This window comes from Neoarius graeffei, chromosome 10 (assembly GCF_027579695.1).
Source record: "Neoarius graeffei isolate fNeoGra1 chromosome 10, fNeoGra1.pri, whole genome shotgun sequence".
In the NCBI taxonomy this organism is placed as follows: domain Eukaryota; kingdom Metazoa; phylum Chordata; class Actinopteri; order Siluriformes; family Ariidae; genus Neoarius; species Neoarius graeffei.
Genome location: NC_083578.1, coordinates 42,500,925 through 42,645,103, shown reverse-complemented (window position 1 = coordinate 42,645,103; position 144,179 = coordinate 42,500,925). Strand labels below are relative to the sequence as shown.

At 43.2% G+C, this 144,179-nt stretch overlaps 1 protein-coding gene and 1 pseudogene across 12 annotated transcripts; both read right to left on the bottom strand.

Moving 5' to 3' along the window:
- The window catches only part of LOC132893514 (GRIP and coiled-coil domain-containing protein 1-like), a 22,067-nt pseudogene extending 3,324 nt beyond the window's left edge, over positions 1 to 18,743 (bottom strand).
- Positions 18,744 to 26,275: 7,532 nt separating this feature from the next.
- On the bottom strand, positions 26,276 to 130,223 carry gucd1 (guanylyl cyclase domain containing 1). 12 transcript variants are annotated; one of them, XR_009655505.1, is made up of 9 exons: positions 130,077 to 130,223; positions 126,888 to 127,005; positions 126,636 to 126,801; positions 90,354 to 90,445; positions 85,045 to 85,286; positions 67,666 to 67,799; positions 63,445 to 63,514; positions 63,098 to 63,278; positions 26,276 to 26,679 (listed from the first exon to the last, which is right to left on the bottom strand). XR_009655505.1 is itself a non-coding variant. In XM_060931808.1 (7 exons), exons 1-6 carry the CDS (start codon positions 130,081 to 130,083, stop codon positions 67,708 to 67,710), a joined length of 717 nt encoding a protein of 238 aa, XP_060787791.1. In that variant the 5' UTR covers positions 130,084 to 130,223; the 3' UTR covers positions 26,608 to 26,679; positions 67,666 to 67,707. The 12 variants fall into 12 exon arrangements, 7 of the variants coding, with proteins under 7 accessions (XP_060787792.1, XP_060787795.1, XP_060787791.1 ...); XR_009655506.1 differs by lacking the exons at positions 63,098 to 63,278; positions 63,445 to 63,514 and adding exons at positions 53,289 to 53,556; positions 53,999 to 54,230; XR_009655508.1 differs by having other exon boundaries at positions 126,888 to 126,969.
- Between the last annotated feature and the right edge of the window lie 13,956 nt (positions 130,224 to 144,179).

Below are 144,179 nucleotides of genomic sequence, written 5' to 3'. Positions count from 1 at the left end.
TGAGAGATTTTGCTGCTGTAACATTAATTCCGTGAGCTCCTTTTGTGTTTGTAACATTATAACACTGAGATCTGTGATATTGTGACGACTAGAGTTACCATGGGGGCTAGATGAAGTAGTTGGTAATTGCTCACCTTTGCTGATGTGTTTCACCACCTTTTGCAATGGCGTCCTGGGCACTGTGGTAACGGGAGCGTATTCAATGGCAGATGCATCAGTGAAAGTGTGTTCGTTCATGTGGGGCACGTTCTGATCGTAATATTCATTCATTACGTTTCCCTGGTGTTCAGAATCCTCACACAACACTTTTAACTTGGCGTCAGCAGCATCCAGCTTTGTCTTAAGTTCTAGTTGTTCCATTTTTGATTTTAAAGCAGTTTCTTCCATCTTCAGCGCATGCAATGCAGGCAGAGCTTTGGAGCGTGCCTCCAGCACAACCTTCTCAGCCGCAGCGACTTTAACAGAAGAGGAGGAGGAGGAAGACGATTTAGTCAAGACCCAGGAAACAATGGAAACACTGTGGTCAACGAGCTCTTGCAGCTTGCGCTGTTGCGTTTTCCAAGTGTCCACATCCTTCATAAAATATTCAAAGTTCATCATTCGGGGCTCATACCACTCCACGTAATCAGTCTCCCTTTCATCTTTGCCGAGAAGATCCTGCACCTTTCCATGTGCATCTTTAAAGTCATTTAAGTATGCTACAAAGTCTTTCATAAGCAGCTCTACTTTTTCCACATCTCTGTTTTCGATAAGCAAGGCTTTAATTTCATTGCTTTTCCTCATACATGTTCCTAATTTTCCTCTTTGCGTTGCACAGAGTGAGTTTAAAAGTTCCTCTGCTTCCGTGGCACTCTGGGCTTCCATGTCAGTCATTTTAACTTAAACAATTAACTGTCCATTTTTAACAAAATAGAGGATCAAAGAATAAAGTTCTGCTGCTTTTGTGTCCGTCAAAGTAATTTCCAAAAGTTCATTCATTAATTACTCACAATGCCAGATGAAGTCTCTTCATTGCACTGTGTCCTTAAACATCGGCTCACGCAGCAAACTTTCTCCTGTCCTTGCTTCCGTATAATCCACAACGGTATCTTCCAGGTTTGTAATCCTTTGTTCCTGCGTCAATCTTTGGAGTAGTTTTCGACTAATGTTGTGGCCATTTTTTTATACCAAACATTTCCTTGGCCACGCGAGGCAGAATGTGGGGTTGTTTAGACGCGCATTCCAAAGTAAGCACACATGGAGAGTGAAATAAAACGAGATGTTGTTCCATTTATTTTCCACAGTCCGGTTGACTTTCAATGAATCCAACAAACAAGGTAAAAAAGGTATAAACTAAGAAGGTACGCTATGCGGTCTACTCACACTCTGTCTGTGAGGCACCTGTGAGTGTTCCAATTAAATCTGTGATTCGTGCCACCAATGCGCGTCAGAGGGAGGGGTTTCACAGTACCACCCACATCACAGGTGCATTGGGCCAGACAGAGGGTGTTTAGGTCCAGGTAAGTATACATAACATAAGAGGTAAGTACAGTGGTGCTTGAAAGTTTGTGAACCCTTCAGAATTTTCTATATTTCTGCATAAATATGACCTAAAATATCATCAGATTTTCACACAAGTCCTAAAAGTAGATAAAGAGAACCCAGTTAAACAAATGAGACAAAAATATTATACTTGGTCATTTATTTATTGAGGAAAATGATCCAATATTACATATCTGTGAGTGGCAAAAGTATGTGAACCTTTGCTTTCAGTATCTGGTGTGACCCCCTTGTGCAGCAATGACTGCAGCTAAATATTTCCGGTAACTGTTGATCAGTCCTGCACACCGGCTTGGAGGAATTTTAGCCCGTTCCTCCGTACAGAACAGCTTCAACTCTGGGATGTTGGTGGGTTTCCTCACATGAACTGCTTGCTTCAGGTCCTTCCACAACATTTTGATTGGATTAAGGTCAGGACTTTGACTTGGCCATTCCAAAACATTAACTTTATTCTTCTTTAACCATTCTTTAGTAGAACAACTTGTGTGCTTAGGGTCGTTGTCTTGCTGCATGACCCACCTTCTCTTGAGATTCAGTTCATGGACAGATGTCCTGATGTTTTCCTTTCGAATTCGCTGGTATAATTCAGAATTCATTGTTCCATCAATGATGGCAAGCCGTCCTGGCCCAGACGCAGCAAAACAGGCCCGAACCATGATACTACCACCACCATGTTTCACAGATGGGATAAGGTTCTTATGCTGGAATGCAGTGTTTTCCTTTCTCCAAACATAACACTTCTCATTTAAACCAAATAGTTCTATTTTGGTCTCATCCATCCACAAAATATTTTTCCAATAGCCTTCTGACTTGTCCGGGTGATCTTTATCAAACTGCAGACGAGCAGCAATGTTCTTTTTGGAGAGCAGTGGCTTGCTCCTTGCAGCCCTGCCATGCACACCATTGTTGTTCAGTGTTCTTCTGATGGTGGACTCATGAACATTAACATTAGCCAATGTGAGCGAGGCCTTCAGTTGCTTAGAAGTTACCCTGGGGTCCTTTGTGACCTCGCCGACTATTACACGCCTTGCTCTTGGAGTGATCTTTGTTGGTCGACCACTCCTGGGGAGGGTAACAATGGTCTTGAATTTCCTCCATTTGTACACAATCTGTCTGACTGTGGATTGATGGAGTCCAAACTCTTTAGAGATGGTTTTGTAACCTTTTCCAGCCTGATGAGCATCAACAATGCTTTTTCTGAGGTCCTCAGAAATCTCCTTTGTTCGTGCCATGATACACTTCCACAAACATGTGTTGTGAAGATCAGACTTTGATAGATCCCTGTTCTTTAAATAAAACAGGGTGCCCACTCACACCCGATTGTCATCCCATTGATTGAAAACATCTGACTCTAATTTCACCTTCAAACTAACTGCTAATCCTAGAGGTTCACATACTTTTGCCACTCACAGATATGTAATATTGGATCATTTTCCTCAATAAATAAATGACCAAGTATAATATTTTTGTCTCATTTGTTTAACTGGGTTCTCTTTATCTACTTTTAGGACTTGTGTGAAAATCTGATGTTTTAGGTCATATTTATGCAGAAATACAGAAAATTCTAAAGGGTTCACAAACTTTCAAGCACCACTGTATATAAACAAAGAGGTAGGCATATAAACATAACAGGTAAGTATTTATAATAACTAACTAAAAATCTTTTTCTTTTACAGGTTGCCAGCAACTCAAAGCAAATTTCTATTAATCTCAAATATGGCTCCAACATAGTGTCTTATCCTGACTTCAGTGCCCAGCCATAGGGTTATGATGAGCCATGTGGAATAAAAGTTCCCTACAGCTCTTTGGGACCAACAACTGTGTCAAATCTTCTTTCTCTGAGCATGCTGCATCACTTGGTAGAACCTATGCTGAATAATAGAAAAATACAAGAAGGAAAGAACAACGCTAGGCTGGAGGTTTTGGCCATCAACTACTCTCACTTGGGCAAATGCATGTTTCAGAGTCTCACTGCATGTCTGCTCCAATAGGAAATACCATGGATTTCCCAAAGAGAGAGAACAGGTGATGCCATCCCCACTATCCTTATCATCATGACATGGAGCTGACACTGATCACCCTAGGACTGCTTCCCCAGCCAGTGTTGCCACAGGATTCCCGCATGATGTGCTACTTCAGGACCCATCCACTACTAACTGTTTTATCAGTGTTTTAAATCCCGGATAATTTGTCCCCAGGATAAGTGGATGGGTGAGGCTTGGGCTAACTGCCACCCTGGAAGTGAATAGTGATGGGCGTTAATAATAATAATAATAATAATAATTATATAGCACCTTTCTAAAACTCAAGGTTGCTTTACCTAGGTCAGAGAAAACACCAAATAATAATAATAATAATAATAATAATGAGTTGCTAAAGAGTGGTGAGTTTATGCACTGGTGGAGAAACATTCATGAAACAGAAAGGTTTTGAGATGAGATTTGAAGAAAGGAAGAGAAGAGCAGTCATGGAGGGGTTGAGGAAGGGAATTCCAGAGCTTGGGGGCCATGGCAGTGAAGGACCTGCCACCCAGGGTATAGTCAGTAGATCTGCCATCCAGGGTAGAGACAGCAAGGAGATTATAGCTAGAAGATCTGAATGAGCGGAATGGAGTATAAGGGTGTGGCAGCAGGGGCGTAGTCAAGCGTCGGTCTGTGACTGGAGGGCGGAGTCAGGGAAGGTAAGTGGCAGAATCACTGCACCTGATGTCAGTTAACCTGTGTTTGTGTGTCTTCCCCAGTGACCACACCCTATATAAGGAGAGAAAGAGCAGAGGAAGGGAGCTCTCTCCCCAACTAGACGACTGATGTGTGTGTGTGCGCGTGTCTGTGTGGCTGGGAGATTATGATAGCACTGAAAAGTGTAAAAATAAAGAGTTTTGGGAAACTTAGTTCTGGCCTGCCATACTTCTGCACTCCACCCACCTGCTCAAAGTTTTACAGTGGTGCCAAAACCCGGAAGCCAGAGCACAGAGGAGAACAGCCCCATGGAGTCCTCCCCCTTCGCGGACCTGATCCATGCCCTCGCCATGGCCCAACAGAGCCAGCACCAGGTGCTGGTCGCCCTCCGAAAGAAGCAAGAGCAAAGGTTCGAGGCCCTGGTGCTGGCGCAACAGGAAGATCGTCAGCCGTTCCGGCACCTCCTCACATCGGCAGGGTCCACCACCTCCACTGCCACGGGCCCTCCCCACCTCACCCTAACTAAGATGGGCCTGCATGACGACCCCGAGAGCAAGCAGCAGAGGCCTGTGGCTGGCTGGGGGAACAGCATGCGATGCGCCTCCTCCCCCTGCTAACGGGCGAGGCGCAGCTACAGCTCCTCGCTGACAGCCGGCTGGTCTATGCAGACCTACACCGGGCCGTCCTCCAGCGTGTGGGGCGCACCCCAGAACAACAACGCCAGCGCTTCCGTGCTCTACGCCTAGAGGAGGTCAGCCGGCCGTTCGCGTTTGGCCAGCAACTCCGGGATGCCTGCCGGCGGTGGTTGAGGGCTGACAACCACGACGCCAAGGGAATCGTCGATCTGGTGGTACTGGAGCAGTTCATTGCCTGACTTCCCGAAGGGACCGCGGAGTGGGTCCAGTGCCATCGTCCGGCGTCGCTGGATCAGGCCATCGAGCTGGCAGAGGACCATTTGGCGGCTGTTCCAATGGCAGGACAGCAGATCTCCTCTTCTCCTCTCTCTCTCTCTCTCTCTCCCCCTCCCCTTCTGTTCCTCATCCTTGCCCCGTTCCCCCACCGTAGAGGCGGGGGCCGGCTCCACCCAAGCCGGCCCGCCGCACCCGCGGTGGCCTCCCGTTTCCCACTTCCGTGTCTGTCTCTCCCCCCCCAGGTGAGGGAGCCCCAGAGCGCTGGTGCAAAGAGAGAGCCCGGGCTGGTTTGCTGGCGCTGCGGGGAGCCGGGGCACCTCCAGCATCAGTGCTCGGTAATGGAGGTGGGTGCGGTGGTCTGGATCCCCAACGTGCCGGGGACCACCCTCGATCAGGCCGGAGCGTATTGCATACCGGTGAGTATCCAAGGGGATACGTATCAGGCTTTGGTGGACTCCGGCTGTAATCAGACCTCAATCCACCAAAGCCTGATGCAAGACGAGACATTGGGGAGAGCACAATTGGTGAAGGTGTTGTGTGTGCATGGGGATGTTCACAACTACCCTTTAGTGTCGGTCCACATTCTATTTCAAGGGGAGAAATTTAGTGTAAAGGCAGTGGTTAATCCTCGCCTTACCCACTCAATAATTTTGGGGACTGATTGGCCGGGATTTCGGGAATTAATGACTCATTTAGTGAAGAGTGGGTCCTGCCGTAGTTCAGCAGGGGGAGGTCCCGATGTGGCATTGGCAGGAGCAGCTGTCACAGAGCCATCTACATCACTGCATCAGAGTGAGGAGCAGGAGGCTCCTCCTCCCTCTCTCAGGGAATTCCTCACGGATTTCCCATTAGAGCAGTCACGAGATGAGACTCTGCGGCATGCGTTTGACCAAGTGAGAGTAAACGATGGTCAAACGCTCCAGCCAAACACCACCCTGTCCTTCCCCTATTTCTCCATTATGAAGGATAGATTATATCGAGTGACGCAGGACACTCAGACTAAGGAGCCGATCACACAACTTTTGATCCCAAAGAGCCACCGGGAATTGGTATTCCAGTCAGCTCACTTTAATCCCATGACTGGACACTTGGGGCAGGATAAGACACTAGCCCGAATAATGGCCCGGTTCTACTGGCCAGGGATTCACGGCGATGTCCATAGGTGGTGTACAGCGTGCTGCGAATGCCAGTTAGTAAATCCAGTGGCCATTCCAAAAGCGCCTTTGCGCCCACTGCCATTAATCGAGACCCCGTTCAAAAGAATTGGGATGGATCTCATCGGGCCATTAGATCGGTCAACACGAGGGTATCGCTTTATTTTAGTTCTGGTGGACTATGCAATGCGATACCCGGAAGCAGTGCCTCTTTGCAATATCTCAGCATGTAGTATTGCGGAAGCACTCTTCCACGTCATCTCCTGAGTCAGAATCCCCAAAGAGATTCTGACTGATCAAGGCACTTCATTTATGGTCACGCACACTGCGCGAACTGTATGGGTTACTGGGAATTAAGCCAATCCGCACCAGCGTTTATCACCCACAAATGGATGGTTTAGTTGAATGGTTCAATCGCATCCTCAAGAATATAATTAAAAAGTTTGTACGCAAGGATGCACGCAATTGGGATAAATGGCTCGAACCCTTTTTATTCGCAGTGCGAGAGGTCCCACAAGCCTCCACAGGGTTCTCCCCGTTCGAATTATTATATGGGCGTAAGCCGTGTGGCATCATAGATGTACTGCGGGAAAATGGGGAGGAGGGACCTTCATCGAGCAAAAATGAAATTCAATACGTTATCGACCGGCATGCAAAACTCCACACACACACCTAACCCAGGAGAATTTGCGACAGGCCCAAGAACAGCAAATCTGCCTGTACGACAGGGGTACACGCCTTAGGGAGTTCGAACCGGGAGATAAAGTACTCATACTGTTGCCTACGTCGAGCTCCAAATTGATCGCCAAGTGGCAAGGACCCTTTGAGGTCACACGGTGAGTCGGGGACATCGACTATGAGGTGAGGCGAACGGACAGGGGTGGGGCGCTACAGATTTACCACCTCAATCTGCTCAAACTTTGGAATGAGGAAGTCCCCATGGCATTGGTGTCGTTGGTTCCGGGGGAGGCGGAGCTGGGGCCGGAGGTTCAAAAGGGAACATTGACATCGCTTACCTCTCCGGTCCCCTGTGGAGACCACCTCTCCCCGACCCAACTCACGGAGGTTGCCCAGTTGCAGACCGAATTTTCGGACGTGTTCTCGCCCCTGCTCAGCCGCGTTCTCGCCCCTGCTCGGCCGCACCCGCCTCATAGAACACCACATTGGGACAGATTTGGGGGGGGGGGGGGGGGGGAGAGAAAATGCAGGTTGTTAGGTATGCCCTAAAAATAACACAAGTATTAAGTCTGTGTGGTAGGTTTGCAGAGACGAGAGTCCTGACATCAGGCATAATACACAACAATGGCATGTTAATATGGTTAAAAAATATCATGACCTGCTCTGGCTGGATGCTTGATTGGGTGATGGAAACACACTCCTCAGCAATGATGGGATGTAGATGGGACCCTTAGGGCTGGCCAAGACAATTCAGTTACATTTCACTGGGTCTGGGACATGCGACAGAATGTCTGACGGCCGATTCCCTGCAGGCTACGAGAGCCAGTCAAGGTCTCCACCCTCTCCACCAAAAGATTTCCTGTTGACTCCATGTAACTCAGAGGGACAGATTTGGGGGGAGGGGGGGAGAGAGACAGAGGGAGAGAAAACACAGGTTGTTAGGTATGCCCAATGTCACCTGAATAAGTAGGAACAGTATACATATTGCACTGAGTACAAGCAGAGACTCCGGCAACTAACTATGACAGCATAACTAAAAGGGGAGAGCCAGAAGGTAACACAGGCATGAGGGAGCCCCAGGACATAAAGCAGCCAGCCACTTCACCGTCAACAAACTCGAGTGAGCAAGCGAGTGGGGACTGACAGCATCCATACATCCCAGTTTACCAAAACACTCTGTCTGAGGACCCTCCAGATCTACTCCTTTACCTCATAAACACCATTAACAAAAGGCTTGACTACACAGATATGTTTTCAGCCTAGACTTAAATGCTGAGACTGTGTCTGATTCCCGAACATTACTTGGAAGGCTGTTCCATAACTGTGGAGCTTTGTAAGAAAAGGCTCTGCCCCCTGATGTAGCCTTCACTATACGAGGTACCAGCAGATAGCCTGCACCTTTTGATCTAAGTAGGCGTGGCAGGTCATAGAGGAGCAGAAGTTCACTCAGGTACTGTGGTGCGAGACCATTTAGTGCTTTAAAGGTCAATAGTAGTACTTTATAATCAATATGAAATTTGATTGGGAGCCAATGCAGTGTGGATAAGACAGGCGTGATGTGGTCATATTTTTTGGTTCTAGTAAGGACACTTGCTGCTGCATTTTGAACTAACTGGAGCTTGTTTATGCACTTATTGGAACATCCAGATAGTAAGGCATTACAATAATCCAACCTGGAGGTAACAAAAGCATGAACTAGTTTTTCTGCGTCACGTAGTGACATTAAATTTCTTATCTTAGCAATATTTCTGAGATGAAAGAAAGCTATTCAGGTAATGTTATCAATGTGAGTTTCGAATGAAAGACTGGGGTCAATAATTACCCCAAGGTATTTTACTGCTGCACGTGAAGAAACAGAAAGGCCATCCAGAGTTACTGTGTAATCAGAAAACTTACTTCTAGCTGTATGTGATCCTAGAACAAGTACTTCAGTTTTGTCAGAGTTAAGCAGAAGGAAATTAATAAGCATCCGGTGTCTAATGTCCTTAACACATTCCTCAATTCTATTAAGCTGGTGTCTCTCATCAGGTTTTGCAGAAACATACAACTGTGTGTCATCAGCATAACAGTGGAAACTAATACAATGTTTACGAATAATATCACCCAGAGGTAACATATATAAAGAAAAAAGCAGTGGACCCAAGACAGAACCTTGTGGAACACCAGACTTTACCTCAGTATGTCTAGAAATATCAACATACTGATAACGATCAGTTAAATAAGAGCTGAGCCAGGAGAGGGCCGTTCCCTTAACTCCCACAACATTTTCTAGTCTATCCAGAAGAATGGAGTGATCAATGGTATCAAATGCTGCACTAAGGTCAAGCAACACAAGCAGCGAGACACAGCCCTGATCAGACGCCAACAGTAGGTCGTTTACTACTTTAACCAAAGCTGTCTCTGTGCTATGATTAGGTCTAAATCCTGACTGATACATTTCATGGATGTTATTCCTATGTAAATATGAGCATAACTGCTGTGCCACAGCTTTTTCAAGGATCATAGAGATAAAGGGGAGGTTTGATATTGGCCTATAATTGGACAGCTGACAGGGATCAAGATCAGTGTAGCAGACCATGTAGGTGGGTGGAGCACAGAAGGACGGCAGGACAGGACTGTTTTAACAAAACTCTCCTTTATTTGCACTTTTCAGTTGCAAACACACTCAGACACACGCACACACATCAGCCGTCTGGTTGTGGAGAGAGTCCCTCTGCTCTCACTCTCTCTCCTTAAGAAGGGTGCGGTCACTGGGAAGACACACAAACACATCAATTAACAACAGGTGTAGTGATTCTGCCACTTAACTTCCCCGACTCCGCCCTCCTGTCACAGACCGATGCTAGACCACGCCCCCACTGCCACATACCCCCACCGCCCAACTCAGGCCGGGCAGCCATCCGGCCCGCAGCCGACTCCCCCCCCCCCCCTTGACGGGAGAGGAAGTCCGCCACGACCATCTGCGCCCCCGGCCTGTGGATCACCTTGAAGTTAAAGGGTTGGAGTGCCAGATACCAACGGGTGATCCACGCATTGGCATCCTTCATGCGGTGGAGCCACTGGAGGGGCGCGTGGTCCGAACAGAGGGTGAAAGGGCGTCCCAGCAGGTAGTACCGGAGGGCGAGGACTGCCCACTTGATCGCCAGGCACTCCTTCTCGATGGTACTGTAGCGCCCCTCACGCACCGACAGCTTGCAGCTAATGTACAAGATGGGGCAATCCTCCCCCTCCACCTGCTGGGACAAAACGGCCCCCAGCCCTCTGTCCGACGCATCCGTCTGCAACATAAAGGGGAGAGAAAAGTCAGGGGAGTGTAAAAGTGGCCCCCCACAGAGTGCAGCCTTAACCTTAGAAAAAGCCTGCTGGCATTGCTCCATCCACTGGACCGGATCTGGTGCCCCCTTTTTAGTCAGATCAGTCAGCAGGCTGGTGACGTCCGAATAATTAGGTATAAACCTACGATAATAGCCAGCCCCAGGAACTGTCTCACCCCCTTTTTGGTCTTGGCCTCAGGCAGGCCGCAATCGCTGCAGTCTTGTTAATTTGGGGATGCACCTGCCCGTTGCCCAAGTGGAAGCCCAGATACCGTACTTCCACCTGCCCAATCGCACACTTCTTCGGGTTGGCTGTGAGACCCGCCCGCCTCAGCGACCTAAGGACGGCCCTCAGGTGTTGTAGGTGCCGCAGCCAGTCATTACTATAAATAATGATATCGTCTAAGTACGCGGCCGCATAGGTGGCGTGGGGGCGGAGGACCCTGTCCATCAGCCGCTGAAACATAGCAGGCACCCCAAACAGCCCAAAAGGAAGTGTGACGAATTGGTGTAAGCCGAAAGGTGTGGAAAAGGCCGTTTTTTTCACGGGATAATGGAGTCAAGGGGATCTGCCAATAACCCTTTGTTAAATCCAGTGTCGAGTAAAAATGAGCCATGCCTAGCCGATCGAGCAACTCATCAATACGAGGCATTGGGTACGCATTGAATTTAGACACCGCGTTGACTTTTCTATAGTCCACACAGAACCGGACCGACCCGTCGGCCTTGGGTACCAAGACCACCGGGCTGTTCCAGTCACTGTGGGACTCCTCGACGATGCCCATTTCGAGCATGGCCTCGAGTTCTTCCCGAACCACCTTTTTCTTGTGTTCGGGTAACCTGTAAGGGCGGCTACGCACTACCACCCCCGGGGGCGTCTCAATGTGGTGCTCTATGAGGTTAGTGCGGCCGGGCAGGGGTGAGAACACGTCCAAAAACTCGGTCTGCAACTGGGCAACCTCCGCGAGTTGGGTCAGGGAGAGGTGGTCTCCACAGGGGACCGGAGAGGGACGTGATGCTAATGTTCCTTTTTGAACCCCCAGCCTCAGCTCTGCCTTCTCTGGAACCACAGACACCAACGCCACGGGGACCTCCTCGTTCCAGAGTTTGAGTAGGTTGAGGTGGTAAATCTGTAGCGCCCCACCCCTGTCCATTCGCTTCACCTCATAGTCGACGTCCCCGACTCGCCGTGTGACCTCAAAAGGGTCCTTGCCACTTGGCGACCAATTTAGAGCTCGATGTGGGCAACAGTACGAGTACTTTCTCTCCCGGTGCAAACTCTCTAAGGCGCGTACCCTTGTCGTATAGGCGGGTTTGCCATTCTTGGGCCTGCCGCAAATTCTCCTGGGTTAGTTGTGTGAGTGTGTGGAGTTTTGCGCGCAGGTCAATAACGTATTGAATTTCATTTTTGCTTGGTGAAGGTCCCTCCTCCCAATTTTCTCGCAGCATGTCTAAAATGCCGCGCGGCTTACGCCCATATAATAATTCAAATGGGGAGAACCCCGTGGAGGCTTGGGGGACCTCTCGCACTGCAAAGAGCAAGGGTTCGAGCCATTTATCCCAGTTACGCGTGTCCTCACTTACAAATTTCTTAATTATGTTTTTAAGGGTGCGATTAAACCGTTCCACTAAGCCGTCCGTTTGTGGGTGATAAACGCTGGTGCGGATCAGCTTAATACCTAATAACCCATACAGTTCATTCAGTGTTCATGACATAAACGAGGTGCCTTGATCAGTCAGAATCTCTTTCGGGATTCCAACTCGGGAGATGACGCGGAAGAGCGCCTCCACAATACTGTGTGCTGAGATATTGCGAAGAGGCACTGCTTCCGGGTATCGCATTGCATAGTCCACCAGAACTAATATAAAGCGGTACCCTCATGTTGACCGATCTAATGGCCCGACGAGATCCATCCCAATTCTTTCGAACGGGGTCTCGATTAACAGTAGAGGGCGCAAAGGCGCTTTTGGAATGGCCGCTGGATTTACTAACTGCCATTCGCGGCATGCCGTACACCACCTATGGACATTGCCGCGAATCCCCGGCCAATAGAATTGGGCCATTATTCGGGCTAGTGTTTTATCCTGCCCTAAGTGTCCAGCCATGGGATTAAAGTGAGCCGCCTGGAATACCAATTCCCGGCGGCTCTTCAGAATTAAAAGCTGCGTGACTCGCTCTTTAGTTTGAGTGTCCTGCGTCACTCGGTATAATCTATCCTTTATAATCGCGAAGTAGGGGAAGGACGGGGTGGCGTTCGGCTGGAGCGTTTGACCATCGATTACTCTCACTTGGTCAAAAGCATGCCGCAGAGTCTCGTCTCACGATTGCTCTAATGGGAAATCCACGAGGGATTCCCCAACAGAGAGAGGAGGAGCCGGCGGCTCCTCACTCTGGCACGGAGATGACGTAGACGGCTCTGTGACAGCTGCTCCAGCCAAAGCGACACCGGGACCTCCCCCTGTCAAATGGCAGGACCCACTCTTGACTAAGTGTCATTAAACCATGAAATCCTGGCCAATCAGTCCCCAAAATTAAAGAGTGGGTAAGGCGAGGATTAACCGCCGCCTTCACTATAAATTTTTCCCCTCTGAAAATAATGTGGACCGACACTAAAGGGTAGTTGTGAACATCCCCGTGCACACACAACACCTTCACCACTTGTGCTCCCCCCAATGCCTCGTCTTGCACCAGATTTTGGTGGATGGAGGTCTGATTACAGCCAGAATCCACCAACGCCTGATATGTATCCCCTTGGATACTCACCGGTATGCGATACGCTCCGGCCCAATCGAGGGTGGCTCCTGGCGTGTTGGGGATCCGAACCACTGCGCCCACCTCCATTATCGAGCACTGCTGTTGGAGGTGGCCCGGTTCCCCGCAGCGCCAGCAAACCGGCCCGGGCTTCCTCTCTGCACTAGTGCTCTGGAGCTCACTCACCTGAGGGGGGGGAGAGACAGACACAGAAGGGAGACACGGAAGGGCACTGCGGGTGCGGCGGGCCGGCTGAAGTGGCGCCGGCCCCCGTCTCCACGGTGGGGGAATGGGGTGAGGAGAAGACACAGGAGGAGGGGAGAGAGGAGAGAAGAGAAGTCCTGCTGCTGTCCTGCCGTCGGGACAGCCGCCAGATGATCCTCCGCCAGCTTGATTGCCTGATCCAGCGACGCCGGGCGGTGGCACTGGACCCGCTCTGTGGTTCCCGCTGGTAGACGCGCAACGAACTGTTCCAGTACCACCTGGTCGATGAGTCCCTCGGCGTCGCAGCTGTCGGCCCTCAACCACTGCCAACAGGCGTCCCGGAGTTGCTGGCCAAACGCGAACGGCCAGCCGACTTCCTCCAAGCGCAGAGTGCGGAAACGCTGATGTTGTTGCTCCAGGGTGCATCCCACCTGCTGGAGGATGGCCCGGCGAAGGTCCGCGTAGGCCAGCCGGCGGTCGGTGGGGAGCTGTAGCGCGGCCAGCTGCGCCTCTCCCATTAGCAGGGGGAGGAGGCGCGCCGCGCGCTGTTCCACCAGCCACCCCGAGGTCTCTGCTACCTGCTCAAAGAGCGTGAAGAATGCCTCGGGGTCGTCCTGTGGGCCCATCTTCGTGAGGGTGAGGGGAGAAGGGCCCGCGGCGGTGGAGATGGTGGACCCCGCTGACGCGAGGAGGTGCCGGAACGCCCGACGATCTTCCTGTTGCGCTAGCACCACGGCCTCGAACCGTTGTTCTTGCTCCTTTCGGAGGGCAAGCAGCGCCTGGTGCTGGCTCTGTTGGGCCGTGGCGAGGGCATGGATCAGGTCGGCGAAGGTGGAGGACTCCATGGGGCTGTTGTCTTCTGTGCTCGAGTCCCGGGTTTTGGCACCACTGGAGCAGACCATGTAGGTGGGTGGAGCACAGAAGGACGGCAGGACAGGACTGTTTTAACAAAACTATCCTTTATTTGCACTTTTCAGTTGCAAACACACTCAGACACACGCACACACATCAGCCGTCTGGTTGTGGAGAGAGTCCCTCTGCTCTCACTCTCTCTCTTTAAGAAGGGCGCGGTCACTGGGAAGACACACAAACACATCAATTAACAACAGGTGTAGTGATTCTGCCACTTACCTTCCCCGACTCCGCCCTCCTGTCACAGACCGACGCTAGACCACGCCCCCGCTGCCACAATCAGGTTTTTTAATCAGGGGTTTGATAACTGCTATTTTAAAGGATTTGGGTACGTACATAGCCAATCGTGGGAGAGGAATTTATTATTTTTAAAAGCGATTCAATTATTTCAGGTATTATCTGTTTGAATAGACGTGTAGGTAAGGGATCTAGTATGCAAGTTGAGGCTTTTGATGCAGAGATTAATGAAAGTAATTCAGTTTCTTTAAGGGGAGTAAAACATTCTAACTGATGATCTGATACAGTTATATGGTTAACTACAAGGTCACTTACATTGTCTGACCTTAAATTAGTAGTTTGAATTTTTTGTCCGATATTCTCAATTTTGGGATCGAGATGCTGACCTCTTCTGCTCCTCGGACGTGCTTGATCCATCTTGGTGCCCTGTGTCTGATTAGAGTCTCATCGCATTGCTCCTGTGGAGGATGGCCCCATGAGGACAGTTGAAAGTTACACCTGGAGGACGCTCTGGACTCTTACAGTAATGCTTTTATGGCTGAGGACTACAGTTGACTTGCTAACTTTAGGACTGCAGTTGTCATGAAGAGTTTTGCACTCAAGTTTCCATCAATGAAGAGTTACAACATCAACGAAACTGTGTTCATGTTAAAACTATTAATATTATAGTCTGTTGTTGCCCAAATGAGGATGGGTTCCCGTTTGAGTCTGGTTCCTCTCGAGGTTTCTTCCTCATGTCGTCTGAGGGAGTTTTTCCTTGCCACCATCGCCACAGGCTTGCTCATTGGGGATAGATTAGAGATAAAATTAGTTCATGTTTTAAGTCGTTCAAATTCTGTAAAGCTGCTTTGCGGCAATGTTTATTGTTAAAAGCGCTATACAAATAAAGACTTGACTTAACATTGAGACGCCCCCGGGGTGGTAGTGCGCAGCCGCCCTTACAGGCTGCCCGAACACAAGAAAAAGGTGGTTTGGGAAGAACTCGAGGCCATGCTCGACATGGGCATCATTGAGGAGTCCCACAGTGACTGGAGCAGCCCGGTGGTCTTGGTTCCCAAGGCCGATGGGTTTGGTCCGGTTCCGTGTAGACTATAGAAAAGTCAACGCAGTGTCTAAATTCGATGCATATCCAATGCCTCATAATGACAAGTTGCTGGATCGACTAGGCACGGCTCGCTTTTATTTGACACTGGATTTGACAAAGGGTTATTGGCAGATCCCCTTGACTCCACTATCCCGAGAAAAAACGGCCTTTTCCACACCGTTTGGCTTACACCAATTTGTCACACTTCCTTTTGGGCTGTTTGAGGCGCCCACTACGTTCCAGCGGCTTATGGACAGGGTCCTCCGCCCCCATGCCACCTATGCATCCGCATACTTAGACAACATTATAATCTATAGTAATGACTGGCCGCAGCATCTGCAACACCTGAGGGCCGTCCTTGGGTCACTGAGGCGAGTGGGTCTCACAGCCAAGCCGAAGAAGCGTGCGATTGGACAGTTGGAAGTACAGTATCTGGGCTTCCACTTGGGCAATGGGCAGGTGCGTCCCCAAATTAATAAGACAGCAGCGATTGTGGCCTGCCCGAGGCCCAAGACCAAAAAGGAGGCGAGACAGTTCCTGGGGCTGGCTGGCTACTATCGTAGGTTTATACCTAATTATTCAGACATCACCAGCCCACTGACTGATCTCATTAAATGGGGGCACCAGATCCGGTCCAGTGGATGGAGCAATGCCAGCGGGCTTTCTCTGAGGTGAAGGCTGCACTCTGTGGGGGGCCACTGTTACACTCCCCTGACTTTTCTCTCCCCTTTGTGTTGCAGATGGATGCATTGGACAGAGGGCTGGGGGCTGTTCTGTCTCAGCAGGTGGAGGGGGAGGATCACCCAGTGCTGTACATCAGCAGAAAGCTGTCGGTGCATGAGGGACGCTACAGCACGATAGAGGAGGAGTGCCTAGCCATCAAGTGGGCGGTCCTCACCCTCCGCTACTACCTGCTGGGATGCCCTTTCACCCTTTGTTCGGACCACGCGCCCCTCCATTGGCTCCACCGCATGAAGGATGCCAACGCGCAGATCACCTGTTGGTATCTGGCACTCCAGCCCTTTAACTTCAAGGTGGTCCACAGCCCGGGGGCACAGATGGTCGTGGCAGACTTCCTCTCCCGTCAGGGGGAGTCAGCTGCAGGCCGGACGGCTGCCCGGCCTGAGTCGGGCGGTGGGGGTATGTGGCAGCGGGGGCGTGGTCAAGCGGTGGTCTGTGACTGGAGGGCAGAGTCAGGGAAGGTAAGTGACAGAATCACTGCACCTGATGTCAGTTAACCTGTGTTTGTGTGTCTTCCCCAGTGATCACGCCCTATATAAGGAGAGAGAGAGCAGAGGAAGGGAGCTCTCTCCCTAACCAGACAACTGATGTGTGTGTGCACATCTGTGTGGCTGGGAGATTGTGATACCACTGAAAAGTGTAAAAATAAAGAGTTTTGGGAAACTCAGTTCTGGCCTGCCATACTTCTGTGCTCCACCCACCTGCTCAAAGTTTTACAAAGGGGTCAGGAGATCACAACTGTAAGAAGGAGCAAGGTTATGGAGAGCTTTGAAGGTGAGTAGTATGATTTTATATTTAATTCTGGACAGAACAGGTAGCCAGTGAAGCTGAGAAAGAATGGGGGTGACATGAGTAGATGGTTTGGTATGGGTGAGGAGTCTCACTGCAGAGTTCTGAATGTAAGAATAATCTTTGACAGGATTTAGTAGGGAGGCCAATGAGAAAAGCCCATTAGCAGATATTTGTGAACAGCCTCGTGTACACACACCACCTTCACCAATCATGCATTTCCCAGTGCCCCACACTGAATCAGGGTTTGGTGCATGGAGGTGTGATTACAGCCAGAATCCACAAAAGCCTGATGTGTACCCTCTTGAATTCTCACAGAGACAAGGCATATTCCTGCTTGATTGTGGGAAGCCCATGGCATAATCATGATGTGGAGCTGATCGCACTGGGACTTCCTCCCCAGCCAGTGTTGCCACAGGATTCCCCTGAGATTTGCAACAAAACTGTGTAAACTCTTCTTTCTCTGAGCGTGCTGAATCACTTGGCATAACCTATGCTTAATAATAGAAATATACAAGAAGAAAAGAACAATGCTAGGCTGGAGGTTTTGGCCATCAACTACTCTCACTTGGGCAAACACGTGTCTCAGAGTCTCATTGCACATCTGCTCCAATGAGAAATACCATGGATTTCCCAAAGAGAGATGACGGGTGATGCCATCCCCACTATCCTTATCATCATGACGTGGAGCTGACGCTGATCACCCTGGGACTGCCTCCCCAGCCAGTGTTGCCACAGGATTCCCCCATGATGTGCTACTTCAGGACCTATCCACTACTAACTGTTATATCAATGTTTTAAATCCCAGATAATCTGTCCCCAGGATAAGTGGATGGGTGAGGCTTGGGCTAACTACCACCCTGGACGTGAATAGTGATGGGCATTAGTGGATATTTGTGAACAACCCCGTGTACACACCTCACCCTCACCAATTGTGCATTTCCTAGTGCCTCACACTGAATCAGGCTTTGGTGCATGGAGGTTTGATTACAGCCAAAATCCACAAAAGCCTGACATGTACCCTCTTGAATTCTAACAGAGACAAGGCACATTCCTGCTCGATTGTGGGAAGCCCATGGCATGTCAGGAATGCAAATCAGAAGTCCTGCCTCTTTGCGGAAATCCCGATTCTGGGAAATCCCAGCCTTCTTGCTGTGCCAACATGCCTGCCCAGACTTGCTCCCAATTTTGGTGGGCACAGATCTGTAGAGAGAGATAGGAGGTTAGCAGTGGCACATACACAGAAGGAGAAAGGGTTGAAGAGACACAAGGAAAGACATGAGTGTGGGGAGAGGGTTTTGGCAGAGTTAGCCCCTGTTTCCACAGGGCTCAAGTAGGAGAGGGGTGAGGAAAGAAAGGGGGTGAGAAAGAGAGAAGCTCTGGGAGTACCTGCTTCTGGAAATGCTATCAGGTGGTCCTCAGCCAACTTGATCGTGCTGTCCAATGACGCTGGGCAGTGGCACTGGACCCATTCTGCTGTTCCTCTCAGCAGTGTAACAATGAACTGCCCTAGTGTAACCATCTCAATGATCCCCTCAATGTCGTAATCTTCCACCCCTAACCACCACCAGCAGGCATCCCGGAGCTGCTGGCCATAAGTGAACAGCAGACCAGCTTCATCCAGGGTCAGTGCGTGATGGTGTTGCTCTAGGGTGTGACCGGCATGCTGCAGGATCATGCACTTCAGGTCAGTGTACTCCAGCCTGTTATCAGTGGGCACTTGCTGGGCCACAAGCTGTGCTTCATCCATGAGAAGCAGCAATAGATGAGCCGCTTGCTGCTCATCTGGCTACCCTCACACCTCTGCCACTTGCTCAAAGAGTGCTAGGAAGGCCATGGGGTCATTATGTGGCCCCATTTTTCTGAGTGTGACATGGGGAAGCCCACTGACTCAGTGGCTGGGACACCTGCACCAAGCAGTCCTCCTGCTGGTTCTAGAAGCACCGCTCCTGTTCATGGTGAATGGCAACCAGCCCCTGGTGCTCATTTTGTTGGGTCGTGGTGAGGGCATGGATGAACTACTTGAGTGGTGAGGACTCCATGACAGAGTTTTGTCCCTCATTCCCAGGTTTCGGCACCAGTGTAACAATTCTCTGAGGTTGGACAATGAGGAACTGGGAAGCACACTTCAAAAAAGAGGTGCATTTTTAATTTAATTTGTGCTCCTTTCACTTTTCAGTGACTGCACTCCTACCATGATGGCACACAAACACACATGGGGTAAAACAGCTTGCTCTCTCGTTACTGATTATCTGTGAGACACACATTAATAGACAGCCAGTAATTAAACACAAGTATAACTCATCACATGTTCCCTGCTGGTTCAAGCAGACTGTTTGCCATTCACAGCCAACGCTCTACCACACCCTTGCTGCCACAGTTTATTTTCTGTACGTCTGGCTATCCAAATCCAATTACAACCCCGATTCCAAAAAAGTTGGAACAAAGTACAAATTGTAAATAAAAACGGAATGCAATAATTTACAAATTAAAAAAAATGATATTGTATTCACAATAGAACATAGACAACACAGGGCTCGAAATTCGCGGTGGTCTGGTCACCCGAGGCGACTTAATTTTTCATTTGGCGGGTAATTCCTGTCTCTAACCAGCCCGGCTGGCTAGTTGAAAATAAAAAATATATATGAAGTGAAGATTCAGACACACAGTCAACTAAAGCCGCCACATATTAAGCGTGTGCTGTGTCTGTGTTAGTCGATGTGTTTATCAGCAGGACGGAAAATACCGAAGAATTCCGAATCATATCGTGTACAAGTCAGGCTGTCGGTTTTTTCACTACTGCGCATGCATATAACGCATCTTGTTGAATATCGTGGTAATCACGTGTAGTATTGGACCAGGTGGGTGGAGCACAGAAGCATGGCAGGCCAGAACTGAGTTCTCAATAAACTATTTATCGCTAGCTTTTCAGCCTTTTATCACTTCCCAGCCGTGCGCGCTACTCTCCTCTCCTTTTAAAGGGCGTGGTCACTGGGGAAAAAACACAAACACAGGTTAATCCCCATCAGGTGCAATGATTCCACCACTTACTTTCCCTGACTCTGCCCTCCATTCACAGACCGACGCTTGGCCACGCCCCCGCTGCCACATCACGTTATCAAATTCAATAGATGTGGCCACATTATCGCCCATTTAAACACGTGTGTTTTTTGTTGTTGTTTACATCTACATCTGCCAAAGCTACGTTGCGATGTGGAATTTTCTGAAAGGTGTACAGAAACTGCCAGAGACGGGAACAAAGCGACCTCGGGTTGAAGATGAGAAACGACAAAGGACTTATAAGCAAACGTGGGAGCAGGGTAGGCCTTGGCTGCGATACGATTTTTATGGAATAATTTTTTTTTTCAAGTTGAATCCTAGTCAATATGAAGCTCCTAATGCTTTCTCTCTCATAAATGGTTAAATACAGAAAGCATGTTGAACATATTTTGGGTGCTATAGTCATGATAGTAAGTACAGTGGCAGCCATTGAATTTGTTCCACGCTTCCGTGACTGGCCCTTGACGGCCCTTGGCCGTCCCCTGACTGGTTCATGACTGTCTGCCGATTGGTCCGTGCAGATAATTTATCCCCCACAATGATGTAGTCAATGCATTCCTGACTGGTGACGCCCCTAAGCAGCTTGTGTGAAAACCAGCTGCTATCCCTCATTTTTCCACGGGGAGGAGCAGTGATTGTCCGTTTCACAAAGCAGGTTTATCAAACGCTGAGAACAGCTGATTTCAGTTAGTTAATTCAACCCAGAGGAGTTTCACCGTGAGTTAAAAAGCCATAAGATTTTAATGCGCTCATACAGCGAGTTTGAATATGTTTATATATAATTGAAATAAAAGATAGATTGATTGAAGTGCGCATGCTCTCTACATAAACACTGTCTAGTGTAGCATGGATAGGCATAAATAAATAAATAAATAAATCCTCCGCTACTGTCTAGTCCCGGGGATGCTCGGTGTAGGCCACTGATGAAACTATTTGGCTGTCCTACTACTAGGCAACTAATTGTCTACTACTAATACTAGGCCTTTTGTAGTAGTAGTAATAATATTTGCCTACTGAAAGGTGATCAGGTGAAAAGTTGAAGCCGCAGCAAGACCTATGCTATTAAGCCTTTTGTAGGTTAAACTGGCTTCGGCAGACAACGTTCTGGAAAGGCTGTGTTTTTCTTTGGTTTGATTAGCCTACGATTTAATCTTTAAACATTATGGTTTCAGCAGTTCGCTTAAACATTGGAGGCTGTAGAGTCGGGCTGCAAGATTTCCCGACACTTGTTTAAGATGACAAACTTCATAGTAAGGAGAAAATAATTCCACAGTATTTAGTGCCTCGTCAGTCTCAAAAATTAATAGTGAAGGACCAACGCGAATTAAGTCCCAAAAAAACATCTCGTAGGCCTATATTTTACATTTTCAAAAAAGTCCGGAATTGGAAGTCGGTCAGTGAAGTGTAATGAAGTGTCTCATTCACTAAGCACAAAAGGTCGGAAAACAGCGATTGCTTAAATAGGCTACTAATGTTTTACATTAGTAATTTAATGTATGTGACAAATAAGTTCATTGATTAAATAGATAAAGAAGCAAATACTCCGAAGCTCAAAATTCAGGAAAATGGCTCAGGTGTCGCAAGTGCACAAGAACAGTTATTTGAAAGTTAATCTAATGAATTTGTGCGTGCGCGTGCGATTTCATGAAGAACCGGGACAATTGGCATTCGGTGAAAGATTCACACCTATGACTCATTATATTCGCGCGCGCCCTCTCGCCCACTGTTGCTTCGTTTTCCCGATTTACACGCGTGTCTGAAGATGGAGTTTTCAGAAATCTCCACTCTGCCCAGAGTTTACAAAAGTAGCTGTTTTCAGTGACTGAAACCTCCGTATAGGTGTGAATGAGAGGTGCAACCGAATAAATAAATATGCGTCTTTTTTATCCGGCTACATGTAGGCTATCGCTGCGCAAAGCCTCTAATGTTGAAATGGTAGTAATATTTGTTAAAATAATAGTAGGCTAATTTCCACATTAATCGGTAAAATGGCACAAGGGATGTGATGGGGGGGATGGCCGTTTTATAAGGGGAATGATTTGAGATTTTTATTTCAGAAGGGGGATGCCTCCCCCCCAACTCAAGTACTGCGTATAAGGCCACCGGATATAGGCCCTTCGATTTCCATCACTAGAGCGCATCAAATTACTTTCGGTTTTGCCAGCATGGACGCGCTTCTTTTAAATGAAAGCACAAATGTGTCAGACATCGACATAACGGTAAAGAATAAGTGGAGATGGGCTTGGCTAAATGAAATGGGCGATAATGGCAAGCCATTTAGTTCATGGTGCAAAAAGATGAAAATGGCAGGTGTGTGCTTTTGTGTAGTTTGCCATAAAAAAAGTCTATGGAAGCAATGGCAAAAAACTAGATGCCTTTGGCTTCACTGCGAAGAAGCAGAAAAAGTGAACTTTCACTTTACTTTTCTTGCAAGTTCTTTCTGTTCCACTCTTTTGAAAGCATGGTTCAAGTTCGACTGCACTTGCACTTTTCTCTTAACCACTGTTGTGCATTACTAAAGTATTGTTGAAATAAATTTGCACTTTGCGCTGAAAACTTGATGTTTCATCATTTATAGCCAGTAATGACAATGGTAAAGTCTTACCTTAGCTTTAGTCATTGTTAAAATTATGTAAATGTACTATAAGTAGGGGCCGAGGGGATAATGGACAACACGGCGTTTAAAATTTGACGCATCGCTGAAGTGGTAGGGGCCAACGACATGGAGCTTTTTTTTCAGTCAGATGATTTTTTTTTTTGCTTTAATCCATGAGTGCAGACATCCCAAGTCTCCCGGAAATTCCGGGAGTCTCACGCATATTGATAGTGGCTCCCTGATGCCCGCAAAATTGGAGAATATCTCCCGGAATCTAGAGCAAGTGAGCAAGAGCGTGCACGCGAAACATTAATGTCTGCATCGCGCATATGACGGGGTGCGCGAGGGAGCCTGTGTGTGTGCCTGTTCATGTAGCGCATGCTCAACAAAAACCATCCTGATTGGTTTACAGACATCCAAACTCATTTAGAACAGTGTAGAAATGAGCAGGAGAAAAACAGGGAGGGCTCGGAAAATGACTGCAGGCCGGAATCGAACCCGGGTCCCCGGATTTATGGTGTGGCACCTTATCCACAAAGTCCTGCTGGAATTGCTTTTAAATAGCCTACTTAAATCCTTAAAATGAGTCATGTAACGCATGTCTTGTGTGATCTGATCTCCAATGGTGAAATAAACCGGTTGTGATATGAGTACAGTCTGTTATTTTAGAAGATAAATTTAATATATAATTTAATATATAGCCTAATGAAAAATAATATTTTATAATATAATATCATGACATATTACTGTCTGTAACTGTTCATCACTAAAGCGTTTTCTAAGATCATAATGTCTGATATCTCATCTCATTATCTCTAGCCGCTTTTATCCTGTCCTACAGGGTCGCAGGCAAGCTGGAGCCTATCCCAGCTGACTACAGGCGAAAGGCAGGGTACACCCTGGACAAGTCGCCAGGTCATCACAGGGCTGACACATAGACACAGACAACCATTCACACTCACGGTCAATTTAGAGTCACCAGTTATCCTAACCTGCATGTCTTTGGAGTGTGGGGGAAACCGGATCACCCGGAGGAAACCCACACGGACACAGGGAGAACAGGCAAACTCCACACAGAAAGGCCCTCATCGGCCGCTGGGCTCGAAGCCAGGACCTTCTTGCTGTGAGGCGACAGTGCTAACCACTACACCACTGTGCTGCCATGCCTGATAATATTTATTTTTTTTTTTATTACATATTAATATTACATCACTTTTAGCGATTTTAACAAAAGGTCTGCAAACATGTTTTTTTTTTTTTCTCAAGACCACATTTACACCATAATGTAATCATATGAAAAATACCATTACAGACTGGTGGAGCAGCGTGCCGAAAATAATATGTATTTGGTCCAAGGTGTGGGTTTTTTTCATACGTCGCTGGCTCTTTTGCCAGTAGCACATCACTTGCGCAGGTCTGGGGTTACCCTGCAATTTTCGGGTTGTTCTATTATTATTAGGCTACCGCATAAAAGCGGTCACATTGTGTGCTCAATACCTGTATACAGCGCTGAAATAAACATTTTGCAATGAATAAGAAGTGTTTTGAGTTAACAGCATATTTTTAACACTAGAAGGCCCAAAGTGCAGACTTTAGTCTGCAATGAAATCCACCCCAAAATTTGTGAATAAGTCTAACGTACCATTACCTGCCTCCCATTGTTGTGTAAAGAAGCCTAATTATTGTGTTACCTAAGAAATAGCCTCTTTGTTTCTAACCCTAACCAGACTTCGTCACAACCAAGGCAACCAAGAAGGATCAGTTCTAACCCTAACCCCAAATCCTGGCTCTAACGCCAACCTGAGCTCACCCCTAACCCAACCCCTAGCCTTAGCCCCTAGCCCAAAACCTAGCCTCAAATAATAATGGAATAATAACCCAAATATAACATGGGGGTGCTGACCAAGCACTTGTGGAGCATAGAGGATGGGGCTTGGGAAGGACAGTGCACCCTGCAATAATAACAGAAGCACTGAACTTTGTGTACGCTGCCACAAATACACCTGTGGCAAATGTACCGTAGGAAAGACTCACCATGGGAATGTGGAAACTACTAGATGGGACAACTCTATGCTACATTTCTGTGCTTTGTATAGCCTCCATATGTAGTGAGTCTGCTTTTCTTAGTGTGAAATAAATGTTTATTTTCTTCCTGAAGTTATACCGTCTGTAGTTTTTCCAAGCTGAAATTGTGTTTTTTGGGGCACTATAATTCCAGTCCTCTGACATTGTAAGCTTGGCAGAGTAAATTGTCACTGAAATTAGGGTGTAACCTAAAACCAAATTACCATTCATGAATAGCAACCTCAGTGGGGGGTGGAGTGGCTGTTCACAATACAATGGAGACAGTTAGCACCTTGAGAGGAATACACAATTTTTGCAGAGAGGAGGGGGCATGCAGCAGAAGTGGGCCTTTTAATGAACCATGCTTATCACATATGGTAACACATTATCAACAAAGAAAGAAAAAACACAATGCCAAGGATCAGGAAAAGAACCACAGCGCTGTGATTAGTTGGGCTATCAATGACTGACAGAGCCCCGGCACGTAACTAAGCATTATAAAGTTAAAAAATATTATTTTTATTGAAAAAACAAGAATGTAATGATTTCTAAAATTTCTAAAATGATTTTACCTAACGCAATTTTCTGCTTTAATCCACATTTGCTGGTGTTGAGCGTTTTTTTTTTTGCTTCTCAAAATCATCTCATCACAGATCACTCGCTGCTGTGTGCGAGCTTCCCTGCCCCCTATTTGTTGAAAATCTTCTGTAAATGTTGGGGGTTTATATTGATTTATTATTATTATAATTGTTAATAATTAAACATGATAAATCTGGTTATTAGGAACAAAGGAGGGCATAGTGGGAAATGATACGGTAACTGTCTCTTGTCGGTTCAAATACGATACTGTTTTGTGATTACACCGTACCGGTTAATAAAAATAGACAAATGGTATGAACCTCTCTACTGTCTCTTATTACACTAAAGAAAGGGCCTGGCCGAGTCATTGTGTATTACTGAAAAAAAGAAAGAATGAATGATACACGGATTGTGTATCATTCGTTCTTTCCATTTTTAATTGGCAATCAAAAAATGAAAAAAAAAATTTTTCATTTCAATTTTAGGCTCATATAAAAAAAATGAAAAACCAGTCATTTTTTCATTTTTTTGTGTTAAAATAAAAACAAATAAAATAACCAGTCACTTTTTCATTTTTTGATTTTTGATTGCCATTTGAAAATAGAAAGAACGAATGATACACTGATTCATGTCTTCTAATAAAAAGCAAAGTTGCTCTGACACAATATGTTGAAAGCGACAAAATGAATGCCATGTTATTGTTATCATTATTTATTATTACCATCAGTGGTCGAGTTGTAAAATCAAACCGGGGGGATGGTGAAATTTTTAGTCGCGTGTCGACCCATCGGTCGGTCTGTCGGTGGGAAACTGGTTTGCTTTTAGGAGGGTTTGCATACAACGTAGGTCTGTGGACCTTGTTCATTTACCAGACATACAGTATTTTGTGCTGATAAAGTGTGTAGTACACACTGTGTACCCTTTTTATTGTTGTAAAAAAACATAATACACTGGTATTACTGTAAAACATGCACAGTGTGGATGTCGTGTCATATTTAGTCAGTCTCCTGGCTGACATACCTACCACATTCTCCATATTAGGGTGAAATGCAGATGACAAATTTGAAGTGCAACTTCATAGTCATGGTAGGCTCCTTTTAAATCATTTGGTAAATAATTTATTAAAACCTCAGTAGGCAATGTAAATGAACAACTGAATCTTTTCATATCAAGTCAATAGAATTTTTATTCAAAGCTGAACATTGGGAACACTGAATTAAATACAGACGTAGGTAGGTAACCAATAAGCTAAAACAAGCAACAGTAAATTGTAAATGTTCAGCTCTTCAGCTGTTGGTTCTCCTGCTTGCTCCTGCTCCTGTATTGTCTCACACTCCGGGTCCTCCAGCTCCTGTCGCACTGTGTTGCAGTTGCTGCTGACTGTCATCTGGAATAAAGAGCAGTGGATAAGATAATTTAATTAAATATAATTATGTTATTTCTGATTTATTTATTATCTGAACGAGGATTTGAGCTTTGAAAAATGACTGGATTCTTTCTGTAACATTGATTCCCGCTGTTATCTACACTGTAAAAAAAAAATCCGTTGTTTTTACAGAAAAACACTGGCAGCTGTGGTTGCCAGAATAATCCTGTTAAAAATACAGTGAAATGTAAACAACATTACAGAATAACTTGTACATTTCACTGGGATTACATGTACAATTAATGATAACTTAATGTAAATTTTACAGGTATTCAATGTACAATAATCAATACATAACTTAATTTTACGGATATTCATTGTACAATAAACAATGATTCAAAATGGTTACAAGCAATGATCTACTAGACAGATATTTTGGGGGGGGGCTTTTTTCACCTTTATTGGATAGGACAGTGTAGAGACAGGAAATGAGCTGGAGAGAGATCGGGAAATGACCTTGGGTCGGACTCGAACCCGGGTCCCCAGATTCATGGTATGGCGACTTAGTCGACTGAGCCATGATGGTGGCTGTTTTTTTGTTTTTTTATTTTTTTAACAGGGCAATGATGTAATTTTAACTATCACATTCTGTTTTAGTATTACAGTTTGTCTGTGTTTAAACTACAACAATTTGTAAATTTTACAAAAAAATATGATCAATTCAACATATTCTTACTGTTAAATTAACAGTGGTATTTGGTTAGGAGTTTTACAGTATATTGATGTAAATTACACACTGCTTCATTGTTTTTGTATTTACGGTTTTTTTATGTCATGATTTTACATAAATTCACTGTTAATTCTACGGACATTTTTTACAGTGTAGGTCACGTGACACCTTAACATTGATGGTTACCAAGGAGCTGCCTTGGATACTTTGCTTCGATACATACCAGCACTTTGATACATACTGGATACAAGCTAGCAAAATGAGTTAAAAGCAGGCATCTTTGGAAAGTTTCTTTGGAAAGGGGAAAAGGCCCATTGAGGAGACAGAAGAAGAGCCTATGACAAAGAAAAAGAAAGCTGCATTTTAGCAGACACTTTGTCAAGTCCTACACCAATCCTGCTCTGCCTTACATGTTGTGACCGGCTCACTAATGAGGCAATGAAGCCTTCAAAACTGCTAGTGTCATTAATTTTAGCCTTCCTGTCTTGAATAACACTTTTTGTTGCCTGAAGAACAACAAACGAACGTCCAGGCTGATTAAATTAATGGCCTTATACAAGAAATCAAAGCTAACATGAACCTGAGTAAGCTATCGATAGCTGGATAGACTCCAAACTAACATTCATTATGATAGCTGTGTTGTTATCCGCCGCCCACAAATTAGGCTCCATATCGGTAACTTTACAGCATGATAGTGGGCTCACAGAAAGTGTGACTGATATTCGTAACTCTTGACTTCATCTCATCTCATTATCTCTAGCCGCTTTATCCTTCTACAGGGTCGCAGGCAAGCTGGAGCCTATCCCAGCTGACTACAGGCGAAAGGCGGGGTACACCCTGGACAAGTCGCCAGGTCATCACAGGGCTGACACATAGACACAGACAACCATTCACACCTACGGTCAATTTAGAGTCACCAGTTAACCTAACCTGCATGTCTTTGGACTGTGGGGGAAACCGGAGCACCCGGAGGAAACCCACGCGGACACGGGGAGAACATGCAAACTCCACACAGAAAGGCCCTCGCCGGCCCCGGGGCTCGAACCCAGGACCTTCTTGCTGTGAGGCGACAGCGCTAACCACTACACCACCGTGCCACCCAACTCTTGACTTACCTCCTGAAATGTTTTTTTTCTTGCGATCTTAAATCCGAACTTGCTGAGGTCTTGCTGTCCACTCCGCTTGGCCATGATGCTGCAATCTGCTGCTGTCACTGACGCCGAATGAAATAAAAAAATAACGGAACTCCAACTGAATGTCACCTCCTCAAACGCTTCGCTTGCGCGTGCCCTCTCTCGCAGTAGCTTACTGTATGCTCAGTTTCAGCAAAGCTACAGTATGTGGAATGGCATTTCTAATTCCAATGTTAAATAGAAGCAATGTCCACATTTATTGATAAAATTGCTCAAGGGAAGGGAGGGGTGGATGCCCATTTTAGAGGGGGGATGATTATGACCATTTTTTATTCCAGGGGGGATGGCATCCCCCCCATCCCCCCTCAACTCGAGTACAGATTACTATTATATTGAGATAATAATAATTAAGAGATCATCAGCTTAACATTAACAGCTTAATATATTAAATGAATAGGATGTATGAATAAATTACTTGATATATACATGCACATGCAATTTTTCTGTTTCACAGACGCAGAGATGATGATGGACTGTCGCTGAGGATCATGGGAAGGCTAATGTAGCGTGGGGAATAGAGAAAATCAATAATCGTAAATTAGAGTTATTATTTCGTTTTGGTTTCCCTGTTTATTATTTGTTCTGGTTTGAGTTGGAAAAAGGAAAACAAACACCAATCCCTCATTTTTTGGTCATACAGAAAAACAGGAAAACGAAAGAGAGTGGTTTTTTTTGTTTTTCAGATTGAATGGAATACTTGAATGATCGGATGATACAAGGACCTACATGTAACACTAAAAAGTGCACAGTGCTTCATTGCAAGAGTAATTTTTTTTAAATATTTATTTTTGAGCAAGTAAACCCAAGGCAAGAATCGAACCATGTTTCAGGAGTTACCGGTACAGGACATGTGCAGTAACCACCAGACTACCAAGGCCTGCAGTTTTGTCTGCTCCTGCACTGAAAAAGTAACCTACCGTATAGAATTTACCCAATAAATCTGAGGTAACAATTTGCATTGACTTGTTTGGGGTAGATTTAATTCCATATATTGAGTATAAAATAACAAATAAAAAGCTATGAAATACTTAAATTGGGTAAAATTTACCTCACATTTATGTATCTATTCTACAGCTACTTTCTCATTGAAATCGGGAAGTGCAGTACAAAAGCTTCACACAACATTTCAAGATTTTTTTTTTATGAGAGAAGCGCCATCTAATGGCGACACCGTGGAATCGAATGAATGGGCGTGTTTAGAATTAAAATAGGGGAGGAAGGGGGGTCTGAGCCATTCATGGCAGCCCCCTGGCATTCAGCTGGGAACTGCACGGCAGTCGCATGGCGTGCGGTTGGAACGGTAAAAATTCAATTGCTGCTACTGTATATTTGCTTTCAATACTCATACGCCAAGTTTTCCAATATATTATTATTTGTTGATATTATATTATGGTGCTCTGTGTTGTTCTCATTTATGTATTTAACAACAGTATCAAAATACTCGGGTCTTGAAATAAATGCACATTAATGGTAACTACTCTCTTTTGCATTATTTTTGACAGAAGTAAAATTCATACATGAACAAATTTTGGCTAGTTGATTTTCTGTTTGGCTAGTTACTTTGGAAGGTAACTAGTCTGGCTGGCTGGTGAAAAAAAAAAAAAAAGAATTTAGAGCCCTGCAACATATCAAATGTCGAAAGTGAGACATTTTGAAATTTCATGCCAAATATTGGCTCATTTGAAATTTCATGACAGCAACACATCTCAAAAAAGTTGGGACAGGGGCAATAAGAGGCTGGAAAAGTTAAAGGTACAAAAAAGGAACAGCTGGAGGACCAAACTGCAACTCATTAGGTCAATTGGCAATAGGTCATTAACATGACTGGGTACAAAAAGAGCATCTTGGAGTGGCAGCGGCTCTCAGAAGTAAAGATGGGAAGAGGATCACCAATCCCCCTAATTCTGCATTGACAAATAGTGGAGCAATATCAGAAAGGAGTTCGACAGTGTAAAATTGCAAAGAGTTTGAACATATCATCATCTACAGTGCATAATATCATCAAAAGATTCAGAGAATCTGGAAGAATCTCTGTAAGTAAGGGTCAAGGCCCGAAAACCATACTGGGTGCCCGTGATCTTCGGGCCCTTAGATGGCACTGCATCACATACAGGCATGCTTCTGTATTGGAAATCACAAAATGGGCTCAGGAATATTTCCAGAGAACATTATCTGTGAACATAATTCACCGTGCCATCCGTCGTTGCCAGCTAAAACTCAATAGTTCAAAGAAGCCGTATCTAAACATGATCCAGAAGCGCAGACATCTTCTCTGGGCCAAGGCTCATTTAAAATGGACTGTGGCAAAGTGGAAAATTGTTCTGTGGTCAGACGAATCAAAATTTGAAGTTTTTTATGGAAATCAGGGACGCCGTGTCATTCGGACTAAAGAGGAGAAGGACGACCCAAGTTGTTATCAGCGCTCAGTTCAGAAGGGGTTGGATTAGTGCATGTGACATGGGCAGCTTACACATCTGGAAAGACACCATCAATGCTGAAAGGTATATCCAGGTTCTAGAGCAACATATGCTCCCATCCAGACGACGTCTCTTTCAGGGAAGACCTTGCATTTTCCAACATGACAATGCCAAACCACATACTGTATCAATTACAGCATTATGGCTGCGTAGAAGAAGGGTCCAGGTACTGAACTGGCCAGCCTGCAGTCCAGATCTTTCACCCATAGAAAACATTTGGTGCATCATAAAATGGAAGATACGACAAAAAAGACCTAAGACAGTTGAGCAACTAAAATCCTACATTAGACAAGAATTGGTTAACATTCCTATCCCTAAACTTGAGCAACTTGTCTCCTCAGTCCCCAGACATTTACAGACTGTTGTAAAGAGAAAAGGGAATGTCTCACAGTGGTAAACATGGCCTTGTCCCAACTTTTTTGAGATGTGTTGTCATGAAATTTAAAATCACCTAATTTTTCACTTTAAATGATACATTTCCTCAGTTTAAACATTTGATATGTCATCTATGTTCTAGTCCGAATAAAATGTGGAATTTTGAAACTTCCACATCATTGCATTCAGTTTTTATATACAATTTGTACTTTGTCCCAACTTTTTTGGAATCGGGGTTGTACTTACACCAGAGAAGAACTGCTTAACACCAGGCACTTCACTATTTATAACTGTGGCAGCAGGGGCATGGTCAAGTGGTGGTTTGTGAATGGAGAGCAGAGCCAGGGAAGGTGAGTGGCAAAGTGATTGTACCTGTGTGTAATTAATGTACTGTGTGTGCACTTTCCCAGTGATGGGGAGCAGATAAAAGGGTGGTGAAAAGAGAATAAGAGGAGAGCTTCCCTATGCGTCATGTTTGTGTGTGCGCACGTGCATGTGTGTGCCAGAGTGAGACATTTGAATCTTTGAAATCTGAAAAGCTTAAATAAAAGGTCCCAGAGTATCGAACCTGCCTTTCCCAGTGCTTCAGTGTCCCACCACTCCCAACAAGAGTACTAATACTGGTGCTGAAACCCGGGAACACTGAACCAAACCGCCATCATGGAGTCCTCCCCGTTGTCCATGCCCTTGCTGCCACCTAGCAGAACCAGCACCAGGTGCTTATGACAATGCACAATGAGCAGGAGTGGCATTTCGAGGCCCTGCTGCGGGCCCAACAGCAGGACCGCCAGGCACTCCTGCATCTCATCACGCCTGCAGGTGCACCAGTCATAGTCAGTGGGTTTCCACCACATAACCCTTGTGAAAATGGAGAAGCATGATGACCCTGAAGCCTTCATAGTCCTCTTTGAGCTAGCTGTGGAGGTGTGGGGATGGCCAGACGAGCAGCGACCATCTCGCCTACTGCCAATCCTCACCATGGAAGTGCACCTTGTGGCCCAGCAACTGTCCACTGACAACAGGCTGGACTATGTGGACTAGAAGTGAGTCGGCCACACCCCTGAGCAACTCCATCAGTGCTTCTGTGCATGGATACTAGAGGAAGTCATTCAGCCATTCACCTATGGCCAGCAGCTGCAGGATGGCTACTGGTGGGGGTTGGGGGCAGAAGACTATGACATTGAGGGGTCATTGATATGGTGGCATTGGAACAGTTCATCATTTGGCTGCCGAGGGGGATCATGGATTGGGTCCAGTGCCACTGACAGGCATCGCTAGCTCAAGCAATTGGGCTGGTGGAGGACCATCTGGTGGCGGTTCCAGTGGCAGGCAGACATCCTGCCTCTTCTCTCGCTCTTGTCCTGCTCCCTCCTCCCATTCCATCCTTCTCTTCTGTCCCCACCCAGTACCATGGAATCAGGGGCCAATTCCCTCACAGCTAGCTCCCCAAGCATGTGGTTCCCCTCCCTCCTTTTCCACTTATGCTTCTGTGTCTTCCCCTCAGGTGAGTGATCCTTGCCCCAGCAGTGTAGAGGTGAGGCCTGTGCCAGTGTGCTGGCATTGTGGGGGGCCTGGGCATGTGCGACCATGACTTACATATTTTAAGAAACTAGTATCAGTGTCAACATGTCAATATATAGCATTATAAAGAAAAACTAAGTCTTTGACTTTGTGGCCATAGGTAAGAGGTAACAAATCCAACTGAATAAGTCTTTCTTTGCATGATAGTTCTCCTTGCTTGACTTGTAGGATCCAACGTGTAGCTCTTCTCTGTATCCTTTCAGTTTTCTGTTTCAAATGTGCAATGCCAAGGGACCACACTTCAGTGGTGTAGCACATCTGAGATTTCACCAGGGTAAGACATGTTCTCCTTACTTTCATATCAGTCAACATAGGAGAAGTGCATCATAATAAACCACGTAATTTAAATGCCTCACCCACAAATTTTAGGGACAGAATGGCCAGGATTTAAGAGTCTAATAGAACGAGGGGTGGTGGGTGGGTCCTGCCATAGCACGTCATGGGGGGGGATCCCGGTGTGACATCGTTGGGGGAAGCTGTTTCAGAGCTGTCTATGTCAGCTCCGTGTCATAGTGACACGGAGAGCGGGGAGTGCACTGGCCCTCCTCATTCTCTCAGGGATTTCCTAAAGGATTTCACTCCGGAGCAAGTGTGAGACAAAACTCTGCGGCACACATTCGACCAAGTGAGAGTAATCAATGGTCAGAACCTTCAGGCAAACATTGCAATCTTGCACCCATACTTTTCTTTCATAAAAGATAGGCTGTATTGAGTTATGCAAGACACTCAAATGGGAGAGTAACACAATTATTGACTCCCAAAAGCCATAAGGAACTCCTTTTCCATGCGGCTCATAATAACCCAATGGCCAGTCATCTGGGTCATTAGACTGGACTGCATGAGGGCATGGCTTTATTTTAATCCTGGTGGATTATGTAATGCGATACACAGCAGCACTGCTACTGGGTAACATTTCTGCACACAGTGTCGCAGAGGCACTGTTTAAAATTATCTCCCAAGTCAGGATTCTGAAAGTAACCCTGACTGAACAGGGCACAACATTTATGTCACACACACTTCGCCAACTCTGAGTTATTGGGGGTTAAATCAATCTGTACAAGAGTTTGTAGGCCACAAACTGACAGCTTGGTTTGAGAAATTTAACCAAACCCTTCAGAACATGATTCTTAAGTTTGTGCATGAACACACTCAATCAGGATAAATGGCATGAACTCCTGTTGTTTGCAGAGCGAGAGGTTTGGCAAGCCTCCACGGGGTTTTCCACGTTAAAATTACTATATGGGCGCAAGCCTTGAGGCATCCTAGAGGTCATCTGATAAAATTAGGAGGAAGGGCCTTTTGACAGCAAAAATTAAATTCAATACATTTTTGATCTGCGTACAAAACTCCACACACTCCGCCATCTAAACCAGGAGAATTTGTGGCAGGTGCAAGGACTTCAGTCCTGGCTGTACAACAGTGGGTGCACCTTAGAGAATTCAAATTGGGAGATAAAGTTATCAGATTATTGCCCATGTTGAGCTCTAAATTATTTGCCAAGTGGCAAGGGCCCTTTGAGGTCACACGGTGAGTTGGGGATGTCAACTATGAGGTGAAATGAATGGATAGAGGTGGGGCACAGCAGATATACCACCTCAATCTGCTCAAACCATGGAATGAGGGGATCCCCATGGTGTTGACAACTGTAGTTCCAGAAAGGGAGGAGCAGGGGCCAGAGGTAAAAACAAAATCTGCCCTAAGTCCCCTGGGTCCACCTCTCACCAGTCTAAGTCACAGGGATTGCCAGATTGCAAATGGAGTTTTTCAACATGTTCTCATCTCTTCCTGGTCACACTTACCTCATAGAACACCAAACCAAGATGCCCCTGGAGGTTGTGGTGTGCAAGATGGGAATAACTGAGGAGTCACACAGACACTAGAGCAGCCCAAAAGTTCTGGTTCCCAAAGCTGACGGGTCAGTCCTGTTCTGTGTGGACTATCACAAGGTCATTTCAATGTCTAAATTCGATGCATATCCAATGCCTTGCATTGATGAATTTCTCGATCAGTTAGACATGGCTCGTTTTTATTGGACACTGGAGCTGACAAAGGGATAATAATAATAATAATAATAATAATAATAAAGTTGAACTTACAGTGGGGTAAAAAAGTATTTAGTCACCAATTGTGCAAGTTCTCCCACTTAAAAAGATGAGAGAGGCCTGTAATTTTCATCATAGGTATACCTCAACTATGAGAGACAAAATGAGAAAAAAAATCCAGAAAATCACACTGTCTGATTTTTAAAGAATTTATTTGCAAATTATGGTGGAAAATAAGTATTTGGTCAATAACAAAAGTTCGTCTCAATACTTTGTAATATACCCTTTGTTGGCAATGACAGAGGTCAAACGTTTTCTGTAAGTCTTCACAAGGTTTTCACACACTGTTGCTGGTATTTTGGCCCATTCCTCCATGCAGATCTCCTCTAGAGTAGTGATGTTTTGGGGCTGTCGCTGGGCAACACAAACTTTCAACTCCCTCCAAAGATTTTCTATGGGGTTGAGATCTGGAGACTGGCTAGGCCACTCCAGGACCTTGAAATGCTTCTTACGAAGCCACTCCTTCATTGCCCGGGCAGTGTGTTTGGGATTGTTGTCATGCTGAAAGACCCAGCCACGTTTCATCTTCAATGCCCTTGCTGATGGAACGAGGTTTTCACTCAAAATCTCACGATACATGGCCCTGTTCATTCTTTCCTTTACACGGATCAGTCGTCCTGGTCCCTTTGCAGAAAAACATCCCCAAAGCATGATGTTTCCACCCCCATGCTTCACAGTAGGTATGGTGTTCTTTGGATGCAACTCAGCATTCTTTCTCCTCCAAACACAAGTTTAATTTTTACCAAAAAGTTCTATTTTGGTTTCATCTGACCATATGACATTCTCCCAATCCTCTTCTGGATCATCCAAATGCTCTCTAGCAAACTTCAGACGGGCCTGGACATGTACTGGCTTAAGCAAGGGGACACATCTGGCACTGCAGGATTTGAGTCCCTGGCGGCATAGTGTGTTACTGATGGTAGCCTTTGTTACTTTGGTCCCAGCTCTCTGCAGGTCATTCACTAGGTCCCCCCGTGTGGTTCTGGGATTTTTGCTCACCGTTCTTGTGATCATTTTGACCCCACGGGGTGAGATCTTGCGTGGAGCCCCAGATCGAGGGAGATTATCAGTGGTCTTGTATGTCTTCCATTTTCTAATAATTGCTCCCACAGTTGATTTCTTCACACCAAGCTGCTTACCTACTGCAGAGTCCGTCTTCCCAGCCTGGTGCAGGTCTACAATTTTGTTTCTTTGACAGCTCTTTGGTCTTGGCCATAGTGGAGTTTGGAGTGTGACTGTTTGAGGTTGTGGACAGGTGTCTTTTATCCTGATAATGAGTTCAAACAGGTGCCATTAATACAGGTAACGAGTGGGGGACAGAGGAGCCTCTTAAGGAAGTTGTTACCGGTCTGTGAGAGCCAGAAATCTTGCTTGTTTGTAGGTGACCAAATACTTATTTTACCGAGGAATTTACCAATTAATTCATTAAAAATCCTACAATGTGATTTCCTGGATTCTTTCCCCCCATTCTGTCTCTCATAGTTGAACTGTACCTATGATGAAAATTACAGGCCTCTCATCTTTTTAAGTGGGAGAACTTGCACAGTTGGTGGCTGACTAAATACTTTTTTGCCCCACTGTATATAGCACCTTTCTCACACCTAAGGTCGCTTTACAATTACACAAAAAAAAAGTCCACCAAAAGAGGGTCAGGATTAATTCCAATGTAATTACACACACACACACACACACACTTGTCTCTGGATGTGACAAGTATTCAGTATTATGAACTTTTTGGGATAACAAACTATTTGGATGTCTCCCAAGGAGTTTGTTATAGCAGGGTTACAGTGTATCTGCAAGGACATAAGTAGATATCGGCCAGCACCTTTCCACATGATTAAATCACGAATGAATGCAAAAGCATGCCCATTTGTTTCAATACAAGAGGGCATGCCTATATATCCCCTTCGGGCAGAATGTGTACAGTTGTACACATGAATTTCCATAGCATGAAGTTCCACAGCATTTTTCCCTTGTGTCCAAAGGGGTGTATATATACTAGTGCATCTCAAAAAATTAGAATATTGTGAAAAAGTTCAATATTTTCCATCAGTTATTTAAGAAAGTGAAAATGTTATATATTATAGACTCATTACACAAACTAAAATGTTTCAAGCATTTTTCTATTTTAATTTTAATCAGTATGGCATACAGTACAAAAACAAAAAAAATCTCAAAATATTAGAATATTTCATTTCGAGTTTGAGTAAAACAGTATGAACACAGTGTATCTCTCGGTCTAGTTCAGTACACACAACCACAATCATGGGGAAGACTGCTGACTTGACTGTTGTCCAGAAGATGATCACTGATGCCCTCCACAAGGAGGGTAAGCCACAAAAGGTCATTGCTGAAAAGGGTGGCTGGAAAAGGTGCACAAGCAACAGGGATGGCCGCAGTCTTGAGAGGATTGTCAAGAAAAGTTGATTCAAGAACTTGGGAGAGCTTCACAAGGAGTGGACTGAGGCTGGTGTCAGTGTATCAAGACCCATCATGAACAGACATCTTCAAGAAAGGGGATACAACTTTCGCATTCCTAATATCAAGCTACTCCTGAGCCAGAGACAATGTCAGAAGTGTCTTATCTGGGCTAAGGAGAGAAAGAAATGGACTGTTGCTCAGTGGTCCAAAGTCCTCTTTTCAGATGAAAGTACATTTTGCATTTAATTTGGAAATCACGGTTCTAGAGTCTGGAGGAAGAGTGGAGAGGCACAGAATCCAAGGTGTTTGAAACCCAGTGTCAAGTTTCCACAGTCTGTGATGATTTGGGGTGTCATGTCATCTGCTGGTGTTGGTCCACTGTATTTTATCAAGTCCAAAGTAAACACAGCCATCTACCAGGAGATTTTAGAGCACTTCATGCTTCCATCTGCTGACGAGCTTTTTGGAGATGCTGATTTCCTTTTCCAGCAGGACTTAGCACCTACCCACAGTGCCAAAACGACTACCAAATGGTTTGCTGACCATGATATTACTGTGTTTGATTGGCCAGCCAACTTGCCTGACCTGAACCCCATAGAGAATCTATGGGGTATTGTCAAGAGGAAGATGAGAAACACCCGACCCAAAAATACAGATACGCTGAAGGCCACTATCAAAGCAACCTGGGCTTAAATAACACCTCAGCAGTGCCACAGACTGATCACCTCCATGCCACACCGCATTGATACAGTAATTCATGATAAAGGAGCCCCAACCAAGTATTGAGTGTATAAATGAATATACTTTTCAGAAGTTGGACATTTCTGTATTGTAAATCCATTTTTTGATTGATCTTAGGGAATATTCTAATAATTTGAGATAACTGGATTTCTGATTTTCATGAGCTATAAGCCATAATCATCAAAATTAAAACAAAAAAGGCTTTCAATATTTCACTTTACATGTAATGAATATAGAATATATGAAAGTTTACCTTTTTGAATTAAATTATGAAAAAAGGAACTTTTTCATGGTATTCTAATTTTTTGAGATGCACTAGTGTATACACACACATACAGAGAAACATACATACATATATATACATATGCACATATTGATTCGACATGAATACCTGCATTGCTTTTACAGTTTACTGTGTAAAAGCAATGCAGGTATTCATGTCGAATCAATATACACATTTACATCAGGTAAATACAATTATTTTATTCTTCATTGTAATTTCAGGGGAAGCCATGGCCCAATGGTCAGTGAAGCAGCTTTGGGACAAAAGGTTGCCAGTTTGATTCCCTCAACCTGCAGGAATGGCTGAAGTGCCCTTGGGCAAGGCTTCTAACCCGAGGCTGCTCTGGGTATGTTGTATGTCACTCTGAATAAGAGCATCTGCTAAATACCATTAATGTAATGTAATTTCATAATGGAGACTAATTTCAGAATTTACTGGTTGTAATGATGACATTGTAGCCCCAAATGAGCATCCTAATATCAATCTTCGCAATGTATATTTGAAAACAGAAATGACTATCTGCTCAGGAACACTATATATGAGAGTATAGTTGTAAGTCACCTCATAAGTGATGTGCACTAATTTGGAAATTGTCTAGCACTGACAAACATACAGATACATAGATGTAATTTGTTGATCCACAAGGGACATTTAAAATATAATAATAATAATAATAATAATAATAATAATAAACTGAATAAAACAAAAGACCATATGGTCACCTAAGCACAGAGGTAATAAGTGGCAAAGTTGTAGACCTTTGAACATTCCCTTTTCAATGCCAAAACCATGGGTTCAAGCCCATGCTTGAGTGGACGTGTGGAGTTTGTTTATTTTTCCCCCCCAAGTTGCTGTGTATACAAAGATAGGAATTTTTGCACTAAAAGTTCTGTCTAAAGTGTTTGGAACTATAAATTATAAGTCAACAGTGACCTCCAGTGGATCTTCAGGGCTATACAAAGTTAAATACGTTTCCAAAAAATTCCATTATCTCATGCTGATGACTTAAGATTTATTAAAATTTTGAAGAATGTACCCTTCATCTTGTTTTGTAGCTAATTATATTTAATAGTAAGATGCAATTATCTGGTGGAATCTTTTTGAACAATGGCAAATGTAAAGGAAGATGAGGGCATGAATAGTGATGACTGTCAATGGCTAAGGGTGTGGAGGAAATTTTACATCATCTCACAACTGCAAAAAGAGGTAGATTAGGACAAATTATGGCAAAATCAAACAAACCTGAGCTGCTATTAGATAATGAAATTTTGCTGAATTTAAATGTTGTTCAAAAGGAAATTAAAGTTTACAAGAGACTTTATGTTGACTTTATTCAATTTAACCATTCAGTGCTATTATATCTCAAACAATGATGAACTGGAGGCTGATTAACAGTGTTGGTTTCAGCCAAAGCCAGATCAGTGCTTACAGTTCATGACTAAAATTTAGAAATTGATGCACAAATATGTGATGAAGAGATAACACCAGTGGACAGTGCATCTAGGGTGTCAAAAGTGTCATCTGCATCAACAATGCATGAAAGAAGAAGCCAACAGAGTTTGGATCAGACCACAGCATTAAAAGAAAAGCAGGCATTATAGTTTAGAGAAGCCAAAATTAAAGCTGCAAAGGAAAGGTTGGAAATTGAAACAGCTCTTAGAATTTCCACTGTTAAAATGAAGGCATATGAACAATGTGAAGAACAGCAGTTCCTAGTGAGCATTAACAAACCTGCAGTAATAACACTTCACATGTATATAGATGGCAATAGAGATCATTATGTGCAAACATTACCATCCGCCAAACTGAAACACACTGAGAAGTCATTAGTGTCAGTGAACATTGACTCAGGTGCATCATCTGGAACTATACCCAAACAGACAAGAGACCAACTGCAGGTGCATGGTCAACTCAGAGACTCCTCACAACATGATAAGAGGGAGACTGATACTACTTGTTCCTGGGGAGCTGTCGCAATACATGGAAGATACTGATTACATGAAAGAGATGGACAGTCTCACAAATATGAGGAAAATTACTGAAAGCTGCCATTTAAGATACGATAGTGGTGGAGAGTTCATGTATATGACTTCTAGGAGCAATGTTGGAGAACCGAGGTCAAAAAATTGATGGACTTTGTTTGGCAATGGAATAATTACTGTCCAGGTCCAAATAGTGGTGCTACACAAGAGGGTCACTTTGGGCATGGGGATATCGTCAGAAAGCTGATGTCTTATAACCTGTGAGGTTTTAGCTCTATCAGGCAATGCAGGGTAAATTTGACACACTTCCTCTTTGCATAGCGAAACATACAAATTTATTGGTTTGCCATTTCAGCATCATGAAAGATATCGCAAATCCTGTCGCAAGTCAATTGACTAAAACAATGTGCATTTCAGTTTTGTTCATCTTGGGGCACCCCACACACCTACCAATTTTGACACTGATAGGTGAAACTACATACCGGGCAGAAGTCTCAATGACATGTGGGGTGCTATGGAGTCCAATGGACACACCCGGGGTCAAGCCTCTATCCCCGAGTAGCAGTGGCCAGGACTGATGTGAGTACCAAATTTCATGAGTCAAAGTTTTTAGGCAATGGAATCATTACTGTCCAGGGCCAAATAGTGGCGCTATACCAGAGGGTCAAATTGGGCATGTGGATATCATCAGAACCATGACATCCTATAACCTGTGCCGTTTGAGCCATATCTGGCAATGCATGGTGAATTTATGCTGCTTCCTGTTTGCATGGCGTAATGTATAAATTTATTGGTTTGCCATTTCAACATCTTGCAAGATATCACAAATCCCTTTGCAATTTAAAATCAGCAACATCTTGACATGGCGTACACCAAATATAGCATGAATCCAACAAACTGCCTAGGAAGAGTAAATCAAAACATAACGTGTTTTGGAAATGAAGTCATTACTGTCCATGTCCACATGCTGGCACTATACCAGAGGGTGTCTTTTGGGCATGTCAATATCTTCAGAACCATGATATCCTATAACCTGTGAAGTTTGAGCCATATCAGGCAATGCATGGTGAATTTTTGACTCACCTCCTGTTTGCATGGCGTAACGTATAAATTTATTGGTTCGGCATTTCAACATCTTGCAAAGTATCACAAATCCCTTTGCAATTTAACATCAGCAACATCTTGAGATGACATATACCAAATATGGCATGGATCCAATAAATCACTCAGGAGGAGTTTGTTAAAATGTAACACGTGTCAAAACACACAAAACCAAAAATATCTTACTGCCTGTTGAGTATGGCTGATGCATTGTAGAGGCAACTTTGTTCAGCTTGGGGTACTCCACATACCTATTATATTTGACACGGATCGGTGAAACTATATACCGGGCAGGAGTCTCAATGACATATGGGAGTGCTATAGAGTCCCCTGTACACAAATGGGGTCACGCCCCTATGGCGGAATTTCGGTGCCAATGCGTGACATGAGTACCAAATTTCATGAGTTTTCAAATATGTACAGGGTGTCATATCTGTATTTTTGATCTAGGTGGCGCTGTGGAGTTATTGAAGCCCACGTAGACGAATTTACTATAATCACCTCAAATTGTATCATAGGACAAATGTATGTGCAAAGGTTCATGAGTTTTTAGCCATGGTAAGCCCCTCAAAACAGCGTGGGAAAGTTTCAAAATCACACATTCCATTCAGCATGGCTGACTTCCTGTTGGGTGGACTCAAATCCAGCCAAGTGAGCTTGGTCCTGTATCACAAGATTATCGACCACACCAAATCTCATGCCAATCCGAGCAACTTCCTCTCAGCCATAGCTTGTTCTCAGGGGCGTGATACCTAGACCATACCTAGTCCCTTGCTCAGTGTAAATTTGTGATTTTACGTGCATTTGATCAGTCTGCCAAAATTCATGAGTTTTTGAGCATCACAAGTGCCTCAAAAATGAGTTTTTGCATGGAGGAAAAAAATAAAATAAAATAAAAATAATAATAATAATAAATATAGACGCTAGTGGTGATGAAGGGCCCTAGCACAGGAGAACATGCCGAAAACAATAGGGCATTGGATCTGGGGTCAAGCCTCTATCCCTGAGTAGCAGTGGCCAGGACTGATGTGAGTACCAAATTTCATGAGTCAAAGTTTTTCAGCAATGGAATCATTACTGTTCAGGTCAAAAGGTGGTGCTATACCAGAGGGTCAAATTGGACATGTGGACATCATCAAAACCATCGTATCCTATAACCTGTGACTTTTTAGCCATATCAGGCAATCCATGGTGAATTTTTGACATGCTTCTTGTTCATGTGGCATAACAAATTTATCGGTTCGCCATTTCAACATCTTGCAAGATAGCACAAATCCCTTCACAACTTAAAATCAGCAACATCCTGACATGACATATACCAAATATGGCATGAATCTAACAAACAGCCTAGGAAGAGTACATCAAAATATAACACGTGTTGTGGCAATGGAATCATTACTGTCCATGTCCAAATGGTGGCGCTATACCAGAGGGTGTCTTTGGGCATGTGGATATCTTCTGAACCATGATATCCTATAACCTGTGAAGTCTGAGCCGTATCAAGCAATGCATGGTGAATTTATGACACACTTCCTGTTTGTGTGGCATAACGTATACATTTGTTGGGTCGCCATTTCAAAATCTTGCAAGATATCGCAAATCCCTTCGCAATTTAATATCAGCAACAGTTTGACATGAAGTATACCAAATATGGCATGGATCCAACAAACCACCTAAGAGGAGTTCATTAAAATGTAAGATGTCAAAACACACAAAACCAAAAATATCTCACTTCCTGTTGAGTACGGCTCAAGCAATGTATACGCAATTTTGTTCATCTAGGGGCCCTCCACACACCTACCAAATTTGACACAGATAGGTGAAACTATATACCAGCCAGGAGTCTCAACGTGGCATCCAAAGCTAGAAATTTGAATCTAAAATTTTAGTGTGCTATGGTGTCTTCTAGCCTCACCCAAGGCAAATAGCCTAAGAATAATAAACTTCTGTCCTTTTTTCATGAGTGCATGAAATTTCTTGAGTTTTTGAAGGTATCAAATCTGTATTTTTGCAGTAGGTGGAGCTATGGAGTTAATGAAGCCCAACAAGACTAATTTACCATATCACCTCAAATTGTATCATAGGCCAAATGTATATGTAAAATTTTATGAGTTTTTAGCCATCACAAGCCCCTCAAAACAGCGCAGGAAAATTTAAAAATCCCATATTTCATTCAGCATGGCTGACTGGCAGAGTCAAATACAACCAAGTGACCTTTGTCCTGTATCACATGAGTATTGATCACACCAAATCTTGTGCTGTTCCGAGCAACTTCATCTCAACCATAGCTGCTTGTGTTCATGTCCACATGGTGGCTCTATACCAGAGGGTATCTTTGGGCATGTCGATATCTTCAGAACCATGATATCCTTTAAACTGAAATTTGAGCCGTATCAGGCAATGCATGGTGAATTTATGACTCACTTCCTGTTTGCATAGCGTAACGTATAAATTTATTGGTTTGCCATTTCAACATCTTGCAAGATATCACGAATCCCTTTGCAATTTAGCATCAGCAACATCTTGACATGACGTCTACCAAATATGGCATGGATCCAATAAACTGCCTAGGAGGAGTTCGTTAAAACGTAACACGTCAAAATGCACAAAACCAAAAATCTCACTTCCCGTTGAGTATGGCTAAGCAATGTATAGCCAATTTTGTTCGGCTCAGGGTACTCCACAGACCTACGAAATCTGACATGGATCGGTGAAACTATATTCTGGACAGGACTCTCAATGTCATCTGGGGGCGCTATGGAGTCCCCTAGACACACCTGGGGTAAAGGCCCTATGGCATAGTGTTGTGCATGACTTATTTGGGTACCAAATTTCATGAGTTTTTGAATATTTACAGAGTGTCAAATCTGTATTTTTGAACTAGGTGGCGCTATGGAGTTAATGAAGCCCATCTAGACTAATTTACCACATCTCCTCTATAGAGATCTTGCAGTCACGTGACCGGAAAGTACACAACCGCCATCTTGAGTGTTTTTGACCAACGTGTACAGAATGGATCAATTTCAACCGACAGACGACACGGCTCATTTTTCTAATGAACAGATAACTAGATATATGTCTAAAATAAACGATCTACAGATTTGTGACCCTTATGGCTAACCGGACGGAGTTTTCACGACTGTATTTTGAACTGCCAGCGGAATACCCAGACGTGTATAATTACCTCATTAGCTTTCCCTCGCTGTTCAGTGGTGAAGCACTGCGTGCTTATAAATCTCTGGACAGTTTTCTCTACAGAAATTCAGGATTTGTCAGAGACTCAGATGTGGCATCTTGTAAACAAGAATCCTCATTGGATGGGTAAGTCACTTGTATTGAGTATAGCACTGACCAGCCGATTATAGAATAGAATAAGGTAATTCCAGTTGTAATTCCAAATCGTCCGTCTTGTTTACCATGGATCTGGCGTTGGAGAGGTAGAGGCTTGGCAGTGGAGGTTTGAGTGGCTGTTTTCTGAGCTTAGTCAACAGGCCGGCTCTGCAGCCTCGCTTTTGCTTCCGCTCCCGGCACCGTCTCCTTCGCTTTGCTTCCGATAACAATCCATGGAGACCCCGCTGGTCTCACTATCTCGTCCGGAATGTTTTTTTCTCGTCCGGAATGTTGTGCATGCGATGGAAATCGCTACAAACCGTCATTTTCTGCTGGAAACCAATGTCCAGTAAGTCCATACGGTTGTAGTGGATATTGAAGTCCGGTACAGACGAACAACACGCAAAAACACACACAAAAAACATAAAAAACGTGCACAGGTAGGGAGAGCTTGTAGCCGCAGCCGTTGTAGTAGAATTGTATATAGTAGGGTTTTCCAGAAGAAAAGGTAGAAGTAAAAGCAGAAGTAGAACCAGAAGTAGAAGGCGGAATATGGCGTTTGACCGACAAGATGGCGTCTGTCACAATCTGGATCGGCTGTGACGTCACATGCAAGTGCTCCATAGAGGTGATCGCAAGTGTTTCAAAAATGAGTTCTTCTGCGGAGAAAAAATATATATAGCTGCTCGCAGCGATAAAGGGCCCTCACACACGAGAACATGCCGAAAACAATAGGGCTTTGCACCCAGGGCCAAGCCTCTATCCCTCAGTAGCAGTGGCCAGGACTGCTGTGTATACCAAATTTCATGAGTCAGAGGTTTTTGGCAATGGAATAATCACTGTCCAGGTCCAAATGGTGGCGCTACACAAGAGGGTCACTTTGGGCATGGTGTTATTGTCAGAAACCTGATGTCTTATAAACTGTGAGGTTTTAGCTCTATCAGGCAATGCCTGGTGAATTTATGACACACTTCTTGTTTGCATGACGAAACACACAAATTTATTGGTTCACCCTTTCAACATCATGAAAGATATCACAAATCCTGTCGCAAGTCAATTGAATAAAACAATGTGTATTTCAGTTTTGTACATCTTGGGGCACCCCACACACCTAACAATTTTGACACTGATAGGTGAAACTATATACCGGGCAGAAGTCTCAATGACATGTGGGGGCACTATGGAGTCCACTGGATACACCCGGGACCAAGCCTCTATCCCTGAGAAGCAGTGGCCAGAACTGATGTGAGTACCAAATTTCATGAATCAAAGATTTTAGGCAATTGAATAATTACTGTCCCAGTCCAAATGGTGGCGCTATACCAGAGGGTCAAATTGGGCATGGGGATATCATCAGAACCATCATATCCTATACCCTGTGAATTTTTAGCCATATCAAGCAATGCATGGTAAATTTTTTACATGCTTCCTGTTTGTGTGGCATGACAAATGTATTGGTTCGCCATTTCAACATCTTGCAATATAATAGCAAATCCCTTCGCAATTTAAAATCAGCAACATATTGACATGGCGTATACCAAATATGGCATGGATCCAATAAACTGCCTAGGAGCTGTTCATTAAAATGTAACGTGTCAAAACACACAAAACCAAAAATCTCACTTCCTGTTGAATCTGGCTGATGCAGTGTATATGCAATTTTGTTCGTCTCGGGGTACTCCACACACCTACAAAATTTGATATGGATTTGGTGAATCTACATACCGGCCAGGAGTCTCATTGTGGCATCCAAAGCGATAAATTTGAATCTAATCTTTTAGGGGGCGTTATGGTGTCTTCTAGCTTCACCCAAGGCAAATAACCTAAGAATAATAAACTTTTGCCCTATTTTCACAAGTGCACAAATTTGAGTTTTCTAATATTTCCAAGGTGTCAAATCTGTAATTATAGAAAAATAATGAGAAGAAAAAAAAAAAACATGCCGAAAACAATACGGCCCAAACCCTTTGCAATTTTACATTAGCAACATCTTGACATGAAGTATACCAAATATGGCATGGATCCAACAAACTGCCTAGGAGGAGTTCATTAAAACGTAACACGTGTCAAAATGCACAAAACCAAAAATATCTCACTTCCTATTGAGTATGGTTGATGCAATGTATAGGCAATTTTGTTCGGCTCGGGGTACTCCACAGACCTACGAAATTTGACATGGATCGGTGAAACTATATACTGGGCAGGACTCTCAATGTCATATGGGGGCTCTATGGAGTCCCTCAGACACACCTGGGGTAAAGTCCCTACGGCAGAGTAGTGGTGCACATGACTGACAGGGGTACCAAACTTCATGAGTTTTCGAATATTTACAGGGTGTCAAATCTGTATTTTTGAACTAGGTGGCGCTATGGAGTTAATGAAGCCCACCTAGACTAATTTACTCTATCACCTCAAAGAGTATCATAGCACAAATGGACGAGCAAAATTTCTTGAGTTTTTACCCATTGTAAGCCCCACAAAACAGCATGGGAAAATGTCAAAATTCCACATTCCATCCAGCATGGCTGACTTCCTATTGGGCGGAGTCAAATACAATCAAGTGACCTTTGTCTTGTATCACAAGAGTATCGATCACACCAAATCTTGTGCCTATCCGAGCAACTTCATTTCAACCATAACTTGTTCTCAGGGACATTATAGAGCTCCAGGACCAAGCCCAGTCCCTTGCTCAGTGTAACTTTGTAACCTTACGCACAATTGGTTAGTCTGCCAAAATTTGTGAGTTTTCGAGCATGGCAAGTGCCTCAAAAATGGGTTCTTCTGTGGAGAATATATATATCCACACTGGATAGTACAGTGGTAATGCTCACTGACTATGACGCAGGAGATCGGGGTTCGAATCCCGGTCGGGGCAAAACATCATCCAGTAAGGGTCCTTAGGCAAGACCCCTCATGATATATCAGCCTACCTCAGGAATGAGTGAAGACATAACTGATAGAGTCGGCTCAGATGTCGCCCGGGTCAACAAGGTCTGCGTCAGTTGCTAGGGAACCAGGGCAAACTGATGAGAAATGGGCTACTGGAACAAGACATCGATGGACGAGGACAGAAAATACGGAGTTGCTGGAATGCTACTATACAAGCAGTCCCAGAGAGAGGGGATACATGCAGCGAATGTGGGACCATTGGATACTTCGAAACCCACAATCAAGGCTAACAAATAAACAGCTATTAGCCCAGTGTTCCAACATCCGTAATCGAAATCTACTATCTACTATCTACTAGAGATTAATGAAATACAACAACGATGCTACGGCAAGGGGGAGCCAGGAAGACAGGTCAGCAGGGAGATGTCATCCCCACAACCAGAGATTGGGTACCAAGCCCCAACACCTAACAGCCTCAACACAAGAGCTGCTGACCTGAGAAGGAAGATCGTGACCCAACTGGAAACCTGGAGCCCCCGACGAATACCGAAGCTGAGTTGCCAAGTACCTTCAGAAGATCTACTAGTAGATGTGAATGCTGCTCTGAAGACAATCTCCACAAGAACCATCACTGAGACCAACAAGCTGATACACAGTACAGCAACAGTAATCATGGAGATGCTTGGACACAAGGTGGGCTCGGGACATAAACAGTATCCACCATACTGTATCCACCATACTGGAAGAGACGATTAGAGGCCAAGATAAAGGCAGCACGGAGAGAAGTTAGCCAGCTAGCTGAACTACAGAAAGGGAACATGGTGAATAAAGGGGCACCCAGGAAGTACAACTCACTCTCCATACCAGAGGCACTCGAAACTGCCAAACAGCGACTAACAGCTCTGGCCACCCGGTTGAAGAGATACACCAAGGAGGGAGAGGCCAGGAGAATAAACAAGCTGTTCTCCACTGAACCAGCCAAGGTGTACTCTCAGTGGCAGGGGAACAACAACCGGTCAGACCCACCAAGAGCTGAGGTGGAAAAATACTGGAAAGACATATGGGAAAGAACGGCATCACAACACCGATGCCCAATGGTTAGTGGACCTAAGAGCTGACCACAGCAACCTCCCAGAACAAGAACCAGTAACCATCTCAATGGCAGACATCCAAGAAAGAGTGTCAAAGATGAAGAGCTGGACAGCACCAGGCCCCGATATGATCCATACGTACTGGCTGAAGAAGCTAACTACACTCCATGAACGCCTAGCAGCACAGATGAACCAGCTGCTGAGGGATGGGACCCACCCAGAATGGCTAACCCAAGGCAGGACAGTCCTAATCATGAAGGACCCCCAGAAGGGACCCATCCCATCCAACTACCGGCCAATTACTTGTCTCTGCACAACATGGAAGGCCCTGTCAGGCATCATTGCAGCAAAAATTGACTACAAGAAAGCCTACGACTCAATGCCACACACATGGATACTGGAATGTCTGGAACTGTATAAGATCAACAGGAACCTAAGGACCTTCATCCAGAACTCAATGGAAATGTGGAAGACAACCCTAGAGGCCAACTCAAAACCCATTGCCCAAGTCAACATCAAGTGCGGCATATACCAAGGAGATGCGCTATCACCACTGCTGTTCTGCATAGGCCTGAACCCCCTCAGTCGGATCATCACGAAGAGCGGCTACGGGTACCGATTCCGTAGTGGGGCAACAATCAGCCACCTGCTCTACATGGATGACATCAAGCTGTATGCCAGGAACGAGCGAGAAATAGACTCGCTGATCCACACCACCCGGATCTACAGCGATGACATAGGGATGTCATTCGGATTGGACAAGTGTGGCCGGATGGTCTCAAAGAGAGGCAAGATGATCCGGACTGAGGGGATTGACCTACCAGAGGGCAACATAGGTGATATCCAAGACAGCTACAAGTACCTTGGCATCCCACAGGCTAATGGAAACCATGAAGAAGCCACAAGGAAGTCAACCACAGCCAAATACCTCCAGAGAGTAAGGCAGGTCCTGAAAAGTCAGCTGAATGGTAAGAACAAGGTCCGAGCCATCAACATGTACGCACTACCAGTCATCAGATACCCCGCTGGCATCATAAACTGGCCAAAGGAGGAGATAGAAGCCACAGATATCAAGACTAGAAAGCTCCTCACCATGCATGGAGGGTTCCACCCCAAGTCCAGCACCCTGAGACTATACACTAAGCGGAAAGACGGAGGCCGAGGGCTAGTGAGCATCAAGACCACGGTCCAGGATGAAACATCGAAAATCCGAGAATACATCAGAAAGATGGCCCCAAAGGATGAACTGCTAAGTGAATGTCTCAGGCAGCAGAACCCTGATGAGAGTGCAGAGGAGGAGGAGGAACAGACAACCTGGAGAGACAAACCCCTACATGGTATGTACCACCGTCAGATAGAGGAAGTGGCTGATATCAAGAAATCCTACCAGTGGCTGGATAATGCAGGACTGACAGACAGCACAGAGGCACTAATCATGGCAGCACAAGAACAGGCCATAAGCACAAGAGCCATAGAGGCCAGGATCTACCAGAGTAGATCAGACCCAAGATGCAGACTGTGCAAAGAAGCCCCTGAAACAGTCCAGCACATAGTAGCAGGGTGTAAGATGCTAGCTGGATCAGCGTACATGGAGAGGCACAACCAAGTGGCTGGGATAGTATACAGGAACATCTGCAACCAGTATGGAATAGAAGTACCCAAGTCCCAATGGGTCATACCACAGAAGGTGGCTGAGAACAACAGGGCCAAGGTTCTGTGGGACTTCAGCTTCCAGACTGACAAACAGATCCTGGCTAACCAACCGGACATAGTGGTGATGGACAAAGAGCAGAAGAGGGTGGTGGTGATAGATGTGGCGATCCCAGCTGACGCCAACATCAGGAAGAAGGAACATGAGAAAATTGAGAAGTATCAAGGGTTGAAAGAGCAGCTGGAACGGAAGGGTCAAGGGTTGCGTGGTCCCCGTGGTAGTGGGGGCACTTGGGGCAGTAACCCCCAAACTGGGAGAGTGGCTCCAGCAAATCCCAGGAACAACATCTGAAGCCTCAGTCCAGAAGAGCGCAGTCCTAGGAACATCGAAGATACTGCGCAGAACCCTCAAACTCCCAGGCCTCTGGTAGAGGACCCGAGCTTGAGGATGACATGGATACCACCCCCCCACCCCCGGGGGTGAGAAGGAGAGTTTTTATATATAAAATAAGCAGAAGAAGGAGAGAGAGAAAAACATGCCAAAAACAATAGGGCTTTGCTCCTACGGTACACCTCGGTGCTCAGGCCCTAATAAGGAATGCGTATGAAAACAATTGGGCCTTAGCGGCCTCTGGTGGACACCAGAAGCCTTTCCCCTCCGGTGCTTGGGCCTGAAATATTGGCCTCGTCATCGCAAAGGTTATCATAGTCAATGAGGTCCGTTACCAATCTGTTGTTAGAAATGTGCCTGTTCCTCATGAAACCAGTTTGGGTTTCATCAATAATTTGATCCAAGACCATTTTTATTCTTTTGGCAAAAATCTGAGCTAGAATTTTATAATCATTGTTAAGGAGGCAAGTTGGCCCCCAATTATCAATGTAAAGTGGATCTTTCTTAGGCTTTGGAATGAGAGTTAATAGTCTTTGGGCTAAAGTGGGAGTGAGGGTTTGATTTTTAATGCTTTTTGTGTACACACTGTGGAGGAAAGGGGCTAGTTGTTCTGTGAAGGCAATGTAAAATTCAGAGGTTTGGCCATCAATGCCTGGACATTTGTTGAGTTTAAGACAATTGATGGCAAACAGGACTTCATTGAGAGTTATTTGACGATCACAAAAATCTTTACGGTCATTCAAAATTGATTTATTGTTCATGAGATGTTCTAAAAATGTTGTTAGCTGCAATCTCAATGTAACATACAGATTACTGTAAAATGTTGAACAATCATCAACTATCTTACGGGGGTCGTCAGTGATGACACTGTTGACATTGAGTTTCCTCATAAAATTGGATTTATTACAGGAGCTGTCTAATCGTGGCTCCCTTTCCTCCAACCATTTACTTCTTGACCTCATAAAGCCTCCTTCTGCTTTCTCTCTCTGTATAATTAATCTTGCTGTAAAGTTAAATCTTCTCTGGCTTTTCCTGGTAAATTTTCAGGCATAATTTGAGTGAGGGTAGTTATTTTAGTAATGACCTTTGTTTCCTCATCTTGTCATGCTTTGGATAAAACAGACCCATATTCTCTTAAGAATTTTGAAAACTCAAATTTAAAAAGTTCCCAATTTCTGTGAAAATTATCTATTACTGCCTTGTTCCAGAAACAGTTTATCAGTTTTTTGATCCTCTTGATTACTGAGCCATGCTTTAAGAGAGAATTATTGAGTTTCCAGTAAGAGCCTCAAAGTCTGAGCGTAACTAGACTTAAAAGATATCTGGAGCTCCACAGCTTTATGGTCTGTTAGTGGAGTTGTTAATATATTGCTAGTAATGTTATTTCTATCTAAGCAATCAGAAATTAACCAGTAATCTATGTGTAACATAGATGTGTGAGCTTTATTGCTCCATGTATAAAGTTTAGCATTGTAATTTTCTCTCCCCCCCCATAGATCAATTAAATTGAATTTGTGTGTGAAAGTAGTCAGATTAGAAGGAGGGGACTTGTCTGTACTTGGAGGCCATCTGCCTAAGGAACTATTTAAGACAATGTTGAAATCACCACTTATTAAAAACTGTAAATTGGGCTATTTGGATATCCAATATAACAGGTGGGTTTTCAGCATATCAAACAAGAAGTTATTTTTCAGATTTGGTGTTATACCCATATATATGCGGGAACTAGACTAATATTAACAATATTAAGTACTGTATTAGCAGCAAGTAGCAGCCATCAGGGTCATTTTCTGAGTACAAGATAACTCCACTGAAGTCATTTTTAAGAATCACTACCCCTGCACATCTTTCTGAACCTTGTGAAAAACCATATTTCATTTCTCCACTGAGATTTCCAAAAAGAAACATCATTTATCACAGAATGTGATTCTTGAAAAAAAATCAAATTTCTGCTGTTTTGCAAATAAGAATAAAGTTTTGCGCTAAACATAGTCTCTTAAATCCCTGGCATTAAGAGAAACAATTGATAGACAGTGTAAGAAGTGTGAGATGAGTTGTAACCAACATGAACAATTTTTGTCCCTTTGCAAGAACAAATATATGTCTGATCAAGAACAACTTAACCAAATTTTTCAGGGACCAGTGTAAAGAACTAGAAGGTGTATAGCATTGTGTATGCATGTATTTTAGACTGTGCTGATGAGCAGTGTGTGCACGCATGTCTGTGAATGTAGCTTATGTGCCTGTATGCAAACAATATAAAAGCAACTACATTGCCGTTAAAATCTACCAGCAGGGAGGTCTTTTAGTGTCCATTTCTGCAGGAGACGGTTATGCTTCTAGTAGAGCTGATGTTGGACGAACCTCCTTCCCTTCTATAATCACGTGGGTCCCAGCAAAGTGGGCTTTCTTCCCTTCTTTCTTAGCGGCGTCAATCAATGGCCACAGCTTCTTCCGCAGAGCTTTATCAGCAGCAGTAAGATCCTCTGTAAAACACAGGTTGTTCTCTGAGAAAACTGCAGTCGTTTGCCTTCCTCCACACCAGGTCCTGCATAGATCTGTTAGAGAAACAAATGATGGTTGTCCTCTGTCTTTTCTGCTCGTCATTACAGTGACCAAGACAATGAATGATGTCGAGCTTTTCCTCGATATTTGCATGACACTCTTCGACAACGGCACAGCAAATATCAATAACTGTTTTTGATGTTTTCAGGCATGCTTTCAGGGACACCGTGGAGTCTTAGGTTCCACCTCCACTGGCATCTCTCAGCCTTGTTGATTCGCAACTCCAACTGACAACCTCTGGACATTATTCTCATATGTGCTTTTCACTGATGTCATGTCAGTTTTCAGGCAACCAATTTTGGTGCATATGAAATCAATTGATTTTTTTCAAGGCATCAATGCTGACAGTTTTATGTTTAATCATACTTTTTAAGTTATCAGTGTGCTCAATAATTGCAGCAATGTTGTATTGCAAGTCTGAAAGTGTCAAGTCACCTTTGAGTCTTTTTCTGTCTGGTCTGGTGGGAGTGTCTGGTTCAGACTCTGGCCTAAGTTTCAGCTCTGGGCTCAGGCTGCAATTGGCGATCTTGCAGGTGTAGTTGCGCTCAGGGTTTACGTGAGCAGTAGAGTAGTTTTTAAGCTAGCCTTGTCTGCTGCAGTCATACTCATTGTACCTTTGGGTGGGATTTTCATTGCCATTGTGGGGAACGTTCTTTGCATTTAATGCCTTGCTCAGATGGAGACATGGAGACAAAATAGTTTAGGTGATCAGGTTTAGTTCACATGGTCTCTCTAACCCACATTCTTGATCATTTTAATCTAAGCAGTCCAGCATCATCTCATTGCCACAAATTAAAAATCTACTACAAATTAGAAAAAACTGTTCTTGAAAAATAAATAAGCTATGGGTGTTTGTTGTAATATCCATAACAGGTAACCATTAAAGGAACAACACTTGCTTAAACTTTTGGTAATTTTAAACAATCCAAGAAACCCAAGTATGACACTAGCTAATTTCAAGCAGATAAACACAAAATGCTCAAAACTAAATTAAAATAAGAGGCACTGCATTATGTGGAGATGTATATTGGGTTTCTATTAACTGGGTAATAAATGATGGTTTATTAATTCTAGAGATGTTGTAAAAGAATGGCAAATATATGTATATACTGATTTTGTGAAACAGAATAGAATATTTTGTGAACAGAATGCATCTCACAAGTTAGCTGACACGACAGCTGAAGTAAAACAGTACCAAAATCACAAATGCAAGCATAAAATGCACAAATATACAGTATCTACCACCAACAGTCCATAAATAATTAAATGCCAAGCAAAGCATATAAATATTAGTTTCAAATGATCACAACACATTCCACAAATAAATGCAAATTCAACTGCAGCACATCACTTGAAAAGGCATAGAATAATAAACATGAAATAATAAGTACAAGAAAATGGCAATACCTATTGTAAATCAATATACTGCAAAAACACACTCATATCTGTACATTCCAACCTGAATACAAATTTTATAGGAACTCTTGCAATTATCCATCAACTAATCATGGGGCGGGGCAAACAAACATGCAGATACAGGCCTAGGGCTTCAGTTAATGTTCATGTCAAAAAATCAGAAAGTATTTTAGAACAGCAGTACCCAATATGGTTTTGTCATTACAGCTCATATACCTCAAGCTTCAGCATGTTGTGCATTCTGAGATGCTTTTCTGCTCACCATAGTTGTAAAGTATAAACTATATCATGCATAAAATGTCAGGAGATCAGTAGTTTCTGAAATACTCAAATCAGGGGTTTGTACCAGAGGAGTACAAAAGAATTACCAAAATATTTTCATGTTATAAGGCTGCTTTACTTCAGCTGGGACTGGGTCTTGAGTCAAAATAGAGGGAATCATTGATGGCTCTAAATACTTATCTATTTTGGCACAAAACAGACAGGCTTCTGTGAGAGAGCTAGAGAAAAAAAATTTCACAGCCAAGACAATGACAACCAGATCCACAAAATTTTTTGCAAAGAATAATGAAATTTTCACATGGGTGTGTTAACGTTTTTGTTATTTTTATCCATGGTATATTTGCATTGTTAGATACATTTGGCATTTCTATATGTATGTAGATATATGCATTTTTTCCATTTATTTGTGCAACATGATGGGACTATACTGTCTATATATATTTGTGCATTAACACTTGTATCAATACTAAATTACCTGAACACTATCAAGTTACATAACCATACCTGTTTTTGATTGTATCAGGTGATACAGAGCCTTTTTATGTCTATGTCTGCCCTGGTGTGGGCTATGTAAATTTGTTCCCAAGTTAGTTTGTTTTACACACACACACACACACACACACACACACACACACACACACACACATATATACACAGTGCTCAGCATAAATAAGTACAGCCCCTTTGAAAAGTAACACTTTAAACAATATCTCAATGAACACAAACAATTTCCAAAATGTTGACAAGACAAAGTTTAATATAACATCTGTTTAACTTATAACGTGAAAGTAAGGTTAATAATATAACTTAGATTACACATTTTTTCAGTTTTACTCAAATTAGGGTGGTGCAAAAATGAGTACACCCCACAACAAAAACTACTACATCTAGTACCTTTGTATGGCCTCCATGATTTTTAATGACAGCACCAAGTCTTCTAGGCATGGAATGAACAAGTTGGCGACATTTTGCAACATCAATATTTTTCCATTCTTCAACAATAACCTCTTTTAGTGACTGGATGCTGGATGGAGAGTGATGCTCAACTTGTCTCTTCAGAATTCCCCATATGCGTTCGATTGGGTTCAGATCAGGAGACATACTTGGCCACTGAATCACTTTCACCCTGTTCTTCTTCAGAAATCCAACAGTGGTCTTAGATGTGTGTTTAGTCATGTTGGAAAAGTGCACGATGACCAAGGGCACGGAGTGATGGTAGCATCTTCTCTTTCAGTATAGAGCAATACATCTGTGAATTCATGATGCCATCAATGAAATGCAGCTCCCCGACACCAGCAGCACTCATGCAGCCCCACATAAGGACACTGCCACCACCATGTTTCACTGTAGGCACCATGCATTTTTCTTTGTATTCCTCACCTTTGCAACGCCATACAGTTTTGAAGTCATCAGTTCCAAAAACATTTATCTTGGTCTCATCACTCCAGAGTATAGAGTCCCAGTAGTCTTCATCTTTGTCAGCATGGGCCCTGGCAAACTCTAGGTGGGCTTTTTTGTGCCTGGGCTTTAGAAGAGGCTTCTTTCGTGGACGGCATCCATGCATGCCATTCCTCTGCAGTGTACACCGTATTGTGTCATGGGAAATAGTCACCCCAGTTTGGCTTTCTACTTCTTTAGATTACCGCAGTGAACTTGCATGCCAATTTTCTTCAACCCTTCTCATCAGAAGACGCTCCTGTCGAGGTGTTAACTTCCATGGACGACCTGGACGTCTCTGTGAGATTAGATAGATTAGATAAAACTTTATTGATCCCTTTGGGCGGGTTCCCTTAGGGAAATTAAGATTCCAGCAGCATCATTACAGGTAAACAGAGAAAAGAAATAGAGAAAACTTCTAGATAAATTAAAATAAAGTTTTACAGATACACATAAAAAGAATAAGATATGGGGAAGAGAGGAAGGAGGGGGGGAAAGGTGGGGAGAAGGGGGGGCGGTAGGAGAGATATTGCACTTTACATTGCCCATTGAGTCAGTTCGTCCTGCCCTTGGGAAGGAGCATTCTGTCACTGAACAGGCTCATCTAGTTGCTGATGACAGTGTGCAGAGGGTGACTGGCATCGTCCATGATGTTCAATAGTTTGTCCATAGACCTCTTCTTTGCCACCATCACCAGAGTCCAGCTTCATGCCAACCACAGAGCCGGCCTGGCTGATCAGTTTGTCCAACCTGGATGTGTCCTTCTTGGATGTGCTGCCCCCCCCCCCAGCACACCACAGTGTAAAACAGGACACTGGCGACCACAGACTGACAGAACATCCACAGGAGTTTCCTGCAGATGTTAAAGGACCACAGCCTCCTCAGGAAGTATAGCCTGTTCTGTCCCTTCCTGTACAAGTGGTTGGTGTTGTAAGTCCAGTCCAGCTTGCTGTCCAGCCACAGCCCCAGGTACTTGTAGGAATCCACAGCCTCCACCTCGACTCCCTCGATCAGAACTGGTCGTGACCTTGGTCTGGACCTCCGAAAGTCAATGACCAGCTCCTTGGTCTTCGAGGTGTTGAGCTGCAGATGGTTCCTGTTGCACCACACAGCAAAGTCCCTCACCAGGCTCCTATACTCCTCCTCTCTGTCATCACTGATGCACCCAACGATGGCTGTGTCATCGGCAAACTTCTGAATGTGACACAGCTCCGAGTTGTAGCAGAAGTCCGCGGTGTATAGGGTGAAGAGAAGAGGGGCCAGCACCGTGCCCTGGGGTGCTCCGGTGCTGCTAATCACATTGTCAGACGTGATGTTCTTCAGCCTGACATACAGCGGCCTGTCAGTGAGGTAGCTAGAGATCCAGGTGACCAGGCAGGGGTCCACTCGCATCCTGTTCAGTTTGTCCTGAAGCAATAGGGGCTGGATGGTGTTGAAGGCACTCGAGAAGTCCAAGAAGAGGATCCTCACTGTGCCATTTCTCTTATCCAGATGCAAGTGGGCTCGGTGTAGCAGGTAAAGGATGGCATCTTCCACACCAACACCTGCCCGGTACGCAAACTGCAGACAGTCCTGGGCATGTTGTACCTGGGGTCTGAGGAGGCTGAGGAAGAGCCGCTCCAACATCTTCATCAGATGTGAAGTGAGTGCCACCGGTCGGAAGTCGTTCAGCTCGCTGGGCCGATTCTTTTTGGGAACTGGAACAATGCATGATGTCTTCCAGAGGGTGGGCACTTTCCCCAGCTGCAGGCTGAGGTTGAAGATGCGTTGGAGTGGTTCACCCAGTTCAGCAGCACAGGTCTTCAGTAGTCGGGGACACACCTTGTCTGGACCTGCTGCTTTCCTGGGGTGAAGCTTCCTCAGTTGACCTCTGACCTGGTCTGCAGTAATGCATGGAGGAGACTGTGTTGAGGTGAGGGAGGGAGAGGAGGAGGGGGCTGCTGTGATGACTGGGGGGAGGTGTGTTGAGGGAAGAAGGAGAGATGGCTGCAGTGAGGGAGAGGGTGGGGGGGAAGTGGGCTGGTTGAACCGATTAAAAAAGTAATTCAACTCATTCGCCCTCTCCACTGTCCGCTCAATGACTCTGGTGTGACTCTGTATGCATCCCTCACATTAACATACAGCAAGTCAATTGTCCTGTTGTTCCTTGTTGGACAATCCACAGCCTGGTAAAAAGCAGCCAAAGTAGAGTCCAAAGTAGCATGATTAAAGTCCCCAGAAATTATGATAAATGCCTCAGGGTGCTGTGTCTGCAGCCTTGCTGTGACAGAGTGAATCCTCTCACATGCAGCGGCTGCGTCTGCCCTCGGAGGGATGTAAACACAGATGGCGATCACGTGACTGAACTCCCTCTGCAGATAATATGGCCGCAGGCTAACGGTTAGCAGCTCTAAGTCTGGGCAACATAAAACTGTCTTTACGGAGATATGTCCCGGGTTACACCAGCGGTTGTTAACATAAATGATGAGTCCCCCACCTTGCTTTTCCTGCATGTGTTAGTGTCTCTGTCGGCTCTCACAGCAGTGAATCCCCGCAGGTCCATGTTAGCATCCTGTACAAGGTGTGTTAGCCATGTCTCCATAAAGATAAATAAGCTGCTCTCCCGGTAAATCCCCTGGTTGTTCAGAGCAGAAAACTCGTCAACTTTATTCGGCAGCGAGTTCACATTCCCCATGATAATGGAGGGAATGGATGGTTTGTAGCGCCACCGGTTGTCTGCTAGCCTAGCCTTTAGCTTAGCTCCAGCTTTGCAGCCCCTGGGTTTCCTCCTCAGCTCAGCCAGGATGGGGTGTCGTATCCCGGCTCGTCCCATTGTTTTCAGGGCCAGCAGCTCCTCTCTCGAATAAGTGAGAAAACTGGCTCCTGGTTGCGTGTTAAAGTTAAAAATATCCATGTTATATAGTAAAACACACTATGTCTTTGTAAGAAGAGCAGAAAGTAAAAAAGGTGGAAAAAAAAAAAAAAGAGGTTTAAAGAGCTAAAAACTACAGAGCTACTGGAGAGGCAGCCGTCTCACACAGCGCCCATTAATAGCAGTGTGAGATGCTTGCAGTTCCATCTTTCTTAAATTTTTGTACCACTTTTGCTACAGTATTCTGACTAAGTAAAGCTTTGCTGATCATCTTGTAGCAGGGCTCGACATTAGTACTTGCCCGATGGCCCGGCGGTGTTTTGTACATCTTTCGGGCCAGTTCGTGCCACTAAATTTGGCCAAACAGTGGCCCGGGCAGGCCAGTACGTTTTCGATACAAATTAAATTTTATTACTCATATTTTACCCAGAATTGTGAAGAAATTGTTCGTAAAATGCACCTTTTCGATATGAGGTCCGTCATTTTTGTTTTCGTCACGCTCCGCGGCAGGAGTGTGTCATCTTCGTGCATCTTCGGAGATGTTCGGCGCTGTTCGGAAGCGCTGTTTGGAAGTGTCATTTTGGCGGGAAAATAGCATCTTGTAGATGAAGACTGTTGCGGCAAGGAGACCATCAGAATGGTGAATTTCAAATATGTTCAAACTCCATGCTCCCCAACCTGGCCAAAGGCCAGGTAAACAGTTTGCCAAGGGGACTGGGGCAAAAAGAAAGCTGCCAGATTAAGTAGTGAAGGAGAGGAAGGCAGCGTATGAGAGAAAGAGAAAGTTCGTACCCTCATGGACACAAAGATGGCAGCACCATGACGCCGAGACAAACACCGTACGGTGTTCAATCTGCAGGAAATATCCTGATGTCGCTGACAAGTGAGTATTTATGCCTGGTCCTGGTAGACAATCTGGTATGATTTCATGCACCAGTTTAAAAGTTATTACAAGTTTGCTAGAAAAAAGCCATGTTTTTTAGTTTTTGTGAACAGAGGTGAGGAATATGTCTCAAAAATATATATTTTTTTAATTGAAACGTTGTGGAATAACAAGAAAATTCAATGAGAACATGTGCTAGGTAAAAGTTATTACAAGTTTGCAAGAAAATCGCCTTTTTTTTTTAGTTTTTGTGAACAGAGGTGAGGAATGTGTGTGAAAAAATACAAATATCTCTAGTATTTGGTAGATTCTAGTGGTTTTGTTACCCCAGTAGCAGTAGGTTGGCATGTTATTTATTTCATATTCAGCCTTTTCAGGTAATCCACAGACTGCTGATCAAAATATTTTTCTTTCAGATTCGGTTATTTTAGTGGCTGTTCAAAAGGTGAAAACAACTGGAGGGAGTTCAAAAAAAGATAAAACAAGATCTGTATTACTTTTTACATCATTGGATTTTTAATCTTTTCAGAAGCTCAATACTGTACAAGGGCCAGCTAGCGGAGCGATGCACTGGGTTTGATCCCCATCAGAAGAGTTTGTCACACAAGATGTGTGAACAGAGAGAGAAAGCAGAGACTCAGGCGGAGAATGGAAAGCCTAGAGTTTTGACAGGAATTCACAGAAATGGAGATATCGACCCCAAGTTCCACCAACAGATGGAAAACATGTTCCACGTTGCCTACTACATCGTAAATAAAGAAAAGCCTTCCACAGACTACCCAGATCTGATTGATCTTAACACAAGAACTGGATCAGACATGCCAAAATGGTACAAGTCCGACAGAGCCTGTGCAAGGTAAGATACTAACTGTCACATTAAAATGTGAATGAAAGTTTAATTAGACAAATTTTATATTCTGAATTTCAATTATTATCATCTGATAAACTATTTGCCCAATGATTAATTATAGATTGGAAAATCTTCATTGAATTTGGAAATTTGTGTTTCAGTAAAAGTCCTGAAAGCTGGTTATTATACATACAATACATATAAAGGTTATTTCTTCTATTTCTAATCTTGTAGGTTCACAGTGGACATCTACAACCAGGAGCGCGAAGAATTCATCACTCAATTAAAATCTGCCAGGTTTATGAGTGTCATGATTGATGGAGTGACCGACAGTAGCAACCTCGAGAATGAGATTGTTTATGTCAAGTTTTTCAATGAGAACAAGGGTGTCCTACAATATTACCTGGGGATTGAGGATATCAAACACGCAAATGCTCAGGGAGTCCTGTCTGCTATAGATACTGGTAAGTCTCATTTAATATTATAATGTTCAGTACAACCCCCTTGTCTAGATGGTGTACCAAATACGGTATATCTAGATGGATGTTATTACAGGTATATTATTTTTCATTTCAGTCTTTCTTGAAGCCAACATTGCGGACTGGAAGAAGAAAATAGTATTCTTGTGCGCTGATGGTGCTGCGGTAAATATGGGTCAGAAAAATGGGGTTGCAGCCCAACTGAAACGTGAGATTGACTATCTCCTTGCAATACATTGTATTGCCCACCGGCTGGAATTGGGCATCACAGATGCAGTCAAGGAGAATGCCAAGTTAAAGCATTTACAGGAGGTAAAGGTTCAAGTTTCAAAACTTTAACAATGTCTATAATGATTTGATTTGACTTTTGATATATAAAAAGTGTTTGAGCAAATATGAAAGAAAAATTTCAAAGTATTAAAAAATATGTTCACAATAGTGTAAAAATATCTCATCTCATTATCTCCAGCCGCTTTATCCTGTTCTACAGGGTCGCAGGCAAGCTGGAGCCTATCCCAGCTGACTACGGGCGAAAGGCGGGGTACACCCTGGACAAGTCGCCAGGTCATCACAGGGCTGACACAGACACAGACAACCATTCAAACTCACACCTACGGTCAATTTAGTGTCACCAGTTTACCTAACCTGCATGTCTTTGGGCTGTGGGGGAAACCGGAGCACCCGGAGGAAACCCACGCGGACACGGGGAGAAGATGCAAACTCCACACAGAAAGGCCCTCGCCGGCCACGGGGCTCGAACCCGGACCTTCTTGCTGTGAGACGACAGCGCTAACCACTACACCACTGTGCCGCCGTGTAAAAATATATAATTTAAAAAAGTTAGTGTTGCCTTGGTATAAAATATTGATAAATATACTTTAATGATACTTTAATGATGTTCTTATTTTCCCTCGTCAGGTGCTGGTATTTTGCATGAACAGTATCACTATTCTCCAAAGGCATTACGAGAACTGAGAATGTTAGCAGAGGCGCTAGAAGAAAAAGTGCTGAAACCAACCAACCTCAAGGGTGCCAGGTGGCTTCCATATATTCACAAAGCTACAAAGGTACATTTTATTATTGATACAGGCCATCACTGCAGCATGTCAGTAGAGGAAGTGATTGTTCAAAATATATTTTCAAAACTTTTGATTTGATTTAAACATATTTTATTGTTTACCAACTAGCTATACAGGCTCACAAGATAATTTTTGAAACTCAAAGTATTTTACTCCTTATAAGAGTCCTTAATCTGTCAAGGAGTATTTCATAATATTTTATTATATATTATTTTTTCCAGATTTTATGCTCAAGTTACTCTGTGTTTGTCACCCACTTTGAGGACCAGATAAGTCCAGAGAGGACTCCACAGCCATCAGCAGCTGTCCAGGGGAGAGCAAAGAACATCCTGCGGTACCTCAAAGACTGCATGAATGTCCAATTCATGCATTTCATGTGTGATGCTCTGGATGTGCTCAGAACACTTAGCCAGAATTTTCAACTGGATGCACTGACTCCTGGTAAATTAATATACATGTATATCAGGTATTCATTGAATGACTTGTGATAAGACAGTGTTCATATATTATCAGTTATTTTTTGCAGGACAAAATACACATTTATTTTGTTGCTAAAATAATTGATGAATATTGATGAATTGTTGAAGGTGAAGCTGTACAGTACCAAGAGGCATGCAGTGATGGCCTGGTTGAAATCTCTCTCGATCCTGGGGTCATGCAGTCACAAGTAATATCTAGTGTAGCGTTGACAGACCATTATACAAGTAAACAACACGTTAGCCACAGAAAGGAAAGAAATAACAGGTAAATTGAGTAAAAACTTTTTGAGTAAGATATAGAAATAAAGTCAATCTCTACCAGTAATTATTCAAGTTCAAGTTTATTTTCGAAGAAATGATTTGGTTGCATAACTGTATCCAATTACTTCATAAAAAGCTCAAAGTTTTATTCAAATATTAAATCTCTATTTCTGTGTTTTGTTGGCCATGACCATGTCACATTACCACTGCACCTAACATTGCACATTAATTTTTTAAAATTCTATTTACAGATGTCATGATTACACACGTACAGTCACGTCTTGGGGACATTTATTCAGGCAGCATAATCTCGAAATTTAGAGCACTTGATTACAGCTTGTGGCCAAAGGTTGAGGATAAGGAAGCATATGTTCTGCATGGGAAAGAGGACATTATGGACCTCTGCTACCACTAGCAGAAACTGCTAGACTCTGAGGGAACAGATGTAGAGTCAGTTCTTGGGGAATACCGTTTATACAAGGCATTCTGCCGTAACAGGAAAGTGCCCCTTAGGGAAACACTCCTAGAAATTCTACAGAGAGGTGAGTCTTTGTTTAATAGAAAAAAATAAATATACATTTCAAAATATATCCTTCATTGGAGGTGCTGTATTTATAACTGTTTATTCATTTTGTTCTTAATTGACAATTTGATCTGGCAACGTATACCCCTTTGTACTGAAAATGTTCATTCGTTCGTTCATTCATTCATTCATTCATTAACTAACTAATACAAACATTATTGATAGACTTGTCTTTATTTTCAATTTTAGCTGATCTGAAGAAGTTTGCAGGTCTGGGTATACTTGCAGAAATATACCTAGTGATGGCAGTGAGTACTGCAGTCTGTGAGAGGGGATTTTCGTGCATAAAATGAGTGAAGACTGATTGGCGTTCATCTCTGACCACAGTCCAACTGAATCGACTCCTGTATTTAACCCTGGAAGGCCCTAGTCTTGACCAGTTTGATGCTCACTCTGCTGTTACCAGGTGGTGGAATTCTGGTCAGCGTTCTAGACGCCCTGGTTTCACTGTCTGGGAAGGTCGCCAGTCTCAGCCGACCGAGGAGGAACTAGAACAAGAGCTGGAGGAGGTCGAGCGCCAGATCGAGGAGAGAAAGGCTGAGTTTACCAAAGTCTCAGATGACCATCGAGACACACTTGGTGACACCATGGCAGCAGGATGTGCACGCATTTTAGATGAGTGTGTGGAAGAGGAAAGCTATTGCACTAAACTATAAACCTTAAATTGACTTTATTGCTATTTCAGTGCAGTGCACATTTTCAGAAGCAAAAACATTTTACATATTTATTTCAATCTGATTTGACTGTTTTTGAGTCCATTGCTGGTAATTTGGACTGAGTTACTGTCTTTTGTCAGTATTGTTTTCAGGTACAAAATTAAAATATAAGTTGTAATAATCTTGAGAAGGCTCTTTTTAATTTTAGGGGGCGGTTATTATTTATGGGGGGGGCTATGAATTTATGGGGGAGGTCATGAAAAAGTGACACTACTTGATGGGGGGGGGGGCATGAAAATGTGACCCTACTTTGTATGGAGATGAGATTATTGCCTCCTACAATGATGTGGCTTAGGGATATTCTGCAAAAACTTTCAGCCTCGCTGCACTCAGCAACAACATATACCCCTAAAGTCTACTTTTCTAGCCAAAGATCAATGATCATAGTGTATTATGAACTGTATGAAATGTGGTGGCCCAAATGCGGGTACTGCACGCATTCGGGCCACCACATTTTCCATTTGGGCCAGTAACTTTTCAATTCCACTGGCCCAATGGGCCACCAGTGGTAAATGCTTAATGTCTAGGCCTGTTGTAGCCTTCACCTTTGTGGTGGAAAGAAATTATTTTCTTTGGGGAATTCTGAAGAGACAAGTTGAGCATCACTCTCCATCCAGCATCCAGTCACTAAAAGAGGTCATTGTTGAAGAATGGAAAAAGACTGATGTTGCAAAATGTCGCCAACTTGTTCATTCCATGCCTAGAAGACTTGGTGCTGTCATTAAAAATCATGGAGGCCATAAAAAGTACTAGATGTAGTAGTTTTTGTTGTGGGGTGTACTCATTTTTGCACCACCCTAATTTGAGTAAAACTGAAAAATGTGTAATCTAAGTTTATTATTAACCTTACTTTTTGCGATAAGTTAAACAGATGTTATATTAAACTTTGTCTTGTCAACATTTTGGAAATTGTGTTCATTCAGATATTGTTTAAAATGTTACTTTTCAAAGGGGGTGTACTCATTTACGCTGAGCACTGTGCGTGTATATATATATATATATATATATATATATATATATATATATATATATATATACACACATATATACACACACATATATACACACACACACACACATATATACACACACATATATATACACACACACACACACACACACACAGAGCGCCCTCCACAATTATTGGTACCCCTGGTTAAGACATGTTAAAAGCCTTAAAATAAATTAAATTTTTATTGCAGAAGCATAATCTCACACTGAAAATTGTAGAAAAATGTAACCCTTAACTCAAGTGAATTTAAAAAATTAAAAAAAAAAAAAATCCCTAACTAAGAAATAATTATTTTTCAAAAGTCACCAGTTCCACAATTATTGGCAACCACAATTCCGAGAAAATAAATGTAATTGAAGCATTTCTGTCATTTCTACTGTAGTTTATAAAGTTGATCACAGTATCTAGGAACCTTTAATTAATAATTCATCACATCCTGTTTCCCTGGGGTATAAATATGATGTGACACAGAGGCCTATTTCCCTTATCCACTCTTCAACATGTGAAAGACAAGAGAACACACCATTCAAGTAAGGCAGATGTGTATCGACCTTCATAAGTCAGGCAATGGCTACAAGAAAATAGACACTTGCCTACACCTGCCCATATCTACAGTCAGAGGAATCATCAAGAAGTTTAAAACAACTGGAACAATGGCAAACAAGCCTGGATGAGGATGCAAGTTTACCTTGCCAGCACACACAGTGAGGAGGATGGTAAGAAAGGTAAAAAGTTATTCAGAGCTCACTGTTAGAGAATTGCATCAAAGAGTAGCATCTTGGGGTCACAAAGTCTCCATAACAACCATCAGGCGCCATCTACATGCCATCAAGCTGTTTGGGAGGCATGCACAGAAAAAGCCTTTTCTCACTTACAAGCATAAACGTAAACATCTGGAGTTCGCTAAGCAGTACTGGGACTTCAACTGGGACCATGTGCTTTGGTCAGATGAGACCAAGATAGAGCTTTTTGGCAACAAACACTAAGTGGGTCTGGCGTAACACAAAAAGATGAGTATGCGGAAAAGCACCTCATGCCCACTGTGAAGTATAGGGGAGGATTGGTGATGCTGTGGGCCTGTTTCTCTTCCAAAGGCCCCGGGAACCTTGTTAGGGTGCATGGCATCATGAACTCTTTGAAATACCAGGACATTTTAAATAAAAATCTGGTGGCCTCTGCCCAAAAGCTGAAGATGGGTAATCACTGGGTCTTTCAGCAAGATAATGAACCTAAATATGTGGCCAAATCTACACAAAAATGGTTCACGAAACACAAAATCAAGCTCCTCCCATGGCCATCTCAGTCCCCAGACCTCAACCCAATTGAAAACCTGTGGGGTGAGCTGAAGAGGAGAGTGCATCGGAGAGGACCCAGGATGACTTAGAGAGATTGTGCAAAGAGGAATGGTCAAAGATCCCTCTCTCTGTATTCTCCCATCTTGTGAAATGTTATAGGAGAAGATTAAGTGCTGTCTTGTTGGCAAAAGGGGGTTGTACAAAGTATTAACATCAGGGGTGCCAATAATTGTGGCACACATGATTTCATGTAAAAGAATTATTTCTTAATGTGGGATTTTTTTCCCACTGAATAAAAATGCACTTGAATTAAAAGGTTGGATTTTTCTCTTTTTTTGCATTGTTATCCTATTTTATTTTTAAAAAATGAATTTTATTAGAAGCCTAAGAACATATCTTAATGGGGGTGCCAATAATTGTGGAGGGCGCTGTATAATTTTTATATTATATATAGATAATATAAAAGACAAAGCCCTCACCATGACTCAAAAGAAAAAAAAGAAAAAAAGTGCATCCTGTGATCAGCTGTCCTTGAAGATGAAAAGAATGTCCTCATCTGTTCCATAGCTCATTCTTGCCTCTTCAAAATTGCTAATGCTAGTACAGCACACACCTGTTCAAAGAAACTTCTATTAGTCACCTCGCCATTCCATACTGTTAACGTGTTCAGTTATCTTTTATTAAGCTTTTATGGAGAAGAATATTTATCCATCTTGTCTTTTTACAATATTGCTATTAACTGTATTGTACTGAGGATACATGTAAAGCAAGAAATGTAAACATAATACATAAATTACATAAGGAAGGAAAGTATGATATAACTTGTAAAGTACAATCCCAAATCAGAAAAAAGTTGGGACAGGATGGGATAATGCAAATAAAAAAGAAAGCATTGATTTCTATATTTACTTTGACTTGCATTTCATTATAGATAGTATGAATCAAAGATAATTCATGTTTTGTCCGGTCAACGTCATTTGTTAATATCCGTCCATTCCTACGTTTCTGTCCTGCAACATATTCCCAAAAAAAAAAGCTGGGACTGGGGTAATTTAGAGCTAATAATTAGGTAAAACAATTAAATAATGATGTGATTTGAAACAGGTGATGTCAACAGGTGACTGAAAGCATGGTTTGGTACAAAATCCATATCATGATAGGGAGGGATTTGGATATTTCACCCACTATGATGCATAAGATCATTAAACAAAACAATTCAAGGAATCTGGAGGAATTTCGGTGCACAAACGGCAAGGGCACAAGCCTAAGCTGAACATCCGTGATCTCTGATCCCTCAGACAGCACTGCATCAAACAACCATCATTCATTTATAGCTGATATAACACATAGGCTTGGGATTACTTTGGCAAACCTTTGTCAAGCACTACAGTACAGAGTTGCATCCACAAATACCAGTTAAAACTTTCCTGTGGTAAAAAGGAAGCCTTATGTTAACTGTGTCCAGAAGTGCCGTCAATTTCCCTGGGCTTGGAGGCATTTGGGATGGACCATCACACAGTGGAAACGTGTATTGTGGTCAGACGAATCAGTATTCTCTGCCTTTTTTGGAAGAAAGAGATGCCGTGTGTTCTGGACCAAAGACAAAAAAAAAGACCATCCAGACTGTTACCAGCAACAAGTCCAAAAGCCAGGGTCTGTCATGGTATGGGGTTGTGTCTCTGCGCTTGGTAACGGTAACTTACACTTCTGTGACTGCAGCATTAATGCAGAAAAGTACTAACCCCATTTCCAGAAAGGTTGGGATATTTTCCAAAAAGCAGTAAAAACAAAAACCTAAATTGTTGTTAATTCATGTGAACATTTATTTAACTGACAATAGTACAAAAGAAAAGATTTTCAGGAGAGTTTTAATGACCAGCTTAATTTTTTTTTTTAAATATGAACAAAGTTAGAATTTGATGCCTGCAACATACTCAAAAAAAGTTGGAACAGAGGTGTTATTTTCATTGTATTACATCACCTTTCCTTGAAATAACACTTTTTAAAAATCACATGGGATCTGAGGATACTAATTGTTGCATTTTTTAATTGGAATTTTTGTCCATTCTTGCTTGGTACAAAACTTCAGCTACTCAAGCAGGCCGTGGTCGCCATTGTCCAATTCTCCTCTTCATGATGCACCATCCATTCTCAGTAGGAGACAGACCTGGACTGGCAGCAGGCCAGTCAAGCACAAGCACACTGTGTCTATGAAGCCATGCTATTGTAGTCTGTGCAGAACGAGGCCTGGCATTGTCCTGCTGAAAGAAGCATGGATTTCCCAGGAGGGGATGTCACCTTGATGGCAACATACGTGTCTCTAAAATCCCAATATATACAGTGGTGCTTGAAAGTTTGTGAACCCTTTAGAATTTTCTACATTTCTGCATAAATATGACCTAAAACATCATCAGATTTTCACATAAGTCCTAAAAGTAGATAAAGAGAACCCGGTTAAACAAATGAGACAAAAATATTATACTTGGTCATTTATTTATGGAGGAAAATGATCCAATATTACAATTCTGTGAGTGGCAAAAGTATGTGAACCTTTGCTTTCAGTATCTGGTGTGACTCGCTTGTGCAGCAATAACTGCAACTAAACTTTTCCAGTAACTGTTGATCAGTCCTGCACACCGGCTTGGACGAATTTTAGCCCATTCCTCCATACAGAACAGCTTCAACTCTGGGATGTTGGTGGGTTTCCTCACATGAACTACTCGCTTCAGGTCCTTCCACAACATTTCGATTGGATTAAGTTCAGGACTTTGACTTGGCCATTCCAAAACATTAACTTTATTCTTCTTTAACAATTCTTTGGTAGAACGACTTGTGTGCTTAGGGTCATTGTCTTGCTGCATGACCCACCTTCTCTTGAGATTCAGTTCATGGACAGATGTCCTGACATTTTCCTTTAGAATTCACTGGTATAATTCAGAATTCATTGTTCCATCAATGTTGGCAAGCCGTCCTGGCCCAGATGCTGCAAAACAGGCCCAAATCATGATACTACCACCACCTTGTTTCACAGATGGGATAAGGTTCTTATGCTGGAATGCAGTGTTTTCCTTTCTCCAAACATAATGCTTCTCATTTAAACCAAAAATTCAATTTTGGTCTCATCTGTCCACAAAACATTTTTCCAATAGCCTTCTGGCTTGTCCACATGATCTTTAGCAAACTGCAGACGAGCAGCAATGCTCTTTTTGGAGAGCAGTGGCTTTCTCCTTGCAACCCTGCCATACACACCATTGTTGTTCAGTGTTCTCCTGATGGTGTACACATGAACATGAACATTAGCCAATGTGAGAGAAGCCTTCAGTTGCTTAGAAGTTACCCTGGGGTCCTTTGTGACCTCACTGACTATTACACGCCTTGCTCTTGGAGTGATCTTTGTTGGTCGACCACTCCTGGGGAGGGTAACAATGGTCTTGAATTTCCTCCATTTGTACACAATCTGTCTGACTGTGGATTGGTGGAGTCCAAACTCTTTAGAGATGGTTTTGTTACCTTTTCCAGCCTTTTCATACCTTTTCTGAGGTCCTCAGAAATCTCCTTTGTTTGTGCCATGATACACTTCCACAAACATGTGTTGTGAAGATCAGACTTTGATAGATCCCTGTTCTTTAAATAAAACAGGGTGCCCACTCGCACCTGATTGTCATCCCATTGATTGAAAACACCTGACTCTAATTTCACCTTCAAATTAACTGCTAATCCTAGAGGTTCACATACTTTTGCCACTCAAAGATCTATAATATTGGATCATTTTCCTCAATAAATAAATGACCAAGTATAATATTTTTGCCTCATTTGTTTAACTGGGTTCTCTTTATCTACTTTTAGGACTTGTGTGAAAATCTGATGTTTTAGGTCATATTTATGCAGAAATATAGACAATTCTAAAGGGTTCACAAACTTTCAAGCACCACTGTATATCCCAACACATCAATGGTACCTTCACACACATGCAACTCACCCATGCCGTGGGCACTGATCCCCCCCATCACAAATTTCTTTTGCACCTTTCTTTGATAAACTGGATGGTCGTGTTCATCTTTGTCACGGAGAACTCAATGTTTCCCAAAAGCATGCTGAAATGTGGGCTCATCTGACCACAGCACACAAAAGACCACTGTCTTTTGGTCCATCTGAGATGAGTTTGGGCCAAAAACTGAGACAAATCAGCAGCATTTCTGCATAGAATTGATGAATGGCTTCCTCCTTGCAGAATATGGATTCAGGTTGCATTTCTGGATGCAGTGGCAGACTGTGTTAAGTGACAATAGTTTTCCCAAGTACTACCGAGCTTATGTGACTATATTTGTCACATTAGCATGACAGTTTCTCAGGCAGTGCCGCCTGAGGGCTCAAAGGTCATGCACATTCAAAAGTGGTTTCTGATGTTGTCCTTTACACACTGAGATGTCTCTGAATTCCCTGAATCTTTTCACAATATTACGTACTATAGATTTTGAAAGACCTAAAAATCTTGCATTGAGAAATGTTCTTGCTGAATTGACTAAAAATTCTCTAACAAATTTTGGCACAAAGGAGTGAGCCATGATCCATCCCCTTTGGTGCATGCTCCTTTTATACCCAATCATGGTACCAAATAACCTGCTTATTGTGGAATCTTCCAAAATGGTGTTCCTTGAATATCCTATAAACTTTTCAATTTTTATTTTGCCTCTGTCCCAACTTTTTTTTTTTTTTGAGTGAGTTGTAGGCATAAATTCTAACTTCATTTATATTTACAAAATACAATTAAGTTGGTCAGTAAAACTATTGAAAATCTTCTATTTGTACTTTTGTCAGTTAAATAAAGGTTCACATGAATTAACAAAAATCACAGATTTTTGCTTTGATTGTATTTTGGAAAATATCCCAACTTTTTTGGAAATGAGGTTTGTACATCGATATTTTAGAGCAACACATGCTTCCTTCATGATGACATTTTTTTCCAGGGATATTTCAACAAGACAATGTAAAACCACATTCTGCACACATTACAAAGACATGGCTGCGGAAGAAGGTGGTACCTGTCCTGTCTGTCCCCAAAAGAGAATGTGTAGCAAAAATTGTGAAACGAAACAATGACGACAACGACCCATACTGTTGCACACCTTAAGACATGTTTGCAGGAAGAATGGGACAAAACACCTGAAATGATTCATCACTTGGTGTCTTCAGTCCCCAAACATCCAAGTGTTTTGAGAAGAAATGGCAACATTACAAAGTGTTAAATGTTTTATCATCCCAAGTTTTTTGAAATGTGTTTCAAGAATCAAAATTTAAGTGCTTATTTTGAGAAAAAACAAACAAAAAAAAACAAACAATGAAATGAAATGAGGTAAAACATCAAATAAAGTTGCTGTTGTACTGTTTTGAGTACAATACAGGACAAAGCTAATTTACAAATCATTGTTTTCTGTTTTAATTTCAACATACCTTCCCAACTTTTTCTGATTTGGGGTTGTAATGGATTAAGGAAGAGAATAAAAGTAAGGTCAAGTTATTAAAAAAAAATTGCATTGCTTTGTCTGGGCAAGAGCATACAGTCAAATCAACAACTCAATAAATAACCCACTTGATCAGAACTTGCAGGTTATACTATTATGATATACTGTATACTCAATGGGCCTTTTAGTATACACCTGCACATAAGATATATGCAATTTTTCCAATTAGCCAATTACATAGCAGTGCAATGCACAAAATCATGCAGATGAAGAAATTCAATTTATGTTCACATCAAACAAAAGAATGGGGAGAAAATGTGTGATCAGTTATTCTGACCATTGCATAGTTGTGGGTGCCATACCAGCTGGTTTGAATGTTTCAGAAAATGCTGATTACAGAATGGTGTGTGGATGTGATGTGAGGTGGGTTGGGTTGGGGGGGGTGTCCAGTGAGCAGTAGTTCTGCAAGTGGAAATTCCTTGTTGACAAGAGAAGTCAAAGGAGAATGGCCAAAATGGTTTGAGTTGAAAGGAATGTTATGGGAACTCAAACAAACATTCACTCTTTATGGTGAGTAGAAAAGCATCACAGAATGCATGTTGAACCTTGAGGATGATTGATTACAACAGCAAAAGACCAAATTGGGTTATATTCCTGTCAGGTAAGAACAAGCTTACAGGAATAGAGGCTGCAGTGGGCAAAGGCTCATCAAAACTGTACAGCTGAAGGTTTAAAAAAATAATATTTATATATATATATATATATATATATATATATATATATATATATATATATTCAACTGCACATTTTCAATTAACTGAAGCTATTGACTTGATTGGCATGATTTTATGCATTGCACTGCTGCCACATGATTGGCTGACTGGATAGTTGCATGAATGAACACAATACAGGTGGCCAAGGAACATAGGATTGTCTGAATCTTCAGTGCTTTTGAATATGCAAGCATTTAGTCCATTTGAATCAAACCCACGAACTGCATGAGAAAATTATTAAAAGCAACACGACTACAGGAAGTGAACAAAACAACGTGGACCTCATCTGTCAATCGAACGTATAAACCAGTGCAGATCTGAGTGCTGAAATCATCTTATGACAGGGTTCATGTGTGATTCATGAAATGTTCATATCCTACCAATCACAGCACAAGAATGATCGTATGTTGATAAATGTGGCAGCTGAAAACAAGTGCCTTTTAAATATCATGTCCCTGGTTTAGAGGCTTCGCCCCTAAAGTTTACAACATGGAGACAATTAATAGAGCATTAAAGGAAGTCAGAAAAATCCCTACCAGTGCCAAAAAATAGGTACCCTACTGGTACATGTGGCTACTGCTGAGAAATAAAATTGTTGTCTGATACCATGTCCATACAGTAAATATAGCATATACATTTACTCTGAGGCAGTAGCCACAGAAATGAAGCGTAATCCAAAAATGAACAATTTAAAAATCATAGAAGTAAAATAAACCAAGTGTCTGTACTTTATATTATTCTACTCTTACCTCTTACAGTTTTTGAAACTGAAACCTCTGAACTGAGGTTGACATACACACGCTGTCGCCATGACCGAAACTCTTATCTCGCGGAAAAGGCCCGGCGCTAGAGCTCAGTGGTCTCAATACTCTTTTCGACAACTTCCAGTAACAACTCGGAAGTGCGTCACATCTACATCGCACATGGGACCACTGGCCGAAGAAGGCGAGGAAAGGGGGACAACCTGAAGTATATTTTAAAATAGGAACATACTTTCCCTCGGTAATAAACAAACAAACATGTCTGAAAGCGATTTCTTTAGTCTCGCCCATTCATTTCGAATGGTGCACCGAATTGTATACCCTCACCGGCCATTTTAATACGAACACCTGTATGCGTATGCACAGCGCGCTATTGTTACACTCATTCTTACAACACGATGACATAGTGGCTACTGCCTTGCTTCGCTTCTATGAGGCAACAGCCACAAAAAGCCTCTCTAATGGATGCAGAGAGTTCAACAGAGCCACTGCTGATGTGATTGAATAGGCAGCTAACCCATCACATTGCAAATCAGCGAGCCTACCAGTTGCTTTTAATTGCTTAATTTTAATTGCTTGTAATTATGTAACCATTCGCCTAGCCTAACAAGTAGGCTAGATCAAAAGGAAAGAGAAATTAACCCTGTTAATTACAATTTGAAAATACCTATTTATGTTAGGGATATATTGCACATAATTGATGGAGGGCTTTTAAAAATTAAAAATATGTAGTCTACAGCAAAATATTAGTGATGAATATGTGACTGCATATGCTATTGGAAATATAGGCTATGGTCTACTAACAATTCTCCAGCCAGGGTTGGTAGACATAAAAGCTGTACAGGGACACAGGACGACCCCCCCACACACACACTTTTTTTTTTTCTTGAACACCTGTTGGTGTATGAAATGTGCTATAGTCATTTTATCACTCTTCAGTGTGATTCTTGTTTCACACACACACACACACACACACACACCGATACATGGATTGCTATGCACACACTGCAGTGCACAAGCTACCACATGCACACTGCCGTGCATGGAGAGTAAAGGTCAATTTATATTTCTGCAGCGAATCTACGCTGTAGGATACCATAGCTTGACGTGAGGCTCTCCACAAATCTAATTATACGGTATGTCGTGACGATGCAGAACACAACTACTGACTGGTCGGTCTGCTTGGTAGGATTTCTGGCCGCTCTTTCTTTTCTACAAATATTGGAAATCTATGGAGCACTTGCATGTGACGTCACAGCCGATCCAGATTGTGACAGACGCCATCTTGTCGGTCAAACGCCATATTTCCGCCTTCTACTTCTAGTACTACTTCTGCTTCTCTCTTTTCTTCTGGAAAACCCTACTATATACAATTCTACTGCAACAGCTGCGGCTACAAGCTCTCCCTACCTGTGCACGGTTTTTATGTTTTTTGTGTATTTTTGCGTGTTGTTCGTCTGTATCAGACTTCAATATCCACTACAACCATATGGACTTACTGGACATTGGTTTCCAGCAGAAAATGACGGTTTGTAGCGATTTCCATCGCATGCACAACATTCCGGACGAGATAGCGAGACCAGCGGGGTCTCCGTGGATTGTTATCGGAAGCAAAGCGAAGGAGGCGGCGCCGGGAGCGGAAGCAAAAGCGAGGCTGCAGAGCCGGCCTCAGACTAAGCTCAGAAAACAGCTACTCAAATCTCCACTGCCGCCTCGACCTCTCCAATGCCAGATCCATGGTAAACAAGGCGGACGATTTGGAATTACAGCTGGAATTACCTTATTCTATAATCGGCTGGTCAGTACTATACTCAATACTTAAGTGACTTACCCGTCCAATGAGGATTGTTATTTTCTTGTTTACAAGATGCCACATCTGAGTCGCTGACAAATCCTGAATTTCTGTAAAGATAACTGTCCAGAGATTTAAAAGCACGCAGTGCTTCACCACTGAACAGCGAGGGAAAGTTAATGAGGCAATTATACACGTCTGGGTATTCCGCTGGCAGTTCATTATCCACTGACACGATCGTGAAAACTACGTCCGGTAAGCCATAAGGGTCACTAATCTGTAGATTGTTTATTTTAGACATATATCTAGTTATCTGTTCATTAGAAAAATGAGCCGTGTAGTCCGTCGGTTGAAATTGATCCATTCTGTACATGAGTGCAGCAGTATTCAGCTGTGTTTTTTACCGACAAGATGGCGGCTGTATACTTTCCGGTCACGTGACTGCAAGATCTCTATTGCTAAAGCGTGAAGCTCTAGAACGGTTGTAGATCATTTTAACAGTCAATTTAATCTTGTATACAATTCTGTGGATTTAAACACTGGCATTATTTTTGTGCCTAACTCCTGAGCGCACAGTAAAACTGTGTCTTGGAATTGCTCATACTCCTGAATACAGCGGAGTTAAAACACTTCAGAAATCCTTTCAGTGAGAATTCACTTGGTTTGTAACTAATGACATGAAGTTTCTTTTCCCCCAGTAAATCTGTTTCAGAACAACGTTTTGTCCACGTTATTTTCTGTTTATTATTTCTACAGTGAAAAATGGAGCTTGCATTCCACCCTTCTTCCATGTTTAAAAGCAATAAATTCTGGTGTTTTACACAATAGTGCCTCCTGGAGGAGACATGCACTTTATGTGCAAGTATAAAAGCTTCACCCTGTGCAAGTGTTGATGCCACACCTACAGCATAGATTGAATGTAGAAGTATAAAACGGCCGTAATGTGGACTGAAACCAAAAGAAAGATGCAGTTAAACTGCATTGTCCAACATTGTGGATTAGAAAAGAAATCCATCCTTTTCCTGTTATCACTAACCTAAATGAATCTGAAACTTGAATGCGAGATCTTTCTGGGGCACAGCAGATCAGTGTACCCCAATAAACACCCATGTCTCCAACTTCGCCAGATTTACTATGCGCGCCACAAGTCCAAGCTGACTCAAAAACTCGGGTACACGAGTTGAGACTTAACGCGAGCTTTGATCATAGCCTTCACTCACGTCCACATTAATAAACAGGAGCTTCGCGTTGAAATTACCATACATTCAGTTTTCTTTAGTACATTCATTTCAAGGAGGGCCAGCGTTTTTTGGGTCACAGGCAGCTTTTTTTCTGTGTGTCAGCTGCTAAACTGAGTCAAAGGACAGTGCTTTATTTTTTATTTTAGCTGACAAACAAAAAGAGAAAACAAAAGCTGCTGGGCTACACAAAGGTTTTAAACTACTTATTTACATAATGGTCAATTGTGCAGTTGGCAAAGGTTTGGTTAACTTTTTCTATCATATTTTTGACCAATGAATGAAGCATTTTAGGATGTTTCCAGTACTACATGCCATCAGCAATTTTTTTTAAATGATAATGTAAAACTAACCCAAACAGTAAATAAACCAAATTTGTGATTTTTACTCACAGTTGGCTTTGGTAAACAAACTAATGGGATTGAAAGCACCTATAGCAAATTTATAAAGGTCTACAATTCACAAAGGATGAGTAATTAGACTCTTCTAGTGGATGTTTTATTGAAAAGTGAACACACACACATACTTTTTATATATATATATATATATATATATATATATATATATATATATATATATACATACATATATATATATATATATACACACACACACACACACACACACACACACACACACAACCCCGATTCCAAAAAAGTTGGGACAAAGTACAAATTGTAAATAAAAACAGAATGCAATAATTTACAAATCTCAAAAACTGATATTGTATTCACAATAGAACCTAGACAACATATCAAATGTCGAAAGTGAGACATTTTGAAATTTCATGCCAAATATTGGTTCATCTGAAATTTCATGACAGCAACACATCTCAAAAAAGTTGGGACAGGGGCAATAAGAGGCTGGAAAAGTTAAAGGTACAAAAAAGGAACAGCTGGAGGACCAAATTGCAACTCATTAGGTCAGTTGGCAATAGGTCATTAACATGACTGGGTATAAAAAGAGCATCTTGGAGTGGCAGCGGCTCTCAGAAGTAAAGATGGGAAGAGGATCACCAATCCCCCTAATTCTGTGCCGACAAATAGTGGAGCAATATCAGAAAGGAGTTCGACAGTGTAAAATTGCAAAGAGTTCGAACACATCATCATCATCTACAGTGCATAATATCAAAAGATTCAGAGAATCTGGAAGAATCTCTGTGCGTAAGGGTCAAGGCCGGAAAACCATACTGGGTGCCCGTGATCTTCGGGCCCTTAGATGGCACTGCATCACATACAGGCGTGCTTCTGTATTGGAAATCACAAAATGGGCTCAGGAATATTTCCAGAGAACATTATCTGTGAACACAATTCACCGTGCCATCCGCCGTTGCCAGCTAAAACTCCATAGTTCAAAGAAGAAGCTGTATCTAAACATGATCCAGAAGCGCAGACATCATCTCTGGGCCAAGGCTCATTTAAAATGAACTGTGGCAAAGTGGAAAACTGTTCTGTGGACAGACAAATCAAAATTTGAAGTTCTTTATGGAAATCAGGGACGCCGTGTCATTCGGACTAAAGAGGAGAAGGACGACCCAAGTTGTTATCAGCGCTCAGTTCAGAAGCCTGCATCTCTGATGGCATGGGGTTGCATTAGTGCGTGTGGCATGGGCAGCTTACACATCTGGAAAGACACCATCAATGATGAAAGGTATATCCAGGTTCTACAGCAACATGCTCCTATCCAGACGACGTCTCTTTCAGGGAAGACCTTGCATTTTCCAACATGACAATGCCAAACCACATACTGCATCAATTACAGCATCATGGCTGCGTAGAAGAAGGGTCCGGGTACTGAACTGGCCAGCCTGCAGTCCAGATCTTTCACCCATAGAAAACATTTGGCGCATCATAAAACGGAAGATACGACAAAAAAGACCTAAGACAGTTGAGCAACTAGAATCCTACATTAGACAAGAATGGGTTAACATTCCTATCCCTAAACTTGAGCAACTTGTCTCCTCAGTCCCCAGACGTTTACAGACTGTTGTAAAGAGAAAAGGGGATGTCTCACAGTGGTAATCATGGCCTTGTCCCAACTTTTTTGAGATGTGTTGTTGTCATGAAATTTAAAAATCACCTAATTTTTCTCTTTAAATGATACATTTTCTCAGTTTAAACATTTGATATGTCATCTATGTTCTATTCTGAATAAAATATGGAATTTTGAAACTTCCACATCATTGCATTCTGTTTTTATTTACAATTTGTACTTTGTCCCAACTTTTTTGGAATCGGGGTTGTATATATATATATATATATATATATATATATATATATATATATATATATATATATATATAAAATTTCAAGGGGTCTGAATACTTTCCGTACCCACTGTGTGTGTGTGTGTGTGTGTGTGTGTGTGTATATATACACATACACAGTGGGTACGGAAAGTATTCAGACCCCTTGAAATTTTTCACTCTTTGTTTCATTGCAGCCATTTGCTAAAATCAAAAAAGTTCATTTTATTTCTCATTAATGTACACTCAGCAACCCATCTTGACAGAAAAAAACAAATGTAGAAATTTTTACAAATTTACTAAAAAAGAAAAACTGAAATATCACATGGTCATAAGTATTCAGACCCTTTGCTGTGACACACTCATTTAACTCACATGCTGTCCATTTCTTCTGATCCTCCTTGAGATGGTTCTACTCCTTCATTGGAGTCCAGCTTTGTTTAATTAAACTGATTGGACTTGATTAGGAAAGGCACACACCTGTCTATATAAGATCTTACAGCTCACAGTGCATGTCAGAGCAAATGAGAATCATGAGGTCAAAGGAACTGCCCAAGGAGCTCAGAGACAGGATTGTGGCAAGGCACAGATCTGGCCAAGGTTACAAAATAATTTCTGCAGCACTCAAGGTTCCTAAGAGCACAGGGGCCTCCATAATCCATAAATGGAAGAAGTTTGGGATGACCAGAACTCTTCCTAGACCTGGCTGTCCAGCCAAACTGAGCAATCGTGGGAGAAGAGCCTTGGTGAGAGAGGTAAAGAAGAACCCAAAGATCACTGTGGCTGAGCTCCAGAGATGCAGTAGGGAGATGGGAGAAAGTTCCACAAAGTCAACTATCACTGCAGCCCTCCACCAGTCAGGGCTTTATGGCAGAGTGGCCCGACGGAAGCCTCTCCTCAGTGCAAGACATATGAAAGCCCGCATAGAGTTTGCCAAGAAACACATGAAGGACTCCCAGACTATGAGAAATAAGATTCTCTGGTCTGATGAGACGAAGATTGAACTTTTTGGCATTAATTCTAAGCGGTATGTGTGGAGAAAACCAGGCACTGCTCATCACCTGCCCAATACAATCCCAACAGTGAAACATGGTGGTGGCAGCATCGTGCTGTGGGGGTGTTTTTCAGCTGCAGGGACAGGACAACTGGTTGCAATTGAAGGAAAGATGAACGCGGCCAAGTACAGAGATATCCTGGAAGAAAACCTCTTCCAGAGTGCTCAGGACCTCAGACTGGGCCAAAGGTTCACCTTCCAACAAGACAATGACCCTAAGCACACAGCTAAAATAACAAAGGAGTGGCTTCGGAACAACTCTGTGACCATTCTTGACTGGCCCAGCCAGAGCCCTGACCTAAACCCAATTGAGCATCTCTGGAGAGACCTGAAAATGGCTGTCCACCAATGTTCACCATCCAAACTGACGGAACTGGAGAGGATCTGCAAGGAAGAATGGCAGAGGATCCCCAAATCCAGGTGTGAAAAACTTGTTGCATCATTCCCAAGACGACTCATGGCTGTACTAGCTCAAAAGGGTGCTTCTACTCAATACTGAGCAAAGGGTCTGAATACTTATGATCATGTGATATTTAAGTTTTTCTTTTTTAATAAATTTGCAAAAATTTCTACATTTCTGTTTTTTTCTGTCAAGAGCGGGTGCTGAGTATACATTAATGAGAAATAAAATGAACTTTTTTGATTTTAGCAAATGGCTACAATGAAACAAAGAGTGAAAAATTTAAAGGGGTCTGAATATGTTCCGTACCCAGTGTGTGTGTGTGTGTGTGTGTGTGTGTGTGTGTGTGTGTATTATATATATATAAAAAAAAAAGTAAGTGTGTGTGTGTGTGTGTGTGTGTGTGTGTGTGTGTGTGTGTGTTCAAGGTTCAAAATCACTTTATTGTCCCCAATGGGGCAATTTGTTGTGCAGTAGATAGTACACAGCTCACACACACACACATACACTAAAAACACTAAACCAGGGATGGGCAACTTGCATGATAAACAGGGCCACAATTTTTCATCACCACCATCAGAGGGCCACATGACCACGCACTTCAACTAATCAGATATGAGAGAAGTTACAAAAGAATTTTAAATAAGAACAAAATATTTGTATATTCTTATGTCTGTATGTTTATTGAACCAACATACATTTATTTAATATATTCCACACTGAAATGCATTTTTAACATAATCCTCGTCTTGTTAAACGAAAAACAAGTTTGTTTTAAAAGAAAAAGTGCAAAGGGCTCACATTCAATGAGGCACAAAACTAAAAAAAAAAAAAACAGCGGCCCAACATTAAGTGCAACTTAATGAGATACTTGTGGTTTTGCCTGCTGGCGCACAATAGACTGGATATCAATGTCAATCTTTGTGCATCCAATCCGCATCAAATGAAAAAGAGTATCATCCATGAATCTGTTCCTCTCTTTTGACTTAATGTGCTTCATTGTTGAAAAGCTGCTCTCACAAATGTAAGTGCTCCCAAACATGCTGGCCATTGACAGAGCAAAATCTCTGAGGAGCGGAAAACGTGCCTCTGGTAGCAGTCTCCAAAATGAAATTCCCCTCTCATTGCGCTTTGCTTGAAAATACGGATCTGACTGCAACTTGCAGAGTTCGAGCTGCAGTTCTGATGGTTGCTCGCTGGCAGCAGCAGAGACAGGGTCCGTGAATAGCGCAATTCGTGGTTTCATCACATGAAAATCTTGGAAACAATCGTTAAACTGCTCCTGCAATTTTTCGATGTCGGCCCTATACTTCTGAAGTAGTTTCTCGCACCTGGGGTTATCTTTTCGTATCTCCTCACAAGCGGGAAAGTGTGCCAAATTTGGACGATGGGAAGAAAATCCTTCTATGAACAGGTCAAGTTTACGCTGGAATGCGGTTGTGTGCGCATACAGATCGCAAACAGTTTGGTCTCTCCCCTGCAAGTGTGTGTTAAGGTGGTTGAGATGTGAGGTGATGTCTGTCAGAAAGGCCATGTCGCAAATAAACTGTGTGTCTGAGTTTTCTGCAGTAGGTGCTTGTATCACCACTAATACTGTTCTCCAAGAACACTGGTAGTTCAGAGCGCAGTGCAAAAAAACGCTCCAGACACTTCCTTCGACTCATCCATCTGATCTCAGCGTGCATTTGTAAATCCCCATACGCGGCGTCCACTTCATCCAAAAAGGCAATGAACCTCCTGTGACAAAAGGGACCTGTTCCCTCCTCTGATGAGATTTGTTACTTTGGTCACTAAATCCATAACGTGGCTAAAGTTCAGTGTCTTCGCGCAGAGGGCTTCCTGGAGAGATAAAATGCATGGCATGTTAAAAAAAATAGTTTTGTCCTGCCATGTCAAACTCAGGCCTACATCTCACAGTTAATATGAGGCTATTCACCTGATGTATGATACAGTGCAGTATAGGGCAGTTTACCCCGCTCTGTCGGAGGAGCCCTGCGAAACCTCTGTTGCCCCTTTTCCACCAAAGCAGTTCCAGGGCTGGTTCGGGGCCAGTGCTTAGTTTGGAACCGGGTTTTCTGTTTCCACTGACAAAGAACTGGCTCTGGGGCCAGAAAAACCAGTTCCAGGCTAGCACCAACTCTCTGCTGGGCCAGAAGAAAGAACCGCTTACGTCAGCGGGGGGGGCGGAGGTGTTAAGACCAACAACAATAACAAGACCACGAAAGATTGCCATTTTTAAGCGCCGAGAAGCAGCAGCTGTACAAATGCGAAATCATCCATTATTATTGTTGTTGTTGTTGCTGCTGCTGCTTCCGTGTTGTTTTTGCTTCGATATTCGCGCCAAGGTTTATGCAAACATAGCGACGTAACTGACATATACAGCGACGTAATGACATATACAACGACGTAATGACGTGGCTTCCTTTAGCACCGCGAGCTAAAGGAAGCGCCCTCTATCGGTCAACAGTGTAATTACAACTGTAAAAAAAAAAAAAAAAAAAGGCCGCGGTTAATTTTTTTTCCTGATAATTAATAAAATGATCTACGGGCCGCACTGAGTAAGGAGGCGGGCCGCATGCGGCCCGCCAGTTGCCCATCCCTGCACTAAACAATCAATAAATAATAATCAATAATAATAAAAACAAAAGAATCCAAAAGTATGAGTGGGGGGAGGAGGGCATGTGTTATCTATAATTCTTCGTGGAATTTAAGAGTAAAGTGGCTATAGGTACAAGAGAGTGTTTATATCTGTTGGTTTTGAATTGTGGAAGTTTGAAGCATGATCCAGATGGCAACATCTGGAATTCGGCCTGTAAGGGATGAGAATTATTTGACAAAATAGATTCAACCTTTTTTAGCATCTGCTTCTGATAAAGTTCCTCTAGGCCTTTCTGCTTAGAACCTATAATACGGCTACTCACATTAATTATCTTAGAAAGAGAATTTTTTTTGTTTTACAGTGATAGACCCATACCAACAGATTAAGGAGAAGGTGACCACTGACTCAACAAAGGACCTATAGAAAAGGGTCATCAGGGTCTTGTCCACATTAAACTTGGCTAGCTTTCTAAGGCAGTACAGGCGCTGTTGGCCTTTCTTACAAAGCACACTGGTATTTGGCTCAAAACACAGCTTGTCATCAATAATAGATCCTAAATATTTGTACTCTTTAACAACCTCAATTTCCTGACCATTTATACTAGTCTTTTCAGTGTTAGTGACATTTCGCCTAAAGTCTATACACATGTCCTTAGTCCTTGTGACATTCAGTTCCAGGAAGGCTTCCTGACAGCACATTATAAAATGGTCAATGACCAGACCATGTGAAGTTTCCTCATTATTCAGTAGGCTAACAATAACCGTATCATCAGCGAACTTCACAATGTGTCAGTCATCAAGCACAGAGCGACAGTCATTGGTGTACAAAATGAAGAGGAGGGGGGAGAGAACACATCCCTGTGGAGAGCCAGTTGATATGAAGGCCAAGTCAGAAAGATGACCATTGACTCTCACTCGCTGGTATCTATTAGTGAGGAAGTCTAGTATCCAGCCCACAAGGTTGGCCTCCAGTTGGAACTGATGCAAGAGCTTCTCAACCAGCAGGTGGGGCTGGATGGTGTTAAAGGCTGACGAAAAGTCCACAAACAGTAATCTGGCATGATTTTTATTGCCCTCAAGATGTTTAAGGATGAGGTTAAGTACTGTTACAGTTGCATCCTGAACCCCTCTATTGAGTCTGTATGCAAACTGTAGTGGGTCGAGAAAGCTGTTTGTTCTAAATGTCAGTTCTCTGTATACACACACACACACATGTATGTATCTGTATATTATACATACAGACACACATATATACACACACACACACACACACACACACACATTAGATAGAACTTCATTGATCCCTTTGGGAGGGTTCCCTCAGGGAAATTAATTTCAGCAGCATCATTACAGGATAAACAGAGAATAGAAATAGAGAAAACTTCTAGATAAATTAAGTATTTACATATACAAATGTAAAAAATAAGATATGAAAAAACATCCAGCAGGAGCAGAGGATATATATATATATATATATATATATATATATATATATATATATATATATATATCTCACATGCATGTGTAGCACTTACGGTCAGAGTAAGCAGGGTTGTTATAGAAGATGCAGCCAGCAGTATGGTTAAATCCACACACTACCACAAAATGCCCTTGGTAATCAGGTGTACTGCAGAAACACTTCTGATTCACAGGTAGAAAGCAGCAGTACTTCACTGAAGTGGAGCAGAGTTCGCACATTAACACAACAGCGTTTACCAGCACAATGGCCACATGTCCATGGTTCAGATGAGCCTGGATCTCCTGAACAGTTACAGAGCTACAGACAAGAAACACTGGTCAGAGTAATGGAACAGTAAAATACATTTTGTATTAGCATTTTTGGCTTGACTATTGTCACACAAACAATACATACAATATTATACAGTCAGGTCCACAAGTATTTGGACAGTGACAATTTTTTTTTTTTATAAATTTTGTCTCTGTAGACCACCAGAATGGATTTGAAATAAAGCAATCAAGAAGTGATTGAAATGTATACTTTCAGCATTAATCTTAAAAATATTGCATTAACCATTTAGGCATTACAGCCTTTTAACATAGTACATCCATTTTCAAAAGATCAAAAAATAATCAGTTGAAGCAGTTTCATGGCCAAGTGCGGCCTGTTTCTTCATTATTTCATGACGCATTAACAAGATAAAAGTATTGGAGCTGATTTCAAGCGTCTGATTTGCATTTGGTAGCTGTTCATGGGAACTCTCAAGTTTGTGGTCCAAAGAGGGGTATCCAGTTATTTAGCACAAAAGTCTTTTAGCACAAATCCAAACGCCTCTTAGCACAATATGCTCTTTAGCACAATTCTGAATTATGGTCACAATAATCGAAAAAAACACACATCTTGATATAGGAAGGGGTTTATTATGATTGCTTAGGGACTGGAAGTCAGAATTTCTGCTGCTGTGCATGTTAAGGATCAGTTGTTGATCCCTGAAACATGGACTGAAAATCCAATTCTTTGGTGTCTTTGGATATTTGTAGTTAAACCATAACAAACCTTGAATTGTGGGCACCTTCATAGATAACTTCAGTCACTTCTGATCATAATCACAAATTCAACTGACTGTCAATAATTACGCGTTTGCTGAATTAATTAACCGGGGGGGATTATGTTTCTTGCCCTGCTTGACAATATGTTTTGCTGACTAAGAGTGGAATCTATTCCTAAAAACTTACTCAAATTATTAAAAGTCCATTTGATATCACATATTACTATTTTCATATGTATTTGACTAATAAAGCTACAAAGTCTTTAACTGAAAAAGAGACCAATTTTAATGAGAAAAATAAGAATAATATCTCCTTCGTAACCAACAGTTGCAATATGTAAACAAACGAAAGAAACTGCCACTAAAGTATTCTAGAATGGCAATTAAATAAAAGTGCAATATAAACATTCAGGAATGACAAAACAACCAAAATTAATATCTCAATTGTTTATAATACGGCAATCGTGAAACAAGAAGAGATTATGCTAAGATGTCAGGGTTGTTTGATCGAGACAAGTCTCGAAGCTGTGGCTAGTTTACAGGGAAATTCACTTTGTTGCAGTATGTTTATATTTGATTTATTTTTTTTTTAAAAACCTTTATTAGTCACATGCACACTTCAAGCACAGTGAAATTCATCCTCTGCATTTAACCCATCTGAAGCAGTGAACACACGCGCGCACACACCCAGAGCAGTGGGCAGCCCAGAGCACCCAGGGAGCAGTCAGGGGTTCGGTACCTTGCTCAAGGGCACCTCAGCCCAAGGCCGCCCCATGTCAACCTAACTGCATGTCTTTGGATTGTGGGGGAAACCGGAGCACCCCAAGGAAACCCACACAGACACGGGGAGAACATGCAAACTCCACACAGAAAGGCCCTTGCCGGCCGCTGGGTTTGAACCCGAAACCTTCTTGCTGTGAGGCGACCGTGCTAACCACTACACCACTGTGCCACCAAATGATTAAAACGTCAGACAGCGCCAGCGGTTCGAATTCGGGTCGGCCCGGTGCGCAATTGAAGAAATCAATTGAAGTAACCGCTTGGCTAAACTGATGCTCAATTTCAATATTTATTTTTTTTGTTCAATGCTATCAACTGCTAAAAATAAATAAATAAATTATAACACTAAATTGTCAAATCAATAAACCACAAACACTCATTTATAGATTGTGCAAAAAAAAAAATGCAGTGCACAGATTACAAGTCGATCAGATCAAGAACAGCTTGCACTTTATTTGAATAATAATAAAGTCTATTGTGTTTTTGCATCATTCTTTAAACCTGTCATTGAAATAACAATGGGATAGATGGCAAATATGTTCACTTTTCTAATCCTATTGTTTTCTTTTAATTGAGCACTCAGTGAAGAGAAATGGATGTAGATACTATGATATCCACGGTCAACGCATGTGCAAGAAACGCGTGTTGCCGTGAAACATCAGTTTCACATGCCAAAGTTAACAGTTTTAATTACCTGTCAAGTCTATTACTTGTAATGCGACTTTTTTCCTCATGATAAATTTCACATTCAAGATGGCAGAGTGGGGAAATACAATCACTCGTTTTCAGTCGGAATCTCAGCAACTTTCAGTAAACAAAATCCATCAAGCATCTTTAAACATGATCAGGAAGTATTCATAATAAAGAGTTGTTTAGAGTTGTGCTAAGAGAGACTTTAGAACTTGTGCTAAAAGACTTTGGTGCTAAATAACCGTAAACCCAAAGAGGTGTCGATGCAAGTGAAGAAGGCCATCATTCAGCTAAAAAAAAAAAAAAGTCATAGAGATAGCAGAAACCTGGGGAGTGGCCAAATCAACAATTTGCTATATTCTTAACAAGAAATAATGCACTTCTTTCTGGAAGGCCACAGAATTATTTACTTGCTGAAGAAAAAACACTTCACAATATCTAGCCAAGTAAATAAGGCTCCAGAGAAAGCAAGATGCAAACCACTTGTTAACATTCAAGAACAGAAAGACCAGATTAGACTTTACTTGAAAACATCTAATAAAAGCCTGCACAGTTCTGGAACAAGATTCTTTAGACACATGAAACAGAGATTAACTTGTACCAGAATTATGGGAAGAGAATGGAGAAGGAAAGGAAGAACTCATTATCTATCTGTCAAACATGGTGGAGGTAGCGTTATGGCATGGGCATGTACGTATGGCTGCCAGTCGAATTAAGTGACTGGTGTTTATTGATGCGATTGCTGATAGAAGTAGCAGGACGAATTCTAAAGCATTTAGAGTGACATTTTCTGCTCAGATTCAGTCAAATGCTGCAAAACTGTTAGGACAGTGCATCACATTACAGATGAATAATGACCCAAAACAGACTGCAAAAGCAACCCAAGGGCTTCTTAAAGCAAAGAAATGGAATGGTCTGAAATGGCTAAGTCAGTCACCTGACCTCAACCCAAGTGAGCATTATTTTCACTTACTGAAAACAAGACTGAGGGCAGAAAGGCCCACAAACAAGCAGCAAATGAAGACAGCTACAGTAAAGGCCAACAATACAGCTCAAGGGAGAAAACTCAGCATTTGGTGTTATCCATGGGTTCCAGACTTCAGAGAGTCATTGACTGCAAAAGATTTACATCCAAATATCCAAAAAATAATATTTATATTTATAATTATGCAAGTTTGTCCAATTACTTTTGAGCCTGTAATGACAGAGGGACTATATGAAAAATAGTTGTAATTCCTTAAAGTTTAATGCAATATTTATGTTAAATACCTTAAATTAAAGCTGAAAGTCTACACTTCAATCACATCTTGATTGCTTCAATTCAAATTCATTGTGGTGGTATGCAAATTATAATATATATGCAGTGTTTTTTGTAGATTTGTAGTCCTGTGATGTTAATGTAGCACCATGGTCCTGGAGGAATATTGTTTCGTTTTAACTGTGTACTGTACCAACTGTATATGGTTGAAATGATATTTTAAAAAAAGAAGAAAAAACAAAAACAACAACAAAAAACACCTTGACCTTGATATGGACAATTGATTGGCAGACAGTTCCAACAGCAGGTATTCAGCCAGACAGGTCATGTTCTCACATGAAACAACAGGATTTAGATCAGTCACAAAACACAGGCATATCCTTCGCAAACTGTTCAATTGTACGAGGCTTAACTCATGTGCCACGCATTCCTTCTTGACTCTGTTATGAGCCAACAACATATCTGGCCAATGCAGACACAGAGGTCTGCAGAGGCAAGTTTTCAAGGAGGTTGTTGAGAAAATGCGGAATACTGAAAGACAACCAGAAGTTCACTAGCAAACACTGAAGTGGCAATGTTGAGCTTGCCATCCAACTTCACCAGAATTTACGGACTTAATGTTGCTTCAGTGCAACTCATGTAGTCTTAAGACCAAAGTATACTTCTGTTCACAGTGCTCGTGACAATTTGTCATCATCAGCACAGTGCACACTGACTGTCCATGCATCACCCAAAATGTGTTTGCATGGACTTGTGCACATCGACTGTGCATGTGCAAAACTGAGTCTGCAGTGATGCACCAATCCAGTAGTGGTAGCGCGCATACATTCAGCTTGACACATTCACAGCAGCATGTGCACAACCCGTGCACATGTCCATGTCCACATAAGTATACTTCGGTCCTTAGTGGGTTTGAGTCATTCTCACCCTCAACTGAGAACAGTACCAGAATGTTACATGCATCTTATCTTCAATAATGATAGGCTATCAGTCTTTTTAGCAAGTCTCATATGCAAAGTCGAACAATATCAGCACTCTGAGTCATTCCTATACCAAAGAAAGAAAAATATCAGAATTTTGAACAAGTCTTACCCTCAACTGAACCATTTCAGAAATGTGAGTGATCGCTATTCTCAGACCTTGAGCACAAGGTCAACAATTTGAGCAACAGTAATCCTCACTAAAGTATGGTATCAGCACAGTTTATGACTGCTATCATGTGGCAAGATGCGCTATAGGACGTACACGTGACAAATTTAATACACAGACTGCTCTGGTTCCAAAGTATATAACTGATTAACTGGAAATTACCTAGTCACTTGTGTCACTCAAGTCGTTGTGAATAACCATAAGGCAAAGGTGACATAGCAGGGACCTTTTATTGGTCATCCATGTGGGCTCACAATCACAAGTGATGACTTTGAAATTGGTACTTCAAAAAAGAAAACACCCCTGGTGCAGTCTTATAACCACAGTTACCTATATAAGCTTCCGTTTTCCAGATTCTGTAGGATTCCTGATTTATGTGCTGGGACCTACAATGGAACTGATACAATCATGCAACAACATATTTATTTGCAGCATATATACTGAGGAACATGTTTATTACCATTTTTTTACCACTACGCCTCTGCTCTCTGCTTTCAGAAAGAGTTCATTTACTCTGTCTTCTTCAGTATCAAAATGCTTTTTGTAGAATGACTACAATAAGGGAAAAAAGAATAAATATTAATATTTGGTTCAGCTGAAGTCACACTGTACAATTTAAAAAATATTTTGCCATGGTGTCAAAGAACTTCCATGCCCTGTATATGATTTTTTTTTTTTTTAAAATCAAAATACAATGCTTTTTTTTTTTTATTGAGCTGTCCTTCCCAACCCCATTCATAATCCTTTTCTTATTTTTCATTTCCAAGACCATACAGTAAATGACTTATATGCAGTGTGCAATATGAACAGCTATAAATTATGTGGCCTGCAAAATAGGTCAGGATTTCATCTCAGATTCATAGAGCATAAAAATATGTTGACTAATACAATAAAACCTACAACCCCACTTCCAAAAAAGTTGAGATGCTGCTAAAATGTAAATAAAAACAGAATGTTATGATTTGCTCATCATGAAAACCCTACATTTCATCGAAAGATAGTACAAAGATGTATCAAAATGTTGAAATTGATTTTTTTTTTAAATACATGGTAATTTTGAGCTTAGTGTGAGCAACATGTTCAAAAAAAGCTGAGATAGGGCAACAAAAGACCGGAAAAGTTGTATCATTTAAAAATAAATAAATAAAATAAATAAATAAATAAATAAATAAGCAAAACCCTAATTAGATTAACTCGCAATAGGTCAGTAACATGATTGGGCATAGAGCATCCCTTCTGAGTCTCAGAGTGTTTCTTAACTGGTGGGTCCCGACCCAAAACCGGGTCGCGGAGGCGGTGTCCAAAAAAAAAATCCGCATTCTTTTTATGCAACCACTTAACGTTGACCCCAGAGCCACAGAGATAGGCTACCTAGGACTACTAGTTGACCCAAAACCTTTATTTTGATGTCAGGCCCATGCCTGTTGTTGCCATGGAAATAGAATATTTTGTGACATATATCAATCATTTGAGCGGTAAAACGTTAGTGAGCTGTCATGGTGAAACGAAAATACGACCCCAAGTATTTGAAATATGGATTTAGCTATTGTGGCAGCGGGGGCATGGCCAAGCGCCGGTCTGTGACAGGAGGGCGGAGTCAGGGAAGGTAAGTGGCCAGAATCACTACACCTGACAATTAACCTGTGTTTGTGTGTGTCTTCCCAGTGACCGCGCCCTATTTAAGGAGGGAGAGCGAGAGCAGAGGAGCTCTTCCCTGAACCAGACGCCGGTTGTGTGTGTGGCTGTGTGTTTTCTAAGTTAGACTGAAAAGTGTGACAATAAAAATAACGGTTTATCAACCTGATCTCTGTCCTGCCGTCTTCTGTGCTCCACCCATCCATACCGGACTGGTACAGTGGTGCCGAAACCTGGGATGGAGCACCAGCCGATCAGCCCCATGAAGTCCTCCACGTTCACTGACAACCGCGATGCCGAGGGAATCATCGACCAGGTGGTGCTGGAACAGTTCATCACGCGCTTGCCAGCAGGAACTGCGGAGTGGGTCCAGTGCCATCGCCCGGCGTCACTGGATCAGGCAGTCGAGCTGGCGGAGGACCATTTGGCGGCTGTCCCGGTGGCAGGACAGCAGATGGCATCGTCTCTTCTCTCCTCTCTCTCTCCCCCTGTGTCCCGTCCTCACCCCATTCCCCCACCGCAGAGGCGGGGGCTGGCACCACCCCAGCCGGCCCGCCGCACCCGCAGTGCTCTCCCATTTCTCCCTTCTGTGTCTGTCTCTCCCCCACCTCAGGTGAGTGAGCCCCAGATCACCGGTGCAGAGGGAAAGTCCGGGCCGGTTGGCTGGCACTGCGGGGAGCCAGGCCACTGGCAACAGCAGTGCACGGCGATGGAAGTGGGCACGGTGGTTCGGATCCCCGACGTGCCAGAAGCCGCCCTCGATCGGGCCGGAGCGTATCGCATACCGGTGAGTATCCAAGGGGATACACATCAGGCGTTGGTGGATTCTGGTTGTAACCAGACCTCAATTCACCAAAGCCTGGTTCAAAACGAGGCATTGGGGGGAGCACAGGGGGTGAAGGTGTTGTGTGTGCACGGGGACGTTCACAGCTACCCTTTGGTGTCGGTCCACATTTTTTTCTGAGGGGAAAAATTTATAGTGAAGGCGGCGGTTAATCCTCACCTTACCCACTCTGTAATTTTGGGGACTGATTGGCCGGGATTTCGGGATTTAATGAGACGCTTAGTAAAGAGTGGGTCCTGCCATTTGACATGGGGAGGTCCCGGTGTCACTCTGGCGGGAGCAGCTGTCACAGAGCCGTCCACGTCATCTCCACGTCAGAGTGAGGAGCCGCCGGCTCCTCCTCTCTTTATTGGGGAACCCCTCGCGGATTTCCCATTAGAGCAGTCGCGAGACGAGACTCTGCGACATGCGTTTGACCAAGTGAGAGTAATCGATGGTCAAACGCTCCAGCCGAACGCCACCCCGTCCTTCCCCTACTTCGCGATTACGAAGGATAGATTATACCGAGTGACGCAGGACACTCAAACTAAAGAGCGAGTCACGCAACTTTTAATTCCAAAGAGCCGCCGGGAATTGGTATTCCAGGTGGCTCACTTTAATCCCATGGCTGGACACTTGGGGCAGGATAAGACACTAGCCCGAATAATGGCCCGATTTTATTTGCCGGGGATTCGCGGCGATGTTCGTAGGTGGTGTACGGCGTGCCGCGAATGCCAGTTAGTAAATCCATTGATCGAGACCCCGTTTGAGAGAATTGGGATGGATCTCGTCGGGCCATTAGATCGGTCAGCACGAGGGTACCGCTTTATATTAGTTCTGGTGGACTATGCAATGCGATACCCGGAAGCAGTGCCTCTGCGCAATATCTCAGCACGCAGTATTGCAGAGGCACTCTTCTGCGTCATCTCCCAAGTCGGAATCCCGAAAGAGATTCTGATTGATCAAGGCACTACATTTATGTCACGAACACTGCGCGAACTGTATGGGTTATTGGGGATTAAGCCGATCCGCACCAGTGTGTATCACCCACAAATGGACGGTTTAGTGGAACGGTTCAATCGCACCCTCAAAAATATCATTAAAAAATTTGTAAGTGAGGACGCACGTACCCCTCCTAGAACTGCCACCTTATTGTGGTGGAGGGGTTTGTGTGCTTGAATGATCCTAGGAGCTATGTTGTCGGGGGCATTATGCCCCTGTTAGGGTTTCCCAAGGCAGACAGGTCCTAGGTGATAGGCCAACCCAGCTCCTCGAGAGGGGCTGGACTTTCCACTTCTCTGGAGTCGCCCGTGGTGAGCGGCGGCGGGCTGGTGTGGGCTTCCTTATAGCTCCCCAGCTCAGCCGCCATGTGTTGGAGTTTACCCCAGTGAACGAGAGGGTTGCCTCTCTGCGCCTTCGGATTGGGGAGAGGGCTCTTGCTGTTGTTTGTGCCTACGGGCCAAATAGCAGTATAGAGTATCCGGCCTTCTTGGAGTCCCTGGGAGAGGTACTGGGGGGTGCTCAGACTGGGGACTCCATTGTGCTACTGGGGGACTTCAATGCTCACGTGGGCGATGACAGTGACACCTGGAGGGGCGTGGTTGGGAGGAACGGCCTCCCCGATCTGAACCCGAGTGGTGTTTTGTTATTGGACTTCTGTGCTAGTCACAGTTTGTCCATAACGAACACCATGTTCGAGCATAGGGGTGTCCATAAGTGCACGTGGCACCAGGACACCTTAGGTCGGAGGTCGATGATCGACTTTGTAGTCGTGTCATCTGATCTCCGACCCTATGTCTTGGACACTCGGGTGAAGAGAGGGGCTGAGTTGTCAACTGATCACCACCTGGTGGTGAGTTGGATCCGCTGGCGGAGGAGGAAGCTGGACAGACCTGGCAGGCCCAAACGTATGGTGAGGGTCTGCTGGGAACGTCTGGCCGAGCACTCTGTTGGGGAGGTCTTTAACTCCCACCTCCGGGAGAGCTTTTCCCAGCTTCCGAGGGAGGCGGGGGACATTGAGTCTGAGTGGACCATGTTCTCTACCTCCATTGTGGACGCAGCTGTTCGGAGCTGTGGCCGCAAGGTCTCCGGTGCCTGTCGTGGCGGCAATCCCCGAACCCGGTGGTGGACACCGGAAGTAAGGGATGCCGTCAAGCTGAAGAAGGAGTCCTATCGGGCCATGTTGACCTTCGGGACTCCTGAGGCAGCCGACGGGTATCGGCAGGCCAGGCGTGCTGCAGCTCGGGCAGTTGCAGAGGCAAAAACTCGGAACTGGGAGGAGTTCGGGGAGGCCATGGAGAAGGACTATCGGTCGGCCTCGAAGAAATTCTGGCAAACCGTCCGGCGCCTCAGGAGGGGGAAGCAGTACTCTGCCAACACTGTTTACAGTGCGGGTGGGGAGCTGTTGACCTCGACTGGGGACATTGTCGGGCGGTGGAAGGAATACTTTGAGGATCTCCTCAATCCCACCATCATGTCTTCCACTGAGGAGACTGAGGCTGATGACTCAGAGGTGGACTCGTCCATTACCCAAGCCGAAGTCACTGAGGTGGTTTGCAAGCTCCTCGGTGGCAAGGCACCGGGGGTGGATGAGATCCGCCCTGAGTATCTCAAGTCTCTGGATGTTGTGGGGCTGTCTTGGTTGACACGCCTCTGCAACATCGCGTGGCGGTCGGGGACAGTGCCTCTGGAGTGGCAGACTGGGGTGGTGGTCCCTCTTTTTAAGAAAGGGGACCGGAGAGTGTGCTCCAATTATAGGGGAATCACACTTCTCAGCCTCCCAGGGAAAGTTTACTCCAGGGTACTGGAGAGGAGAATTCGACCGATAGTCGAACCTCGGATCCAGGAGGAACAATGCGGTTTTCGTCCTGGTCGCGGAACACTGGACCAGCTCTATACCCTTCATAGGGTGCTCGAGGGTTCATGGGAGTTTGCCCAACCAGTCCACATGTGCTTTGTGGATCTGGAGAAGGCATTCGACCGTGTCCCCCGTGGTATTCTGTGGGGGGTGCTTCGGGAGTATGGGGTTCGGGGCTCTTTGCTAAGGGCTGTCCGGTCCCTGTACGAACGGAGCAGGAGTCTGGTTCGCATTGCCGGCAGTAAGTCAGACCTGTTCCCAGTGCATGTTGGACTCCGTCAGGGCTGCCCTTTGTCACCGGTTCTGTTCATAATTTTTATGGACAGAATTTCTAGGCGCAGCCAGGGGCCGGAAGGAATCCTGTTTGGGAACCACAGGATTTCATCTCTGCTTTTTGCGGATGATGTTGTCCTGTTGGCTTCTTCAAACCAGGACCTTCAGCATGCACTGGGGCGGTTTGCAGTCGAGTGTGAAGCGGCTGGGATGAGAATCAGCACCTCCAAGTCCGAGGCCATGGTTCTCGACCGGAAAAGGGTGGCTTGCCCTCTCCAGGTTGGTGGAGAAGTCCTGCCTCAAGTGGAGGAGTTTAAGTATCTCGGGATCTTGTTCACGAGTGAGGGAAGGATGGAGCGTGAGATCGACAGGCGGATCGGTGCAGCCTCCGCAGTGATGCGGTCGCTTTACCGGTCCGTCGTGGTGAAGGAGCTGAGCCAAAAGGCGAAGCTCTCAATTTACCGGTCGATCTACGTTCCGACTCTCACCTATGGTCATGAGCTTTGGGTAATGACAGAAAGAACAAGATCGCGGATACAAGCGGCTGAAATGAGTTTCCTTCGCAGGGTGGCTGGGCGCTCCCTTAGAGATAGGGTGAGAAGCACAGTCACTCGGGAGGAGCTCGGAGTAGAGCCGCTGCTCCTCCACATCGAGAGGAACCAGCTGAGGTGGCTCGGGCATCTTTTTCGGATGCCTCCTGGGCGCCTCCCTGGGGAGGTGTTCCAGGTATGTCCCCCCGGGAGGAGGCCCCGGGGAAGACCCAGGACACGCTGGAGGGACTATGTCTCTCGGCTGGCCTGGGAACGCCTCGGTGTTCTTCCCGAGGAGCTGGCCGAGGTGTCTGGGGAAAGGGAAGTTTGGGCTTCCATGCTTAGACTGCTGCCTCCGCGACCCGGTCCTGGATAAGCGGAAGAAGACGAGACGAGACGAGGACGCACGTAATTGGGATAAGTGGCTCGAGCCCTTGTTGTTCTCAGTGCGAGAGGTTCCCCAAGCCTCCACGGGGTTCTCCCTGTTCGAATTATTATATGGGCGTAAGCCGCGCGGCATCCTAGACGTGCTGCGGGAAAATTGGGAGGAAGGACCTTCACAAAGCAAGAACGAAATCCAATACGTTCTGGACCTGCGCGCAAAACTCCACACGCTCACCCACCTAACCCAGGAGAATTTGCGGCAGGCCCAAGAACGGCAAGCTCGCCTGTACAACAAGGGTACGCACCTTAGGGAGTTCACACCGGGAGATAAAGTACTCGTACTGTTGCCCACATCGAGCTCCAAATTGATCGCCAAGTGGCAAGGGCCCTTTGAGGTCACACGACGAGTCGGGGACGTCGACTATGAGGTGAGGTGAACGGACAGGGGTGGGGCACTACAAATTCACCACCTCAACCTGCTTAAACTCTGGAACGAGGAGGTCCCCATGGCGGTGTCAGTGGTTCCGGAGGTCCAAAAGGGGGCATTGGCATCACGCACCTCTCCGGTCCCCTGTGGAGACCACCTCTCCCCGACCCAACTCACGGAGGTCGCCCAGTTGCAGACCAAGTTTTCGGATGTGTTCTCACCCCTGCCCGGTTGCACAAACCTCATAGAGCACCACATAGAGACGCCCCCGGGGCTAGAGGCTTCCTGAGTTGTTCGCGCCGAGTCCTTTTTCCCGCGAGTGCCGGCGTTAATTACTAATCCTTTTTAAACTTTTTTTCTACAAATAAATTTCCAGTATCCTCTTCATTTTTATTGTACTGTCGCTTTCATTTTTGTACTTTTCACTTTCACTTTCCTTTTTCGGTTTTTTTCCCCCAGTTTTTTCTCTTTCTTTTTTCGGAAGAACGCCGAGACTGAAAGCTTTCTTTTTCTCTCCTCCTGTGTAAAGACCACAAGCGGAGGCCATCCACATCTGATCTGCTTTAATATCAACAGATCTTTATTTAAGGTACGTGAATCTTTTCATCATGGCACACCTTCAGCCTGTTCAGTGTGCTGAGTGCAGGATGTTTAGTCATTCTTCCTCTGTCACTAGCGATAGCTCTATTAGCTTTACTTGTGATAAGTGCAGATTAGTTAGCTCTCTGACGGAGAAGATTACAGTGCTAGAAGCGCGTGTCCAGGCTTTAGAGCAGGTTAGTGAGCGTGAGAACAGTGCAGTTTGTGTTAGGGAAAGTCTGGATGCCCTAGGTGGAGTTAGCAATCCCCCAGCTCTGGCATTAGAGCCCTTACAGCGGGGCGAATGGGTGACGGCTCGGCGGCATAAGCGTAGAGCCAAAGCTACCGCTGAGGCTCACCCACGGGAGCACCACTCCTCTCCGTGTCACGTGTCGAACAGGTTTGCTCTCCTTAGTGATGCACCCACTGAGAAACCTGAAAGAGCTCTGGTTATAGGGGACTCTATCATACGGCACGTGAAATTAGCTCAGCCTTTAGGGGCACCAGCAGCTTTAGTCAGGTGTATACTGGAAGCCAGGGCGCCAGACATAGCAGGTAATCTTAGGGTCCTAGGCAAGCACAGGTTCTCAAAGATAGTTATCCATGCAGGAGCTAATGATATACACCTTCGTCAGTCTGAGGTTACTAAGAGTAACTTTGTAGAGGTGTTTAAATTAGCGAAGGCGATGTCCGATGCTGTAGTATGCTCTGGCCCCATCCCAATGCAGCGTGGCGATGTAGCTTACAGCAGGTTATGGTCGCTGAACTGCTGGCTATCCAGGTGGTGCTCTGAAAACAGCGTGGGCTTTATAGATAATTGGGCTAATTTTGAGGGCACTGCTGGCCTGTTAGGGCAGGACGGTATCCATCCCACTCGGGAAGGTGCTGCTCTCATTTCCTGCAGCATAGGTCATAGTCTCAGAACAGGCCTAGTTAATTTCTGACAATCCAGAGCCAAGGCCAGGGAGCAGACGAACAGGCTAAACCGACTGTCTGCTAGCTGCACAGAGTCGTCACTCAGGGCCCACTACATCGAGACTGTGTCTGTTCCCCAAGCTCAACAAAAAGGTAGAAATTTTCAGAGAGTTTGTTCCAGTAACCTACTGAATATAAAATTAGATCATACTGACTGTACAGCTGTTACCAGCACCTTTGATCTAAAGGTGGGGCTATTAAATATTAGATCTCTTACATCTAAAGCGCTAATGGTTAATGAACTCATTACTGATCAGGAGTTTAATGTACTGTGTTTAACAGAAACATGGATTAAGCCAAATGAATATATAGCATTAAATGAAGCGAGTCCTCCTGGATACAGTTATATACACCAGCCTCGTCTAACTGGCAGAGGAGGAGGCGTCGCGGTTATTTATAACGATTATCTAGGTGTAACACACAAACCTGGTTATAAATTTAATACATTTGAAGTTCTTCATACCCATATAATGTATGTAGCCTCGAAAAATAAGTCTACCCAGTTAATTCCATTGCTTATTATTTACAGGCCCCCGGGGCCATATTCTGAGTTTCTTTCTGAATTTGCAGATTTTATCTCAGATCTGGTTATTTCCTTAGACAAAGCTTTAGTTGTCGGAGATTTTAATATTCACTTCGATAACCCAGAAGACCCTTTAAAAACAGCGTTTGTGTCCATCTTAGATTCAGTCAGGATTAAGCAGAATGTCATAGGACCGACCCATAATGGTGGTCACACCCTTGATCTAATACTAACATTCAGATTAAACGTAGACAATATAGTCATACTTCCACAGTCTGAAGTTATCTCAGATCATTGTCTCATCTCATTCAAAATATGTCTGAGTAATAATATATGCACCTCACCATGCTACTGTATTAAACGTACTTTCACATCAACTACTGCACAGAGCTTTATAAATGATCTCCCAGAGCTGTCAACTTTGATTGGGTCACTGTCAGCCCCTGCAGAACTTGATCAGGCAACTGAATGCTTAGAGTCAACATTCTGCCATACTTTAGATAATGTAGCTCCTCTAAAAAGGAAAATGGTCAGAGACAAAAAATTAGCACCCTGGTATAATGATGACACTCACACATTAAAATAGACCACTCGAAAATTGGAACGTAAATGGCGTCAAACAAAATTGGTAGTGTTCAAATTAGCTTGGAAGGAGAGCTTCCTGAAGTATAGAAAAGCTCTTAGTGCTGCGAGATCAACATATCTCTCCTCCCTAATAGAAGATAACAAAAATATTCCTAGATTCCTATTTAATACTGTAGCAAAATTAACCAGGAATAAGTCCACTATCAACACATGCACACCTGCAGTATGTAGTAGCAACGACTTCATGAATTTTTTTAATGACAAAATTGAGAATATCCGACAAAAAATTCAAACTACTAATTTAAGGTTAGACAATGAAAGTGACCTTGTAGTTAACAATATAACTGTATCAGATCATCAGCTAGAATGTTTTACTCCCCTAAAAGAAACTGAATTACTTTCATTAATCTCTACATCAAAAGCCTCAACTTGCGTACTAGATCCCTTACCGACACATCTATTCAAACAGATAATGCCTGGAGTAATTGAACCGCTTCTAAAAATAATAAATTCTTCTCTTACGATTGGCTATGTATCCAAATCCTTTAAACTAGCAGTTATCAAACCCCTGATTAAAAAACCTGACCTTGATCCCTGTCAGCTGTCCAATTATCGGCCAATATCAAACCTCCCCTTTATCTCCAAGATCCTTGAAAAAGCTGTGGCACAGCAGTTATGCTCATATTTACATAGGAATAACATCCATGAAATGTATCAGTCAGGATTTAGACCTCATCATAGCACAGAGACAGCACTGGTTAAAGTAGTAAACGACCTACTGTTGGTGTCTGATCAGGGCTGTGTCTCGCTACTTGTGTTGCTTGACCTTAGTGCAGCATTTGATACCATTGATCATTCCATTCTTCTGGATAGACTAGAAAATGTTGTGGGAGTTAAGGGAATGGCCCTCTCCTGGCTCAGGTCTTATCTAACTGATCGTTATCAGTATGTTGATATAAATGGTGATATTTCTAGACGTACCGAGGTAAAGTTTGGTGTTCCACAAGGTTCTGTCTTGGGTCCACTGCTTTTTTCTCTATATATGTTACCTCTGGGCGATATTATTCGTAAACATTGTATTAGTTTCCACTGTTATGCTGATGACACACAGTTGTATGTCTCTGCAAAACCTGAAGAGAGACACCAGCTTAATAGAATTGAGGAATGTGTTAAGGACATTAGACACTGGATGCTTATTAATTTCCTTCTGCTTAACTCTGACAAGACTGAAGTACTTGTACTAGGACCACATACAGCTAGAAGTAAGTTTTCTGATTACACAGTAACTCTGGATGGCCTTTCTGTTTCTTCACGTGCAGCAGTAAAAGACCTCAGAGTGATTATTGACCCCAGTCTTTCATTCGAAACTCACATTGATAACATCACCCAGATAGCTTTCTTTCATCTCAGAAATATTGCAAAGATAACAAATTTAATGTCATTGCATGATGCGGAAAAACTAGTCCATGCTTTCGTTACCTCCAGGTTGGATTATTGTAATGCTTTACTGTCTGGATGTTCCAATAAGTGCATAAACAAGCTCCAGTTAGTTCAAAATGCAGCAGCAAGAGTCCTTACTAGAACTAGAAAATATGACCACATCACGCCTGTCTTATCCACACTGCATTGGCTCCCAATCAAATTTCGTATTGATTATAAAATACTACTATTGACCTTTAAAGCACTAAATGGTCTCGCACCACAGTACCTGAGTGAACTTCTGCTCCTCTATGACCCGCCACGCCTACTTAGATCAAAAGGTGCAGGCTATCTGCTGGTACCTCGTATAGTGAAGGCTACATCAGGGGGCAGAGCCTTTTCTTACAAAGCCCCACAGTTATGGAACAGCCTTCCAAGTAATGTTCGGGAATCAGACACAGTCTCAGCATTTAAGTCTAGGCTGAAAACATCTGTTTAGTCAAGCCTTTTGTTAATGGTGTTTATGAGGTAAAGGAGTAGATCTGGAGGGTCCTCAGACAGAGTGTTTTGGTAAACTGGGATGTATGGATGCTGTCAGTCCCCACTCGCTTGCTCACTTGAGTTTGTTGACGGTGTAGTGGCTGGCTGCTTTATGTCCCGGGGCTCCCTCATGCCTGTGTTACCTTCTGGCTCTCTCCTTTTAGTTATGCTGTTATAGTTAGTTGCCGGAGTCCCTGCTTGTACTCGGTGCAATATGTATACTGTTCCTACTTATTCAGGTGACATTGGGCATACCTAACCACCTGTGTTTTCTTTCCCTCCCCCCCACCCCAAATCTGTCCCTCTGAGTTACATGGAGTCAACAGGAAATCTTTTGGTGGAGACCTCGACTGGCTATCGTAGCCTGCAGGGAATCGGCCGTCAGACATTCTGTCGCATGTCCCAGACCCGGTGAAATTTAACTAAATTGTCTTGGCCAGCCCTAAGGGTCCCATCTGCATCTCATCATTGCTGAGGAGTGTGCTCCCATCACCCAATCAAGCATCCAGCCAGAGCAGGTCATGATATATTTTACCATATTAACATGCCATTGTTGTGTGTTATGCCTGATGTAAAGACTCTCGTCTCTGCGAGCCTACCACACAGATTTAATAGTCATCATTTTTAGGTCATACCTAACAACCTGTGTTTTCTTTCTCTCTCTCTCTTCCCCCCCCCCAATTTGTCCCTCTGAGTTACATGTTGATCCTGGGATTGAGATGCTGGCCTCTTCTGCCCCTCGGACCTGCTTGATCCATCCTGGTGCCCTGTGTCTGATCGGAGTTTTATCGCACCGCTCCTGTGAAGGACGGCCCCATGAGGACAGTTGAGGGTTATACCTGTTAAAACTGTTAATATTATAGTCAGGCTGTCTGTTGTTGTCCAAATGAGGATGGGTTCCCTTTTGAGTCTGGTTCCTCTCGAGGTTTCTTCCTCATGTCGTCTGAGGGAGTTTTTCCTTGCCACCGTCGCCACAGGCTTGCTCATTGGGGATAGATTAGGGACAAAATTAGCTCATGTTTTAAGTCGTTCAAATTCTGTAAAGCTGCTTTGCGACAATATTTATTGTTAAAGGCGCTATACAAATAAACTTGATTTGTAGTGCGTAGCCGCCCTTACAGACTACCCGAACACAAAAAAAAGGTGGTTCGGGAAGAACTTGAGACCATGCTCGAAATGGGCATTGTCAAGGAGTCCCACAGTGACTGGAGCAGCCCGGTGGTCTTGGTACCCAAGGCCGACGGGTCGGTCCGGTTCTGTATGGACTATAGAAAAGTCAACGCGGTGTCTAAATTCGATGCGTACCCGATGCCTCGTATTGATGAGTTGCTCGATCGACTCGGCACTGCTCGCTTTTATTCGACGCTGGATTTGACGAAGGGATATTGGCAGATCCCCTTGACTCCACTATCCCGAGAAAAAACAGCCTTTTCCACACCGTTTGGTTTACACCAATTCGTCACCCTTCCGTTTCGGCTGTTTGGGGCGCCCGCGACGTTTCAGCGGCTGATGGACAGAGTCCTCCGCCCTCATGCCACGTATGCGGCTGCTTATCTAGATGATATCATCTATAGTAATGACTGGCAGAGGCACCTCGAACATCTGAGGGCCGTCCTTAGGTCGCTGAGGCGAGCGGGGCTCACAGCCAACCCAAAGAAGTGTGCGATTGGGCGGGTGGAAGTACGGTATCTGGGCTTCCACTTGGGCAACGGGCAGGTGCGTCCCCAAATTAATAAGACGGCAGCGATTGCGGCCTGCCCGAGGCCCAAGACCAAAAAGGGGGTGAGACAGTTCCTGGGGCTGGCTGGCTATTACCGTAGGTTTATACCTAATTATTCGGATGTCACCAGCCCGCTGACTGATCTCACTAAAAAGGGGGCACCAGATCCGGTCCAGTGGACGGAGCAATGCCAGCAGGCTTTTTCCGAGGTGAAGGCTGCACTGTGTGGGGGGCCACTTTTACACTCCCCTGACTTTTCTCTCCCCTTTGTGTTGCAGACCGATGCGTCGGACAGAGGGCTGGGGGCGGTTTTGTCCCAGGAGGTGGAGGACCGCCCCGTCCTGTACATTAGCAGGAAGCTGTCAGTGCATGAGGGGCGCTACAGCACGATCAAGAAAGAGTGTCTGGCAATCAAGTGGGCAGTCCTCGCCCTCCGTTACTACCTGCTGGGGCGCCCTTTCACCCTCTGTTCGGACCACGCGCCCCTCCAGTGGCTCCACCGCATGAAAGATGCCAACGCGCGGATCACCGGTTGGTATCTGGCACTCCAACCCTTCAATTTTAAGGTGGTCCACAGGCCGGGGGCGCAGATGGTCGTGGCGGACTTCCTCTCCCATCGGGGGGGGGGGGGGGGGGGGGAGTCGGCTGCGGGCCGGACGGCCGCCCAGCCTGAGTCGGGCGGTGGGGGTATGTGGCAGCGGGGGCGTGGTCAAGCGCCGGTCTGTGACAGGAGGGCGGAGTCAGGGAAGGTAAGTGGCAGAATCACTACACCTGAAGACAATTAACCTGTGTGTGTGTGTGTGTGTGTGTCTTCCCAGTGACCGCGCCCTATTTAAGGAGGGAGAGCGAGAGCAGAGGAGCTCTTCCCCGAACCAGACGCCGGTTGTGTGTGTGGCTGTCTGTGTTTTCTAAGTTAGACTGAAAAGTGTGACAAAAATAACGGTTCATCAACCTGATCTCTGTCCTGCCGTCTTCTGTGCTCCACCCATCCATACTGGACTGGTACAGCTATGTTGAGGACAAAGGCATCCAGAAACCCCAATGTGTGGTGTGCAGTGAATTGCTGGCACATGAGAGCATAAAACCCTCGAAACTGAGACGTCACTTGGAGACAAAAACACCCGACTGTCAAAGATAGACCAGTTGAGTATTTTGAGAGGTGACGTCAGGAATTAAGGACTTCGCAAATGCATCTAACTTCAGCATGCTCCACAGAGGTACAGGCACTCGGTGCGTCGTACCAAGTTGCCCACCGCATAGCAAAGACCAAAAAGCCCCACAACATAGAGAACCTCATCTTACCTGCAGCTACTGATATGGTCAGAGAGGTGGTAAACCAAGCCACAGCAGATAAGTTGAAGACAATCCCGCTATCGAATGATAGAATATGTAAGCGTATTGAAGACATGTCTGAGGACATAAAGCAACAGACTACGGCCTGTGTCCAGGCAAGCACTCATTACGCCTTACAGATGGATGAGTCCACGGATATAGCCAACCATGCGATTTTACTTGTATATGTGAGGCATGTTTGGGAGGGAGATATACAAGAACAGTTTCTCTGCAGTAGAGATCTGCCTACCACTACAACGGCATATGAGATTTTCAACTCTGTGGATTTGTACTTGGGTTCTGTGGGCCTGAGCTGGGACAACTGCGCTGGGATTACAACTTGGGAATCCCTTGGTGCTGCCTGCATGACTAGCAGGCATTCAGGAGTGGTGAAAAGAATTCTTGAGAGGGCACCGAATGCAACCTGGAACCATTGCTTTCTCCATCGGGAGGCTTTAGCCGCAAAAGACATGGTGCCAGTGCTTGATTGCACATTGAAAGATGTTGTACAAGCAGTGAATCACATTAAATGCAGAGCCAAGAATAGCCGGTGTTTCAAAACTCTCTGTAAAGACCTGGGTGCAGAGCAATTGCAGTTGTTATATCACTCGGAAGTTTGCTGGCTGTCAAGAGGAAAATTTTTGACTCGGTTTTACGAACTGAAAGAAGAAATAGCAGCTTTCCTCTCAAAGACTAACTCACTTTATGCTGAGCTGTTTGACAGTAAGATCTGGCTGGCCCATATTGCCTATCTTGTTGATGTGTTCGAGCACCTAAACACACTGTCTTTGCAAGGGAAGGGGCATACAGTAATAAGTTCGAGCAGTCCGATAAAGTGAATGTGTTTAAGAAGATCGCACTGTGGGAAAACAATGTCCAAAGACAGGCTGGACATGTTTCCCAACGCCCATCATGAAATACTTAAGCTGGACACTGTCGCGGACAAAAATGCCCTGAAGAGCAGCATTATGGCGCACCTCGGGAAACTGCAAACGCGGTTTCGTGATTACTTCCCAGAGACATCGAGTGAAGAGAAACAGTGGGTGCGCGATCCCTTGGGAATTGACCTCGAAAGCGTTGCATTGCCATGTAATGAAGAGAATCAGCTGACTGAGCTTTCATGCGACCAGACACTGAAAAAGAAATTCGGAGAAGTAAGCCTCTCTCACTTCTGGTGCAGTGTCATGGCTGAGTATTCCTCCTTGGCTATCCGTGCAATTCAAATCTTACTGCCCTTCACCACTACTTATCTCTGTGAAAGTGGATTCTCCACTCTGGTCCAGCTCAAGTCCAAGCAAAGAAACAGGTTGGACACTGAACATGACCTACGTGTAGCTCTGTCTACCATAGTGCCTGATTTTGAGTCTCTGATCAGATCTAAAAAGCATCTCATTAATGATCCTAAAACAGCCTAAGCCTAATTTGCTCATTGTTAAAACATCCTGTTCTGGTCTTTGTAAAAGGAGGTAGGCCCACCTCATATCATTTGCTGTGTTCACATCCAGTTCATACAGATGTCAAATCTAAATGGATGAAATGTTTGAGTATTTTGCCAATAAATATTTTAATACAAATGCCAATGTAATATCATATGTGCAGTAATATTTTCCCCAGTTCTCTCATTAATGATTCTAAAACAGCCTAGGCCTAATTTGCTGAATTGTTAAAAGAGCCTGTTCTGGTCTTTTCATTGTAACACTGGTCATTGTAAAAGGAGGTAGGCCCACCTCATATTATTTGCAGTGTTCACGTCCAGTTCATACAGTGTGATGTCAAATCTAAACGGATGAAATGTTTGAGTATTTTGCCAATGATTGAATATTTTAATACAAATGCCAATGTAATATATGTGCAGTAATATTTGAGAAATAAAATAAGTTGTCTTGAATGTAAAAAAAAAAAAAAAAAAAAAAAAAAAAAAAAAGTGGGTCGTGACCTAATGGCCATAGGGAATTGTGGGTCCTAAGGCCAGACCAGTTAAGAACCACTAAGACTTAGAAGTACAGATGGGGAGGGGTTCACTACTCTGTGAAAGACTGCATGGGCAAATAATGCAACAATTTAAGAATCGCGTTCCTCAATGTAAAATTGCAAAGAATTTGGGGATCACATCATCGACAGTACATAAGATCATTAAAAGATTCAGAGAATCCAAAGAACTCTTTGTACGCAAGGGACAAGCCCGAAAAGGGCAATTCCATGTAAATGTCAACCTCACCATGCAAAAATAAAGCAACATGTAATACATCAAAACCACTCCCAGAGATATCACCTAGGCCTGTATTTTACAGATGTGAATAAGTTGAACCAATTTGTAACCAACCTAATATGTCACTGTCAGTCTTTTTCTTATAATGTAAACCCCAAGCTAAAATCAACTTTGATCATGTACAATTCTATATTATTGCCACAAGCCACAGAAATGTATGCTAAAATCCACAAAACAGCAAAACAATAGCCATCCTAAATATTATTTAAGAACTTTGATAGTTTTAGCTGATATTTAGAGAGTTTTTCAAAGGGTTATGGTGGTTAAATTGCTGATTTTCTAAACATATGCCATGTCTATTTCAGACGCGTCACATCCATAACGGAATTTCGTCACATCCATAACGCTGACTTTTCCTTCCGAAACTCTGCATGAAATACAAAATATTTTAAACAAAGATTTTTTTAATATTCACCTTGGACCCCTCTATCAAATGGATATCTCCATTTCGACATTAGGTTTACGATTTCACAGAGTTTGATAAAAATGTACAGTCACCCAAGAAAAGTGATACTTTTTCTGTCACATCCATAACGCATCTTTTATTGGCATTTTCTGGCATGCCCTAGATGTACTATGGGAATTGTTCTTGTTCTATCACTTCTCCAGTATGGTACAGCCTTAAAATATGCAACACCTGTTTAAATACTGGGAGACAATAAAACATGCACTGGGTCATTTGTTGCCATTTTGAGTTCAAGTGTCACGTCCATAACGCTGGAATTGCCCAAAACCAACATTAGATGCCTGTGATCTTCAGGCCCTCAAGTGACACTGCATTAAAAACAGAAACGATTCTGTAGTAGAAATCACTGGATGGGCTCAAACACTTCAGAAAACCACTGGCTGTGAATACAGTCACTGCATCCACAAATGCAAGTTAAAACCATATATAAACAATATCCAGAACCACCAACGCCTCCTCTGGGTCCAACTTCATTTACGATGGACTGAGGCAAAGTGGAAAACTGCCCTGTGGTCCAAAAATCAAAATTTGAAATTCTTTGTGGAAATCATGGACACAGCATCCTCCAGGCTAAAGAGGAGAGGGACCATCCAGCTTGTCATCAACACACAGTTCAAAAGCAAGCATATGTGATGGTATGGGGTTCATTAGTGCACATGGCATGAGTATGAGATATAGATTAAAAAAATATACACACACGCAAAATATTATATTATATTATATATATATATATATATATATATATATATATATATATATATAAATATAAAAGTGATTCCACGCTTATGGGTACTGAAATGGGGACATGAACTTATTTTTTAAAAATTCACCTAAAACCATTTCTTTTTTTACCATCAGGTCACAAAACATGTAATCTTTAATGAATGATATGTTAAAAGATAACTTTAATTTTCTGAGATGTAATAAAAACATATTTATATGCCAGTCAGAACGTAACCGAAGTGTTGTGGACATATATATTCTCAATTCTAACAATGTAGAATTACTTTTTGAAACATAGGAAGGTTATGTTTTAGCAAATATAATTAATAAACATGTGTAGTAGAATAAACATACACATTTTCAATAAGATTAACATAGCATATAGCTAGATTGTAATTAATTTGTAACAGACGCGAGATGGACAATCGTAACAGAAGTAATGTAACAGACATCATTTTGGAACTCATAGGCTTGACTTTGGCATCTAAATATGTTTTTATTACATCTCAGAAAATTAAAAAGTTCTCTTTTAACATATCATTCATTAAAGATTACATGTTTTGTGACCTGATGGTAAAAAAAGAAATGGTTTTAGGTGAATTTTTAAAAATAAGTTCATGTCCCCATTTCAGTACCCATAAGCGTGGAATCACTCATATTTTATATATATATATACATATATACACACACACATATATATATACACACACACACACACACACACATACACACCCCCAGTGGTCGAAATACTTTTTTCCCAGTGTTCTGCAATATTGCAGAATGTCAAAATTTTGTTCTGCAATTTGGAAATATTTTCTGCAAATACGCAAGCCTCCATACTACACCCTTCTCAACCTAATAATGCCTATATTTACATCATATCTAGCTTTACAACTCATAGCATTACTGTAATTCTTTATTCTCTCTCACTATTTTTAATTTCAGTCTTCACAGATCCTTCTCTGCAGCAAAGTTATCATTCCATGATACCTCCACAGGTCTTTCATCCCCCTCGCCCTGACACTACGGGCTACTACAATTTGAAGTATACCAACTAATTCATAAATGTACTGGTTATCACACCCACACATTATCCTTCCACACAACATACTAATAAAGGTATCACCACAATAAAAAATAGAACACAACTGTTCTTCAAGAAACAAAACATTCATTTTCATGTTACACGTCATGTTACATTTTGTCAAGATTACTGTAAGTTTCTAGCTTGAACAATAGATTGTTACCCAAAATGTACTTCATTCACAGTGTTTGCATCTGCAACCTGTAGTTGTAAATCGAAAGCAAGGTTTCAATTCTACACTCTGTTACATCTTACGATGATGCAAAGAATCGATGCCATTAAGGAATAAAACCCAACTGGCAAATGGAAAGACGTTTGGGTTCATTGTGTTTGCCTGGCTTCTAAAGTGCAAGGTCATGAACTGAACTGAGAACTACTGCAGGGGCTTCACTGCTCTAAACTAACAACAGAGAACTGGGTACAAACTAATCATGGCAAAACAGAGCTACAGAACTGAACCTATGAGCTTTGTCTTACAGGGCAACTGTTTTACTTTGTGCTAGTCTGCACCACAGGCAAGACAGCACTAGTAAAAAAAAAAAAAAAAAAAAAAAAAACATGTACACAAAACATGTATTAGTGTAGCTTGGTATGAGAAAACAAAACATTCAAAAGTATCTATGAATAAAGGTAAAATACTGTTGCTGTCTTCAAAAGGGATATAATATCAGTATAATTTTGTATGATTCAACAATACAATATACACAAACCTATACAATTTACCAATATATATGTATGCAACTATAACAGCGACCGTCTTCATTTTTGTCACCCTCGTGGACGCGCGATCTGTCTCTGTTGTTGTTGGACTCACGCTGGCTGCCAGTTTTGCCGAGGTACAACAAAATCGTCCTTGTTTTCTGGGCGTTTTTGTCGGACTCTTGCCCCGAAGAAACAATCCTCTTCTTGGGAGCCATGTTTGTTGTGCCGCATTGAATTCTGGGAGATGCATGGCAGAAACTGCCGAACACTGCCGAGGTAGTTGTCGGGTCCTCCCGGCGGGTATTAAAAGAGCCGAAATCTTACATCAGAAAATGGCAACTGCCCTTATTTGGTTGTCGTCGCCTTTCATCAGTATTACGTAAATATTGCTCAACTTTGACCTGGAAAACGCCGTCAGGTTTGCACAGCGCAGGTTTCAGTTTATTTACAGCGCTGCTAGTTTGCTAAATTGAGAACCATTGAATCCCGAGCCTGATTTTTCATTCTGCAAAATTGCAGGTCGTTTAATTTTTCTTCTGCAATCTTGAAAATCATTCTGCAAAATGCAGACGGGTATTTTGAACACTGCACATACATATTTTATTTATATATAATATACACACACACTATATATATATATATATATATATATATATATATATATGGCAGCACGGTGGTGTAGTGGTTAGCGCTGTCGCATCACAGCAAGAAGGTCCTGGGTTCGAGCCCTGTGGCCGGTGAGGGCCTTTCTGTGCGGAGTTTGCATGTTCTCCCTGTGTCCGCGTGGGTTTCCTCCGGGTGCTCCGGTTTCCCCCACAGTCCAAAGACATGCAGGTTAGGTTAACTGGTGACTCGAAATTGACCATAGGTGTGAATGTGAATGGTTGTCTGTGTCTATGTGTCAGCCCTGTGACGACCTAGCGACTTGTCCAGGGTGTACCCCGCCTTTCACCCGTAGTCCAGCTTGCCTGCGACCCTGTAGAACAGGATAAAGTGGCTAGAGATAATGAGATGAGACACACACACACACACACACACACACACCCCATATATCATGTTTTGGAGCAACGTCCTGCCATGCAGATGACATCCTTTTCAGGGAAGGCCTTGGTTATTTGAGCAAGACAATGCTAAACTGTCCTGCCTGCAGCCCAGACCTGTCTCCCATTGAAAACATTTGACACATTGTGAAGTTCAAAATTTAACAAAGGCGACCCCGAATTGTTGAACAACTGAAATTGTATGTCAGGCAAGAATGTCAGACACATTGCTCGAAATTGTCTCCACAGTAGCAGCCAGAGGCCCTGTGAGGAGTACAGCAAAGCAGACTGACGGGCGGACTCCGGGAACGGGCCCCATACAGAGAACAGGGGAGGTAACACACACACCTGATGATACACATACACATAGACAGGAGCATTCACATAACGTTAAACACATTAGTAGCAGCACCTGCATGCAACAGCAAAACTACACAGAAATGCTCGATACACCAGTCCAGATAGATACACCTGAAGCTGCATTAAGTTTGTTAAATACACAACTACTCCCTTCTCTAAACTCCCTTGTATGCCCCTCACTGTATGTGGGCATGTGTTAACCTTTTTAGTAGATTATGGAGCAGGACACAGTGATACAACATGGGATACTTCCAGTAGACCCACCGCTCAGCTCAAATTCTATTCAGACAATGGGGATCTCAGGACGACCTGTAACCAAAACTTTCTCAGTCAACTACCCGTGTGAAAGCGAGGGAGGAATAGTTACGTATCACTCATTTCTCATCTCACATACATGTCCAGTAAATTTGTTAGCACGTGATTTAATGTGCAAATTAGGAGTAAATCTCACGTCCACTCCAGGTGGACTAACTATTGAAGTAAGTGAAATGTGCGGTGTGCAGTATGGGTTTGGAAGCCCTCTGTATGTGTATGTCTGGCAGCTCTGCTCAGATCAACTCACACAAACTCCCAAACACCTTGTACAGCTCGCACACTTGAACACATCAGTTGACACAGATTATATGAAAGAGGAAGATTTGCATTGTACAGCACATGTTCACCAAGGGCAAGATGTGGAGTTTGAAAAGACTTGGTTTGCAGACCCCCACACACGTGAAAGACTGACCCTTAAAACTACATATTGGTCTAAACATTATTGCGCTGTGCAGGTCCATTTTACTCGTTGTCCCAACAACTGCATCAATGTTTGTCACAGTGTTCTCAAACATGTTATACACGGCCTCATGTCAGAGGACTCTGAGGTTGGCTGCTGCCAGCATGATTTCTTTGACATTGTTAATTCTATACCCCATGTCTCATTAGCAAAGCCATGAGCCGCCCATTGGAAAAACGTGGGGAAGTGGGTCAGGAAGTGCGCAGCCAATGACAATGAATGGTCCTGAACAGAGGACCCTAGTGTGTTGTTTTGCCAAAGGCTTGGGGTCTACAAGCAAAGTCAGGCTGTGTGTGTGCATGTTAAGCGCAGCATAATATTAGCCACTGATGACCAGGGTCCTGGGGACCCCGGCCATAGTGGCCTGTTTGTCTCTGTTTCCACAGGCATAACTCCAGTAGAGGTGCACCCCAAATTGGCAGGAGTTCCAAATTCCGTTTGGGTGAAGGGTAAACATGATGTGGGCCTAATAAAGAATGCTGAACCAGTGGTGATCACCCCCAAATCAGATTTCAGGCCTAGACAGACCCAGTACCCACTCAAACCAGAAGCAATCGCAGGTATAAAACCGGTCTTTGATTCGCTGCTGAAGGCAGGTGTAATTGTCCCTTGCCCAGACTCTCCAGTGCGCACTCCTATTTTTCCAGTTAAGAAGGCAAGAAAACCGTCCCAGCCCGATGAGTGGAGGTTTGTCCAAGATCTGCAAGCAGTCAATGCTGCGGTTGTTCCGCGCGCACCTGACGTCCCTAACCCATACACCATTTTGGGCCAGGTGCCCGCTGACAGTAAGTGGTTTTCAGTGGTGGACCTAGCAAATGCGTTTTTTTCTATTCCTCTATATAAAGATAGCCAGTATTGGTTTGCCTTTATGTATGATGGTCGTCCATACACTTTCACTCGTTTGTGCCAGGGTTACTGGGAGTCCCCAACCATATACAACCAGTGCCTCAGAGACAGCCTCGCTTCGTTAACTTTGTCACCAAGATCAGCTTTGCTGCAGTATGTTGACGATTTAATGATTTGTGCCCCAACTAAAGCTCAATGTGAAGATGACACCGTAACACTACTGCGACACCTCGCTAAGGAAAGTCATAAGGCTAGCCTCACAAAATTACAGTTTGCAAAACAGAAGGTGCATTTCTTGGGGCATGATATCACAGGGGAGGGAAAAACGCTGTCTGCGAACAGAGTCTCAGCTATTCAGAAAATTCCCAAGCCGATCACTGTGAAACAAGTTTTGTCATTTTTGGGTACGTGTTCCTATTGCAGAGCATTCATTCCGAATTATTCCATCCTGGAAAGTCCAGTGAGAGAGCTCGTGCACGGTTCGTCCATCACTGCTTCGTCACCTGTTGTATGGACACCAGAGGCTGAAGAAGCATTCCTGGCCCTAAAAGGCGCCCTGCAGACCACACCCACGCTGGGACTGCCTAACCCCAATAAACCATTTGTTCAAACTGTAGATGAAAAGAAGGGTTTTATGACCTCTGTTCTTTTGCAGAAACACGGGGATAGATTGAGACCTGTAGCTTACTTCTCCAGCAGGCTGGATCCAGTGGCGGCTGGACTTCCTGTTTGCCTGCGTGCAGTTGCTGCAGCTGAAAAGGCGGTAACTGCTTCCAGAAATATTGTGGGGTATTCTAACCTCACCCTTTTGGTCCCACATGCTGTCTCTCTGCTTCTGTTGGAGAAAAAGACGTCACATTTGTCAGCACAGAGATGGTTGAAGTATAACACTGTCATACTTGATATGCCTAACATCATTGTGAAATGTTGTACTGTTCTGAATCCTGCCTCTCTTCTCCCTACAGAGGACGATGGAGAGCCACATGACTATATATTACTCTCACTAATGATTTTTGTTCCCTCAGGGCAGACTTAAAGAGCAACCCTTTGGAAAATCCAGACATGGTCCTCTATGTGGATGGTTCAGCCTCCAGAGACAGGAAAGAACAAAGTAGGTTTTGCCATAGTCTCAGATCACGAGGTCCTCAAGGCGTCGTGTCTGCCCTCAAACCTGTCGGCGCAGGCCGCAGAGCTCTAGGCCCTCATTGAGGCATGCAAATTGGCGGCAGGGCAACCTGTCAATATTTTTACGGACAGTAGGTATGCATTTGGCGTTGTGCACGATTTTGGCACCATTTGGAAACACAGAAATTTTCTCACTAGCACAGGATCTCCCATTGCACATCATAAACTGGTCTCTGAGTTGTTGGATGCTATTCTACTCCCTAGAGCCATTACTGTGCGTAAGTGTGCTGCCCATACTAACAATACTGATCATGTGTCTCAAGGGAATGCCAGGGCGGACGCGGCAGCTAAGTGTGCAGCCTCAGCTTCCAGTTCACCCTCTAACCTTGCTTTTCCTCAGGTTTCTACCCCCTGTTTACAGCTAGCGGACCTTCAGAGCACTGCCACTCAGGACGAGACACGAGTCTGGAAACAGGCAGGCTGTATCTTTGCAAACTTGGTCTGGGTTTGTCCCTCAGGCCGTCCCTGTCTACCAAAATACATGTTCCCTTTCTATGCAAAATTGGCACATGGGCTCACCCATGTGTCAAAAGGGGGGATGGTAGCAGAAGTAACAAAGAGATGGTTCACAAAGTGGTTTTCAAATTATGCTGCGAAATTTTGCAAGCAATGCTTGATATGTGCACAACATAATGCAGGTCAAGGTATCAGACTAACTCAAGCAGCACACCCAATACCAGACAAACCATTTGATCAGCTCCAAATGGACTTTATTGAACTGACACCTAGTGAAGGGAAAAGGTATTGCCTGGTAATAGTTGACATGTTTTCAAAATGGGTTGAAGTATTCCCCACAGCTAAACAAGACTCAGAGGCAGTAGTCAAAGCAGTCCTGAGAGATATAATTCCTAGGTGGGGTATACCTAGCAAAATCTCAAGTGACAATGTAACACCCTTTGTTAATGCAGCCCTAAAGAAAATAGGAGCATTCCTAGGGACAGACCTGAAACAACATTGTGCCTACCATCCTGCCAGTGCGGGAGCAGTAGAGAGGGAAAACGGGTCGCTTAAAAATAAACTAAGCAAAGCTTGTGCAGAAACAGGGCTAGGATGAACAAAGGTCCTCCCTATAGTACTCACACAAATGAGGATGCAAATTAGACCTAAGCATGGGTTAAGCCCATTCGAAATTCTGTTTAGACGAGTACCCAACACAGGGATAGGGCCAGCTCAAGGAACACTGCCGGACACTACACTGTGTGATGATGCAATGTTGAATTACTGTGCAATGTTGTCCTCTGCTTTGAAATCTATCCACAAACAGGTAAAAGAAGCATTTCCCAAACCCACTGAGGGACCTCTGCACGATCTACAACCAGGGGACTGGATCGTGGTGAAGGACTTTCAACGAACCAAGTGGAACAAGCCACAGTGGAATGGCCCATTCCAGGTCCTGCTCATGACCCCAACAGCAGTGAAGGTCACAGGCAGAGTGACGTGGATCCATGCTAGCCACTGCAGGAGGGTTCCTGAACCGGCTGAGCAGGAGGAAGAGGAAGGCCTAAGTGACCAGACGCTGACTAAAGCTTGTGAGGAAGAAAGGCATCACTACATGGAACAGTGCGAGTATCACATCAATCACGCACGCACCCTCAATAGGGAAGAGTATTTCAGTGTCTAGCCGATAGATAAGTCTTAGGGTTTCGAGTTTCCTCCAAGTCCCGGTGAGGTGGGACGAGGGCTGATAGGGTGTGCCCACCCTCTGAGCACCAACAAACATCAAGAAGGGCAAGGGTTAACTCGGAGACATAGTTAACATAAAATGAAAGGGGTAAATCATTATAAGTCAGGTCCAGTTGTGGGCCTGAGCATCCTGATCCTGCTGGGGCTCACGGGAGGATCCGTGTGGTGGTCGATACAGGGAACCCAGGCTGACACAGAGTCGAAGACAGTTGGTTTAGTGGATTGAAGACTCTGATTCTATCCACCATACTGGTCCTAGGTTTAGTGATTGTGATGCTATGTTTGCTCCCTGTTTTCTGTCAATGTTGTATGTCTGTGTTTCAGAGGCAGCTGACAAATATTGGTTACCAGATGGTGAAAATAGACTCGGACAACTTGCCTGACTGGCCTCCAAAACCCACACGAAGACCACAACCCACCGTTCAATGATATCGGCACAGTTGACATGAAACTAGTCCTGACTTAAAACACTTTCATTATGATTGTTTCCTGTTCTATTGTTTCCTGATCTATGTATATAGCTTGCTAGCGTTAACTTAAGACATCTATGTCTTATAAAAACAGCCTTAGCATTATCCCTGTACACTCAATGACGTGTTAAGTCGAATCTCTCTGGGAACTCTTATCACTGAAATTGTGTAAATGTATTTTCTTTTAGCAATTATTATCCTGTAGGATAAAAAGGGGGGAAATGTGAGGGAAATTTAATGGACGAACATTATTATTCTCTATGTTTCTGTATGTTGAGTTAAAGTAGCTTAGTGTACCGAGATGTTTTCCACATGCTGTAATCGCCGTTCTGTGGCCTTGGTGGTAATGAGCAGGGTGCTTGAGTTCTTCCTAACTACGCATCTTCTCATGATGTAACCACCTTTCCTGACCTTGGTGGTGATAAGCAGAGAGCTTGAGTTCTCCCTGCTTGCATCTGCCTGCATGTACCAAAGCATGCCAGGTGCACTCATTAGCAAAGCTTCACAGAAAATCTTGAGCCAATCACGTGAAGACACGGGCAGCAAAGCGAATGCCTTTAAGAGTATATAGATAACAGCCACTAAAACAACTCAGAACACGCGCATACTCTCACATCACTAGAGGTGATGTTCCGTTTTAAATTTTCTTCCTTTCCTATCTTATATTTCTTTTATATGATTTACCATAATAAATAACTGAAAAGACAACTGCTAAGCGTTCTGAAGTGTTTATTAGAAATTTCCATTACACATGCTAGCATTAACAGCTGGCATGCGAACAGTTAGCATGCTAACATGGTAAACGCTAGCATGTTAATGACTAACATGTTAACTGTTAGCATGCAAACACACTAAGACTAATACATTAACAGCTAACATACTAACATGTTAAGCTAACATGCCAACATACTATGGCTAACATGTTAACATGCTAACAAATGGCATGCTAAGGTTAACATGTTAACATATTATGGCTAGCATGCTAACATGCTAATGCTAACAGCCAACATGCTAACAGCCAGCATGCTCACACGCTAATGGCTAATATGTGGTGTGTGTATGCACGCGCACATGCAAAAGTATTCCGAACAAAATGGCCATCAAGTTGAATTTGATTTATCAATGTCTCAAATTAGCAAATCTTTGCCAAATGCATCATCACTTATGGGGGAACGGAGGGATGACTATGTCAAGCTTCCAATAATTAGCATCAATGTGGAGGAAAAAGGGATGGACGAAAGGCAAGACAAAGACAAGTGTGGGTCAGACCTGATATGTGCGTGATGGGTGAGTTGGCCTGAGGTGCCATATGAAGTTTGGTGGCTGTGTGGTGAAGTGTTACTGAGCAAAGCTCCATTCATTTGAATGGGGCCAAAAATCAATGGAAGCCTATGGAGGTAAAAAGGGATGAGTGAAACCAAGGAAAAGACAACTGCAGGTCTCAGATGAGGGGATGAATATGTGCAGGGACTTGGCCTGAGGCATCATGTGAAGTTTCTTGAAGTTTGGTCACTTGGTTCAAAAAACTGACGGAGAGTGAAAGTTTTTCCTCCCGAAACTCCATTAATTATCAATGGGACCAGAAATCAATGGAAGCCTATGGAAGAAAAAGGGATGAGCAAAAAGAAAGGAAAAGATGAGTGCAGGTCAGACCTGATTGCATGTGAAGCATTGCAGCAAGCACAATAACTAGAAAGTGCATTCCCTAAAAAGAATGCATGTATTGTGCATTGCGGCACAGGACTTTAACGCGGGGGGGTTGTCTTTTTGCGCGTCACTGTCAGTGTGGTGTGTGGGGGGGACAAAAGTGTTCCTAATAAAGTGGCCACTAAGTTGAATTTGATTTGTAATTACTCATGTAGGTACAATACACAGTCCGTCTAAAAACTACATTTCCCATCAGCCAACTTCCGCGTTGACCTACGTCACGCGTGGGCGGGATCATCTACGTCACTTCCTACAGGAAAGCATAAGTGACCCCGAAATTCGCCATACTTCCTCTTTTCCATCTGGACTTCAATCTGTCTGGACACAAAGAGGCTGTTCACCCAAGCAAACCAGAAAAAGACCTCTTTCTTGCAAGATCCACGATTTAGCGCAATTTCTTTCTTACCCTTGGCCAAGGTAGACTCCAGAGTCACGTGATCTTTAACTCAATCGAGTTACAACCGGTTTTATTCGCATTAGAAGTGACGTCACAACTGCCGCCCAAGCAGTTTTAATTCAAAGTTAGGAAAGCGGCTGGATCCCTTTCTAACTAAAAAGTGTGCACATTGTTTAATCAGAGTTTTTTTTCTTCCCGTGAGCTACGAAGCGTCGGACCAAGAATTCTCTGCTTTCCACAGACGTGCTCTACGGGCCCCTGTGAAATTCAGCCTCTCCAAGAAATTCCCTGTGCTTCACGGAGATCTCCACAACGGTGAAAACTCCAAAAGTCTCAGGACATCTTCTCATAATCTCACGTAGAAGCGAAATACGGAAGTAAGACTGGCATTTTTGGGCATAATAAAAAAAAACCTAGTCTTAGGAATTAGCTTTTATTGAAGTGTGAATTTAAACTCGAACGGTTTAAATGGTACACTGTAAACACGCAGCGTGTTGAATTGATTATTATTTTGTTTTAATCTCTCAGTTGTTTTAATAGATAGGCTGTGCATGCTTCTCTTTATCCCTTACTAACATTTTAATTTCCTTATCACACATTTTGACCTTATCAAGGTTTCAGTGGATTCAGTACTGTTATAAGCTAGTGAAATTAGCCTACGGCTAATTTCTTTTGTCCCGTTAGCATCCAAAGCTAAGTGTATTGTCTTAGAAACATGTGGCGGTCCTCTCCCACACACACACACACCTTAGCTAGCATTCCTTTACCTTAGCTAGCAACCCATGCTAGCCTTTCTTTTGCTAGGCCATAGGCCTTACCACGTGGTGGTCCTCCCCCACACACACAAACACACCTTAGCTAGCTTTCCTTTGCCTTAGCTAAACACAAGGCTAATCTAGGCCTACACAAACACGTGGCCTCTCACAAACACACCTTAGCTAGCATTCCTTTGTCTTAGCTTATCCACACGAGGTTAATCTAGGCCTACACAAACACGTGGTCACCAGGCCTCACCAGGCCTGACACACACAAACACGTGGTCACAGGCCTCACAAACACACCTCAGTTAGCATCCCACGCTAGCTTCTTTCTTTTGCTAGGCCATAGGCCTTACCACATGGTCAACTCCTCCCCCACAAACACGTGAAGTTAGCTACCAGAACTAATTCTTTTGTGTAGACCACACACACACACACACAAGGTCTCGCTCTCTCTCTCTCTCACACACACACACATCTTAATTAGCACACAAAGCTAATCTTTTGCCTTCACCACAACACGCGCACACACTCTCTCACACACACAAGGATATCTCACTGTTTGTATATATTTCAACTGCCATTATTCATTTTTATCTTTGTTATAATAAATTCATTTATTATTCAAACTGTGTGTTTATTTGTGTTCCAATATCTTTGAAGTCCCCAATCTCCAATAATTCAAAGGTGCATATGATTTATGTACCGTATTTTTCGGACTACAAGTCGCACTTTTTTTTCATAGTTCGGCTGGCCATGCGACTCATACTCCGGTGCGACGTATATGTTTTTTTTTTTTCACCGCGGAATAACTGGAGCTGATACCGAGTCTGACGACAGCCACGCAAAAGAAGAGGAAACGGCGCTTCGACTGCCGCTGGAGTTGGCAGAGTTGTTCAGAAGTGACACCGAGGATGAGGAATTCAATGGATTTGCTGATTTGGAGTGAAATCGTCAGCTTGATAAACTTGATTGACCTGTGTTTTATTATTAAATGATAGGCCTATAGTTATTTAAATAAGTTATGTAATGATTTTATGCAGTGCTTAATTTGTGAAGTGGGAGGTCCCAGAATGCAGGAGGTGGGTCTGGCGACTCAAAAAAAAAAAAAAAAAAGGCGCGGGGGGGGGGGTGGTTTACTATAACTTTACGCACATGCGCCTATTGTGTGTGTAAAATAATAATAACAACAACAGACATTATGATCTGAGAAAACGCTTTAGTGACGAACAGTTACAGACAGTAATATGTCGTGATAGGTTATAAAATATTTTTTATTAGGCTATATATTAAATTATATATTAAATTTATCTTCTAAAATAACAGACTGTACTCATATCACAACCGGTTTATTTCACCATTGGAGATCAGATCACACAAGACATGAGTTAAATGACTCATTTTAAGGATTTAAGTAGGGTTTTTAAAAGCAGTGCCAGCAGAATTTCATGGCTCAGGTGGGTAAGGCGCCATACCATAAATCCGGGGACCCGGGTTTGATTCCGACCTGCGGTCATTTTCCAAGCCCTCCCTGTTTTTCTCCTGCTCATTAAAAGCAGTGCCAGCAAACATAAGTGCAATCAATTCAAGTAATAGTTAAGAAATAAAGGGTTTACAAAACAAGTTGGAGAATTCATTTTAAAAATTTTAGTAAGCTTTGTTTTTTTGCCATTTTTTCCACAGCGCAAGCTAACGGCTACAAAAAACCCGGTGTTCTATTGAGCGGAAGTATACACCCCATGCCCCCCCCCCCCCCCCCCCGCATAGATTTTGTGGATGTCATAGGAGAGAAATCAACAGATATCAAAATCAAAACCGAACACTAAACAAATTTATTTACTTATTTAATTTATTGTTTGATTTTTTTCCCTTTGTGATGGCCACGAAGGTGATCTGATCCATTTAAATAGCTGCCGGAACACCGAATGAAATGAAAATAGCTGCCGGATCTGACGACGGAGGTTATGGATCTTGTTCCGTCATGTTCCAGCTCAAATTAAGCCCTGATTTTAGGCCTATAGGCTATTGAATAACTTGATGTTACGGTACATATTCAGCCAGTTTTTCTCTGGGCTATTATAAATGATTTTGTTTTGCATTTTTAAAAATAACTCTCCTTCCAAGATAAACTTTATTCTTCGTCTCTGATGTTATGGTGTTAATGGTCTGAATAACATTTAATGTTTTTATCTGATATGACGTTAACTGGCAGGCGCACTTTCTGCCTGTTTTTTTCTCTGAGCAGTTGTTGTTGTTTTTTTTCACTAGACTGATGTTTTTACTACCGTACCTGTCTTTGGAGATGATATACCTATAGCCTACTTGATCTCTGATTTGATGAAATAAAATTCGACAAAAATGAAGAATGACACTCCTCGATGATGACTACAGCTTTAATAAAAAAGATGAAAGAGCCATGGGGTGATAATAAGCCCTACCGGTAAAAATATTCTAAAAGCAAACTGATTAATGCATCAGTAATAGGCTACTAATATTAGTTATAATAATAATATAGGCTATTAGTAATAACGATAGTGATAGTATTAAAGATAGTAGTAGATATTTAAAATAATCAGACTAGGCTACTTACAGGGCAAAGGGCGCGTTATCACTGCTCAGCTGTTCGTTTATTAAATAAACAATGCAGTCGCGCTGTAACCACGCGCCGCTTATCAGATAGAATCACAGATTCTGTGGATAGAATAACCCTTCAAAAAAGTGCGACTTGTAGTCCGGTGCGACGTATATATGTTTTTTTCGTCTTCATAATGCATTTTTTGGCTGATGCGACTTAAACTCCGGAACGACGTATAGTCTGGAAAATACGGTAATATGGTAAGTGATCGTAATAATTTGGAATATACCATAATTTAGCTGTTTGGTAATTTATTAATAAGCACCAAAATTAATGGCATTAATTAATGAGACTGATTAATGAGACTGATTCCATGAGAGATTTAATGATATGAGACTGATTCAATGAAAACGATTCAATGGTATGATTCAAATGAGACTGATTCAATTTTAATTATTAACCTTCAGATTTAATGAGATTGATCACTCAATTACCCAAATGCACCTACACTAACATACTAACTGGCCACAAACTTGAAGTTGATTTGTAATGGCTAACTATTAGCATGCTAATATGCTAAGGCTAACAAGCTAACTGATAGCCTTCTAACATGCTATGGCTATCATGCTAACAACTTACTAGATAACAGCTAGCATGATAATATGCTAACGGGTAGCATGCTAACACGCTAATGCTTATATGCTAACTGCTAACATTTGTGTGTGTGTTCATGTGGACAAGTATTCCTAATAATGCGGCAACTGAGTTGAAGTTGATTTGCTGTCAAAGTCTCAAATGAACAGATCCTTGCCAAATGCATTATCATCTATGGGGGAATGGAGAGATGACTCTGTCAAGCTTCCAATAATTAATGGCAATGTGGAGGAAAAAGGGATGGATGAAAGGCAAGACAAAAACAAGTGAGAGTCAGACCTGATGTGTGTGTGATGGGTGAGCTGGCCTGAGGTGCCATATGAAGTTTGGTGGATGTGTGGTGAAGTGTTACTGAGCAAAACTCCATTCATTTGAATGGGGCCAAGAATCAATGGAAGCCTATGGAAGTAAAAAGGGATGCATGAAAACCAAGGAAAAGACAAGTTTTATAAGTGCATAAACAAGCTCCAGTTAGTTCAAAATGCAGCAGCAAGAGTCCTTACTAGAACTAGAAAATATGACCACATCACCCGTCTTATCCACACTGCATTGGCTCCCAATCAATTTTCGTATTGATTATAAAAGTACTACTACTGACCTTTAAAGCACTGAATGGTCTCGCACCACAGTACCTGAGTGAACTTCTGCTCCTCTATGACCTGCCACGCCTACTTAGATCAAAAGGTACAGGCTATCTGCTGGTACCTCGTATAGTGAAGGCTACATCAGGGGGTCAGAGCCTTTTCTTACAAAGCCCCAGTTATGGAACAGCCTTCCAAGTAATGTTCGGGAATCAAACACAGTCTCAGCGTTTAAGTCGAGGCTGAAAACATATGTTTAGTCAAGCCTTTTGCTAATGGCGTTTATGAGGTAAAGGTGTAGATCTGGAGGGTGCTCAGATATAGAGTGTTTTGGTAAACTGGGATGTATGGATGCTGTCAGTCCCCCACTCGCTTGCTCACTCGAGTTTGTTGACGGTGTAGCGGCTGGCTGCTTTATGTCCCAGGGCTCCCTCATGCCTGTGTTACCTTCTGGCTCTCCCTTTTTAGTTATGCTGTCATAGTTAGTTACCAAAGTCCCTGCTTGTACTCAGTGCAATATGTATACTGTTCCTACTTATTCAGGTGACATTGGGCATACCTAACAACCTGTGTTTTCTCTCTCTTCTCCCCCCCCAAAAAAAATCTGTCCTTCTGAGTTACATGTCGGTCCTGGAATCAAGATGCTGACCTCTTCTGCTCTTCGGACCTGACTGATCCATCCTGGTGCCCTGTGTCTGGTTAGAGTCTCATCGCATCGCTCCTGTGGAGGGCGGCCCCATGTGGACAGTTGAGGGTCGAGCCTGGAGTACGCTCTGGACTCTTGCAGTGGTGCTCTTGTGGCTGGGGACTGCAGTTGACTTGCTGACTTTAGGACTATGGTTGTCGTGAACGGTTTTGCGCTCGGATTTCCGTCAGTGGGGGGTTTGTAGCATCAACGAAGCTGACTTTATGTTAGGACTGTTAATGTTATAGTCATGTTGTCTATTGTTGCCCAGATGGGGATGGGTTCCCTTTTGAGTCTGATTCCTCTCGAGGTTTCTTCCTCATGTCGTCTGAGGAAGTTTTTCCTTGCCACTGTCACCACAGGCATGCTCATTGGGGATAGATTAGGGATAAAATTAGCTCATATTTTAAGCCGTTCAAATTCTGTAAAGCTGCTTTGCAACAATGTTTATTGTTAAAAGCACTATACAAATAAACTTGACTTGAGTGCAGGGCAGACCTGATTGCATAGATGTGTCGGGGGAGCTGTCACTTGAAGTTTGGTGCGTCTCTGATAGAGCATGTCCGAGCAGGACGATTCGATTCGTAAGCCCTATTCATTCTCTATGGGGAAAAAAATTACAGAAAAACAACAAGAACAAGAGAACAGGGGTGTCGATCCAAAAGCTGAATACAAGCACACTACACCAGCAGATGTGTGGTGAAGTGTTACTGAGCAAAACTCAATTTAAATGGGGCCAAAAAAAAAAATCAATGCAAGCCTATGGGAAGGAAAAAGGGATGCATGAAAACCAAGGAAAAGACAAGTGCAGGTCTCAGATGAGAGACTGGATATGTGCAAGGACTTGGCATGAGGCATCATATGACGTTTCATGCAATTTGGTCAGTCGGTTCAAAAAACTGACAGAGACTGAATTATATTTTTTCCCGAAACTCCATTCATTTTCAATCAGGCCAAATTTCAATGGGGCCAAAAATGAATGGAAGTGAACATGTTAAATGTTAGCATGCTAACAGGCTAACGTTAGAAGAAGAAGAAACCTTTATTCGTCACATGCACACTTCAAGCACAGTGAAATTCATCCTCTGCATTTAACCCATCTGAAGCAGTGAACACGCGCACACACTCAGAGCAGTGGGCAGCCACACCACAGCACCCGGGGAGCAGTCAGGGGTTCAGTACCTTGCTCAAGGGCACCTCAGCCCAAGGCCACCCCACGTCAACCTAACTGCATGTTTTTGGATTGTGGGGGAAACCGGAGCACCCGGAGGAAACCCACGCAGACACAGGGAGAACATGCAAACTCCACACAGAAAGGCCCTCGCCAGCCGCTGGGTTACGAACCCAGAACCTTCTTGCTGTGAGGCGACCATGCTAACCACTACACCACCGTGCCACCCAGAGAAGAGTGTGAATATAGTCCCCCACTACCACAGATTATATAGTTGAGATTCCCACATTTGGGGAATTCGCAGGGGTCCCAACGTTAACAGCGAACACGCTAATGCTAACAGCAGACATCCTAAAATGCTAATGCTAACATGCTAAAATGCAAATGGATAGTTTGATAACATGCTGATGCTAGCATGCTAATAGCTGGCATGTTAAAATCCTAACATTTGGTCACTCGGTTCAAAAAATTGACAAAGGTTCCCCCCCCGAAACTCCATTTATTTTAAATGAATAAGTAGCATGGTAACATGCTCACAGCTAGCATGCTAACAGGCAAATGCTAACATGTCAAAATACTAATGGCTAACGATTACCATTCTAACAGCTAATATGTTAACATGCTAATGCCTAACATGTTAGCACCTATCATGTGAACAGCTAGATTGCTAACTGCTAACATGCTAAAGCGACTATGCAAACTGATAGCATGCTAACAGCTAGCATGCAAACCTGCTCAGATTATCATACTAATGGCAAACATTGTGTGTGTTTTTTTGGGGGGGGGGGGGGGGGGGGGGGGAGACAGTGTGTGTGTGTCTGTGTGAGAGTCACAGCAATTGTGAGAGGGTGTTCGAGAGAGAAAGAGCAAGTGTGTCTGTATGAAAAAGAGAGAGAGAGGATGTGTGCGTGTGGGTTAATAAGTGAGTGAGTGTGTATGTGTGGTGTGTGTGTTTATGAAACAGACAGCGCATGTGTGAAAGAGAGAGAGAATGTTTTAGTGTGTGTGAGAGTCAGAGTGTGTGTGTGTGTGTGTGTGTGTGTGTGTGTGTGCGCGCGCGTGTGCGCGCGCGTGTGTGTATGAGAGAGATAGAGAAAGGATGTGTCTCAAGAGAGTGGAGTGTGTAAATGAGAGACAGTGGTTGTGTGTGTGAGATCGGTGAGTTGGCCTGTGGTGCCATATGAAGTTTGGTAGTGTTACTGAGCAGAATTCCAGTCATTTCAATGGGCCCAAAAATGAATAAAAGTGAATGGGGAAAAAAGGCACGCCAAAAAAAACAATCAATCAATGAGTGCAGGTGTCAGACGAGGGGATGGATATATCAGGGGACTTGGCCTGAGGCATCATGTGCAGTTTCATGAAGTTTGGTCACTCGGTTCAAAAAAATTGACAGAGTGAAAGTTTTTCCATCCCGAAACACCATTCATTTTAAATTAAAAAGTAGCATGGTAACATGCTAACAGGCAAATGCTAACATCAACATGCTAATGGCTAATGACTAGCCTGATAACAGCTAGCATGCTAACAGCTAGAATGCTGACATGCTAAGGCAAATATGCAAACTGGTAGCATGCTAACAGCTAGCATGCCAACAGGCTCAGATTAACAGGCTAATGGACAACATTGTGTGTATGAGAGAGAAAAAAAAAAGTGTTTGTGTGTGTATTATGGAGAGCGTCTGTGTGGTGTGCGAATGTGTATGAAAGAGTGACACAGCATGTGTTTGTGAAAGAGAGAGATTATGAAGCGTGTGCGTGTGTGAGAGAGAGCTCGTGAGTGTCAGTGTGAGAGATAGTGTGTGTGCTTATTTATTTAGATTTGTCTATTTTCAATTAAATATAGTGTTTCCATGAATTGCAAATCATTGCATTCTGTTTTTATTTACACTTTCCACAGCATCTCAACTTTTTGTAACTGGGGTTGTATGACTCATACAGTGTGACCAAATTTGTCATTAACATTTATGTAACTAACTTTTATACAGATCAGTTACATAAACTTTACTATACCTGATTTTTAAAGCCCTTGTCTACTCCTAATGTTTGTGTGCAGAAACAGTGTTTTACTCCTAGCTGACACATGAGATAGGCGAGGTCAATAGTCCACACGCTTTCTGTCAATTTCAGATCACAGCAGGCTCTCTGGAACTCCTCTTCCCTCACTGGATGGACATATCTGAGAATGAGAAATATCATCAGAGTGATGTTTAATGAACCACATTATATATCACCCAAGATGAATCAGCATGAAATAGCACTTACTTTAATACCATTCTCGAACATGCCAAACCGCAGTCCCAGTGGTACTGCTGCCGGATAACTGGTACGTTTAACAGAACAACGTCTGTGTGGTGGGGGGAAAGGCCATTTGACATTTTACCTTAACCAAAATATACGTGTACAAATAAGTTATACATGACTGAGAAAGAACTGATGGATCACAATCCATTTGTTAAGTACAACATCAATGGCCATTTCTAGGGCCAAATGCTCCTTCCATTTTGCCAATATAGAGACTTTGTCACTAGATTTGAAGATTTTTAGACCCCTTTAGCGACTTTGATTTGAAAATAAACCTTAGTGACAAATCTAGTAACTTTTTCAGCACACGAGTGACTGTCTTGAACTTGTTACGGCTCTTCAGACGTATTAAAGACTTTATAAGGAGTTTGTCTCCAGTTCACATCTCAGCTGTTTCAAACGCAGGCTCGCTCGTCTCAGAGTGCAACACCTAATTGCGGTTGCAACCAATCAGTGATAATAATAATAATAATAATAATAATAATAATAATAATAATAATTTCAATTTATATAGCGCCTTTCTCAAAACCCAAGGTCACTTTACAATTATAAGCAGAAAGAAAGAAAAAAAAAAGTCCACCAAATAGAGGTCAGGATGTCATTCCAGTGGTGTAGCAGCCACAGTCCCACCAAAAGGTGCACGAAAACAAGTCCTACACCTCCAGCACAGCTGCCATGACGCCGCCAGCAACATCGCTCGGAACACCATGCCATGGATCCACAAAGCGAGCATAAAAGCACCACCATGCAGAGCACTGGTATGTCCCAACCGCCTGCACAGCCGCCGCGACACCACATCGCTCAGAACATCACACCAAGCACTAAAGCACAGAGCGCTGGACAACCACGATGTTAAAATGAGCAACGAGCTCACTGCAGTGCATAGCTGGGAGCACAGACATCACCCACAGCGAATCAAGGCCCGGAGGGAACCAACGCCCAAAACCGGGTCCGGAGCTACACCACAACCGGCAGACAAAACACTCAAACATCAAACTAGACAAACACACAGAAAAAAGAAAAAAATAATAAAAGGAGAGAAAATCAAATTAAAAAAAAGCTCCAGTTTAACATGAAGAACGAACCATGGTCCCGCCCCACGATCAGTCACTGATAACTCCCCCATAATCACTCATCACCGTTTGTCCCACCCTCTTGCCTCTTCGTTCTTCATGTTAAACTTTCTTTTAAAGAGATGTTACAGTTTATAAGTACTAAAAGGGAGTAAACATTTTCCTTCATGGCAATTGCATAGTTTTGTTGGACTCAAATCTATTCAAACAACGAAGAATACCGCACTGCGACATTTTGAGAAAACAAGGCCCTGGAAATGCAGTCATTACGTCATAGCTAAACAAGCAGATGGTTAGATCATCATGAAGTGTAAATAAAACTTGAGTCATTACATCTGCTAGCTATTTAACAAATCAGGCCACAGAAAATGTACAATGCCTTCCGGTGGATAGATGCACCTCAGCTTTCCATTCCTGGTTGTAATCAAATAGTTCACTTATTCTATCTTAGGTGTGTGTTTATTTGTGGCTATGCTCCATTCATTCATGAAGAAAAATAGAAAAAAGATTAACTTGAAATGACTAAGAATAGGAGAATTTTTCACTCACCTGTGCTGTGTCCAAAATCACTCACTCAACTCAGTACTCCCTACTCACTATCTCGGGAATTCTATATAGAGAACTATATAGTGAGCTCATTGATAAAATGAAAAAACACTTTCGGACACTACTCCGCCGCACTGTTATTTACGTCATTACTGTTGCACAATTAAAACGTCGGGTGGTGGGTTTTCAAAATAATAAATACATGCGTGTATTTTTGTGAAAAATACATTATACTGAGCATATTTCCCACATTAATCAATACAAAGTACTTTGTGTCTCCTACATCTTTCAGTTGTTTTAAATCAAGGCTGAAGACTTTCTTCTTTGCCGCTGCCTTTTATTAAATCAAATTTGAGGCTATTGATTGATTCCTCGCTCTGCATTGTAACTTTTATTCTTGTGTTTTATGTGTCTTACTCTATTTTAGCTTATTTTCTCTTCTCTTACTATTTTTAATTGTACTTGAATGTCCGTTTATGTGTTTCTTCCTCCGTCCATTCACCCCCAACACAGTGCAATATTATTGCCACTTTCGCACCACAACTTATAAATTTGTCTCATGCCCATTGTCATAAGGAAAAACAAACTACTGCTATACTCAATCTAAAATACTTAACAGTCCTAATGAAACAGCTTTTACAGCTCTGTGAAAATGTGCGACCGTAAAGCATGATGGTATATATTGCTTGGTTCGTGACCGTCAGTTATATACTACTTTTCACGATGCATTGTGGGATACCACTATATAGGGTGCAACAATTCTCACTGTACATTCAGAGAGCACTACAAAATGGAGAACTCACTATATAGTGAGTGATCTCGGACACAGCACTGGTGTTTTCTCCAGCAACGTGAACGTCCTGTGGAACAACGCATGCACCGATCTGTTCTGTACAATACGGTAGTCAATAAATGTCAAAAATATGTGCAGGGGTTTTTTGTTTGTTTGTTTTGGTCAGTTGACACTTAATACAAAAAGTCTTTAAAACAAGACCACAACCTATTAAAAAGATTGATAAACACCACTGTTTATTTCGCAAAAGTTAATTTCAGCTGAAACTTTTTATAATTAATGACAACAAACTGGGCAAAGGAATGAACACTGAAACTATTTAAACTTCACGTTGCGTCATCCCACCGGACTTTATGGCATTGTTACTTTTCAGGTTATATGTATTCAACACATTTAACATAAGCTGCCTGTCATTATGTAGTAATGTATGTAATTGCCCGGTTTTCTAGTTCATCCGACAGTTTCGAATGTTTACAGTTTCTTTCACTGTATTACAGTAGTCTAACGCCTGTTCGTTTCAGAGACATGCGATAAACGAAATATCCGTTGTTAAAAGAAATTACGAATTATAGCGTGTACAAGTGTATTCTCCAGGCAATCGCATTCCGGTGTAACCAAAGTAGTTGAGTAATTCGCAGAAATTTGCAGGTTCCTCGTAAATGCGAATTCAGAGCGCGGACTAACGTCATTTCCGACCTTAATGCGGTCAAGCTATAACAAAGAAGAATTCGGCCTGACCTTCCATTAATTTCGTGTTGTTGTTGTTGTTGTTGTTTTTAACCGTCAAATAACTTTACTTCTGAAGCGCTCTGTCCCTTTATATGACTGCTGGTATTTTCTAGTAGAGCTGGGTCATATCGATACTGACATTTCGGCGCAGTAAAGAGCTTCTTCTTCAAGGTTTTATGGCAGTTGGCAAACCAACTTAAAGGTGCATTACCGCCACCGACTGGGCCGGAGTGTGGAACAGGCGATATAAGGGAGGGGGAAAAACTCTATTCTTATAGCTATTTCTGTAGGCTCCAGCTTGCCTGCGACCTTGTACAGGATAAGCGGCTACGGATAATGGATGGCTATTTCTGTATCTTTAAAAAAAATTAATATAACGGAGGCTCCAACTTGGGAAATTGCAAAGAGGGAGATAATCCCTCTCTGCGAGTAGCTTGGAGGGAGACAAGTTTGAGCGCCATAGGCGCGAAGGCGAGTTATTCACCACGTTTCGTGTCAATTAAATCTTAGTAATAGTAACGGATCTAGATAAATCCAGTGACTAGACCAAACTTTAATATGCCTAAAGGGTCCGTGTATCATCCGATCATTCAAGTATTCCATTCAATCTGGAAAACGAAAAACAAAAAAAACCTCAATATTTCGTTTTCCTGTTTTTCTGTATGACAAAAAAAAAAAAAAAAAAAGAGGGATTGGTGTTTGTTTTCCTTTTTCCAACTCAAAACAGAACAAATAATAAACAGGGAAACCAAAACGAAATAACTAATTTACGATTATTGATTTTCTCTATTCCCCACGCTACATTAGCCTTCCCATGATCCTCAGCGACAGTCCATCATCATCTCTGCGTCTATGAAACAGAAAAATTGCATGTGCATGTATATATCAAGTAATTTATTCATACATCCTATTCATTTAATATATTAAGCTGTTAATCTCTTAATAATAATAATAATAATAATAATAATAAATAATAATCATCATCATAATATAATAGTAATCTGTACTCGGGATGGGGGGGCATGCCATCCTCCCGGAATAAAAAATGGTCAAAATCATCCCCCCTCTAAAACAGGCATCCCCCCTCCCTTCCCTTGAGCAATTTTATCAATAAATGTGGACATTGCTTCTATTTAACATTGGAATTAGAAATGCCATTCCACGTAGCTTTGCTGAAACTGAGCATACAGTAAGTTCCGCGAGAGAGGGCGCGCGCAAGCGAAGCGTTTGAGGAGGTGACATTTAGTTGGGGTTCCGTTATTTTTTATTTCATTCGGCGTCAGTGACAGCAGCGGATTGCAGCATCATGGCCAAGCGGAGTGTACAGTAAGACCTAAGCAGGTTCGGCTTTAAGATCGCAAGAAAAAAAACATTTCAGAAGGTAAGTCGAGTTACGAATATCAGTCCCACTTTCTGTGAGCCCACTATCACGCTGTAAAGTTCCCGATATGGAGCCTAATTTGTGGGCGGCGGATAACAACACAGCTATCATAATGAAAGTTTGGAGTCTAGCCAGCTGCTCAGCCTTACATGTTGTCAGTGGTGTAGTGGAGATTTTTAAAGTGGGGGTACGCGATTCGTGACGTCATCGATTTGATATCATGTCAGAAGCGGTAGCCTTTGTTTGGTCGCCTATGTTTGGTCTGAATGATTTGTATAAATGTTACGTTCTTTTAACGACACAAGAGGGCACAAGAAGACACTTTTTTTCAGACATTATGTGTGCAATTTTCATTCGTGTTTGTCAGTACAGCCCAACTGTTATGGCGAAAAGCCGCGGTTTATTTTGTCTCCAATAAATATGCCGAAATGGCTAAAGAGGAACAAATTCGCCTTCTCCTTCCGAATGCATCGTCGTAGACAGCACCACTCTGCTGCTGGAACTCAACATAAACCTTGCATAGGTTTAACATGGACTATCAGGCGTGAAGCCAAAATATTGGAAATTATGATACACAAACACCTTTGTTCATGTTCGATTCATGTTCATTTGAGCCGAGCTGCATTCGGAATTCGATATTTTTACTAGCCTACTTACTGCCGTGGCAACAGCTACAGCATGTGTCCAGAAGTTCAAAAAAAGTCACGTCCCTCACTCACATCGCATACAAACCAGCAATGGGCTGAAATTTATTATAAAAGGCACCAATCGAATAAATCAAGCATTTAGTCTGGCGCGATTGAGGCACCTGCGTATACAAAATACATGACATGCAGCCATTGGGTTAAGCCCTACCATGCACGCCTTCTTAAAGACTTTTCTTTAAATTTATTGTCATTTCACATTTTTGGATGTACAACAAAACACTAAACAGGAAGGCCACAAAGATTATGAATTTCAAATCATATATATAATACAGTATGTGGTGAAATTATCCGCGTAAGGATGACCAGGCAGGCGATTACATCAGTTCTGTTGCCCTCTCGGTGCTGCTACCATGAACGCCCGGAAATCACACACGCGCGCGCGCGCGCACACACACACACACAGAGACCCTACTGTTATTATTAGGCTATTAAAAATCATAGGCCTATACTGAGCAAAAATCGCATTAGAACTTCAAAGATCATGAAGCATTAAACCGACAGATGGCGGAGTCAACCGTTTACATAATTCTAATATCTCGGCTGCGTTTAGAATGCATTCTACTTTGCGTCGCTACGTTTCACGTAACGTTCGATTGGGGGGGGGGGGGGGGGGCATTGATGATGAGCACAAAGGCATGTGTCACTTACTGTAGAGCGTATAAACTCAGGCCATTGAATGAGAGGTTTTTTTTTAATCTCACCTCGGGAGAAGTGGGTGGACGGCGTACCCCCGCGTACCACGCCCACTACACCCCTGCATGTTGTGACCGGCTCTCGAATGAGGCAATGAAGCCTTCAAAACTGCGAGTGTCGTTAATTTTAGCCTTCCTGACTTGAATAACATTTTTTGTTGCCTGAAGAATAACAAACGAACGTCCAGGCTGATTAAATTAATGGCCTTATACAAGAAATCAAAGCTAACATGAACCTGAGTAAGCTATCGATAGCTGGCTAGACTCCAAACTAACATTCATTATGATAGCTGTGTTGTTATCCGCCGCCCACAAATTAGGCTCCATATCGGGAACTTTACAGCGTGATAGTGGGCTCACAGAAAGTGGGACTGATATTCGTAACTCTTGACTTACCTCCTGAAATGTTTTTTTCTTGCGATCTTAAAGCCGAACCTGCTTAGGTCTTGCTGTCCACTCCGCTTGGCCATGATGCTGCAATCCGCTGCTGTCACTGACGCCGAATGAAATAAAAAATAACGGAACCCCAACTGAATGTCACCTCAAACGCTTCGCTTGCGCGTGCCCTCTCTCGCGGTAGCTTACTGTATGATCAGTTTCAGCAAAGCTACGTGGAATGGCATTTCTAATTTCAATGTTAAATAGAAGTAATGTCCACATTTATTGATAAAATTGCTCAAGGGAAGGAAGGGGGGATGCCTGTTTTAGAGGGGGGATGAGTTTGACCATTTTTTATTCCGGGAGGATGGCATTCCCCCCATCCCCCCTCAACTCGAGTACAGATTACTATTATATTGAGATAATAATAATAATAATAATAATAATAATAATAATAATAATAATAATAATAATTAATTAAGAGATCATCAGCTTAACATTAACAGCTTAATATATTAAATGAATAGGATGTATGAATAAATTACTTGATATATACATGCACATGCAATTTTTCTGTTTCATAGACGCAGAGATGATGGACTGTCGCTGAGGATCATGGGAAGGCTAATGTAGCGTGGGGAATAGAGAAAATCAATAATCGTAAATTAGAGTTATTTCGTTTTGGTTTCCCTGTTTATTATTTGTTCTGTTTTGAGTTGGAAAAAGGAAAACAAACACCAATCCCTCTTTTTTTTATCATACAGAAAAACAGGAAAACGAAATATTGAGTGGTTTTTTGTTTTTCGTTTTCCAGATTGAATGGAATACTTGAATGATCGGATGATACACGGACCCTAAAGTCAATGTTAATGTCAATAATGACTATTATAAATTGACAATGGTAGACCCTCTGATGATAATGTTCTACTGTAATAATATTCTAAGTCTAAGTTAGTAAAAGTCAGACAAGTTGGTTAGAATCTAACGTCTGGTCTGGTGATCTAACCTTGTCAGATATAGGGTCTTGCTGCCGTCCAAAATAGTCCGCCATTCGTCCCTGGCGACCATCGCGACAGGCAATCCAAACTTGGTGATTTTCTGATTTTTTTCTTCTTCTTCGTAGTTTGGCTTTTGCCATTTCCACCAACAGAACTTTGTTTCATTATCTCATTCAAGAGAACATAAAGTTAAAGACGAGCAGGCGAGAAATACAGACGCAAAAAAACAAACAAAAGGGTTGAGTGTCGCGGGTTTTCTCGTTCTCTCGCGCGTATTGTTAATAGCGCCATCTGTATGTTTATCGGTAACTGCTAAGACATTGGGTGGCCTCAAGTGTGTACCCCGCAGCCTACCGAATTCCGCTCGATTCATATGCACGCTTGATCTGCGCGCACATGCCTCCGGCATTCACTCCAAACCCCCATTACGCTGATCGGTGTACCAACCGGGGAATCGACATATACCACGGGGTACACAATTGAGTCCACCCATACAATGTCAGACACAGGAAAAGCGGAAAGTCAACTATTAATTTGTGTCAACAAACGTATCAAGTTTTTTTTTTTAACTAATCGTGTGTAGTAAGGGCAGGCGGGAGATTTTTATGCTGTCAACGGGAGGTCGGGAGGATTTTCTAAATGTTCCCTACAGCGGGTGATCTCCCGCCCACGGCGGGAGAGTTGTAGCCTCTGAAATATATCTGACTTGATGCAGCTCGAATAAACCAGGTAATGTGAAATTATGATGTTTAACCGTTCTAAGAGATTTAAAAAGCTAATTTCTCTTACGTTCATATTTCTTGCAGTGGATCAATATATGTTCTGCTGGTTCTGGATGGCTACAATGTTCACAATTTTCGGTTGGGTATTTGCCTATTATGTTTAGAGAAAAGTTAAGTCCTGTATGTCCAATTCTTAAATGGGTGATCATGATTTCTTCTCTCCGACTCCTGACACCTATCCTTCCAGTCATCACCTGTTTTTCAATGTTATATAGATGTCTGTGTTTCATTGCTATCCCAATACTCCTGCTAGACTGACTTTGCATAGGACTTGATGTAAATCTTAGCCTCTGCCTTACTAATTGGGATATGCAATTCTTTTTCTTTTGTTTTTTAGCATTTGCTTACCCAGCTTGTCAACCTGTTCATTTCCCTCCACACCAGCATGAGCAAGTCTCATCTCATTATCTGTAGCTGCTTTATCCTGTTCTACAGGGTCGCAGGCAAGCTGGAGCCTATCCCAGCTGACTACAGGCGAAAGGCGGGGTACACCCTGGACAAGTCGCCAGGTCATCACAGGGCTGACACATAGACACAGACAACCATTCACACCTACGGTCAATTTAGAGCCACCAGTTAACCTAACCTGCATGTCTTTGGACTGTGGGGGAAACCGGAGCACCCGGAGGAAACCCACGCGGACACGGGGAGAACATGCAAACTCCACACAGAAAGGCCCTCGCCGGCCACGGGGCTCGAACCCGGACCTTCTTGCTGTGAGGCGACAGTGCTAACCACTACACCACCGTGCCACCCCCGCATGAGCAAGTACCCAAAGAAAAATAGTTGAAATGCCCTTGGAATCCATTTTAAGCAATGTTATAAAAATTTCATTGACTATATCTGTTCTAAATGATTTACCTGATTGAATACACTGCTGATCAAGCACATTTTTTTTGGGGGGGGGGGGGGGGGGATCTTTAGAACCATCTGTAAATATAAATGTATGATTTTAGAAAAATAAAAATCCAAATAATTTTAAACAATATCCCTCACTGATAGAAATCAAATTAAATTTTCTTATTTCCTGATGAATATTATTAAGTCTACATCTGGTAAAGGGAATAACCATGGCGGAACTGGAGATAATGGGACTGTAGGGCAGTACTGTAGCTGATGAAGACCAATAGTCACTTATATCCATCCAAAACTTTGGAAATTAGATTCATTAGCCCTATTCGCACGGGATAAGTATTACCTATGGACCTCTGGTAATTCGCAATTACCCCCGCACCTCTGTGTTACTGTGTAGTGCATTCGGACGGGATAAGCAAAAGTCTGTAATTCACTGAATTTACAGACATTGTGACCGGTTTTCCAGGCCACCCAACGTCAAAATCCATGAATTTGTAGTTGTGGTCAACAAGGCCTTGAAGTACAACACTATACCACCCAGGGCCGTAACTACCATTGAGGACACCGAGGTCATGTCCTCGGCATTTTTTTCCCACGGTGTTTTTTTTTTTCACTCAGAAATGTGAAATTAATATATGATGAAAATCGTTCTGACTTTGATCGGTGGAAAATTCTAAATTCAGCTTGCATCCCCCTGTTCTCATTTGTTTGTCTAAAAATAAAGTCCACATAATCATTTTTAAACGAAGCTGAAATATCCGACATTGGAAACATTTCATATTAGTCAGCTAAGCACCACGGGATATACCAGAGTTGAGAAGTGTTCTCATCAAGGTCCAACTCCGCAGCCAGTCAGTTTGTCAATTAGTCGTGGAATCTGAAAATTGACATAAGATGAAGAAGTCTACTACATTAAAACAAACCAAACTCAGCTTTGGAAAGTCAACAAGTGAGAGAAAAAGAAAGAGGGAAGGTGGTGAGTTAATTTTGTCAGTCACTGACAGTTATGTGCCGGAATGCTTATGATCATTAACAGTGCAATTTTAATTAGCATTTCAAGCAACAACAGTCGAAGCCACTTATAGATAGGATTTTCGTTTTCCAGGTGGCACAAACTCTTTTATTGTCTCTCTTGTCTCGATTTGATTTGGTGCGTTTCAGATCAGAAAAGGCTGGACAGTCGTGACCTGTTGTTTATGAAGTTATTGGATACTGACGAGACTTGAGCTATTTTGCTAACTTACCAGACTATAGGCTAACGTGAACCCAAGACACTATTGTTTTGATCATTGGTTGTATTTTCGAACGGAAATGAAAACAGGTAGCAAACTTATGTTCACATTTTATTTACAACATGATGTACCACCTCTGACTGCTTTCTGTCAATCATGAACAGCCCAGCCGCGTTCACAGCTCCTCCTCCGATCACCAGCTGGAGATGAGCCTCCTCTCGGGAAGTCTTGTCCCGCCCCTCTTATTGACTCCCATCTCCAGTGAGGCTCAGTCTCCAAATGTAGCATTTTAGTCGGTTTTGTCCAATAACCGTCTAGTATTTTGCTATTGAAAAGGGCATACATTTTTTAAAAAGCAATTGAAGTCCATTCAGGCTCGGCTAGATTGCGTTGTCACTCACTCTCACTCACTCACACTCCATCACTCACTCTCACACACACACAAAATACTTTTGTGATCGTGCAGTTTTGAAATTGTTAAAATAAACATGTTCACCTACATGTTCATCTTGTTGGGCTTGTGATTTTGACTCGTTTCCAAAACGTATGAAAAGTCACCATATTAGGACTTTTTTTTTTTTTTGGCAAATAAGATGTATCGCAATGTTTGACATCGGCATTTGAAAAATCCTGGTTACGGCCCTGATACCACCCTTTCCTATTGTAGTAGTCGGTGGGATAGTTCTGCGGAGCAATGATCGGGATGTGTGTCCCATCCAAAGCACCAACACACATGGGGAATCCGGTCTTCCTCTCGAAACCATTGATGATTCCGTTGACCTCCGGAACAGATTTTGGCCCCCTCACAAACACCTTCCTGAGATCACTCAGCGCCTCCCAGACCTCCCAGAAGATGTTGCATGCTGTGCTGGTCCCAATGGCAAACAAGTTGGCAACATCTTGGAATTCCACATTACTTGCAAGCCTGTAGATTGTGAGTGCCACCCTCTTCTCAACAGGTATTGGTGCCAGCATGTTGGTGGTTTGGGGCTTAATGTGTGGGCGCAGGTGGTCACACAGCTTCTCAAAGGCCTCTTTGGGCATTCTGAAGTTTTGGTACCAGTCTTTCTCCCGAAAGTTCTCCAGCACCTCCACTTCCCAGAAGGACAGGCCTCTCTCCCTGGGTCTTCTTTCAGGGTACCAGATATCAGCTATAAACAAGGTTGGGTAGGTGGTTAGAATAAAGGCGCGTTTGGCAACAATCAATACAGTTGTAGCATGTTGGAAGTGCCAACATATTACTGTAGTACATTAATGGTGCATTAATAAGGTAGGATGAAAACACAGTAGGCATAAGAATAGCACTGTATCCAAATTAAGAGAGGGGAAACGCATATGATAGGGATGCAGTATGTTTGCTCCACACTCTCAAAATGAGAAGGCGGGGTCACTGCAAATGAAAACAGTCTCGAGATGACAATGTAAGTGAACAGGCAGTTTATGGCGCTGTTTACACATAGCCGGGTATTTTGCTAAACGAACATTTGTCTTCCCTCCGTTAACCAAAATATCTTCGTATTGCTGTGTCATGGGGGTTAGCGTGGCTCCTTACCATATGCTGCCACACAAGCCGTCCAGTTGAAGATTCTTCGTGCTTTCTTCTTGGAGTTCTTCTTGGAGCTGTTTCTGCTTATCTGGTTCAAATACGGGATAGGCCTACTACCACTTGCCCCTGAAATGCTGTTTATCAAAATTTCGCCCGTATCCTCCATTATTCACTCCAGAAAAGTACAAGAGACGCGCGTTTAATAATTACAAACACAGACATGCGCATTCACACGGGACTTGTATTACCACTGGACGTCTGTGTTTTGCCGAAACACAGTAGGTAATTCGCGGCGGAATTATTACTTGGCAAATTATGGACATGGCGCATTCGCACGGGACTAAGAACTCAGACATTCTCTGTAATTATTCAGAATTCCCAGAGGTCCACAGGTAATACTTATCCCGTGCGAATAGGGCTATTATCTCATCTCATTATCTCTAGCCGCTTTATTCTGTTCTACAGGGTCGCAAGCAAGCTGGAGCCTATCCCAGCTGACTACGGGTGAAAGGCGGGGTACACCCTGGACAAGTCGCCAGGTCATCACAGGGCTGACACAGACAACCATTCACACTCACATTCACACCTACGGTCAATTTAGAGTCACCAGTTAACCTAACCTGCATGTCTTTGGACTGTGGGGGAAACCGGAGCACCCGGAGGAAACCCACGCAGACACGGGGAGAACATGCAAACTCCACACAGAAAGGCCCTCGCTGGCCACGGGGCTCAAACCCGGACCTTCTTGCTGTGAGGCGACAGTGCTAACCACTACACCACCGTGCCACCCTAGGTTCATGATGTTCCCAGCAATATTTCATAATACTCTTAACAGGATGGTTATCATAATGCCCCTGACGACTGACCCAATATTCAATCATCAATTGTAACTTTCTAATCCAAAGGCAGTTCCCCCATTTCCACCTGCACTGAGGACACTGGGAATGCTTTAAAAGACCCACTGCAAATCCTCAAAGCCTGAGCTTGTAGTGCATTTATAACATTTTGATGTTTGATTTTGCTGCAGACATATAGGCTAAACATCCATAATCAAACACAGACTTCATAAGTGCCCAATATGTTTTGTATGGATGCTCTGCTTGCTCCCCAAGTTTGTCCTGACAAACAGAGAATATTGAGAATCTTTGTACATTTATTTTTGACCTTATCCAAGTGGACTTTCCATGTTAGCTTTTTATCAAACCAAACTCCTAGAAACCTTATTGCCTTGACTTGCTCAAGAGGATGGTCATACAATTTTAAAGAAACTGGTGTGATTTCATGCCTTCTTGAGAAACATATGTCTATGTCTTGTTTTTATCTAGTGTTTATACTGTTTGAGTGTTTAGTCTATGTCTAGTTCCTATCTAGAGTGTTTATACTGTTTATTTTTTCAATTATTCTATTTTTATTTATTGCATTGCCTGTTTGCACCATGGGTCAGAGAGGACTGATATTTCATCTGTGCTGTATGTCGAGCATGTATAGCATATTTGACAATAAAGTTGACTTGACTACTTGTGTTTTAGAAACTGATTATCTAAATCCCATATTTGCCCATTTTTCTACTTCATTTATTGCAGCATTTATTCAATCAGGTTCTTTGAGGTTTATTGGCCGTTGGCAAGCAGCAAATTGGTCCATTACCGCCACCAACTGGCATGGAGTTTGTATCCAGATATCTAATTTTAGACCATGCCAAAAAAAACCCTCCCACCTTATATAGTCCACTTGCATGTGATGTCACAGCCGATCCAGATTGTAAACAGATGCCATCTTGTCGGTCAAACGCCATATTTCCGACATCGCAATTTACCGACACTGACTTGCGTTGTTTTTCACCCAAATCTGCAAATATTACCGTGCCACAATGCCGGAGAGTTGTATGGCATATAATTACCCCTGTGGGAAATTGAGAGAGTGATGCAGTGCGCGTAGCAGCCGCAAGTGCAGGAGCTCCACTGAACTGTGTGAATGTGTGACTTGCCCTGATGCTACAAGCCTGTGTCTCTCTGAGAGGGAGCAGCCCCTCCCTCCTGTGTGTGTGTGAGAGAGTGAGCATCCCCTCCCCCACCCGCGCGCTGCGCTTAGAGACACAGAAAGGCACACAGAAAGGGTAGTATTTGCTCAGAGTGCACCCTCCAAACAACGGGGATTTACACGAAATCGGAAGGAAATATTCACAAAATTCTTTCACGTTGAGTGCCACAAGGCTCTCCTGAACACGTTGATGTAATTTTTTTGTCTGTACTGTCAAAAATGAGGACGCTAGAGCGAGTTAAAAACGAGTGACTTTTCTGATTTTGCAGTACAAGCGCTGCCACGTTTATAATGGGAGTCTATGGGGAAGCACGCCTTACTTTAAGGCTTCTCATTTAAAAACTGTAGGGGTAATCGATAAGGGTCACTAATCTGTAGGTCGTTTATTTTAGACATGTATCTAGTTATCTGTTCATTAGAAAAATGAGCCGTGTAGTCCGTCAGTTGAAATTGATCCATTTTGTATACGAGTGCAACAATATTCAGCTGTGTTGTCGACCGACAAGATGGCGGCTGTTTACATTCCAGCCAGGATTTGGTCACGTGACTGCAAGAGGTCTATACTCTCAATGAAATTCGTTATTCTTACGAACTGCATTCCTCTCTCAAATTTCTTTGTAGGGTACGCAGGGGTGAAAGTAAGACGGACCTGGCCGGTCCGGCGTACCACTAAAAGATTTGTCCATACTGGAAAGAAAAATAGACTGTCTCTGGAAAAAAAAAAAAAAAAAAAACTTTCAGCATAACAACACACCTGCTAACGTCCACGTTTTCCTCAATATACATTGCATATAACTCGTTCTAACCTGTTTCTGAATTATGTCTGAAGTGAATTCCTTCCGTGTTTCACTCGACAGACAATGTGCCAGATAGTGCGTGTAGCCCACTGCTTAACCATCTTGCGCCAACATGTGCAGCTGGTATCCAAAGTGTTTTAGTAGACAGACATTTGTTGCAAAGTCTCCCAAATAAAAACAACATATACAGAAACATATGTTGATGTTTCAATATTCTATTGTGTGCGCAGTGTTTCGCTGGACAAACAACGAGTGAGCTACAGCATGCGCACAGCTTAACCAGATCTTGTGCTATAACGTGCGCAGCCGGTAATCAAAGTAACTTTCACGTTTCTGTTCTGTTACACTGTTCTGTGTCCAATGTCCAAAATGAAAAGTTAGTTTTCAACTGTTCAGCTAAAAAAAAATAAAGTTATTAAAACGATTGTGTTCTTGAAATGTTTGCAATTTATTTATAATCAAAAACTGATACAGGTGGATGAAAGAGTGATGGTGTGATAAAAAAGTACTATACTAGTACTACTGAGTGATAAGAAGTCCTAGTGAATGTGTGCACTATGACTCAAAATAATGGTACCAGCAAATGTTACCTTCACCCCTGAGGGTATGTTATATTCAAGGTAGACTGCCTTTCAGATTTTTCAAGTGAAGGTCATAAAAAGAATTTTCCCTGAAACCCTTTTTTTTTTTTTTTTTTAGTGGACCGAAAGCTACTGAATTCGACTCCCAGACTTCCAATTTTATAAGCTTTTTTTTAAAAAAATAACTATTAATGAATTTAGGGCCACGTGGCCCTAAATTCTCCGCTATTTTTGTCTGCTTCGAAGTGATCCAATTCCAGATGCTTTGTCATGCATCATGTGGTGGGCTTTCCCCATTCGTGCAAGGCATTGTGGGATACAAATTTGAAACAGAAGAGAAAAATGGAGGTTGGAGTGGATTTAAATGCACTTGTACATATTCATAAAGCCTGATATTGGGTGTTGTCCTGTTTTTGAGAGAGAGAGAGAGAGAGAGAGAGAGATGTGCTTGCCACTGATCCATATGCCACACAACCATAATATAATACTGATCTAATTAGTGCTGTGTAAAAGGCATTCAGAGCAGATCTATCTTCCCCCCATCCATGTCCCAACAAAGATCTCCTTAGTGTTTGTCACTGTTCTTAAGTTGATTTATTTATTGTTATTAGTGTGTTGTGGCGGCACGGTGGTGTAGTGGTTAGCGCTGTCGCCTCACAGCAAGAAGGTCCTGGGTTCGAGCCCCATGGCCGGCGAGGGCCTTTCTGTGCGGAGTTTGCATGTTCTCCCCGTGTCCACGTGGGTTTCCTCCGGGTGCTCCGGTTTCCCCCACAGTCCAAAGACATGCAGGTTAGGTTAACTGGTGACTCGAAATTGACCGTAGGTGTGAATGTGAATGGTTGTCTGTGTCTATGTGTCAGCCCTGTGATGACCTGGCGACTTGTCCAGGGTGTACCCCGCCTTTCGCCCATAGTCAGCTGGGATGGGCTCCAGCTTGCCTGCGACCCTGTAGAAGGATAAAGCGGCTAGAGATAATGAGATGAGATTAGTGTGCTTGCTGCTTGCAGTTTAAAGTAATAAAGTTTACTTTATTAGTGTGCTTGGTGTACAAAGCAGCGCAAAGCACTTCTTTGTGCAGCAAGCACCCTATTGTTCTTAAGTTTCTTTATTAATGTGCAGCAGGCACACTATTGTTAAGTTTACATTATTATTATTATTATTATTATTATTATGTGTGCTTGCCAAAGGCAAGCACACTATTGTTCTTAAGTTTACTTATTCTGCCTTATTCCGACATGTTTTTTGGATCCACTCCTCCTCCTAGGACATTCGAGATAGAGACACCGTTCCAACTCTGAGACGTCTGGCCCAAAGTGGTGTAGTGTGCTTGTATACAGCTTTTGGATCGACGTGCCCGTTCTCGTTATTGTCGTTTTTCTTTTGTTTTTTTCCCATAGAGAATGAATAGGGCTCATGAATCAAATCGTACTACTCGGACATGCGCCATCGCAGATGCACCAAACCTCATGTGATACTTCAGGCCAACTCCCCCGACACATACGTGCAATCGGTTCTGACCCACACTCATTTTTCCTTTCTTTTTGCTCATCCCTTTTTCCTCCACAGGCTTGCATGGATTTTTGGCCCCATTGAAAATGAATGGTGTTTCAGGAGAAAAACTTTCACTCTCCGTCAATTTTTTTAACCAAGTGACCAAACTTCAAGAAACTTCACTTGATGCCTCAGGCCAAGTCCCTGCACAGATCCATCCCCTCATCTGAGACCTGCACTCGTCTTTTCCTTGGTTTTCATGCATCTCTTTTTACGTCCATAGGCTTCCATTGATTTTTGGCCCCATTCAAATAAATGGAGTTTTGCTCAGTAACACTTCACCACACATCCACCAAACTTCATATGGCACCTCAGGCCAAATCACCCATCACACACATGATATCGGTTCTGACCCACACTCGTCTTTGTCTTGCCTTTCATCCGTCCATTTTTTCTCCATTTTGCCGCTAATCAGTGGAAGCTTGACTGAGTCATTCCTTCCTTCCCCCATAGGTGATGATGCATTTGGCAAGGATCTGCTCATTTGAGACTTTGACAGCAAATCAAGTTCAACTCAATGGCCACTTTGTTAGTTGGATTAGCATGGTAGCATGCAGAGTTCGCATGTTTGC

What these genes read in the sequence shown, in the direction of transcription:
- gucd1 (XM_060931808.1), bottom strand. An exon ending in TGTTCGAGAATGGTATTAAA is followed by an intron (nt 126,802 to 126,887) that starts GTAAGTGCTATT and finishes TCTCATTCTCAG; the next exon opens with ATATGTCCATCCAGTGAGGG. An exon ending in ACAAGGGCTTTAAAAATCAG is followed by an intron (nt 90,446 to 126,635) that starts GTATAGTAAAGT and finishes CCCTTATTGTAG; the next exon opens with TCATTCTACAAAAAGCATTT.